Source organism: Phacochoerus africanus, chromosome 2, assembly GCF_016906955.1.
Source record: "Phacochoerus africanus isolate WHEZ1 chromosome 2, ROS_Pafr_v1, whole genome shotgun sequence".
In the NCBI taxonomy this organism is placed as follows: domain Eukaryota; kingdom Metazoa; phylum Chordata; class Mammalia; order Artiodactyla; family Suidae; genus Phacochoerus; species Phacochoerus africanus.
The window spans coordinates 87,714,853-87,859,031 of NC_062545.1; positions in this window are offsets into that span (position 1 = coordinate 87,714,853).

A 144,179-nucleotide genomic window follows, 5' to 3' on the forward strand; every position below is an offset into this window, starting at 1 on the left:
CTCATTGTTTTCTAGATCTTAAGTCAGGGTTGGCTCAATTAGTTTCTATGCTCTGAGTTTCACAAAACTGAACCCAGAGCGTCAGTTACCTTAGCTTCTCCAGAGACTCTGGAAAGAATCCATTTCCAAGCTCATTCAAGTTGTTGGCTGAAGTCATTTCCTTGGGGTTATAGGACTGAGGTGCCTATTACTTGCTGGTTATCATCTAGCAACAATTCTTTGCCTTTATGTGTTCATATGATTAGATCAGGCTCACCCACGTATTCTAGGACAGTCTTTCTACTTTAAGGTCAGTAACTGAGTTTTAGCAAAGTCCCTTTTGCATGCAACTGAACACATTCACAGGTTATGGGAATCAAGTCATGGATACTGGGGGGGTATTATTCTAACTCTTGTATCCTTCCTCCTTACACTACCATTATCCCTCATAAACATTTCCTTTCATATATTATACATCCATAATCAGGTTTAATAAATATCTTACAGTGACAAAGTGTCTCTCTTTTCTTTAACTTCCATGCTCTTCATTCTTTTATCTTGGGTATCTTCTGTTTCCTACAATTCTCATCAAGAAGTGCTTTGTCTATGGAGTCCAGAGTGTTTCTCCTGGATCTCTCATGGAACTTTGAGACTTATCTAAAAAACATAATAATGTTATCATTACCTCTCCCAGTAGGCCAGTGGTTCTAAATTATAGGAGAGGAAATTACCTTAGTCCAGCATTTAGCCCGGTGCCTGAAATAAATTAAATAGTCAAGAACTAGTTTTTGAATAAATATATGACTAATCCTGTTTTGCAAGTTGCTATTTGTGTCTTGAATCAGCTTTAAACTCTTTAAAGAAGTGATTTTGTCCTAAGTGTCTATGTCTCTCATGCCTACCACAGTGTTTACACCTGTAGTGGCTCAATAAAAATTTACTGATTGATTAAGTGAACTAAAAGGAACACTTAGTTTTTCATGGAATAATCAAATAGTAAATTAACTGTCACCAATTTATGGATTTCATATTAATACATACAATTATAAATTACACATTTTTTTTCTCTTTCATTATTATTATTATTATTATTTGTCTTTTTTGCTATTTCTTGGGCCGCTCCCGCACATATGGAGGTTCCCAGGCTAGGGGTCAAATCGGAGCTGTAGCCACTGGCCTATGCCAGAGCCACAGCAACGCGGGATCCGAGCAACGTCTGCAACCTACACCACAGCTCACAGCAACGTCGGATCGTTAACCCACTGAGCAAGGGCAGGGACCGAACCCGCAACCTCATGGTTCCTAGTCGGATTCGTTAACCACTGCGCCATGACGGGAACTCCTAAATTACACATTTTGAATGTCTGTTTAGAATCTGTGAATCTAAACTGAACTTACCTAGAGGATATATAGGCTTAAGCTTCCACTTTATTATTTATTCATGTCTTTAGATTTGAATATAACTTTTTTTTTATGGTGAGTGAGTCAACTTCTGTTCAGATTTGCTATATTTTCAATCAGTTGTTACAAATTTTGATCCTCATTTCCTTAAAAAATATTTTTAGGAACTTGTCTCATTTCTGTTAAAATGTCAAGAAATGCATAATGGATTCATTCAATTATAGAGTTATGGCTCAACCAAATTCCTCACATCTCACAAATATATTTTTTGTTATTGGAGTTATTCAATTTATTTATAAAATAAATATTCTGTTATACTATTTGAACTTAACTTTAAATAATACTTTCACATGTTTCATGTAACATATTAATTATAACTAGTAAAAGCCACAAATAATTCTGTATTACCTTCTAAATGACTAGCAAAATGAGAAATATTAATAACCAGTAGTTATTGTGTCCATATGGTATCTTTGTGAAAATTAGAGAGTGATATATTAGGGAGGTTATGTGAACTCTAGATAATAAAACCATACTGAATAGCATAGTTCATTTGCTAACTATATGGGTTAATGGAGTTTACTATGTGCATTTTCTTTTTTTTTGCATATCTTCTTTAATTTTTATTGAAGTATAGTTGATTTATAATGTTGTGATAATTTCTGCTTTACAACAGAGTGATTCAGTTATTCATATACACACATCCATTCTTTTTCAGATTCCTTTCTAATATAGATTATTAGAGAATGTTGGGTAGAGTTCCCTGTGCTATACAGCTATTCCCCATTGGCCAATTATTTCATATACCAAACTGTGTATATGTCAGTACCAAATCCCCAAACCATCTCTCCCCTCTACCTGTACCTTTAGTAACAATAAGTTTGTTTCAATGTCTATGAGTCTCTTTTTGTTCTGCAAATAAGTTCACTTGTAACCTTTTTTTTTTGAGATTCCACGTATAAGTGATATTATATGATGTTTGTCTTTACTATCTGACTAACTTCTCTTAGTATGATAATCTCTAGGTCCATCTACATCGCTTCAAATGTCATTATTCCATTCTTTTCAACTGCGGTGTAATATTCCACTGTATGCAGTATATATATATTGTACACCTTCTTTATCAATTCCTCTGTTTATGGACATTTAGGTTACTTTCACTGCCACTTCCTGGCTATTGTAAATAGTGCTGCAGTGAGGTACATATTTCTTTTTGAATTATTTTTTTTTCCCCTGGATAGATGCCTGTAAGTGAGATTACTGGATCATATGGTAGTTCTAGTTTTAGTCTTTTTAAGGAACCTCCATACTGTTCTCCATAGTGGTTCCACAAATTTATATTCCCACCAATATTGTAAGAAAGTTCCCTTTTCTCCATACCATCTCCAGAATTTATTGTTTGTAGATGTTTTGATGATGGCCATTCTGGCTGGCATATGGTGGAACTTCATAGTCGATTTGATTTTCATTTCTCAAATAATTAGTGATGTTGAGTATCTTTTCATGTTTTTTTTTTTTTTTGGCCATCTGTGTGTCTTTGGAGAAATGTCTGTTTAGATCTTCTAAACAGACATTTGGTTGGGTTGTTTGCTTTTTTGATAATGAGCTGCATGAGTTGTTTGTATATTTTGGATATTAATCCCTTGTTAGATGCTTCACTTGCAAATATTTTTTTCCCATTCTGTGGCTTGTCTTTTTGTTTTATTTATGGTTTCCTTTGATGTACAAAAACTTTTAAGTTTATTTAGGTCCCAGTGTTCTCTTAGACTGTCCTAATTTCTTTCCATTCTTTTTTTTTTTCACTCTATTCCTCATCAGTGAGTTCCGTAAGTCTGTCTTGCATCTCACTTATTCATTCTTCTTCTGTATTCTGCTCTTAATTCCTTCTAGTGAATTTTTCATTTCAGTTATAGTGTTGTTCATCTCTGCTTATTTGCTCTTTATATCTTCTATTTCTTTCTTAAATATTTCTTGCAATTTCTTGGTCTTGGCCTCAAGTTTGTTTTTTTTTTTCCCTAAAATCTTGGATCATCCTTAATATCATTACTTTAAAGTATTTTTCAGATAGTTTGTTTATCTCCATTTCATTTAGCTTTTTCCTGGGGGTTGGTCTTGTTCCTTCAACTGGATCATATTTTACTACTTTTTCATTTTGTCTAGCTTTCTGCATTTGTGGTCTCCTTTCTGAAGATTTCAGGGCTGTAGCCCCTCCTGCTACTTGTGTCTGCCCCCTAGTGGGTGAAGTTGATTCAGGGACTTGTAGCAGGCTTCCTGATGGGAGGGACCCCTGGTGGGTGGAGCTGAGTCTTGTTCCTCTAGTCGGTGAGGCTGTGTCATCTGGGGTGATTAGTGGTGGCTGTGTGTCTAGGAGGACTTTAGGCAGCATGTCTGCCAATGGGTGGAGCTGTGTTCCCAACCAGTTTGTTGTTTGGCCTGGGGCTGCTCAGGATTGGTGGGTGGGGCAAGACTTTTCTAAAATGGTGGCTCATCCAGGTATGCTCATGCCAATGATTATTTCCTGGGACTTCCACCTCTGGTGTTCTGCACCCAGAGTGAGCCATAGCCAACCACTGCTTTCCCAGGAGACCCTCCAAAATCCACAGGTAGGACTGGCACAGATTCTTATGGGGGTCCCTGCTTGCTCTGTAACTCAGAGCGTATGAAACCTTGTGTGCACCCTCCAAGAGTGGAGAGACTGTTTCCCCCCAGTCCTGTCATGCTCTTGCACACAAGCCCCACTGGCTTCAATGCCAAATGGGGCTCTTCCTCCAAATGCCAGACACTCAGTCTGGGAAATATGACATGGAATTTGAACTCTCACTCCTGTGGGAGAGCCTCTGTGACATAGTTAGTTTCCAGTCTGTGTGTTGACCACTCAGTGGGTATGAGATTACTTATATTGTGAAAGCACTCCTTGTACCATCTCACTGGGGCTTCTTTGTCTTTGGGTGTAGGATATCCTTTTGGGTAGCTTTTAGTCTATTTTGATGATGGTTGTTACTTTAGGGTTTTCATGAAAGGAGGTGAACTCGAGTCCTTCCACTGTGTGATCTTACCCAGAATTCCTGTCTGTATTTCCCTTAAAGTAGTGTCATTATATCATCTTAATGGCTTTTCCTATTTATGAGAAATTCTACTTTTTCAGTCTTCCAGATCTATCAAGAAGAGACTGATCACACTTTGAATATAGAATCTAATGGACCCTAGAAAATCACTCTGTTTCTTCATGTTTTGTGTGCTCATTACCTTATGAAGGTATACATTAGCAGAAGGGAAAGGGAAAAACTCTTTTTTTAGGCTTTGTATTTCACTAGCCCAGTGGAAATGGAGATAGCACAAAGAATAACTAAAAATTAAGGGGGGGGAACATTATGGGTGTTTTTGAGTAGAACTTCCTCATATCTAGTTTATAAAATCCCTTTCTGGAGAAGGGAGAGACAACAAAGAGGCACAAATTTTTGTGGACATGAAGGCGGTTTTTGATGTTCTTTCCCCTGGGCAAAGCTCCAAGGAGGGCCAAATGTCAACTGGATTGAGATTTCTGAGAATAGTGGATACCTGCTCTGTTTCCCTGGAAAGAGCCCCAGAAGTTAAGAAAAAAGGTGTGATTAGCAATGATTCTACTTTGGTTCTATAGGGCATGTAAGTGGCCTACAGCCTCTGGACTAGGGATAGTCTCATTGACATAAATAAGTGAAGTCTTACAGTAAATTATAGGAACAAATCACAGAGATGAACATCTACAAGCCAATGACAGTGATTTCAAGACCAAGATTCTGACGAATCCTGTGATCTAAAATGTTTGTGTCCCTCCCAGATTCCTGTGTTGAAACCTACTCCCCATTGTGATTGTATTTGGAGGTGGGGCCTTTGGGAGATGATTATGTCATGAAGGTGAAGCCCTCATGAGTGAGACTAATGAATGTCCTTTTAAAAGAAAACCCTAGAGTTTCCACTGTGGCTCAGCAAGTTAAGAACCTGACATAGTGTCCATGAGGGTGCAGGTTCAATCCCTGGCCTCACTCAGTGGGTTAAGGATCCAATATTGCCACAAGCTGTAGCATAGATCACAGGTACAGTTTGATTCTGGCATGGCTGTGGCTATAGCATAGGCAGACAGTCACAGATCCAATTTGACCCTATGCCATGGGTGCCTCCCTAAAAAGAAAATAAATAAATAAATAAATAAATAAATAAATAAATAATAAATAAATAAAAGAAACCTCAGAGTGTTCCCACACCCTTTCTGCCATGTCAGAAGACAGATGTCAATGGACCAGGAAACAGTTTCTCACCAGACACCAAATCTGCTGAAGTCATGATCTTGAACTTTCCTGCTTCCAGAACTGTGAAATAGACATTTCTGTTGTTTACAAGCCATTCACTCTACAGCATTTTTTTATAGCAGCCCAGATGGAGTAAAACACACCTCCACATCATGCCTTCTTCTCAGTCACACACACACACACACACACACACACACACACACACACACCCATGACTTGATCTATGTAAGACTTGGAGTTTAGTTACAACCTAGGGAGAATTGAGGGGAATAAACACATATACTGAGACTAAATTTTCACTAATCCGGTGGAGTAGAAATGAAGGTGATTTAAAATAAACAAATACATGAAATTACATTCCTTGAGCATAGTATGTCTGAGGATTCGATTTTCACTCATGGAATTTAAACATTTTCAAAATGTGATCCAAAGGTTTTATCTAATGTGCTCAGTATTATGCTGCAAAGTAGTGAGAGAGCCAAGTCAGTGTATAAATTTCTGACTTTCACTTTAACACTTTTTCCATGATATATCACTGGCACAATTGCTAACTATGAAGGTAACTTTAGTTTTTAATTGTAATAAAGCCAATTCTCAGAGACCCCTTGGACCACTCTCTATGCTCTTAGCATTATGTGCACTGAATGTTTTTATCTTAGTTTACCAAATCTGCTGACCAGCCCATTTTACAATATAGTTAAGAATACAGTCTAATTTTTTTTTGTCTTTTTTTTGCCTTTTCTAGGGCCACTCCCATGGCATATGGAGGTTCCCAGGCTAGGGTTCTAATCTGAGCTACAGCCACCAGCCTATGCCAGAGCCACTGCAGTGCAGGATCCAAGCTGTGTCTGCAACCTACACCACAGCTCATGGCAATGCTAAATCCTTAACCCACTGAGGAAGGCCAGGGATCAAACCTGCAACCTCATGGTTCCTAGTCAGATTCATTAACCACTGTGCCATGACAGGAACTCCCAGTCTAAATTTAATATTTACTTTTCTAGATGTAACCAGAGAAGTAGGGTGGATATTTGACTTCATTAAGCTTCTAATTTTATATCTTTATTTTAAAGCACAACTAACCTTTTAGCTATTTGTTTCCATTTACAGTTTATTATATGTTTCCTCAAGATAATTTATTGGTCAGTGGGACACACATGGCTACCAAAGGATTTCTGAATGCCCTTTCTTAAGCTACCTGGATTTTTGTTGTTCAGGGCAAACATAGTTCTATATAACTGCAGCAGTGAGAGATCCCTGCTTCCAACAATCCATGTCCTATTATGACCCATAAATTTTCCCATAAAATTAAAATGGAGAATAATACCATGTACTGCAGGTTTAAAATCATTATATTGGTTTCAGATTATTTCAATAACTTGAGAAAGGCAGAATGTTATAAAAGTTCCATTGTTTTCATTTCCATTAAACATCATATACAGAAGAGTTCTTCCTACATTTAAATTCTTATCCAAACAAGTTAGATTTTGAAGTATTTGGAAACAAAGAAATAATGATTCTACAGAGATCACAGCTGCAAAATAAAACTACAAGCTCCTGGATAGCTGAGAAGGAACTGTGACTGGAATTTCTGAAGGAGTGTTCAGTCATCACTTGTACCAACTGGCATAGCATCAGTCACTCTTCCTTTAAACTCACAGGGCCCAATTCCTTGGTTTATTTCTCTACATTTTTTTCCTTCTAATGTATATTTCTCTTGACATCTGACAAAACTGACAATATAGTATTACAGGCTGTCTCCACATGAGGTTCCTGCAAAGGCAAAATGCATCAAACATCCTATGCTGAAGAATTGAATTTAGCAGCCACTTGTCTTTTTGTTGATATAAAGAGGCAACTTTGATCAGCCAGTCAGCAGCCTCCTTCAATGGGCTTAGATCCTTTGTGAATGTGTGTGTGTATGGGGGGTGGGATTTGAGTGTGTGTAGGGGCAGAGGAGGATTTAAGAAGTGTAAAGCCTGATCCCATGTTCCTATATTTCCAGTGTCCCTGTAGTCCCAAGGCTATCACACTTCATAGTATTGCCATCTTCCCTGTTGATCAGGGAGGAGTTCCACCTATTTAGAAAGGATTAAGGCACTATGTTTATAAGTGTAAAAAAAAGGTGGACAAAATTTTCCCCTTCTCAAAACATAACCTGTTATCTTAGTATTATAGTTATGTGTTAGCCAAGGAAACAAATCAGCAGTATATTGCCTTTCTTTGTCTTGCCAATATGTGGAAAGTGCTATACAAATGTGAGCTATTATTATTTTGAGTGTTATTATTAATGAAAATGATTGGTTTCATGCTTGAATACCTTAAATGGCTTTATATTTATTAGAATAACATCTAAATTTCTTATTGTAGCCCACACATCTGGCCTTTGCCTCCATCTGAGGATGCAGTTGGGGCCACTGTACTTCAACTCTTTTTCCAAGTTCCTAAACATGACAAATCCTTCCCCCCATCAGTGCCTTTGTAGCCACCTCTTCTTCTACCTGGAAAAGTTTGACTCTTCCTAGTTCCTTTCTAAGGCTGGCTCTATCTCTTCCAATCACAGCCTAAATATCTCATCAGAGAGAACTTCACCTTACTCAAATTAGAGTCCTCATTATTTTCTAATACAGCTCTGTGTATTCCGGTTTATAATTTTGATTCTATGAAGCAGGTTCTTTGTCTTTTTCATATCATTATCCTCAACACTGTGCCACTCACTTAGTGAGGGCTCAAAAATTTTGTAGAAAGTATGAATGAATGATTGAGAGAATAAATGAACCATATGGATATATAGTCTCTGTCTAAAGCAATACAATCTGAAAACTAGATACCTTTCAGAAAAAAACCCTGAAAAACTAAGGGTAAGTGGTTTCAGAAGGGCAAGCCCTGTGAAAAGGACCCCTGGAGCAGTTTACACCAGTGTCAGAAGCCATGCGGTGGAAATAGCTTCAGTTCCAATGAAAATTAGACAAAGCTGTGTTATGAGTATTTGTGACTTTTGGGGGCTATGTCCATCTAAATGCACATTTCATTTTTGGTTTAACCTGTTTGTATATAAACCTATTGTGATTATGAAGAAATAAACATTTGAGCTGCATCCCTTTTGAGAAAAATATAGACATTTTGAAAAAAAATTGTCTGTTTGAGGCAATTTCAATTTAGTTTATCTTCAAATAATACTAAAATATGGAAACACTAAAAATACGGGAAAAAATACTCATATTGTATTTGAAATGTTAGTCATGGTTCTTACTTGGTCTCTAAGTGTTAGTTCAACATGGAAAACTCTGGATGACATTTAGACAAGATGTCTTTAAGTTCTTTTGGTCCCCAAAGTTACTATTTCTTCTAGCTGCATAGTATTACCAGTTGCATATAAACTGATGTCAGTTTGTAAGGGAATTGCTTGAATTGTTTTGCTTATTGTATTAGAAAAAGGAACTATTTTAAGCTTAATAAAATAGTCCCTAAGACATATCTTGTGGACTAATTGGTATTAGAAATGCTCATGGCACAGGCAGACATCCTTGATTATTTTGCTGAGGTCTTATGCTTAACATTTAGTCTGAAGCTCTTCTGACTCAGAGGTGGAGGTAAGTTTCATCTCCTGATATCCCAGTGACTCGAAAATTCCATATCTTGAAAGACAGGGTGTTTTAGTAAACTAAGAGAAATACCCATAAACAGAAACTATTCTGAACCAGAACATCAGATTTTAAAATCCTATAATACCCCAGTACAACCTCCTCCTTACAAACTCTGCCATTCTTATATGTCTAGGTCCTCCACAGTCAGATAAGTTTACCTCTTTCTTATCTGCCTGGGAAAATATTTAGTTTTCATGTAGGACTCTAGATATTAGCAAGGTGGAGCCTCAGCACTCTGTTGCTTGATTTGGCTAGAGACTGCTCTGCTGCCTTAGGAGAACCAAACTTTTATAAAACTCTATCAGATCTAGTTCCTTCTCTTAGAAGCTATCTTAATTGTTTACATTTAACTGCCTCTGAAAGCCAGAGGCTTACCTGTAAGACCCAGGCCTATATTTGTTATTGAAAATTTGATCCACTATGGTCAGCAAATATGTATAATAACATTAAACCAAAGAAAAAACATTGCATTATGAACAGTTTTGTGCAAGGGGTAGAGGTGAAGGGGCTGGGATGGAGTTGTGGACCAAATGAAAAAAGTTATTTATTTCTCTTTTAAATAGAATGGCTCTAGAGTTGCTGGCTCTTGAGAAGTCAGAAGGACACATAGAGACAGCCAAAAAATGTCCCCAAAAAAAGAATGCATAAAGAGAAATTTTGTACTATTAATAAATAACTGCAGATAGTGGAGAAAAGATTCTACATAGCAGTAAACTTTTGTCAGCTGCAAACAGAAGCAGCCAAATGCTTTGGATAAAAGGAGTAACCCTTTCAAAAGAGGACAGCCTGTGGGAAGAAAGGGTGTGATATAGGAAGATTACTTGAGCTGGATAATCCAGCCCTGTTTGGATAAATCAGGCTAACATTGGTAGACCCCATCCAAAGCCCATTCAGAGGTGTGCAGTTTGGCCAGAGCAGGTTTTGCAGAACTTGAATATGAATGCTTTTGTGTAGCACTAATACTTCCAGTTTGCTGTGTCATTTTCTACTCTCATGTATTTATCTCATTTATTCCCTTTCGTTACCCTGTGTCCATTGAACTCAGGACACAAGAAGGCGTCTTTGTATGTTCCAAGGGAGGAGAAATGGGACAATTAGATCAAAGCATCTCTGATATACTTTGCAATGTATTCTATGGAATTGCACTTAGATAATCATATCAATAGTGAATAGTGCAGAGTTCTTATTACATAGACATGTTAATACACGCTTCGGTTGTTTTATAAAGCTCCAGTTAAGATTCCTTTCAGACACTTGTTGTTACATATCTGGATTGGGTCAACATCTGTGGCCACAGCAGTTTAAATATCTTCAAATAATCCTCAGTTGCAATATGCCATGTCAGCTGTGGTTTGTGTAGGCTTCATTATGCTGCAGAAAACAATGCCTGTAGTCCTTATCCCCTTGCCCCCTTTTTGGAGTCCAGATTTATCTCTGAACTATCACCTATGTACTTTTTTCACCTATTTTCACTATTCAAACTTTCTGTTTTTCATCAGAACTTAGGTCATATCTCTCTAACCATGGTAACCATCCTGTCTCTCTCAACAGGATGAGCATCCCTTTCCCAAAGAATGATTTGTTTAGAGGCTCACAAGCTATTTCAATTTTTGCTCACTAACTATATCATTAATCACTGAACACTTCTTTGTGAAATGCCTCCTGAAAGGATACATACACACACACACATCCACAAATATATATATACACAAATATAAGTACACATAAATTTATACATATAATACACACATGTACATGTACATATAATACACACATATACATCCTTTACAGATAAGGGAAATTGATAAGAATCTACTATCCAGGTGCTTTATCTACTTAACTTGCACAACAATTCTATCAGTTAGATATCTTAAATTTTAAAAATAATTTAAAAATAGAGGAACGGGGGACTGGAACATATTCAATGTTTCCTCATGTCATCCAAGAAGCAAATAGCAGAGCCAGGATATACATGTCTTAAGTCGATTACATTTCTACTTCTCTGCACACTTTCATGTTTATCTCTGCAACAGTGGTTAAGATGGTTCAGATTTCATTTTGCTTTACCTTATTTGGTAAAAACTGGAAACACTCTATTTGATTATATTCTTAGATATATTTTACTATCTAAACAAAGAAATAAAAACTCTTCTAGTTTTTGTTGTTATTAATGCAAACAGAAGAGTGTCAGGATGTTTTGAATGATTTCTGCTTAGTTTTAATAGGTAATGAAATCAGAATCCACATCTGAGGAAGAGAAATGATCTTACATTGAGGCATGCATCAAAAGTCATTTAGAGTAGCAAATCCTTGCCATATCTCTGAGATTTGTTTTGTCAATCACTAGCCATCAATAGTGTTCATCTTGTCACTTTGATTGAAAGTAACAAAGCTTACTTGGTGGAAACTCTTTCTCCTAAGGAAAAAATTGATATGCAGTTGTCTTCTTTGTCCCTGTAAACAAGAGAAAAACACTTGTCATATTTTATCTTGGCAAAGTATTGAGATATCTTAATTGAAAATAACAAAGAGCAAAGTTTTTTTAGTGGTTATGAATTTTGCATTGAGGAGAGAATTCCTGTGGAGCCATTCTGCTGATTTTCTTTTGGAGACTAGATTTCTTGAATTTAAAACAAATAAAATTATTGTTAATTTACACTAGTTTGCCTTACTTAATTTAAAAATCAAGTATGTTAAAATTTCAAAATATTTATGATGGTTCTATTGATTGACATACATGCAATATGAATTATGTAAAAAGTGTGTTGCAAAATCATTGAATTACATAATTACTTTGTTTCTTATCCTCATGACAATAAATGAAAGAGAAGAGTACATTAGTCAAGCACAGGAGCCTAATCTTTCCTCCATTTTTACTTTGGAAAAGCAAACATTTCCATTCTGTCACTCTATTTATCTTTAATCTGTATCTCTGTGTCATATATGGACATGATTACAGATTTATGCTCTCAGCAATTCAGCCTAAAAATATTCCTATTACAAAACACCCAACATGATGAAAAGATACAAGATAACACTTTAAAAATAAAAGAAAATCCTTAGACGGTGAAAAAGAATTATGCTACTATGAAATAGTTTCAAAATCACAAGCTAATGCTAGGATGCTAGGCTACCTTGAGGATATTTGGTGATACAGGGAACTTAATTTTGGGTTTTAATGTCTTTGAAAAGGATATGAAAAAAAAATATTGGGCTCAACCAAGTGAGAAGAAGGTGACCTTTACTTAATATTGTTTATAGCCAAAGTCTACAATTTAGTGAAACTAAAAAAAAAAAAAAAAATACATCAAATAAGAAAGGGACATGATAATGGAACTTGGACTCAGCTCCTGGTGGAGAAAAGTAAAACCACAGCTTTTCCTCATGTAACAAAGATAAAACTTTATCTCCTTGTGTGAAACAGAAAAATCCCATGCTGAAAAACAAATTCAGCTGTCCTACTTTTCTAAGACTCTGATATGCCTGATGAAAGCTAACTCAAATCCCCTTTGGGTAAATTTGCACTCAATACAGGCCTTCCATAGTTTGCATATTTTAAGGCTATACAAATCTGATTTCTGTACTTCTAAATCATAAACCAATGAGGAAATAATTTACCATGAGCAAGAGTGAGAAATAATAAAGAGCAGAACTGGAAAAATATGATTTAAATAATTAGGAATTATCATATTTAAGATATGAAATGATTATGATTAAAATATTTAAACAAATAAAATAGAATATAAAATATAATCAAGCAGAGCAGGCTAACAAAACTTATCTGGAGTTTATTTTAGACAACTAAGTATATTATTGAGTGGGAGTTCCCACTGTGGCTCAGTAGGTTAAGGACCTGACATTGTTTCTGTGAGGATGAAGGTTTGATCCCTGGCCTCACTCAGTGAGTTAAGGTCACAGATGCAGCTCAGATCTGATGTCAACATGGCTGTGACACAGGCAGCAGCTGCAGCTCCAATTCAACTCTTAGCCCAGGAACTTCCATATGCCACAGTACAGCTCTAAAAAGAAAAAATAAATAAAATAAGTATATTGAGTAATAAAAATAATGCAAAAAATCCCTCTGTAATTAATAAATAGTAACTAAAACACATATGAAGAGAAAATTAGTGAACTGGATCTTAATATATGAAGAAATTTGGAGGGAGGAAAAATGGTGGAAGAGTAAGAGGATGCACTCACTCTCCCAGAAACACATCAAAAAAACACATCTGCATGTAAAACGACTTGCACAGAACATTAACTGAATGCTGGCAGAAGAACTTAAACCTCCCAAAAGGGCAAGAAACTCTTGACATAACAAGTAAAACAAAACAAAAAAGAGAGAGAGAGAAAAGGAATCAGGACGGGACTCACATTCCCAAGAGAGAGCTGCGAAGGAGAAAGAGAAGCCACCTAACCAATGGAAAGATCAGCCAAGTCGGAGGGATCTCCAAGATGCCAAGAAAAGCACAGCAACAGGTCTGAGAATGGAAAATCAGAGTGAGAGATGCATAAATCATCTGAACCACTGGCACAGACACCACAGCCGGAAACACTCAGATGGGGGTTGGGCGCTGAGACTTGGGCTCTGGAGGGCAGTTCCTGGGAACAGGTGGGGTTTGGTGATGTGGAGACAGCCTAAGGGGCTAAGGAGCAGTGCGCCATAGGCTGGGAGAGTGGTGCGCTAAGGGCTGAGGAGTGGAAAGTCATGCCAAATGGAACCTGGGAGAAGGTCCAGACCTGCAGGAGAAGCAAAGTGCCATTGTTGGGGAGGGGAGAGGAGGAAGGGCGGGCCACCATAGGAAACTCCTTGCACCCCAGTTTGTACGTGTGCCTGCCAGCTGGCAGAGGGAAGACCATCCCCAGTGCAGCTCCCCCTCCACCTCCCCGCCTGCTGCAGACAGAAGCTGCTTGCCATCTGCCATGGACTGGGCCTCTCCATCCATGGGAAGCCACTCACCAGCCCACCATGGACCTGGCCTCCCCACCCACGGGAAGCTACTCACTGGCCCACCGCAGACTGGGTCTCCCCAGCCATGGGAAGCCATTTGCCAGCACCACCCTTGACTGGGCATCTCAGGCGCAGACTCCTGCAGCCAGAAACCACTTGCTAGCCTACCATGGACCTGGTGTCTCCAGCAGTGGGAAGCCACATGCTATCCTATGGCTTACTGGACCTTCAGGTGGCAGGAGCAAACCATCAGTTATCCCTGACTCCAGAGGTGGGCATGGCCCACTGCCACTGGGGATATCTGAACAATAATCTCTTGAAGCCCCAACCACTTCAGAGGGCAGCACAGAGAAGGACACTATGATCTCTTGCTCCCCTGGGAGCACACCCACTCTGCAGCTGCCTCTGCCAAACATTCTGGGCAGTGCCCAGACGTTTGATCACTGTTCCTTCCCAGGAACGTGCAACTAAGAGCACCTTGTACAGCCTATCCTGTAGGGGCCAAGCAGCACCAAGTGCTTCTTGCATGATGTACAGGTGGCAGGGGCAAATCACTGCAGTTATCTGTAGCTCCAGAGGTGGCTGTGACCCAATACAACTTGGGGTTAGTGAACAGGTACCCAGTAGCCCAGTCACCTCAAGGGCATCACAGAGGAAAGCATTGTGACCGAATCAACTGTTGGTGCTCTTGCACCCTTGGGAAAACACTGGCCCTTAGGCTGCCACTGCTGAATGTTCAGGGAAAAACCTATATGCCAGATCTCTGTCATTTCCTAGGACCCTACTAGTTGGACCATGCTGTGCAGCACCTCCTATGTGTGCTAAGTAAGATGGATCACTTCATGCAAGGTCTACAAGTGGCGGAGGCAAACCGCTGCAGTTATCACTGATGCTAGAGATGGTCGTGGCGCACTCCCACTTGGGGTCCCTGAACAGGCATCGCCTGTAGTTCCAGTCACCTCAGAGGAGGGCATTGGAATCGAATACAAGCTGTTGTTGCTCTCAGCCTCCTGGGAACTCATGCACCCTGCTGCTGCTACTGACAAATTCTCTGGCTACCTTGCAGATCCTTCCAGAGCACATTACCACTTTCCAGGGCGCTGCAAGTAGGAGCAACCTGTGCCACATTCCTGCAGGTCTTTGCTTCTGTTGAGAGCCCAATGATCAGGCATTGAATGCTGGCCCTACCCATTGCCTCCTTCTCCCTAAAAACACACTGAGAACCCTGGGGATAACAGCCTGCTCACATTGAAGAAAGAGACAGCAAATATTCAAACTCCCACACCAAAAATAAATAGTAACCCTCCAAAAAATACGAAAGGGTGCTCTTGCATAGAAATAGACTTACCAAGACTACAGTTTGGCATCTCCAAATTCACATAAAAAGAAAAACACAAGCAGGATGAAGAAGTTCAGAAATCATTCCCAGTTAAAGCAACAGGAGAACTCACCTAAAGCAGTCAACAATGAAATAGACCTCTGTAGTCTGACAGACTTTGAGTTCAAAAGGGAGATAGTGAAAATACTGAAGGAATTAAGAGAGGATATGAACAGTAGTGCAGAGTCCCTCAGAAAGGAACTAGAAAATATAAGAAGGAGCCAAGGAAAAGTAGAAAATTCATTTGCAGAGATGCAAACTGAACAAAAGGCAATAAAGACCAGAATGACTAATACAGAGGAACAAATTAGTGATGTGGAAGATAGAATAATGGAAATCACCCAAATAGGACAGCAGACAGAAACTAAATGAAAAAACATGAAAGCAGTATAAAAGACCTATGGATTAATATAAAGCAGGGAAATCTATGCATAATAGGAATTCCAGAAGGAGAAGAAAAAGAAAAGGGGATTGAAAATATATTTAAAGAAATTATGGCTGAAAACTTCCCAAATCTAAAGGATACTGATTTCAAGATACAGGAAGCATGGAGGGCCCCAAACAAGTTGAACCCATACAGGCCCACACCAAAATATATTATAATAAAAGTGGCAAAAGTTAAAGATAAAAAGTGGATTCTAAAGGCAGCAAGAAAAAGCAAACCATTAATTTTAAGGGAACCCCCATAAGTCTATCAGCTGATTTCTCTACAGAAACACTACAGGCCAGAAGGGAGTGGCAAGATATATTTAAAGCACTGAAAGGAAAAAAATCTGCAGGTTAGACTACTCTACCCAGCAAGAATATCATCTAAAATAGAAGAGGAAATAAATAATTTCCCCAACAAACAAAAGCTAAAAGAGTAGAGCAATACAAAACCCATTCAAAAAGAAATGCTGAAAGGGCTTCTCTCTCTCTCTCTCTCTCTCTCTCTCTCTCTATATATATATATATATATATATATATATATATATATATTTATATGAATGAAAGGAATAACTAGGACGGAGGAAACTACAATTGGAAAGCAGTCAAATAAATAAGCCAGCATACAGATATAAACATGAAGATGTTAAAAAAATAAAAAGACATCAAAATCATACAATGTGGGCAAGGGAAGTAAGAAAAAATAGATTCTTTTTTTATTTTAAGTGATGTGTTTGAGCCTATATGACTATCAGGCTAAAGCAAGTAGATATAGGAAGGGGTTAACATACATAAAAAACAGGGCAAGCACAAATCACAATTGAACATTACATTCACAAACCTGAAAAGAAGTACTCAAGGATAAAATAAATGGAAACCATCCAACGAAATAAGAAAAGAGGAACATAAAAGCAACAGGAAAACAAGGTTTAAAATGGCAATAAGTAAACATCTGTCAATAATCACCTTAAATGTCAATGGACTGAATGCTCCAATCAAAAGACACAGAGTGGCAGAATGGATAAAAAATGAAAAACATTAAATTTGCTGCCTACAAGAGATTCACCTTAGGGCTAAGGACACATATAGATTGAAAGTGAAGGGACGGGAAAAGATATTTCATGCAGATGGACAAGACAGGAAAGCAGGAGTTTCAATACTCATATCAGACAAACTAGACTTTAAAAAAAAAAAGACAAAGACAAAGACGGACACTATTTAATGGTTAAAGGATCCATTCAAGAAGAGTATATTATGATCATCAATATATATGCTGCTAATATAGGAGCACTCGGATACCTACGACAAATACTAACAGACAAAGGAGAAATTGAAGGGAGCACAACCATACTAGGAGACTTTAACACCCCACTCACATCAATGGAAAGATCCTCTAGACAGAAAAATTAATAAAGCAAAAGAGATCCTAAAGGACATAGTAGAAAAGTTAGACTTAATTGACATTTTCAGGACATTACATCCAAAAAAATCAGAATACACATTCTTTTCAAATGCACATGGGACATTCTCAACAACTGATCACATATTGGGGCAAAAAGCCAACCTCAATAAATTTAAGAGTATGGAAATTATTGCAGGTATCTTCTCTGACCACAATGGCATGAAACTAGAAATCAGCCACAGGAAAAGAAATGAGAAAAAACCTATTACATGGAGACTAAACAACAGGCTACTAAGAAACCAATGGGTCAATGAGGAAATCAAGAAGAAAATTAATACATACCTAGAGAAAAATGATAATGAAGACACAACAAGTCAAAATCTATAGGATGCCACAAAAGCAGTGCTCAGAGGGAAGTTCATAGCAATACAGGCCTGCCTCAAAAAAGAAGAAAAATCTCAAATGGACAACTTAACCCACCACCTAAATGAATTAGAAAAGGAAGAGCAAAAAACCCTAACGTCAGCAGAAGTACGGAAATTATAAAGATCGGAGAGGAAATCAATAAAATAGAGATTCAAAAAACAATAGAAAAAATTAATCAAACCAAGAACTGATTCTTTGAAAAGGTAAACAAAAGTAACAAACCTCTGGCTAGACTCACTAAGAACAGAAGAGAAAAAACCCTAAAACACAAAATCAGAAATGAAAAAGGAGAAGTCACAATGGATACATCAGAAATACAAAAAAAGCCATGAGAGAATACTATCAACAATTATATGCCAACTTATCTGACAACTTAGAAGAAATGGACAACTTTCTAGAGATGGACAGCTTTCCAAAATTGAATCAAGGAGAAAGAGATCAACTGAACAGACCAATCACTAGAAATGAAATTGCATATTCATAAAACCACTCCCTACAAATAAAAGTCCAGAATCAAATGGCTTCACAGACGAATTCTACCAAACATACAAAGAGGAACTGATACCCATCCTCCTTAAACTTTTTCAAATGGTTGAAGAAGAAGAAACACTCTCAAAGACATTCTATGATGTCCCCATTACCCTAATTCCAAAACCAAACAAAGATACCACCAAAAAAGAAAACTATAGGCTAATATCTTTGATGAATTTAGATGCAAAAATTCTCAACAAAATTTTAGCCAACCGAATTCAACAACGTATCAAAAAGATCCTACACCACAACCAGATGGGATTCACCCCAGGTGCACAAAGATGTTTCAACATACACAAATCAATCAATGTCATACGCCACGTTAACAAAAGAAAAGTCAAAAACCACATGATTGTCTCAATAGATGTAGAGAAAGCATTTGACAAAGCTCAACATCCACTCATGATCAAAACTCTCACCAAAGTGGGAACATTCCTGAACATAATCAAAGTCATTTATGACAAACTCAGCAAATATAATACTCAATGAAGAAACACTGAAAGCCTTCCCACTCAAATCTGGAACAAGACATGATGCCCACTCTTACCACTCTTATTCAACATAGTACTGGAGGTCCTACCACAGCAATCAGACAAACAAAAGAAATAAAAAGCATCCAAATAGGAAGAGAAGAGGTAAAACTGTCACTGTATGCAGATGACATGATAGTATATGTAGAAAATACAAAGGACTCAATGTAAAAACTACTTGAACTGAACTGATTAACAAATTTAGCAATGTAGCAGGATATAAGATTAACATTCAGAAATCAGTCACATTTCTGTATACTAACAATGAAATATTAGAAAAGGAATACAAAAATACAATATGTTCTAAAATTGCACACCAAAAAATCAAATTCCTGGGAATATACCTGACCAAGGAGGTAAAGGACTTATATGCCAAGAACTATGAAACATTAATCAAGGAAATTAAAGATGTAAAGAAATTGAAAGCTATTCCATGCTCCTGGTTCAGAAAAATTAATATTGTAAAAATGGCCACACTACCCAAAGTGATCTACAGATTCAATGCAATCCCTATCAAATTACCCATGACATTTTTCAGAGAACTAGAACAAACAATCCAAAAATTTCAATGGAACCACAAAAGACCCAGAATTGCCAAAGCAATCCTGAGAAACAAAAACCAAGCAGGAGGCATAACTCTTCCAGACTTCAAGCAATATTACTAAGCCAGAGTCATCAAGACAGTGTGGTACTGGTACCAAAACAGACAGGCAGACCAATGGAACAGAAGAGAGAACCCGGAAATAAACCCAGACACCTATGGTCAATTAATCTTTGACAAAGGAGGCAAGAAAATAAAATGGGAAAAAGACAGTCTTTTCAGAAAGCATTGCTGGGAAACCTGGACAGCTACATGCAAATCAATGAAACTAGAACATACCCTCACACCATGCACAAAAATAAACTCAAAATGGCGGAAAGACTTAAATATAAGACAAGACACCATCAAAAACTCCTCAAAGAGAACATAGGCAAAACATTCTCTGACATCAACCTTATAAATATTTTCTTAGGTCTGTCTCCCAAAGCAACAGAAATAAAAGCAAAAATAAACAAATGGGACCTAATCAAACTTACAAGCTTTTTCAAGGCAATGGGAACCAAAAAGAAATCAAAAAGACAACTTATAGAATGGGAGAAAATAGTTTCAAATGATGCAACTGACAAGGGCTTAATCTTTAGAATATACAAGCAACTTATACAACTCAACAGCAAAAAATCCAACAATCCAGTGGAAAAATGGGAAAAGACCTGAATAGACCTTTCTCCAGAGAAGATATACAGATGTCCAACAAGCACATGAAAAAAAATGCTCAACATCCCTGATTATTAGAGAAAAGCAAATCAAAACTACTGTGAGATACCACCTCACACCAGTCAGAATGGCCATCATTAAGAAGTCCACAAATAGCAAATGCTGGAGGGGATGTGGAGAAAAGGGAACCCTCCTGCACTGTTGGTGGGAATGTAAGCTGGTACAACCACTATGGAGAACAGTGTGGATGTACCTTAGAAAACTATACATAGAACTACCATGTGACCCAGCCATCCCACTCTTGGGCATATATCCAGACAAAAAACTTTCCTTAAAAAAGGCACATGCGGAGTTCCTGTCGTGGCGCAGTGGATAAGGAATCTGACTAAGAACCATTAGTTTGAGAGTTCGATCCCTGGCCTTGCTCAGTGTGTTAAGGATCTGGCGTTGCCATGAGCTGTGGTGTAGGTTACAGATATGGCTTGGATCCCACGTTGATATGGCTATGCTCCGATTCGACCCCTAGCCTGGGAACCTCCATATGCCGTGGGAGTGGCCCAAGAAATGGCAAAAAGACAAAAAAAAAAAAGACACATGCACCCACATGTTCATTGCATCACTATTCACAATAGCTAAGACATGGAATCAACCCAAATGTCTACTGATAGGTGATTGGATTAGGAAGATGTGGTATATATACACAATGGAATACTACTTAGCCATCAAAAAGAACAAATTAATGCCATTTGCAGCAACATGGATGGAAGTAGAGACTCTCATACTAAGTGAAGTAAGTCAGAAAGAGAACGACAAATACCATATGATATCACTTATACCTGGAATCTAATTTATGGCACAAATGAACCTTTCCATAGAAAAGAAAATCGTGGACTTGGAGAATAGACTTATGGTTTCCAAGGGGGATGGGGAGGGAGTCAGATGGATTAGGATCTTAGGGTTACCAATGCAGACTATCACCTTTGGAATGGATTAGCAATGAGATCCTGCTCTGTAGCACTGGGATCGATGTCTAATCACTTATGATGGAGCATGATAATGTGAGAAAAAAGAATGTATACATGTATGTGTAACTGAGTCACCATGCTGTACAGTAGAAAATTGACAGAACACTGTAAACCAGCTATAATGGAAAAAAAAGAAAAATTACTTTATATAAAAAGAAAGAAATTTGGAGTTACCATCATGGCACAGTGGTTAACGAGTCCGACTAGGAACCATGAGGTTGCGGGTTCGATCCCTGTCCTTGCTCAATGGGTTAATGATCCGGCGTTGCCATGAGTTGTGGTGTAGGTCGCAGGCGTGGCTTGTATCCCACATTGCTGTGCCTCTGGCGTAGGCCGGTGGCTAGGGCTCCGATTAGACCCCTAGCCTGGGAACCTCCAAATGCCATGGGAGGCAGCCCTAGAAAAGGCAAAAAGGCAAAAAGGCAAAAAAAAAAAAGGGAATTCAATGGCTCACACAGAAGTCAAGTTGGATTGGTGAATAAAAAATTGATGAACATGGATATATCTAAATAAATTTTTTTCATTAAAATAATAATGTACAATTTGGGGAACAAAAAATCAAAGAAATAAATTGTTTGATTAGGAAGATAAATTTGAAATTGAAATTTTTGTGTTTGCAAAAAGAAAATTGAGATTTTTCATTATCTTCAGATATTAGCAGAACAAAAGTCAAGAATTTAATGAAAGAAAGAAGTAGCATTTCCATTATAGAAGTAAATAAGGAGGGGTGGCAAGAATTTAATAATACAAAATCAAGATAGTAAAGGTGTATAAATAGATATTAAAAATATGAAAAAAACAATTTCAAATATATTAGTAATTATAATAAATGCAAATGGATTAAATATCCCCTGTAAAAAAAAAAAATCTTAGTTTGGATACTTTGAAAGACAGCTATATGCCAAGAAAATGGACTTTTAGAGATGTAGTAGAAGTGAACAGAAAGTGAGGGTGACTAAGAAATTCGTGCTTCTTTTGCCGGAAACAAATGTTTAGAGTAAGCAACAAAATCGATTGTTTCATTTACACCACAAAATGTTTATATTACCTATACCTTTCTTCCCCCTTTTGAATCTGAATTTTTGTCACTTATATTATCTCTAGAATATTTAGAATCTATTCTTCCATTGTAGTCACTGCATGTGTTTTTGTCTTGGTCTATAATGATTTAAATCCAGTGCCCTCTTCCTGTTCAAAAAAGAAAAAAAGAATGAAAACCAGCTGTATGCTCTTTCATGAAGGTAAATATAAAGCATGTAAAATGTAAGAACTGAGAGAGACAAAATGTACAACTGTGGAACAAATGTACCTGGGATATATTACTGAAAATAGATGTACATAGATTAATAGCAAAATATTCTTATTTAAAAATTATTTTTAAGGTAAAGGATTCAATTCAGCAGGAATATAAACCGTTAATAAACTTAGATGTAATTAACACAGCCTCAAAACACAAGAAGCAAAAATTGGCAGAACCCCTCTGGGGAGTTGATAAATCCACTGAGTGTTAAGACTTTTTCAAAACAAGCCTCTCAGTGACTGACAGAGTTATTAGAGTAACAATAAATAAGGATATCATAGATTTGAGCTTTTTTTTTTTCTCTTCCTCAGATAATGACTTATCTTGAACTTCCTTTTAGGCAGAACTTCAGCCTCTATCTAAATTGTACCTTCTCAGAAGTGTTGCCCACCATATTTAAATAGTCTTCCCTCCCCACTCCCATCATTCTGTATTCTCCATCCCAACTTGTTTTTAATAGCATTTTTATTAAGTGACCATTTGCTAATTATTTTTTCTATATGACCTTTCCTCCATATGTCCCAAATGCCTAGACCCCAGCCTGGTACATTTTAGGTGTTTAATAAATATGTTGAATAAATAAACTCAGGACAACTCTTGCAATATAGGTAACTCTTTGTTGGTAAGTTCTTCCCTTCTTCTTCCCTTTTGCCTGGCAAACGTTTAACTGTCTTCTTAGCTTTGGGTTTCAGATTCCTTAAGAAATCTTTCCTTATTCCCTCAGCCCCTGTTTTATGCTGCCATAGCATCTTTGTTTTTAAAAAAATTATTGGAGTATAGACTTCCAATGCTGTATTAGGTTCAGGTATACAACAAAGCAAATCAGTCATACACATAAATAGACCTATTCTTTTTTTTTTCCCATGTAGGCTCTTACTAACTATTCTGTAGATTCCCCTGTGCTATACAGTAGAATCTTTTTGATTATCTATTTTTTACAGAAGTGTGTATATGTTTTTCACATCCTCCCAATCCTCCCCCCCTCATTGATTAGCCCTGAGGGTAATAAGTAAGGTGACCCAGTCAGAGGAAGCAGCAAGTATAAATGCCTTGAGACAATAATGTTCTTAACATGGTCTAGGAACAGTGGTGGGCCCAGTGTGGCTGCGGCAGAGTGACCAAGGAAAAGGGCAAAAAAAGTTGAAATCAAAGAGAGATTTTTCTTTTTGGACTTTTTTTTTTTTTGACAAGTTATGTCACTTTAATTTTTTCAGTTATCACTGGGTTGGATGGGGCAAAGGGGGAAGGCACAGAATATGGGTTCTGGATCGTTGGCCCTAGGAAAGTCAGGTCTTGAAAGTATAGTGTCAGGAACAGTGGCGAGGTGGCGATAAGATGCGCAGGCCTCCCCTGGGTATGGTTCTGGCCTGGAAGCTGGGAGTCAGTGATCCCAGAATCCCAGTAGATTCCAGGATTAGTCCTCCTGCGTTGGTGGTATAGTGGTGAGCATAGCTGCCTTCCAGGATTAGTCCTCCTCACAGCCTGATGGGCCAGGGAACACCTTTCCTCAAACCTCAGAGGGGTTTCACTCCAGTCCAAGGATACCAGAACCAGAATCCTAAGCCCCAAGCTCCTCATGCCTCATTTGTTCAAGGTACAGTTGGCAGTCAGAGACTGGGGACCGAGTCCAGCCCAGCTAACTTTGCAGAAGCTCTGCACCCAGCTCCTTTCAGTGCTGCTGGAGTGGTCAGAGCAGGGAGGACCCCAAGCAGTCATGTCACAATGCATAAGCTCTAGGTAATCTTCTTCCAGAAGCTGCAACTGCAGCCTCTTAGGACTACCTAGGCTGCCTCCTGGAAGAGGGCACGGAGGAGTCCAACTCAGCCCTGGTGACAGGACACTGGGCACACAGATGATGAGGCTCCCTATTGAGGACTTTGGCTTTCACTCTAAGATACTAAAGCCACAGGAGAGATTTTAGTTGAACAGGCTCTCTGCTATGTTGACTGTAATGGGAAAAAGGTAGATAGGGAGATTAGTTAGGAAATGATAAAAGGAATCCAGATCAGAGAAGATGATATTTGGGATCGGATAGTAGCAGGAAAGGTAGTGATAAGTGGTAAGTTCTGGCTACATTAGTGAGCCTTTCCCAACAGGATTTGGTAAAAGATTGAATATAGGGTGTGGAGAAAGTCTATCCAGTGTCTGGCCTGAGTACCTGAAAAGAAGAAGATGCATATTCCTGAGATTAGGAAGGCTATAGAAGAGCATAGGATATGGCTATGTCCAGGAGGAATATAGATTCTGGGCATGTTGAGGTATCTCCTAGACATACATGAGAAGAGTTTGAGTTGGCAAATGTATGTAAAGTTGTGTAACTCAAGGAAAATATCCAGGAGGGAGATAAAAACAGGGGGATCCTCAACAGTTATATGGAATTTAAAGCCAGCTGGAGAATGAAAAGACATAAGTTTGATGGTTTGCTATAGATGCTACCAACCTTTGAAGGTTGAGAAGATGAGGAAGCACCAGCCAGAGAAGAAAACTGAAAGAGGAGTTCCCGTCATGGCACAGTGGTTAACAAATCCAACCAAGAACTATGAGGTTGCAGGTTTGATCCCTGGCCTCACTCAGTGGGTTGAGGATCCAGTGTTGCCGTGAGCTGTGGTGTAGGTCACAGGTGTGGCTCAGATCTGGCATTGCTGTGGCTCTGGTGTAGGCCAGCGGCTACAGCTCTGATTAGACTCCTAGCCTGGGAATCTCCATATGCCATGTGTGGCCCTAGAAAAAGACAAAAAAAAAAGAAAACTGAAAGAGAGTGGCGATAATAACCCAAGTAATTGTGTGTTTCAAGACGATGTTAATGGGTGAAGTAAGATGGTCTGGGAAGGCCCATGGCTTCTAGCCATGGGGAAGTCATTGCTGGTCCCAACTCTGTTGGGATAGCATGTAAAATCTTCATTGGGGTAAGTTCAACAGGGGGTTGGAACAAATATTCTAGGGACCATATAAACACTTCTTTGAGAACTTGCATTCAAAGGGAGCAGAGAAGTTGTCTAGTAGCTGGAAGGAGATATCTCACTGAATGTACTTGAGCTTCCTGTGTCTGTGAGAATGGGCTATATGCTGGGATAACAGCCATGCCCATCTTGTTGACTGATTTTTTTGTCTAATGCAATGTTTGACCCAAAGCAAAAGCACAATTAAATTTTCCTTGAACAAATAAGTACCTTTTCAGTTAAAATTATAACCTGAAATTTTTTATGGTTTAGAAATACTTTAAATAGATTTTGCCTTTTCCTTTCAATTGAACAGGACTAGGCATCTACTTACCATTTCTCCATTTGACTTAATTATGCCAAGCACCACATACCATCTTGTCATATATAGTCTTTATCATGTTGAGGTATTTTCCCCCACTTTGTTGGGATTTTTTTTATCATTAATAGACACTGACTTTTTTCAAATGCATTTTCTGCATCTATTGTGATGATCGTTTGATTTTTATCCTTCATTATGTTAATGTGATGTATCATATTGATTGATTTGCAGATGTTGAACCATCCTGCATCCCTGGATTAAATCCCACTTAATCATGCTCTGTGATCCTCTTAGTGTATTGTTGCATTTGGTTTGCTCAGATTTTTTTGAGGATTTTTGCATGAGCAACATTATTAATGCATCCAAAGATTAGAGAAAAAAATTTTCTCAAGCGTGCATGAATTGCTTATGAAAACTGACAATGAACACTGCAGAGAGCCAGCTTCAATGCATTTCAAATAATCATCACTGATCACAAAGCATCTCAGTTATAAAACAACAATAAACATATGATAAAATAATAAAGTATAAATACATTTCTAAATAATTAATGAAAAAGAAATTAAGATATAAACTCTAAAATACTTAGCACTAGATGATCATAAATGTATAAAATATCAATTAAGAAAAGAAAGGGTGTGTTCAATAAACCTCAGGGTTATAGAGTTATGTTCTATATCAATTTCTCACATCTATAGGGTTTACCTACTATTTTGCATCAGCAAAAAATGTTTAAAAGTTATTAGGTGTGAATCAGGGACATAAATGCAAGAATTAAATATTGTTTAGGCCATTATAAAAGAATTTAACTAATTAGACTTTGAACTGACACAAAGGCTGTTTTGCCAACATAGAAGGAAAAGACTAGAGCTAGTAGGTGTTTCATCACACATCTCATGGAGGAAACAGCCCTCACACAGTCTGGAATGGGACTCAAGCTCAGCCTCCTAAAGTGCACTTTCGTTATTAATAAAAAGAACACATTTATTAGTTTAGGAAAAATGGCTTCCAAAGAAATGCCCTTCCCATAGCTACAGTGTGACAACAAAACCTGAGGAACTGGGACAGGTATGAAGTCCTAAAAGATGAATTACTGCCCCTCAAGTGACTAACCAAAATTTCTTTAAATGACAGTGATTGAGATTAGGAGACTAGAGCTAGGGCACAAGCAGAGACAGGAACCCAGTCACCCTCTGGATGGGTTTTCACATGATACAGAGTAGAATCTAACTGTGGATGTGTTCTTAGCCCCCAAAATGGGAGTGGTATTTGGAAATTTCATTATTTCAGACAAAGTTTTACTGAAATGGAGTATAAACAGTAAATTATTAAGTTTATGTTGAAAAATGATTCATATTCTTGCACTTCGTATTTATAGTTAGTGCTACTATTAACAGGTGCATATAAATATGGATAACTGAAAAGTGTGTAACCAATATTTCTTTAAAGGTAACCCATATTGCATACTGTGAATGAATGCACAATAATATAAAATATTTAGATTCTACCTTAGCCTTCTCTAAAGGATTTCACATATTATTGAGGTTTCTTTTAGAAATTATTAAAAATTTAGGGATTGCAGACTGGAAAAATATTTTTGTTGTGCAGAGATGTCTGTTGCAACGGAATATTTTGAAATGGGATTTGACTTGTATGATGAGAAATAGCTGCTATAAAGGCATACCCTGAATCCAAATGCCAAAGAAGAGAATATCATTTTCCCATGCTGAGTAAGGGCAGTTATTCATCTTACTTGACTTTCCCCAGTGAAGGACTCAGAGCTCAACTGAATGAGAACTTCCACAGAGAACTGTTTGGTAGGGAATCAGGATTCTCTTCTGCCATGTTAAATGACTGGTTCCTGGGGGACATATAGCTCCTCTGCTTCAGAAATCATCAGACATCTGTAAGTGGGTCTAGCCCTGCTGGCTGGCTTCCAAAGCATCCATTCATTTTTCACTTAGGGGATGTAATACTAGTGGATTTCAGGCTACATGAAACAAGTGAAGTAGAGGACGATAGTGCTGTATGTATACAACTGGTATTCTGGTTTGGGGATATTTCTGTGCCCTGACTGCAGCCTCATCACCTTACAGCTATTCAACAAGGTACATACTGTGAGCAGGAATATTCATCATCTCTGCTTTGAAAATGTAGACGTATATACCACTGTGTAGTGAAAAAAGTATTGCAGAGAAGATTTTTCTTGGTTAGTAGGTAAGGAACTTGAGTTTCAGAATAGAAAGGAGACATCCATTGAAGAAATATTGGAAGATATATTTTAATGAGGAAATCATTCATGATTTCCCTACATGGAGCTAGCTTTCATTTCATTTTGATTTTTTTTTTAAATTGGGAAGTAGCTATTAATGGTAATCTACTTTTTAATTGAGTTTATAAGAAACATTTCTTATTGTTCTTCACAAACACTGCTTTAATGATTTCATAGTGTTCCATTGTATACATGTACAGTAATTTAAGAAAATGATCACTTTTTGTTGTAAATTTAGCAAACATATTTTTACATAAATCTTGAATATATCTGGATAAGCTTTCTTAAGTTTTCCTGTGATACATTTTTGAGGTGGGACACTAGATTTAGGGTACAAACATTTTAAAATATCATTAGTACATATTTCAAAACTCTACTGATTTGAAATATTTTTATTATTATATCCATTCATTCATTTATTACTTCTTTCAACAGATAGGCATGCAGTCTTTGGTGTACAGGATACTGTGATCACTTCTGGGAATACATCCCTGAATATGCTATCTCTTACATCAAGGATTTTACATTCTACTGGGAGAGACATACGAGTAAACAGCCAGTTATAATTCAGACAAACAGCAGCAATGTTAGGGTTGCGTTGGTTGCAAAAGCAAATGGGTAAATGCAAATAGTTTTAAGCCCAGGGTTACAAGGTCATGAAAAAGAAATAGCCTGCATTTGAGGGGAAGTAAATTCCCCAAGGAAAAAGCCAGTTTCCAACTAGAGTATGAAAACAGATTTTTCTGAAAATAGACTATGAATCTCAATGGCACCCTGAGAGTTTCAGGATTTGAGGACAAAAGGGAGAAAGAGAGAGAGGGTGCAGCTTTTTTGTATCAAAAGGGAGACTTGAGGCTGACTTGGGAATCTGTGGGGTTTTGTGCAACATAAACAGGGTCAAAGGGCACAGTGAGATTAATCCCAGTGGGGAACAGACTGTGATCATTGGGTAGAGATAGGTGGGTTTCTGTGGAAGGACACTTGTCACCGCTGAGGAGGAAGTAAATATTATTTTTTTATAATATTTAATCTCTGAGAAATTAATTATTGTAAAAACAATAATTTTTAAATTTTTTTATTATAGTTGATTTACAATGCTCTGTCAATTCAATTTCTGCTGTATAGCAAAGTAACCCAGTTTTATATATATATGTAATATACATGTGTATATGTATATATATATTATATATTATTATATTATAATGTATTATATATAATTATAATATATATAACATATATGAATCTCAGTGGCGCAATGAGAGTTTCAGGACTTGAGGACAAAGGGGAGAAAAAGAGAGAGGGTACAGCCTTTTTTGTATCAAGAGGGAGACTTGAGGCTGACTTGGGAGTCTGTGGGGTTATTATATAATAGTATAATATATATAATTATAATACATATAAAATGTATATTATACAGACATGCATATTATATATGTATATACATATGTGTATATATGTATCTGTATATTCTATATATGTATTATATATATATTCTTTTTTTCACATTATCCTCCATCGTGTTCCATCACAAGTGAACGGATATAGTTCCTTGGGTTATACAGAAGAATCTCATTGCTTATCCACTCCAAATGCAATAATTTGCATCTACTAACCCCAAACTCCCAGTCCACATTTTTTTGATTTTAGGGCCACACTTGCAGCATATGGAAGCTCCCAGGCTAGGGGTCGAATAGGAGCTGCAGCTACCAGCCTGCAGCACAGCCACAGCAAAGCCAGATCCAAACCATATTTGTGACCTACACCTCAGTTCATGGCAATGCTGGATCCTTAACCCACTGGGTAAGGCCAGGATTGAACCCATATCCTCATGGATACTAGCTGAGTTTGTAACCACTGAGCCATGATAGGAACTCCCACAACAATATTTGTATAAAAAAGGAAACATTCTTTCCTTTTAGGGCTCTCTCATCATCATGTTCTCTCCTCCCAGAGTATATTCCCTACTTTTGCTGCATGTGGAGGGGCCTTGTTGCCCTGGGTGTAGAAAAGGAGCAGAATGCTATGCTTCATTTCCACATTGGACCCCTTGCCCTACAAGAACTATATGGGAGAGAGATGACTTCCTCTGATGAATCTCAGAGCTCCCAAGTTTTCACTCCCCTGTCATAACATAAACTTTGAGAGCAGCAGTAGCATGACTGGAGGTCCCCAGACAGAGTCAGCTATAGCCTGTGGTTCAGGAAGGGGCAGAGCTTAGTTTATAAAAATCTTTAAAAAATGAGAAAAATCCATACTGATGTAACTGCATGGTTAACCAGAAAATAATTTTGCAATGGATTTTTACTATAATTGTCAGCGTACAACTAAAATTGGGAAAGAGGTACTGAGAGCTTTCCAGTGAGTCATCTCTGCTCTGTCACCATTGTGCACTAGCAGCTCTCCTCTTGCTCATGATGGGATCATTTCTCTCTGCCAGGAGGTCACTGTGTTTTGTATGATGCTCTCTTGCTATATCTAGAGTGTAAATGTTCCCTTTGATGAATCTCAGGACCTTCATATCTGCAAAGCATAAAGTTGCGGAAATGTGGAATCCAAATTCTCCAAGTAGGCTCCTGAAAATGAGGGGAAGCAAGAACTCTCCAACTTCCATCCCTTGGATCCTAGACCTTTGTATTCTGCCTGACCATCAAAATCAAAAAGACTGTTGTTGATGTAGGATGTGTATTTCATCTTGGAGGATATTTCCCTGTCTTTGCATGGTATCTTCTTCAAGTTGGTCATTCAGCTGTGCTTTTAAAAGGCCATCCTATTGCTCTGTAAGGTGGTATGATATGTTATAAGACCAACAGATCCTATGTTCATAAGTCTGCTGTTCACCTTTCATTCTATAAAGTGGGCTACTTGGTCCAGTGCAGTGTTTGCTAGGATGTAGTGTGTGAAAATCAAACATTCTCTAAACCCTGAGACAGTGGAGCTGCTTCAGTCACTATAGGCAGAAAAGACTTTGTACTAATGAATTATCATTGTTGGAGGCATGAATATGCAACATGACAAAGAATGGAAAGAAAAGACTGGTGCCATAGAGTGACTGTAGAGGTCAGTCTGTACTTTACAAAGTCTTGTGACTCTCTCATAACCCTTGAGGCAAAACGAATGAGAACAACATCAAAGAATGGCATCGTGAAAACAAGACTGCTGAAGTATTGATGTTGCTGATGGGAAACCATCAGCTTTAATATTCTTAGGACTGGAGCCTTGGGGGATTTTTGGGAGAGGCCATAGATGGCTTGAAGCAAACAACAAATTATGGCTTGGGAGGGCTAAAACATTTATGATTACTTTATGTGCTTAGGAATGCCTGTCCTAGCATATCTTGCCTCCAATCTGTTTTAAGTAAAATAGAGATGTATCCCCTGCACATACAAGGAAGTAGAAAATAGTAAATAAAAACCTTGAGTTGGCTTGGAGGGTTGCTATTGCCTCTTGAAGGTGGTAGCCCCCTGATCCCCACTCTATTTCTGTGTCTCTTTCTGCTTATTTCTGTGGCACTGCTGACTTTGGGACCCAGGTTGATGAGCAGGCCTCATCATATCATCACTTCCAAAGTGGAAAGAATTCAATGTCATCAACTTGATTTGGAGGGTCTACTGGCCCTAGAGGGGTAGTACAATTTGGAGACTCTGTGTAGGTCTCTGTGGATGAGAGGTTGGGCATTTAGTAGTGGTGATGGCTATATTGGCCTTGATGAGTGGAAGCTCATGTTTTGGTAGTTCAAAAACAAATCCCCATCCTGCCCTCATGATTATTACTTCATTTTTGTTCCCCTGTATGAGCTCTAGAGTTGACCATGACAGAGGTTGGCTGACATCAAATGACATCATTACGTCTGCTTGGTCATGCAGTGCTTTTTCTGGTGATGGATACTGTCTGGTAGGAAGTTACATGTGACACAAAGATCTTCCTAATCACTACTATAAGTTATCTACATGTCTCTTGTCCTCATTCTTTCAATTTTTTTCTTCCATACCCCTGATCAAGAAGCCAAGCCATTCTTTATTGTCCATAAACGCATGTATATTCTTACTTCAGGATGCTTCTCCATACATGAAATAGATGACCAGATATATTCCCCAAAGTATTAACCTTTGTGAGAATTGCCCCTACTGCTTTCAGTTTTATACGACTGAGTAGGGCTGTAATGCAGTAGAACTTAACTTTTGGTATATAGTAGCATCTGAGCTGAATATCCTGTGAACCAACATTGCCCTTTCTTCATTTCATCCGTTGTGAACTGAGGGAGAGAAGCTAGTGATATAGTGGATGACATTGGGGTCTATGCAGTTTACTTGTGCTCTCTGGTCCTGTTATGCTCAACTCTGTATATACCATTTCCATTTTATGATGGATTACTACTGGTCTACCCAAACGTATGACTAGGTGGGCTTATAAAAAAATCCAACTCTTAGAGTTCTGACTGCATTTGCACCAGTTCTCTGTCCACCAGGACCCAGTAGTTTAACAATAATGGCTTATTCAATGGTGAGTAATTTCTGCTGAAGCTGTTGTGGCCTTGCTCCAGAACCCTAAGGGCCTCACTTGTGATTTTCCTACTGGGACTTGCCATAAATTCTATGCAAGACAACTCTCCACCTCCAAGACTGGTGAATTAAATGGGATTACTGTGGGGAGCACTGTCCCTCTATCCCATACTTTTTTAAGAGTGATGTTAATTTGTACCATTTCTCTTGAGATACAATATTATTTTTCATTTAGTATCTTGGCCCAGGAGTGAGGTTTACACTTGACTTTCCTGCTATAATAACTCAAACCCTTCAGAGTAAGAACCCAATATGGAGATTTTACCAAATCTTAGGTATTTCCATTCCAACCATATATTTGGAGATCAGGAAAATAACCATTAGCTGGGTCTATGGATGTACTGGACCCACTGTGAACTGGATCAGCACGGTGACTTCACATGATTCCCATCAAAACCCTTTCCTCACCCCTCCCCCTCACTCTAATGGAGGACCTGGACAGTAGTTCAGGTCCTTAGGTCAACTTGGACTGTATCACTAGTGGTCTTTGAAATGTCTGGATATTTTCTCTTCTACATTGTATGTTCACCCAGGGAAAGGGTGGGTGGAAGGACTGGGTCCTCGTTACCACACGAACCTTCCGTATTGCTATGGAGAACTTTCTCCCAAGGACTTGGCACTCCTCCAGTCAGTGGCGTTTAGGTGTAAAAACTGGCCTAAGTTCAGAAGTTGCAGGTATTGTTATTGTGATACCTTATTGGAGCAGTTACTTTCAGATTTCTGGTTGTTTCTTCTTCTTCTTTTGTTTTTTGTCTTTCTTAAGGGTCGTACCCACAGCTAGGGGTTGATTGGAGCTGCAGCTGCTGGCCTACAACAAAGCTACAGCAATGTGGGATCTGAGCTGCATCTGTGGCCTGTACCACAGCTCATGGCAACACCAGATCCTTAACCCACTGAGCGAGGCCAGGGATTGAATCTGTGTCCTCACAGATACTTGTTGGGTTCATTACTGTTGAGCCATGATGGGAACTCCTCTGGTTGTTTATTCCTGATTTTCATTCATAGCATAGATTAGAATAGATAGAATTCCCTAGTTGGTTGCTTATCAATTTTACCCTTGAAACACTGTGATCTGTATTCTGTCATATATCATACACATAGTGCCCAGTGGGTCTGCACCCAGTGGGTTTTGCTGCTGTCAAAGATAATTGAGTCTACTTTACCTGTGATACTTAGACATTGCCCATTGACCACTAAGATTAATGATGTTATCATCCTCATTGCTATCAGGAAGCATTTTCTTAAATAGCTCCTGATGTGATCAATGCATTGTCAATGTAGGAACCATTGATTTGACATACTAATATGATTTTAACTTTGTATATGATGTACCTTGTTAAGGTATATCAGTGAAAAAGACTATCTGTAAAATTCTGTTAATTATTTTAGATCATTTAAAAAAAATAATCCCTGGTTCAAGACTTATCACCAAGTCACCTACTGATCAGGAATACATATTTTGGATTGTGTTTGAATTATTACTTTGTTTTGGTTCAGCTTGTTACAATAAGTAACTTTACACTAAATAACACAAATAGAAAAAAATAGATATACATATATATATACATATATAATATCTCTTTCAAAGAGCTTTTTCTCTATGTTTTTCTCCCATGTTGTATGTGTATAATACACATTTTTAATAATCTTATTATGTCAATCCATTTCCTCTTGTCATATTTAACATTTATTTGCCATCTGTTATTGAAATCACCTGGACATATATCCTATCATTTCATATTTCCTTGTTCCTCTTAATACTGAGTAATGTATAAATTAGGTAAGTGCATCTATGCTTTTCTCCATTTTCATTGATGAGACTGTTGGATAGGAAAGGGCTGAGGGCAGAACCTGAAGTGTCTCCTTCACAGTGCTCAGGTCCATTAATCAATACTTTGGTTCTGAAAGTGCTTAACCAGCATATTCCACATAATTGCTATGTCACTTCAGCTCACATTTCATTTTGCCCACAAAAAACGATCATAAGAAAATTTGCCCAATGCATGGCTGAAACTGAGTGATACAAAGTCTATAGTGTTTCCTTTGTTATACTAAAACAGTCATAATAGTTGTCCTTTGATTAGGAGTTTTCTAAGCACTTTATGTAGATTATCTCATTTAATTGTCATCATATCATTTGAAATTCACTGCTGTTATAATATATTCATTTTATAGCTAAAGAAACTGTGGGTAAAAGAGCTTAAGTGATTTGCCTGTAGCAGTTCAACCTTTGGGTCCTTTGGACTCCAAAGAATGCTCTGAGAACAGCAATTGTATCAAAATAATGAATTGATAGTTAAAATCCCAAATCATCATTTTGTACAACCTAAGTTACCACTACCACAATGCTGCTCTTTTTCTTTGTTTCACAGCTCTGAATTTCCGACTTACTTTCTAACTTATATTCTTAAAACATTTTCAGGAAAACGTTTTTTTTTGTTTTTTTTTTAATAAAGCTTCCATTTAGTTAGTGACTATATTTTAAATAAACTATTCAGAGAGACATCACTGAGGGGAAAAATATCTTCCAAAGATATTCCTGAGACTGACTGGAAATTCAAATTCCAATGAAATAGATTATCTTGATAAATATTGCAATACTAATAATACTCTCTGGACATGGGTACTACTAAGACATTGGTAGCATTCTAGTGACTTTATCATGTATATTAACAATTAAAATTTTGTTATCTATTATGTCATTTTATCAGGCATTGAAAATAGATTTTATTAAGTATTTAAAAGAAATTTTATAATATTTTGCATATAAACTAATTTCATTATTCAGCTCATTTAACATTGTAGCCTCCCTTCCATTTACATTTATGGAGTTGTTAATATATGTTTAGTCAGCATGTTTTTAAGTGGAATAAAAGGATGTGGAGAATAGGGAACAAAGGTTTTGAAAGTTTTTGTAGTCCTCACAGCCTATTGTTCAATGATTTGCCATAAGAGCCATCAAAATATAATTGTATTGATTTGGTTTAGGACCACCTCTGTTTTTCTGCCATATTTAATTTATGTTAACTTAGTAGTTGGAATGCTTTTTAAAAACACAGAACATTCACAAAGTGAATTGTTTTTTTAATCAAATTCAATATGCAGAGGGGGTTCAATGGTATTTAAACATTTCTAAAATTTAATGTTGACTAGTGAAGGAAGTTTATTCTGTATTTAGTCAATTATAATCCCTAGAAAAAGATGTTTCATAAAATTGAGAGAGAAAATATATATGTGGTTATAGTGTTAGATATTTTAAAGGGACAATGTAGCTAATTAATGATGGGGATTCAAAATTTAAATTTTATAACCCAACCTCCCAAAACTTAGAAAGTTTGAGCATTAGAGGCAATAAATAAGTTTATAAAGTGAATTCTCTAATAAGTTCAGGTATAAAGGAAATATAAGCAAAATGTGGACAGACTATCCTCTATAATATTTCTACAGATGTTTTCTTAAAATATGTATTTTCATACCTGGAGTATTTAGGACAAGAATTCACAGATCCTTTCATACGCTCATATGCAATATAACTTTCTAAGGAAAGTGTATTGTTTGCAGTAGTCCTCATACTTATTTTGCATTGGAAAAAAATCTTCTCAGATAATTTTTACAGACCAGTGATCCACTTTGGGAAATGCTTTGCCCTATGACCATAAAGGAGTAACAAGAACATATAAGAATGGTGTTAGGATGGTCACAGCATGAACCACATAACTTGCTCTAACAATAAACATGTGGATCTACTTCTTGGGGCAGGCAGTGAATATTATCGAATGACAGAAATACTCATATTTTATCACCTCTGTTAGTAAAGGGTGAATTTCAAGATGGCTCAAATAAGACACGTATTAAGAGGGAAGGGAAAATCCAAGAAAAGGAGAAAGTTTTAAAGAATAGAGTATGTTTAAACCCTGAGACTTTGAAAGAATTTTGAAATGCAGTCTCAATGCTAACACCAGTAAGTTTTGAAAAGTCATGGAGTATATGAAAAGTGAACCCAGATCTTGACCAACATAAGATCAGTGTTGATCAGGTACTTGAAAACAATAAACAAGTGAGTTTAAGAAAATGACTTCGTGTAAGTCACTTAATCTATCTTGGCATTAACTAGGAAATTAAGTAATTATTCTAAATGATTCCTAGAGTTTCTTCTAGGACTAACATTCTATGTTTTTGTGTTTCTAAAATTTCTATAAATTCCTGGCAAGAATTATGATGAATTTTTTAACAGATGGAGTCTGTGTTTGCATGAGTGTGGGTGTATTTAGAAAGACACATGGGTGGATGATGGGGAATTTCTGGATTAGTGCAGTGCCAAACCAGACAAGAACATTCTTCCAAACCTCCTCTAAAATACTCATGGAAACACACTCACACACACACACAAGCAAGGGGACTTGAAACTGCATAAAATGAATAACATACACAAAATCCAGGGGACAGTTTGCTGACTGAATTAGAGACATTGATGGATTTAAGAGCACAATCTTGGGCTTCACATGGCTTATTCCAATCTCTTAACCAAAGTAGGATAAATAGTAAAAGGTTAAGTAAAATATGAGTTTGCCTCCCCCAAATGACCACATAGCTCTGAGCCACAGGTACTATATTAAATAGATAATAGACTTTTCCTATTTAACTTTTTAATCTTAATGAGTGTCAAGTAGAAGAATCAGGATTTTATTTCCTTTTCTTTTTCCCCAGAAAGGAGAGTAAAGACTAAAAGAATGTACATTTAAACTCACCACTAGGTTAAAATTCTTCCAAATCTTTGGAAATTACCCTGGGAGCCATCTAGAACCAGTCATTTCCCCATCACTTGCTTTCCTTTGTCTATGTCCCTTTGAGTCTTCTTCCACAATAAAAGGCTGTTGCCTGTGGAAGGGAAAGGAGGGGTTAGTTGTATTATGGGATATTAGTTTAGAGAAGGCAAGTGAAAGAAACAAATAGGCAAAAAAAATCAATGTGTGCTGCTAATGTCTGCACTGACATGTGTATTAGTGAGTTCTAGATCTTGGAAGGCCTTGTCCTCAGTGTTAAAGACTTTTAAAGAAACTGAGATCACTTCCTCCTTCACTCAAAACTTTCTCCTTTATGCTTAATTTTTGTCCTTTACTACCCAAATCCATCAGATGCAGCATTTAGGATTGAAGAGCATTCACCTGATACTTCACTACGGTTTTCATATTAAACTTTTTCAAACTCAGTGCATGTCAATGAGAAGAATCAGGAATACTTTTTTTTTTCTTATTTTCTCCAGAGAAGAGAAGAAATCCTTAAATGTATTACTTATTTGGCAACTCTTCTTTCATCATCTTCATCTGCCTCTTGCTCCTTCTTCTGCACTTCTCCTTTTCTTCTCCTTCTAATTTTGAAACTTATCAATGTCTTTTCTCTGAAAAACTTTTTGACAAATTTCAGAAATTTTCAAGTCTCAGATATTGATGTGCTGTGATATTTGTTCCAAATCCCTGAAACAAAGCTCTTATGAGTCTGGCTCCTTGGAAAACTCGAATTAAAACATGATTTTGATATTTAACATTTTAAATGGCTATGGTCAATGAAACAAGTCTAGAAAAAAAGTGCATTTAGAACATAATTAAATGCTGAAAATGATAAAGTTATTTACTCTTATTTCTGCTGCCGAAATGATGTAGGTTTAGTTCTTTAATTGTAGTCTCTGCACATTGAAGACAAATGTTGTTTTTTCATTCCTAACCTGATGATAACTACAGTTAGCTAACTGCTGAATTTGTATCAGGCTTTCTGTTAGTATTCAAAGTAACAGGATGCTCGTGCTTCCGTGTTACAGATGATCTAACTGGGGGTTAGATAAATTCAGTCACCTGCTCAGGATGACACACGATAAGTATCAAAGTTATGCCTTGAAACTAGGTCTGTGTGTAGAACATCAGCTCTCACCAACACTAACACACTGCTATTTGTATTCCTCCATCAGCAATTTAAAAAGTAAAAAAATTAAAAACTGAGGTTAAAAATCTGAATATGTGTCTTTATCTCATAAAGTAATGAGTAGCAAGGAAATTTCTGGAGTCCTGATGATCACATCATCAGAATGTTCAGAGTTTATCTGAATGCAAGGCAGATCTCATTTCTTATTCATGAGATTGGAAGGAACACCACATTTTCAGGTGTCTTAATGGTAGTTTAATATTTGTTCTTGCTGCCTAAATCTCTCCCCTTTCCTTAACATCACTGGCATTTCCTGCACCTGGAATATTATTCTCCGTGCCTGTCCTTGAACACATCCTACCTTTCCTCAAGCTCCATTTTAGACACCACCTTCTTCATTCACATGGCCATTTTTCTCCTCAAATAAATGTAAATTTGTCTCATTCCCAAATAAAGAATTAGTACTTCTTTCACTATTTTAAATTAATTGCTAACTACACGTCATGCCTGTGCTAGAGGCAAAAGATTTCCAAAAAATTAAAAACATAGTCTCTCCCCTCAAGGAAATTACAATTTAGTGGAGAAAAAGACACATAAAACCAAAAAGGCAATAAAATGTCATACATAAAATTTAAGGTAGGCATATAATTAACTGCCTAAAGATCAGAGTCCTTTTTGAAAATGAAAAGGGAGAATTAGTAATTATGCTTGGACAACACACACACCTTGGGACAGTCCTGGCAAGTTCAGATGGTACCTCATGCCAGAATGGACCTGTGCTTATGGTGAATAAGATGGTAGAAAGAGGAGGACTAAGGCTAGGGCAGGAAGCTGGCAGTGTTTATTGCTTTCTGTCTTGTATTACTTTCATTTATTCAGGCACCTTATTTTTTCACGACGAGACTCAGAGAACTTTGAGGGTGAGATCCGTACCATTTATCATCCTGAATCTTACTGTGCTCACAGAACGCCTCCTTGTAGGTGGGCACTACTCTGTGTTGGATGGATGCATTTGTTTTCCTGTCAAGTATCAACACTGTCTTTCTGCCAGTTTTAGAAGTGTGCAGTCATCATTCTCAGATACATTACCACTGTCTATGTACTTTGGCCATCTTTTACTTTTTAATTTACTTCTTTATTGGCAAAGCACTTTAATTATAATGTATGTTATTTAGTCACTTATAAATTCTATAAGGTTTACCTGCCACCAATTAACTGTATGCAGAAGAAACAGAAAAGAGCCAGCAACAGATGGTGAAGTAGTCAGAGGAGCAGGTGGGAGGATGGGTTGTTTCACCCTCAAAAATAAGGAAAAGCACATAAAGCAGCCCACTGGTGTGGGGCTCTGGCAGTCACTCAAAAATCCTGAGGAAATGAACACTTTTAGTTTTAAACTTGAGAGTGAACAACTGCTTGTTCCATCCCAGTGGGAGACAGCCCGAGCTCTGTGACAAAGGGAGGGGAAACTCGGCTTCCTCATTCTTTCCCTCAGCCTCCAAGGTACACACTATCCCTCTGTCCCCCTGCATGTGAGTGAAATCTGCTCTGTGTGGACGAAGGCATCCCTCTCAGGGTTCTATAGACAGCCAAACTGGAAGGAGTTGGATGACCAGTGTACCTCCATCTCACTGGAGGTGGAAGGTGGGGAGCGGGGGAGAACTGAGGACCAAAGAAAGGAGGTCACTCAGCCAAAATGAAGTGTGTACTTTCTAGCAAACAAACCTTGGGAGTAAGTGCTATAGACTTATACACATGTTTCAACAATAGAACTAGTCAAAACATATGTGTTGTTTTCTATAATTATTGACTGTAGCTTAAATTCTGAACAACAGTCATGTTCTATCAGGTGTCCTGAGCCATTTTGAACCCTGCTATGACCTCATAGAGCAGACCTTTGTGATGCAGAGGATGGATAGAAGTTTGGATCTGGTACAACATCTTGGTCCTGACTCTAGGTGCTGGCAGTGAAGAGATGCCCCTGAATTAGTCAGGAAACAGTAACCCAATAGCCAAATTTAAGAAGTCACACCCAGGGTTGCAATCATTTGAGGGCAGCTGAGTAGCTCCTGCAATCCAGTTGTCGCTTCACTGAATCTCTCTTTCTTCAGATGACATTCAGATGGAAAGAAAATATGAGTAAGAGTCTGGTGTTGGGCTCAGATAGCCCGCAGTCAAAGGCCAACTGTGTCAATGATCTTCAACAAGTTACTTAATCTCTTTATACATTCAGTTTCTCATTGGTAAAACAGCAACAAAATAAATAAAATAAACAGCAGTACTTACAGGGATTGTAAATATTAAGTTACATTCAGCATGTAAAATGCCTAGCATGTAGTAAGCACTCAATAAACTCTGTGGTCATGGGACATTATTACTCTTACTGCTACTACTTGGTGTCCCAGAGAAGTTTTTAGCATAAAAAAAGGAAGGTTAAATCAAAGTAGGAAATGCACACCTAGGAATGATTATATTGATTCAAATATCCATTCTTTGTCCTAATTATTTACCAGGTGTTGAGAAAATGCAATATTACTGTTCCTTAATATATCTTGTAAGAAAAAACATGCTGCTTCTGGTAGTGAAAATGTCTGTTATGAAATAAGAAATGGAAAAAAAAATCCTAAAAAAATGACCTATAGGAAAAATCAACAATTTTTAAAAAGTTAAACAAGAAAAAAGTTGCTTTTAATTCTCCCCTTTCTTGTCTGGGATTCTCTCCACTTTGGGATTACAAATCCCTTCTGTGGTGACTTTCAGAATCCTGAGTTATCTTTTTTATACTCTGTTGGTTTAGGGAGTGAAGAGGTGTAACAAAATTTGAGTTAATTAATGTTGTTAAATTCTTCATGCTCTAAAGGCAGAAGTAATTGGTACAATTCCATAAATCTAGTAAAATGGCTCTAGGAAGTAAATATCTTCCTTTTGAAGATTCACTTAGTGGAACCAAGAGGATTAGAGGCCAAGTATTATACAACTGATCTCATTCACCAGCATTCACATGGACACTGGGGCCACCACTCTTGGGGTCCCTCCAGGTTATGTCTTGTTAGGGCACATCCCATTGCAACAAAAACATCTGAAAAACCAAGTCAGTGGAGCCAGGTGATGACACTCTTATAGCAATAATATCAATACAAAGAAAGTTTTAGTGCAACCACAGCAATGAGGGAATAAGATCTGTGTTGGAGTTTGTGGCAATGGGATTGATCTATACCTAGCCACGTACTTTGAAATGAAAATGATGGAAAAGCCACAATGAAATAGACCAGTGAGGACAGAGGCTGTCATTTCCTTGGCAACAAGAGAGGAATTGGCTGCTTTCACTTAGAAGAGCTCAATGGCCCAGGTGCTTAATCAGTGTCATTCGGGCACATATTCTGCAAATACAAGTAAAAGGTTTTGATAACATGACATTGTAAGTCACAGGAATCACAATAGCGTTAGAAGTGGATGCTGTTGGCAATAGCCCAGCAATTTCAGAAATCAATAATCTTGAGCAGGCATTTTTCAAGACATGTATAACATAGCTTTAGGGCAACACACTTTTAAAATCAAGTGTATTCATCAAAAGAATAAAAAATAGATTCAAATAGGAGACAAGGGAACAAGTTAGCAACATGAGAACATTATGCAATCTACTTGAAAAATTGCTATAGTCAACCTCTGCTGGTGGTAATTTAGAAGAGAGGCAGAGGAAAGAAAGTCCAGCTGAGAGGATAGCATTGAATATGTGTACTATGATAATAGGAAGCATCTTTTGATAACAAACAGAAAGGATATTCACATCATCAAATCTGGCACTGCTTAAGTCATTCCTCATTGCTTGGCATCATTCCTGTAAATTTTCAGTTCTTGGCTGGTAGCCCATACAGGTGGTTAATAGGGGTGGGGATGTCATGCAACAGTTCACAGTTCTTAATTAACAGAAGCCCTCTGAGGATATTCGGTCTCTCACTGTCATGTCAATTAAAAATACCGAAATGAGTTCAGTCTGTAAAGCAAACATGCTGTTTTCTTGGCTTGTGCTATTTTTCTAAAATGCAAGGCATAATTTGGGGGGCAAAAGTGTCCTGCATCAATGCTGCGTGTTGTTTGTTTAGCATAACCAATCATAATTAATAGACAATGTGTCCAATTAGCTTTCACGAGAGGGGAGCCATTCTAAGCAAGAGTTAACAATTAATAATGTACTTTCAGTGCTTGCTATTCAAAGTGTGTCTGCAGATGAGTATGTTAGTATCACTTAGCAGAAGACAGGAAATGAGAAATCTCAGGCCCAACCTCAGACCTATTGAATCAGCATTTTCCAAGATTTCCCTTGTATTGATGCCTATGCATATTAATTTGAGAAGTACTGCTCTGACATCAATCAGGTTTTCCTCTGGTCTTAATTAATTTGGGCAAGAATTGTCTATATTTCACCAGTTTAGTTGTTTAATATATTCAGGGTTATGCTTCAATGTCCAGAAATGCATTAGAATATTTTTGTGAAATATATTCTTCTGATTTTTACTTAACCTATAATTAGAATCACTTACCTTTGAATGTATCTTAATATAATTTCAACTTTTTAATTTCTTCTTTCTTTATAAGACTGTAGAGTTTGACTTAATGTTTTTCTTGCTTAGGAATAAGAAGCATAAGATAATTATATGGAGTAGACACAGGATGGTTTGAGGAAAACTTGAACCAACTGATAAAGGGAGAAAAAGCATCCCAGTTTTATAAGTGGGGTTGCTTATTCAGCTAATTTTAAGATCAGGGGAAAGACCTAATTTCCCCTTTATCCCTCAAATATTTTCTTACCCCATATTTTAGCTGAATGTGTATAGTTTTCATTTGTCTTAAGGTATTCATACACATGTGCAAACATGTCCACGCAGGCAATATCATATGCAAATAATTTCCAAAGTACTTTCTAAAGTTAGATTATGTGTTCTTAGTACCTCACTTTGAAGAAAAAAGGTTTAGAAGACTTAAGTTCTTTTAGAATGTTTCTCTTTGATTCTAATACATGATCTTTAAGCTTAGAAATGACTGCTTGCTATAGCTTCCTCTTTACATTCCACATCAGGAATTTAAAGATTCTGCAAAGTCCTACAGTAAAAGCATTATATTTTGTTCAGCCCAACATGAGCCAACCCACTAGTCCCACCATGCTTCCTATTGAAATTGTATGGAATTCAAATAGGAAAACTCAAGTCTATGTTCCTTATGAATTATTTCTACTTGACTATGAAAGCTATGAGAGGGAGTTTTAATGAGAAGAAGGACCATAGTCCCTTGAGCAGAGGGAGGGATTTGAATTGCTGAAAGGTAAGAGCACAGACAGTAGGAAGGTTAGAAAGTTCTTTTATAGTCTAATCTTAAGGCAGCCCCATAGTCTGGCTTTGCAGCATAAAATGGAGTTTAGGATGAGCGAATCAGTGTGTGTGTGTGTGTGTGTGTGTGTGTGTGTGTGTGTGTGTGTGTGTGAGAGGTAGAGATAGAACCTATTCTACTATTTGGGCTTAGCATTTTATTTGCTTTCTAAAATATGGCACCTATTTGGGCTTAGTGTTTTGTTTGTTTTCACTGACCAGGAGGGAAGTGGTCTATCTATAAAGACCCAGGTCGGCACAGGAAAAGAATGTCCTGGAAGGACGTCCTTACTTTCTGACAACAAATTGGGATTCTAGAATGAAAGCAATGTGTATTGAGATCTAATAAATGGAGACCTAGAGTGAAGTGATGGGGAGATAACTGGGTGCATCAGCCAATTCTGGTGTGAATTCTGCCTCAACCGCATCTTAGGGGTGCTGGACACACGTGGATTTCTCTGAGGCCAGCTCCTTCATAAGTAAAATGCAGGACATTTTAGGGTAATTGTAAGGATTAAAGAACATAAAGGTAAAGTCCTTGGCGTGTATTAGATCATATTAGGTGGTCAATGGTAGCATTATTCTTCCTTCTAACTGAGCACTTACTTGAGACCCAGTCATACACATATATACATTCTTTTTCTCATACTACCTTCCATCATGTTCTATCCCAAGAGATTATATATAGTTCCCCATGCTAGACAGTAGGACCTTATTGCTCATCCATTCTAAATGTAATAGTTTGCATCTACTAACCCCGACCTCCACCCCTGCCCCAGCATCCGCAAGTCTATTCTCTATGTCTGTGAGTCTGTTTTGTAGATAGGTTCATTTATGCCATATTTTAGATTCCACATATAAGTGATATCATGTGGTATTTGTCTTTCTTTTTCTGACTTACTTCACTTAGTAGCATATTCACAGGAAGTTTTCAAATGTAATCTGTTGACTCATCCAGATTTTGTTTTGGTGTAAAGAGTGAGATATATTATTTTTTTTCAAATATCTCTTCAATTTATTCAACACAATTTATTTAATGGTGGCCACACTCTGCTGATATCCATTGCCAGCAGGGACAGCTAGGGTCCAGTCAGGGAAACAGAAATCACTCTAGGTATTACAGAGAACTTCATACCAGGAACTTGAGAATTCATTACCCAGGTTGGGGAAACAAGGTGTCAAATTGGGATTGTGAGGTGATCCAGAGATTAGCAACAGCAGGAAGCTGATACAACTCCCACTGCTATAGTGTAAAGCAAGTCTCTACTTTATCACTCAAACTTTATCACCTCTGCTCAAGTGATAAAGATAATCTGAGCTGTCAGTTTTTTTTTCTGAATATGTTACAAAATAGTTGTCTATATTTAAAGCATTTTCTAGGGTAGTACCCTGACAAAGTTCTTTCTTCTGAATGTTACTAAAACAATTTAGAGTCTCTTACATCTTATGGGAATGATTTTTGTATTTTGTATTTTTCTTGGAAATGATTATTTTCTTTTTGGGGGGGAGGGGATCGCACCTGTGGCATGTTGAACTTGCCCAGCCAGGGATTGAACCTGCATCTCACTTGCAGCCTGCAGCAGCCACAACTGCAACAATCCTGAATCCTTAACCCAATGAGCAACGAGGGATCTTTGGGAAACCATTATTTTCATATATGATTTAAATATCCTTTGTATAGACTTGAACAATGTAATCTCAAATTATTTTTCTAATTTTCTTTATTCTGTCATTATTTTCTTATTGTTATTTATTTTGTGTATTTATTTTCCTCCTTACTTCTATGAATAAACTAACAGCATTTTGTCTATTATAAATAGAATTATTTCCAATCAGTATGTACATTCTTAGACTTATTTATTAGTTTTGCTAGATTTATTTTTCCTAATTTATTAATGTCATTTAATCTTTTTAAATAATTTTTATTTTTTCCATTATTGTTGGTTTATAGTGTTCTGTCAATTTCTACTATATAGCAAAGTGACCCAGTCATACATATATATATGTATTTATTTATAATATATATATATCCTTTTTATAACATTATCCTCCATCATGTTCCATCACAAGTGACTAGACATAGTTCCCTGTGCTATACAGCAGGGTCTCATTGCTTACCCACCTCAGGTTCAATAGTTTGCATCTATTAACCCCAAATTCCCAGTCCATCCCACTCCACCTTGGCAACCACAAGTGGGTTCTCCAAGTTCATGAGTATCTTTCCTGTGAAAAGTTTCATTTGTGCCATATATTAGATTGGTACAACCACTATGGACAACAGTATGGAGGTACCTCAGAAAACTAAATATGAAACTACCATATTACCCAGCAGTCCTACTCTTGGGCACATATCCAGACAAAACTTTCATTGAAAAAAGATACATGCACTGATATGTTCATTGCAACACTATTCACAATAGCCAGGACATGGAAACAACCTAAAGGTCTATCAACAGATGAATGGATTAAGAAGATGTGGTATATATACACAATGGAATACTACTCAGCCATTAAAAAGAACAAAATAATGCCATTTGCAGCAACATGGATATAACTAGAGACTCTCATACTAAGTGAAATAAGTAAGAAAGAGAAAGCCAAATAACATATGATATCACATACCTGGAATCTAATATATCACACAAATTATTTAATCTTTATTATGTCCTTATTTCTGTTGCTGTTTTACCCAGAGTGGTCTGAACTTTTAAAATCTGCTGTCTGAGATCTGCAGCTGCCAGAGTACAGCCTCTGGATGATTTTATACTCCTGTGTTTTCCTCACCAAAATTGGCATCCTTTTGTCAAATTATCTATCATAGGATTATATATGTCTTCTAGATTTGACAAAGGTGAAGTTTATCTTTTTTCTAGTCATGTAGTTTTGTTAAACTTCTTGTCTCTCTGTTTTCTATTCTTCTTATTGTTTTGTTATGATTTACCTTAGGAGAAGGTAGTCATGAAAGTTTCACTTGTCATCTTAAATCTGGAAGATCTCTAACATGTAAATAAATTTTTGTCTCTGGAGCCTCTTAGATTTAAGCAATTCTCTTTTACTTGTTCAGAACCATTCCTAAACAACATTTCTGTTACTTTAAAATTTCAAACTTCATTTTTCCAAGTAAAGCTTTATTTACTTCATGAGTTTTTATAAATGCCCTGACTCTGTTTTAAAAAGAATGTTTACATATATATATATATATATATATATATATACATATATATATATATACATATATATATATATATATATAATGGATCCTATTAGTTGCATAAAATGCTAGGATTCTGGTCCTGAGATAAAACACATTTGATTAAAATATTACTGACAGCTATTTTATCTCCCTTAAATTTACAATTTCACTTTGATGAAAACGTATGGAACAAATGCTTATTCTTGGTTGAATCATGATAATGAGTTTTAGAAACTCTACTTTAATAGCAAGCACCATTTATCTAATATTACTGTGTGCCAGAGTCTTCACTTAATCAAGCAGATCAATTTAATCCTCACCCCAACTTTATAAGTAGTTATTTTCAACAGTCAGTTATCATTTATACCTGGAATATCTGGCAGCCTCGCTGGCTCCATATATTACAAATTGAATTCCATTCTCTGCCCTTTGGAACCTGCTTTCTTTCTCCTGTTGTGTTCCCTTTTTAGTGGTTTTATTAAAATTCCAGTCATCCAGGCTCAAAATCTCAAAGTTAATATCAGTGCTTTCTCTTCCCCTACATCAAAAGTATATCATATTTATATTTTTTCTTAATTGTTATTATGGTTATTATTATTCTTCAGCTGCCAGGGTCCAGCCCTAGCAGCCAGAGACGATGAACAGGAGGAAGGGCTACAAAAGGCACGGAAAGATTTGGAGCCAACTCCCTCAGCAAATGCTGCAGATGACCCGTTTATTGAAAGGAGAGCATCAGCTTTTATACATTTTACTCTTGTGCATGATTATACAAAACAACAACATGTGCTAATTTATTTTTCCAAACTATTCTTTTAGTTTTAGATTTTAAATAAAGATTATATACAAACTGTACTTTATTCTTAGAAAATAAATGAATAGCAAGCAGAATAATAGGTATCTAATTTTTGCTTCAGTAAGATTTGGCATAAGGTGATAGACATTCTTGCCTCAAGCTACCTATTGTGCTCCTATAGCAGGCATGAGCAGCCATTAATGGGGAGTGGGGTATTCACACGTGGCTTGCTTTTGAGGTCAGGCTGACCTCAGACCATTAGCAGGTTGTGGGAACATAAACTGTCTTAAATAAACCTTATATATATAGAAATCTTTATTAATTATCAAGTCTATATATCAAAGAATCTTGCCAGTTATTAATAATAATTTCCACCTGCTGGGTCCCAACAGGTAGCGTTTATTGTGGAAAAATATCTCGCCATATAGTAGCCACAATTGTTGGGCCATGGGCAACGCCCAAACCACCCCCTAATCTGTCTCCATGGGGAAGGACCAAAGTCCAACAAAATCCCCAGGCTTATGTGGCAGTTCTGCGTAATATTTACTATTACTCCACTGAAGGGAAACTGCCCATTCTTAGGAAAGTTCTTTATGCATAGTTCAATTGTTTTCAACCTATTTGACAAGGGCTTAGGTTGATAAGTAGGTAATGGCCCATACTTGGGTGGAGGCTCAGGAATTTGAGAAGGTTCCCATTTTATGAGCCAAGAAGGACTTACAACACACATTAATGTCAGACAGCAAAAAAGCGCAAGAATAGAAGAGGAAATCATTTTTCAGGAATTTTTAACTAAACAGGATCAGCTGGAGGATTCTTAGAAACTGCTTTGCAGCTTCAGTTTCTTCAGCCTCTGCTGTAGCTTTGCTTACAGTTAGGCCTCACGCAGGGTTATTCTTCTTAGCCATTTTGTGGCTCCCAGTATTCAGCCTCTTACTCATTTCCGCAATTATGGTACCAGCCTCTGAGTATTTATCTTTTGGAAGCTCATTCTCATCAAGGTATTCCTATGCACAGAAACTTTCAGTATCTTCCACTGCTAGTAGGATTAAATCAAGATTCCATATATGGAAAGGATCTATCTATAGTCCATCATTACTAGCTCTAATTTTCTATCTTAATTTCCTATCATTCTTCTGATAGGCAACAGCTATAAAAAATACCTTTATATATTTTGAAACATTAGGGAAGGGTGGTCTTATGTAAAGACAGAAATTAAGAAAATTATTATGGGGTTCACTGGAGACAAACTCCATCCCAAGACTCTGCAACTCTGCATGGTGCAAGCTTTAATCTTAGCATTTCATTCATTCAAGTTAACATTTCAGCCTTAAAACCATTACAGATAGTAACTTACCCTAGAACAAAGGCTAATCTTAGAGAAATTTCACCATCTTTATCTTTGTAATTTAAGTTTACAATTAGAACGTTGTGTTTCCTTGAATGAAACTACTGTGTACTTGTGCAAAATTTTGTGGAAAAGATCCAGGAAAGACATTTCTCATATGATGACAGAACCAAAAGCCTGAAATTCTTCAGTTAAGAAAGGGGAAGATGATAAAGTGTTTGGATTGTGGTGTTCACTCTTGGGATGGATGTGGAGAATATTAATATGAGATTGGTTATTGAATACTGGAATGCTGGAAATAAGAATATCTTTCTACATCAGCAAAGAGATACTTCTATCGCAAATACACACAGTTGTTAAATAATTGTACTTATTAGCTCAGGAATTAGTAGAAGCAAAAATGATAAATAAACGCTAGAAGAATGATGCATTCGTTGGCAATATAAACAGAATTCGTGTATTAAGGTAATTTGGTTTGAGAGGGCTTATCGAACTTATGAGAGCATATAAGAGACAGCAAACCAGTCATTCTAAAAAGCATTTCATCAAGTCATTTTTTCATTTATCTAAGAAATATATATATATATATATATATATATATATATTTGAAATATACAATATAGCCGACTCTATGCTAGGCACTGGTGATGAATAAGGCAATCAAAGTTTTTGGTATATAAAGGTATATAAAAGACAATGCTAATATAAAAATGCAATGTGATTAGGGCTATAAAAGAAGAAATAATGGGTAATAAAGAAGATCATAGAGGGTACCTTTGTCTACATCTGCACACTCACTCAGAAATTTTCCTTGAGGCTACCTTTGCACAGACTGCAGACATTTCTACCCAGGTTCCTATGAGATGTTTAAGAAGCTGAAGGAAATGATGAATGTGGCAGACTGAATCTAAAATGACTTTCAATGATCCCTGCCTGCTGGGATTCATGCTTTGTGTAAACCCTTCCCCTTGAGTGAGGCTTGCTTCTAGCCGATAGAATATATTGAAGATGGTGGGACGTCACTTTTGTAAGTCATTTACTTAATATTCTGGCTTTAGCATTGCTACTGAACTCCATTCCTTGTTGTTTCTGAGGAAACAAGCTGCCATGTTGAGTGTTTCCTCATGGAGGACCACATGCAAGGTATGAAGAGCAGCCACGGACAGGCAACTACAAGGACTTAAGGTTCTCAGCCCAATAGCCCCCAGGAATCCTGCCAACAATAATTAGCTTGGAATCAGTTCCTTCTCCAGTTGAGCTTTCAGATGAAAGATTTTTATTTTGGTATCATGAGAGACCCAGACATCTAAGACTCTTCTAAGGCATACCTTATCTTGACTCACAGACATTGTGAGATAACAAATGTGTGTTATTTCAAGCTATGAAGTATGTGAAAATTTGCTATGCAGCAACAGTTAACTAATACAATGAGCATGACAAAGTCCCTCCACAAAAAAACACCGCAGTCAGCCTTGTGTTGCCACAGGTTGGAAAACATTTGTAATATTTTAGATGAGAGATCATTGTAAGCAAATGAGAGTAAGATTACCAAAAAGGGATGTAAATGTATTTGAGAGAAATTTAAGTGGTAGAATTGGTGACATTTATGACTAATTTGATGAGGAAGTTGAGGGAAGGGAGATGTCTAGGTAAAACTTAGGTCTGGCTTCAGCCGCTGGGTAAGACAAGAGTGCTATTTACAAGACAGGGAAATAAGGCAAGGTCACTACCTGGAGGTTGAATTGAATCACAGTATTCTCACCTCTAGTCTAGTCATTTATTTAGTGCATCATGTCAGGATATCAGGAAAATGACACAATATGGCATTACTTCTATAAATCATAAACAAAATATTCATAAAATATAAATCATGGTTCCGAGAACTGGTAAAAGAGTTTTGTGCTGAGTTGGTAAATTGTGGCACTTGAAAGTGAAACACAAGGTAATTAAAATTGTCCAGAAACTGGCGTTCCCGTCGTGGCTCAGTGGTGAATGAAACTGACTAGGATCCATGAGGACATGTGTTCGATCCCTGGCCTTGTTCAGTGGGGTTAAGGATCCAGTGTTGCCCTGAGCTGTGTGGTGTAGGTCACAGACACAGCTCAGATCTGGCATTGCTGTGGCTGTGGTGTAGGCTGGCAGCTGGATCTCTGATTAGACCCCTAGCCTGGGAACTTCCATATGCCACGGGTACGGCCCTAAAAAGACAAAAAAAGAAAAAAAGAAATTGTCTAGAAACCCTTGAGGGCATGGTGGCCTCATCTGTAGACTAGAGATAAGGTTTTTGGTTTTGGTTTTGTGTTTTCTTTTTTTGGTATGCCTCAGGATCTTTACACTGAAATTTGAGAATGCACATAAGAATCGGAGGAATTATACGACAAATTGCATGCCATAAATTAGTCTTTACGGAGTTCCCTTGTGGTGCGGCAGGTTAAGGATCTGGTATTGTCTCTGCAGCAGCTCAGGTCACTGCTGTGGTGCATGTTTGATCCCTGATCTGTGAACTTCCACATGCTGTAGGTGCAGTTAAAAAAAAAAAGAAGAAGAAAAGAAGTTATCTTAGTCTTTTGTCACAGATTTGTTATATATCTTTATTATTCTACAAAAATATGCATTTTAAAAATCATCTAATGTTGGTATTTATTAACACTAGAAAGATATGAGCACATAAAAGGAAAGATGGCCAAGAAAATCTCAGTTGTTCCCATCATAGTAAATAAATGCAGAGTAGCGCCACCCTCCGTTAAAAGATGAAACCCTAGGAATATGCTTTATACAGAAACCCTAAGGGCTCATTCTGCCAATATCTGGGCAGTATGGGTACAGAAAGACCTTCAGCAGATCTAAGCATCAGCCACTATCATGATGTAGTTGAACATCTTATTAGTAGAAGTGGGATTTCTGTTTTGATTTCATGTTCCTTTGCTTGATTGTCTTGGTGGTGTATGTAGACAGAGGCAACTAAACATCAATGCCATGCTATTAGCACAGTGTAAGAGTTTCTAAATTTTATAAATGCATTATTCAGAGTTCAGGTTCAGAATTTCCAAATTTTATAAATGCATTATTGAAGCTTGTGCTTTTGACTTCTGCATTTATTATAGCAGTAGAGTTTTACTCTAAGGCAAAAAATGAATATTATCTTTTAAAACATCTTCATAGATCTTGAAATATTAAATTTTGAGTGACAATTCTGATCATTCGTAGGTCAATTTCTTTTGTATACCTCATTCAATTGATAATGAAACATAATTACGACTGTTGGAGTGAACATGTAGAGACACTAAAATGCATATCACTTATTATAAAGTAGAATTATCCAATTTTTACATTTTTTTCAAATTCAAACATCCTCAAGGCTGTCTGATATAATTATTTTTACAACTTGACACAGGTTCTGGCTAAGGTCGACTTTCTGTGGAAACTTCAGAGAGAAATAAAAAGTCTTGGACAAATGACACCATCTGTATTACACAGGATATATTAAAAATGATTTTAAAAGGATGATTATATTCTCTCAAAGGACCTTTATGTCAGTTTATCTTCAAAGCAGAAATACATCTGAAAATTCAATAGTCATTTCGCTGTGTAGTCACCACTTGAACTCTGTACTACTTTTCAATATATTCCTTGAGAGAATGGCTTTTGCTACAACCCTCTGCCTCTGTTACAAACAAACTGTACTGGAAAATAGTAAATTCCAGCCATAACTCTTTCTCTTCTAAAGCTCAGGCCTGTTTCTTGAAGGACAGTATCTTGGAGAGTAGAATAGTCTTACACAAAATGTAACCTGATACAAGGTAGCATTGATCTAGCTTAGTAAGGGTGGGTCCTTTTAGTTAGATATTGTTGCATATTAAATTTCAGGTCATCCAACTCAACTGAGCAAGAATACAGAAACCAGTGTTTCTCTATATATATCTTTTTTTTTTTAACTTTTTAGGGCTGCACCGCAGCATATGGAAGTTCCCAGGCTAGGGGTCAAATCACTGCAGTTGCCAGCCTATGCCACAGCCACAGGAACATCAGATTCAAGCCACATCTGCAACCTATACCACAGCTCATGACAATGCCAGATCTTTAGCCCACTGAACAAGGCCAGGGATTAAACCTGCAACTTCATGGTTACTTGTTGGATTCATTTCCACTGCACCACATGTGAACTCCTCTCTCTCTATCCTTATGTATCCATCTATTACCTGCCTGTGCTTTATCTTCTGGTGAGTTAGCAGGCATGCCCTTCCCACCCTTGTTGGCCTGGCTCATTCCTGCTCACCTTGGAATTTTCAGTAGTGTCCAGCATCCCCTATACCCACAGATTCTGCTAAGTGCTTTACACTGTATGTCAGCAGCATAAAGGTCATGTGTTTGTCATGGTCTTTGTCCTATTGAAGGAATAGTAGCCTTTTGTGACTTTGTCTCCTTCTCCAATTTGGCTGTATGTAGCTCAGTAGCCTGAACAATGAACTGAGCATAGTTCTGGGCCCTGAGTCAACAATTATTTGCTGATCTGATGCATTGAACATTATATGCATATAAATATGTAGGTTGTAAGAAAAGAAAGTAAAATGCAGTAGCAGAGCAAATCACATGCTAGATATACCCAGACCTGAGAGCTACTCATGGATATCTCTCCATATGAGCTGCTCCCAGAACTTCCCATCAGCAGATCCTTTTTAATGATTAACTGAAATTCTTTGTTGATAGAGCAGATGTTATCTGAGAAGGCTGGCATGTTAGGGTGCTCTAATGAATGCATGTGGCTTTGTTTCTCATGTTCATTGTGCCAAAGGCAAAAAAGACTTGATAGAAGAGCCAGATTTTGAGGAAGGAAAGGGGCTGGCCACTGCATGAAGCAGAACCTGGGCAGTGTGAAGGAAGGATCTTCTTTATTTTTATTTATTTTTATTTTTTGTCTTTTTGCCTTTTCTAGGGTGGCTTCCTACAGCATATGGAGGTTCCCAGGCTAGGGGTCTAATTGGAGCTGTACCCTCCAGCCTAAGCCAGAGCCACAGCAACGCCAGATCTGAGCCGTGTCTGCAACCTACCCAACAGCGCATGGCAACACCGGATCCTTAACCCACTGAGCAAGGTCAGGGATTGAACCCGCAACCTCATGGTTCCTAGTCAGATTCATTAACCATTGCTCCATGAATGGAACTCCCAGAAGGGTCCTTTTGATGCACATTTAGTCATACTTGTCAGCTCCTGGAGCTTCCATAAACCAGTGTATTGAGTTTATTGTTCCAGCCAGGGACCCTGAGCATCTGCCTCCAGCAACAAAGCAAATCATTGCAGCAGCAACTCTGAAATAGTGTGGATATTCACTTGCTCCAACACACAGCCGTGATTACAGTGAACCACTCCACCTACAGTTGCAATTGGTAGGCAGCATGAAAGTGTGTGATACAGAAATGAATGATATCAGGGCATTTATTCTGTTCTCAATATGCCTTCTGCATGTGAGCCTGAGTGTGTTAAATGTCTTCTTACTCTCCACCCAAATAATCAGTGGCCACAATAAGTGTGAACTAAAGAGTCTACTTTTAGAGAAGAAAAATGTAAGAGATGGAAATTATTTAACATCGTTGTTGTATACACTTTGAGGAATGGCTTTCCAGTGTGTGAAATACCAGTCTGGTGCAAAAATGCTGCGCTCCTGTGCTTTCTCACCTGTCATACAAGCAGAGTTCTTCTATGAAACATCCCTTTGCCTGTCTGCTAGATCATTTCCTCTTCTACTACTCAGTGTTTCAATGATTCTTTTCTCTCTCTTCTTCATTATTCTATTTTTCTTATCATTCCTGTAAGCATAAAAGTACTATTATTCTCCCATCTCAAAAATGTATCTCCTCTTGTGCCCACATTCTTAACCATGTACCTAAGCTAATTTTCTTACTATCTCCAAGTCTTTACTAGAAATCACCTTCTTGAGGAAACTTTTCTTTATCACCCTGTTTAAAAAGTTGCAACTCACCCCACCATCCATCACACTAACACTGTACTTGCTTTTATTTCTCACAGCATTTATTATCTTCTATGTAGATGTTTATTTATTTGTCTATTTTGTCTGTATCCTCTTACTTCAATAAAAGCTATAGAAAGCAGATATTTGTTTCTATTTTGATTATTATTTTCTGAGTTCATAAACTACTTCCTGATCAACTTCATTAACTGTAGAATGAATGAATTCATAAGTCATGTCACACATTCCTTTCATCCCTTGAGAAGACTCCACCATAAGATTTTCACTATAAAAATAAAAATTCTTATCTATAGAATCAATCTATCATATTTCTATTAAAAATGTTAATTTAATTATTTTCATTCCCCTTTGCACCAAAGAGCCTGATTCCATTCTTTGTTTTAAAATTTCCATGTTTTCTATATTTTATGCTCTCCCAGGTAGTATCTGAAAAGATTTCTGGACCAACTTTGCATCTGTTGTAAAGCTGAAGAAACTGGAATCTGGGGACTTTTAAGAGGGTTCTTTACACCCAGAATATACCAAGTTCTGCCTTCCCAAGTGCTGTGGTCTCTGTTGGACCAGCCAGGATAGGGAACTTACTACAAGTTCATTCCCCAGGAAGCTGGACATCATGTTTAGAGGAAACTGCCCCTGTGTGGTTTACATTTGATTTGACTTTGTAGAGTAGATCTTCACTAATTCCTCGTTATACTAAATTCACTAATGAGTTTCATTTATTAGCAAATAAGGCAGCAAGGGCTGGAGGCAAGACCAGTAGGAGTTGGTGAAGAAGTTGGTACAGGACTCTATCTTTAGTGAGTATTTGAAGATGGAATGTGGGACTGAAATAGAAATATAGGAAATCTTGGTACACAGTCACTGTTTCATAAACTTCCTCTGTTTTAAACCATGTGATATTACTTTGTAAAGACCTGTGGTGATTCTAATTGCATTCTTTCCCTCTAACTTGATAGAAATTATGCTTTACTTCTGATAGATGTGTGCTCTGCTTGGCCTTCTTTCAGCTCATCACCATGTGTGTGCAAGCATGTGCTCTCTCTATCTCTCTCACACACACACATGCACACACAGAGGAATGATTTGTATTTTTCATGTATGGCACTTCCTTCCTGACTTTTGCCAGAGTAAGAGATCTCTTTTAACTTGGAAAATAGGGATGGCTTTCTGTTCTAAGATATTATAGAAAAATAAGAAACAATAATTTCTTTCTCCCTAAGACTTGTTCTCAACCCTTTTTAAATGTTAAAATTATCTGAGGAAAAAAATTTAAACTACTGATGCCTGCGCTCCATCGCCATCCAGTTAACTCAGAATCTCCAGAAGTGGAGCCCAGGACTACTTCTTTTTAATATCGCTATTCCCATTTTATGAATTCATGTTATTAATGGACTTTGCACTTCTCTACTAGTAAAAGTCTGACTTCTGGAGCACCACCATTCACAACATGCTGGAACAAAGCCTCATCTATAAATTTTTTAAGTTTGTAATCTTTCTCAAAGACAAAAGAATATCTTGAGGCATTTATTCTAGCTACTATCTATGTTTTAATTTGGGGAGAAAAGCATGATGGCAAACAAATGTTCCTTGAAATGGTATTCAAAATCCTTTTGTGGTTGCATTAAATTTGCAATGAAAGAGAAGTCTGGAATGCTGGAAGTTACTTATACAAAGAAAAGAAGTAGGTTACATACTTTCTGCCTTGTTTAAAGTAATTGGCTCCTTCACTCTGTGTATGTATGTTATGTTGCCAAGGTTAAATTTGAAAGATCATTTCTCAGAATACCTGTTAATTTCCACGCATCCTGCATCCTCTTGTTATGTTTTAAATGACTAATCACACTCTCTAAAAAACTGCATTCTTCTTCTTTTTTTTTTTTTTTAAGGGCCACCCTGCGGCATATGGAAATTCCCAGGCTGGGGGTAAAATTGGAGTTGCAGTTCTCAGTCTATACCACAGACACAGCAACTCGGGATTCAAGCCATGTCTGTGACTTACAACACACCTTGCCGCAACACTGGATCCTTAGTCCAATGAGCAAGGCCAGGTATTAAACCTGCATCCTCATAGATACTAGTTGGGTTCTTAACCTGCTGAGCCACAACAGGAACTCCAGTATTTATCTTTGTCTGGATTATTTCACTTAGCATAATGTCCTACTGGTTCATCCATTTTCACTAATTGAAGGATTTTCTTTTTCAAAGCTAAAATCCTTTTAAATTGTAAATCTCACTGCCTGAAACCCTCCATTTACTTCCCATTGTAATTCGAATGAATTCCACACTCCTTTTCCCAGCACTAAAGTGATCTCATCATCTACTCTCTCCCTTCTCATGTACTTTTCAACCCCACAACTGTCCCTGGAATAGGCTAAGCCAGTTCTTACCATGCTCTTTGCACAGGTACCTCTGGAGCAAGATACGGATGAGAGCAAGGGCTTATCTCTTGCCTTCATCAGGCTAGACATATGTAATATTTTGCAATTCCGTTATTTTATCTCTGAAGCTTTTTTTCGTTTCTTTCATGAGATCATGAGAAAGTCATTGGCGCTATGTAGAAATTATTCTCAGCTACCCAAGCTGAGAGAGTGGTGTTATTCATTTTAGGCATTGAAGGATTATTAAATAGTTATTAATCAAGCAATTGAATTCTCCATTAGAACCAAGATTAGGACAATTAGCAAGCAGTGTAATATGCCAGACACTGTACCAAATACTATAGAAGATAAAAAAGTAAATGAGAATAAAATAGTTAATGCTCTTAATTTCTCATTGTCTGGAAACACAACGCTACTACTAAACAGGATGTGTGTCATGAGAGTTGGAATTTAAGGGGTAGGAGTTTTACAAATGACAAGTGTAATAGGTCTGATCCCACTGTAAGCAACAGTGGCTTAACAGTTTGCACATCTGTTAGACTTGTTTCTCTTTAATATAATCGAAATATAAAAATTAGTTAGGTTTGGGCCTCAGGGGCTTGAGCAATGCTTGAGAGAAGAAATAGCATTTGAGCTGGACTTGGAAAATGAAGAGATAATGGCATGCATTGTTATTTATCTCTTTGTTAGTTTGGTCATGGTTTTACCAAGTAAGTAAAATAAGTTTTATGATTTAGCAGAGGTATGCTTTCTGAATATTACTGACCAATGACAAGCTTCCATTTTTAAAGGAAAATAGGACTCCAGTCTCTGGACTGAGAAAGACCTTGGATAAGTTAATTGACCTAAGACTTTCATCCCTTGCCTGTAGAATGCCAAATTTGTATGATGGTTGAAAAAATTAGAGGGAATAATGCAAAGTATCTGACATATAACTGCTTAATTAATGCTAGCTCTCACCTTTGCTTTTTAATAGCTGGAGAAAGTGTGTGTATTACAGAAAGTAGGCAGAACTGTGGAATGATTAAAAATATGTTCTCTAGAATCAGATTACTTCAATCAGATGACTTTGAATTCTGGTTCAAGTACTTTATCTGCTTAGCAATCTTGAGTAAATAACTCAGCTTTGCCTCACTTCCTTCATATACCACTTGGGGGTTATAATAAATCCTATCTCAGAGGGCTATTTTGGGGATGACATCAGATAATTCATATTTAGTGCCTGGCATATAGTAGGTGCTTAATAAATATATAAGTATTCTATAATAGCACTTATTATTTATATCTTTATTTTGATTTTTTTTGGTTAATCTGATTATCTACAGTGTGTGACATGTCAAATCATGCCAGGTAAATTGCTTTGGGATGAATTTTATCCTCAAATAAATAAAAGATCCTCATTAATTACATATATGTGCCTGAAGTACTATTTGAAAGCACCTGCCATTTAATATTGACATTTTATTTAGCTTTATTTTCAGTGTTTGCTTCTGACATTAGTTTTGCTTTATGATTCATTATTTATCTCTGTTTTTTTTTTTTTTAAATGGTGAGAGAGGTCAAATTCAGGAAGCAGTGGAAGCTAGGTTCCTTGATTTCATAACAGCTAAGAAAGATGAAAGCCAAAGAAAAGTAATCCTGTTAGAAGGAATGCTTTTGGGGGTCCTGGAGAAGTAAGACTAGAATTTTGCTTTTTCGAGCCAGGCAGAAATAAAGAGGCACAGGTTGTTGCCCATAAGAAGAATGTCTTTCTTGACTCTACCCTCTTAAATCTCATTATATTAGTTGATTGATTACTTTCCCCAAACTCAAATTCAGATCCTAAGTATAGAATAGCAATTCCAGTGAAAAATTTATATGTAAAATCCCTTTGGAATAAAACATTTCATTTTCATCTGACTTAATTCTTTGTTGGCTTATTTAGAATAGTATATAGTTTGAAAATTTTGCAACTGAAATTTATATTCCCTAAATATGCATGTATAAAATTACTTGGTCCACCTCAGTAAGAAATGAAGTTTGCTGATTGAATTTTCCCTCAGCCAGCAAGATAAGCGAAAAGACTGTCACGTGCAGAATTTGGAGAAAAGGAAGATATTACACCTACTGCCCTTAAATTTCTAGTATAGGTTTTATATCTAAAGGCAACCTGGCAAGGTTCTGCCTGTTTGTTCAAGTAAGGGAAGAGCTACATTGCTCATTTCAAAGACCCAATAAGGAGTTCCCATTATGGTTCATCAGAAATGAATCTGACTACTAACCATGAGGATGCAGGTTCCATCCCTGGCCTTGCTCAGTGGGTTAAAGATCTGGCATTGCTGTGGCTGAGGCATAGGCCCACGGCTACAGCTCTGACTCTACCCCTAACCAGGGAATTTCCATATGCCCTAAAAAGATTAAAAAAAAAAAAAAAAAGACACAAATAGGCTGATTGCTTATCTTGCAGGCCCCAAGTTACCTTCTTTGTCTTCTTTTCACGCCTTTTGTGTTCCAGCCAAGTTGAACAGCAACATTCTCGCTGCATCTGTTATTTTCTAGGATCTTTGGCTCTGCACACAATCACCTTCACCTGCCGGATGTCACTCCCACGTGCACACACCCAAATCTAACTCGCATCTAATCTCAGCTCAAAGGAAACTCATCTTTTCAAGCCTCTTGTAATATTTTCTAGAAATGTTTTATCCTTTAAAAAATTCCTCGCTTTTCACAAGTACTTCTTCTTCCTTCCTTCCTTCCTTCCTTCCTTCCTTCCTTCCTTCCTTTCTTTCTTTCTTTCTTTCTTTCTTTCCTTTTGCTTTTTTAGGGCCACACCTGTGGCACATGGAGGTTCCCAGGCTAGGGGTCAAATTGGAGCTACAGCTGCCGGCCTACACCACAGCCACAGCAACACCGGATCCGAGCCACGTCTGTGACCTACACCACAGCTCATGGCAATGCCGGATCCTTAACCCATTGAGCAAGGCCAGGGATCGAACCCATGACCCCATGGTTCCTAGTCGGATTTGTTTCTGCTAGGCCACGACGGGAACTCCTTCACCAGTACTTCCAATATGGCATTTTATCCAACAAGTATTTACTGTGTATGTGCCCTGCAGCACTAGGAATATATCAGTGTTTAAAATAGTCAGAAACCCTTGTAAAAGGAATAAATAAGTTAAAATTGCATAGTAGATAGTGATAACTGCTAAAGAGAAGAGTCTAGAAGAAGGGGAGATAGAAAGTGGGAAGACAGCAGTGTCATATGGTCAGAGGGGTCCTGACAGATAAGAAGGCACAATACCTGAAGCATGACATGCCAATATCAAGGGGAAGACATTCAAGCAGAGGAGAGAGCAAGACTGGAGACTCTGGGTGGGAACCTGCTTCTTGCGGAATGTCACAAGTTGAGAGCCTGCTTCTTATGGAATGTCACCAGGCCAGGTCGGAGTGAGCAAGATGAGTACTAATTAGAAATTGGATCCTCAGCAGCAGCTTTTGAAATATGCTGTCGGAGTTCTAATTGTGGCTCAGCGGAAGGAACCCAGCTAGTATCCATGAGGATGCAGGTTCGATCCCTCACCCCACTCAGAGGGTTAAGGATCCAGCATTGCCATGAGCTGTGGTGTATGTCGCAGACATGGCTCAGATCCTGTGTTGCGGTGGCTGTGGTGTAGGCTGGCGGCTACTGCTCCAATTCAGCCCCTAGCCTGGGAACTACTATATACAGCAGGTACAGCCCTAAAAAGCAAAAAAAAAAAGTTTAAATAAAATATGCTGTCAAACCCCTTCTAGGGAAAGACTGGAAAATGGGTGAAATTTTCTTCTGATTGCTCTGTGCTTAATCTGGAGGGACAACCATAGTGAGGCTATAAGCAAAAGGAGCCTGTTAACAAATGCTTCTTTTTCTGATGCAGTGCTATGGGGACATATGGATGCAGCCCCTACTGGTTATCAGAGCCAGGACATTTCTCATGCAGTAGCTACAAAAGTTGAGGTGCCAGATGTGTGTACAGGCTCCTTCCAGGCAGATATTAGAGACTTGGTTTATCACTGGAGAAAGTGGGAACATGTCTACTGGCTCTTTCAGGCTTGAGGAGCATCACAGTTCACATCTAGATGTGTAATAATTAGAAGCTGGATTCTCAGGTAGAAGCTTGTAAAGTAGGCAGTCAAATCCCCTCCAGGTAAAGACTGGGAGATAGACATTTTGTCTGCTTGCTCTAAAATGAACCATGCACATATGGCTGCAAAGTGCTTGCTTGCTCCTTAAGAACTGCTTCTTCGTTTGCCATGGTCTGTGAGACTCATGAATCCAAGCCCCCCTGGCTATCAGATCTACATGATTTGGTGGCCCCTCTCTCAGATAGCAGCTGTAATAATTGGGGTGCTAGATATGTGGACAGGCTCTTTGCAAGGAGATCCTGGCATCTTGTTTTTATTGTTAGAGCAAGCCAGAGGGAGAAGGAATGAGAAATGCCCACAGTTCCACCTGAACTCTGGGAAGGATGTACTGAGCATCTAGATGGATGCTCATTAGAAGCCTGAGTCTCAGGCACCAGTTTGTGAAATACACAAACACATTTCAGGGCAATTGAGAGAAGATTGGCTTTGCTGTTCTGTCTTCATGGAGCCCAGGGGGTGGGGGTGGGGGGGATAGTTAAGAACTGCTTGTTTGTTTTATCCCTGTGGAACTCATGAATGCAAGCCTTACTGGCTTTCAGAATTAGATGTTTTGTGTGCCTGCCCCTCAGGTGAGAGTCTTAATAGTTCAGGTGCTGGATGTGTGGTCCAAATCCTTCACTCCTCGGGGAACTCTTGTGAGAGTTCGGGCTTCCTTCCAGATTGTATGGTTCTGTCCTGGGAGTGGGGTTTGTGGTGAAAGTGTGTCTCAGTGTTTCTGCCCCTTTGAAATGCAGATATTTTCCTAGTTGCCTGGTGTGTAGGCATCATTTAGCTATTTTCTGGATCTCTCTCAGAGGAAATTACTTTATATGTAGCTAAACATACAGGGCATCCATGGGAGTCAGGAAATTCACAAGCTTCCTGTGTTGCCATCTTGAACTGGAGTTAAAATGTGCACTGGAGTTAAGATCTGTGCAATCAACTTCTTGAACAACCTGGACTATTTTTGTAGAAATTATTAATAAAAGACAGTTTCTACATTAAAATACAAAATCTTAAATTAGACTCTGGGTATGTGAATATGTCGCTTCTTAGAACGGTCCTTTGTAGTCCTTAAGAGCTTGTGACACCAGCAATTTATCTAGCAATATATGTGAAGTGAGTTCATTAAATTTAGCTTAGTGATTTAAAAGGCACCTTTTGCTATTTTTCTACATCTATTTTATCTTTCACAAGACATACTGGGGTACTTTATGCTCCAAATTAATGTATTTAATTTCTTAATACAATATTGAAATGTCATTAATGTATTTCTAATGCTTTATACATTAAATTTAATATTGAAATAGGTATTTTTAAAGGCAGAGTTCTCACAAAAATACTTGAGATCACATAATAATCACATATTCAAAACTTAGTTTCTTGTTTTCTCATGAAATAATATGTTTGAAAAGAATGAAAATATTTAGGCATTTAGCATTATACAGTTCTCCCCTTTCTTCAAATCAGAATGTTTATACCAAGGCATCTTTTATTTTATGATGCTGCAGATCTGAAACTATTTAAAAAATGATTCTATTATAGAAAGAAGAGATGAGGATGGAGACATTTCCATTTTCCTAGAGTTTGCACTTATATAAATTTTTCAAGATTAGATGGATAAAACTGTATTGCTTAATCTACACACTAAAAACCAAGTACAATCTACTTTCATGTTACTAAATAAACAGCTTAATTTAGTCAATGAATTAAAGAATTTTGAGTTTTGGATCCAAATGATTCTTCATAATCTCTTTGCCAGACAATTTAAAATTGGGTATAAAATAGCATTCTTGGCAGAGAATAATGTGCAAAAGCCTTTAGGCAAGAAGTACTGAGGTTCTTTTGAGGAACTTTTAAAGAAATCTTAATGGCAAGAGTCTTTTAATGTTACAGAAAAGTGATCAAAGTATATTGTCACATGAAAGTATAAGGCTATGAAACAATATTTATAGCATTTTGTTATTTATTTGAACAGCTGTATGTAGGGGATTAATTTAGTGGTTTAAAGTTTAGTTTATAATGTTGGACTGCTAGGGCTTAAATCCTAGCTGTTCTATCTGTTACTTGGGGAAGTTTCTAAACCAGGATGTGTCTGCATTTCCTCATCTGCAAATGAGAATATTAATTCTACCTTCCGTAGTGCATTTGGGCAGATTATATATGTTTATACAATTAAAGTGTTCAGAACTGTGCCTACTACTTAGTAGGTGTTCAACAAATGTTAACTATTATTATATTATTTGCAGCTACTTCTAAAATAAAAGCCATGTAAATGTTAATGTTTTTTACAGATTGTGAAATTAAAGAAAAAATTTTATTTCAAACTTTTGCCTTTATGTACTTTATAAAATATCTACTGCATATTGTACTCTATAGAGTTCTCCCAATAGTTTGACCTACATTAAGAGAATAGATCACTAAAAATAGGTCTTAAATGTTTAACATTTAAATTTAATAGGCTTTAATTTTTACAATTTTATTTGGAAAGAAACATTAGGATTATTACTTTGCAAGTAATAATTCTGCTCTTAACAATTCATTAAGTATAGTAAAGTATAAGGGTTCATTTATTGAATTAAATTTGCTCAAAATATTTACAAGTAGATATAATTGCTTTTGTAATTGTAGCAAAGAGGCTAAATGTTTTAAAAATACCCACATGGTAGGTGTTTATAACTTTTTTCCTATTGATTCTCTGTTTGGTTTGTTCTCAGAGGGCCTTTTCTCTGTGTTCATGGATGAATTGGCAGCAGTAAAGAGGGGATCCACTGGGCATTAAGAGTGAGTATTCTACTGCAGTACTTCTAAGATTGTTAAGAAGTATGACCTTAAGCAAGCCACTTAATATCCCTCTATCTCCAATTTGTCATTTGAAAAATGAAGAATACAATGTCCGGCCTGCTGTAGATGTGCTGCTTTGAGCAATGCTAAGGATAAAAGTAACTAGAAAGCATTAAGTAACTAAACACATGTGAACTATTATCAGCCTTGCAAGTTTCAAAATTGTAAAAATTTGCTATTTCATAACTGTGAATGGATATTTCCCAAGTTTTTAGTACTAAGATAAAGGAATACCTACTTGAGTTCTGCAGTAAAAATATGCATTCCTCTACCTCAATGTCCAACAGAGGCACACCAGATTATTCAAGCCCATCCTCTTGATGGGGACAAAGAAAGTCTGGACAAATTTTATTTTTTAATAAAGCATAATTTTATTTACAATGTTATGCTAATTTCTACTGTATGGCAAAATGACCCAGTTATACACTCAAACACATTCCTTTTTTTAATATTCCTTTCCATTATGGTTTATCCTAGGAGACTGGATATAGTTGCCTGTACAATACAGTAGGGCCTCATTGTCTATCTCTTCTAAATGTAACAGGTTGCTTCTATTACCCCTAAAATCCCAGTCCATCCCTCTCCCTTCCTACTCCTTGGTAACCAGAAGTCTGTTTTCTATGTATGTGAGTCCATTTCTGTTTTTTAGATAAGTTTCGTTTGTGCCATATTTTAGATTCCACATATAAATGGCATCATATATTTAACTTTCTTTTTATGACTTTCTTCACTTTGTATAATAATCTCTAGTTGCATCCATGTTCCTGCAAAAGACACTTAATTCATTTTTATGGCTGAGTAGTATTCCATTGTATATATGTGCCTCATCTTCTTAATCTGTTCATTTGTCAACAAGCATTTGGATTTTTTCCAGGTCTTGACTATTGGAAATAGTGATGTTATGAACCTGCAAGTGTAGGTATCTTTTTCAATGAAAGTTTTGTGCCGATATATGCCTAGGAGTGTGATTGCTGGATCATATGGTAATTCTATTTTTAGTTTTCTTTTGCTTATTTACTTATTTATGGCTGCCTTGTAGCATATGGAGGTCCCAGGCCAGAGATCAGATCTGAGCTGCAGCTGTGGACCTAAGCTGTAGCTGTGGCAACCCCAGACCCTTAGTCCACTGTTCCAACTGGGGATCAAACCTGTGTCCCAGTGCTCCCCAAACCACCAATCCCTTTGCGCCAAAGTGGGAACTCCTATTTTTAGTTTTCTGAGGAACCTCCATACTGTTATTCACATTGGCTGTACCAACTTATATTCTTACCAACAGTGTAGGAAGTTTCCCTTTCCCCACACACTCTCCAGCATAGATTTTTTTAATGACGGCCATTCTGGCTGGTGGCCACTACAGTTTTGATTTGCATTTCTCTAATAATTAGTGATGCTGAACATATTTTTCACGTGCCTATTGGCCATCAATATTTCTTCTTTGGAGAAATGTCAGTTTAGGTCTTCTGCCCATTTTTCAATTGGGTTGTTGTTTTTTTCATTATTGAGTTGTAAGAACTGTTTGCTTATTCTGGAGATTAAGTCCTTGTCAGTTGCATTGTTTCTAAACATCTTTCCCCAATCTATGATTTGTCTTTTCATTTTTTTAAGATGGTTTCCTTTGGTGTGCAAAAGCTTGTCAGTTTGATTACGTCCTATTTGTTTATTTTTGTTTTTATTTTTATTGCCTTGGGAGACTGACCTAAGAAGACATTGGTATTATTTATGTCAAAGAATATTTTGCTTATGTTCTCTTCTAGGAATTTTATAGCATCATGTTTTATGTTTAAGTATTCAAGCTGTTTTGAGTTTTTGTTTGTTTGTTTATTTTTTCTTTTTAGGGGCAATGTTTGTTTATTTTTTCTTTTTAGGGACAATCCTGTGGCATATGGAAGTTCCCAGGCTAGGGGTGCAATCAGAGTTGCAGCTGCCAGCCTACACCACAGCCAGAGCAACACGGAATCTGAACCACATTTGTACACCGCTGCCGCTCACAGAGGTGCCAGATCCTTAATCCATTGAGTGAGGCCAGGGATCAATCCCATATCCTTGTGGATACCAGTCAGGTTTGTAAACCACTAAACCATAGTGGGAACTCCTGAGTTTATTTTTATACATGGTGTGAGGGTGTGTTCTAACTTCCTTGATTTAAATGCACCTGTCCAACTTTTTAAATTTAGTTTTCTATCTACTGTTTTGACTGGGTAATTTCCATTTTTCTATCTTCCAGATCATTTATTCTTTCTTCTGCATTATTTATTCTGCTATTCAATGCTTTTAGCTCAGCTTTAGTTTCAACAAATGAATTTTCTAGTTTTTATTGCTCCTCCTTATAGTTTCTAGATCCTTTTTACAGCAATCTGCATTTCTGTTGATAGCCTTTCTTAATTCCTTCAGCAATTTTATTACCACCTTTTTGAATTTGATGTCCATTAGACTGAATAGGTCTGTTTCATTGTTCTTTCCGGGGAATCCTCCTATTCTTTTAACTGAGAGTAGTTCCTCTGCTTCTTCATTTTGCTTGTATTTCTTTTACTCTGTGAGTTTAGGAGAAATAATTATCTACTGTAGTCTTGAGGGGCTATTTATATGCAGGAAGTTCCCTGTGTAACTTGTGTGGGTTTACTGCCTTTTCGACATGAGATCTGCTTTTAGTTTTTATGCTTGCTCTGTCTATCCTCTGTGTGTGCTGACTGTTATCATCTTGATAGGAGAGGTGCAGGTACATGGCCCATGCACACTCCCAGGGAGGAGGCAGCAGTTGGCACCTGATTGTGGAACCCTTGAAGGCAGCAGAGGAAATGGGCTGTATACATTCCCGGGAAGGTGGGGGCAGTGACCATCACCTGCTTGCAAGATCCTCAGTAGAGGCAGTGGTCTGTGCCTGCCTCTGGAGTCCTAGATGGTGGCAGGAACTCATGCCCACCCTGAAAGTTCATGAAAGTGGTACTTTACCACCTGACAGCCAGAGCATGGAGAAAGAAGCTCCTGTGGCAGTCCTAGCACACACTGCAGACCCCAACAACAATAGTTCTCTGCCTCTCTTGTGGGTCCAAGCTTCTTCCCACACTCCTCAGTTGTGGCACATCACACCCCAATCCCTTTAGGTTGTCTCCACAGCTAACACCAGTCTTCTCTCCAGGCCAGAGCCTCAGCCTCCAGCCCCTGCCTGCTCCATCACACAAGCATCTCAAGCTAGAACATGCCAGGCAGCTGTACCCACCATCTATGCAGGTTTTTCTTTGCTTTGTCCTCTGTAAGCCAATTACTACAACCTCCTCAGAGGCTCTGAAGCTCCTCCTCTGTCCCAGCTGGTTTCCCTGACAGTGAGGGGCCTTCCTGGTGTGCATAAACTTTTCCTCTTTCACACTCTCTCCCAGTGCTGCTGGTCCTATCCCAGGATCCCAATTCCTCTCTCTCTCTCTATTTTTTTTGTCCTCACTTACATGGGAACTTTAATCCCTTTTTGGAAGTCTGAGATCCTTTAAAAGCATTTAGTTTTGTGAGAATTGTTCCACATGTAGATGTATTTTTGATGTATTTTAATGTATTTGTGGGAGAAAAGTGAGCTTCACATCCTATTCCTCCACCATTTTGATCCTTGGACAAATTTTATATTTAAAAAATTCTGCCTGAAAACAACAGAGAGCCAATAATACAGCAAAGAACTCTATAGATAAGATCATTTATAAGAAAAAAAATGCAGAGAGGGAAACCTGACATTTGGGACTGCATTCACCTGGCATGGTCAGTTTCCTAAAGACAAATGGCTTTTTCTTCCTTACCTAAGCTGAGAAGCTAAGCAGAGCTTTTGATTAACCTACACAACTAAGGGACAAAAATTTGGAGTAAATAAATGACCATAGAAATAAATATATAGTAAAGTTATTACGCTTTTCTCTGGGCCTGTAATGGACAATAGAAATAAGACTAAAGGAGAAATATATTGCCTCTTATAAGTTGGAAAAAATGGTTGTTTATAGATGTTTTATTCATAATTGCCAAAATTAGTAAGCAACCAAGATGGCCTTGTGCAGGTGAATGGATAAATCAACTGTGGAACATCTAGACTGTGGATTATTATTCCCTTTTTAAAAAGAATATATGTTATCAAGCATGAAAAAGCATAGAGAATACATAAATGCATGTCACTAAGCAAAATAAGTAAAATAAGCCCAATCTTCCAACTATATAACCTTCTGGAAAAGGCAAAACCAAGACAGTAAAAAGGTCAGCTATTGCAAGGGATTGGAACAAGGGAGAAATGAATAAGTGGAGCAAAGAGGATTTTTTAGGGCAGTGTAAATACTCTATATGATATTATAACAAGGGATGGATGTCATTACATTTGTCCAAATCCATAGAATGTACCACATTAAGAGCAAAGGCTGATGCGAAATATGGATTTGGGGGATACTGATGTTCAAAATAGGTTCGTCAGTTGCAAGACAAGTACCCCTCTGGTGAAGCATGTTGATAATGGGGGTGAGGCTGTATAAGTGTGGGGACAGGGGCCATATGGGAAATCTCTGTACTTTCAATTTTGCTGTGAACCTAAAAGTGCTATAAACATAATGTCTTTTTAAAAATGGGTAGCTGCTTTAGATAGGTTATTTGCATGATGTTTGAATGTAAAATTAAATCACACAAAGATTTACTCATTTGGGGTGTTAATAATGGCACCTAACATTTCTTAATTTCCTTTATACAGAACTGTTCAAAGCAGTTGAATTTCTCTATTTAACACACATAAAAACCTAGGCACTAGACATTTTACTTATTTTTAAAATTAAAAAAAAAAATTTTGTCTTTTTCTAGGTCCACACCCACAGCATATGGAGGTTCCCAGGCTATGGGTCTAATTGGAGCTGTAGCCACTGGCCTATGCCACAGCCACAGCAACACAGGATCCGAGCTGTGTCTGCGACCTATACCACAGCTCATGGCAATGCCGGATTCTTAACCCGCTGAGCAAGGCCGGAGATCAAACCCACAACCTCATGGTTCCTAGTCGGATTCATTAACCACTGAGCCACGACAGGAACTCTGGCACTAGACACTTTAGAGATGAGAAAACCAAGTCTTACAAAGTATAAGTAACTTTTCCAAGCATTGGATCTAGGATTTGGAAGTAAGCAGCCATATCTAGAGTTTACATTCTTGCTATAAAAATTAAGCCAAAACAATTCCATAAACAAACACTTGCATTCGAGATTTTCAAATCAAGCAACTGAGATTAGAGAAGAAAAACTGCCTGTCATATCAATAAAAAAATTTTAGATTTTCAGCATTTGAAGGGACCTTAGAAACCATCCTTTTATCTGAATGCTTTATAACAATTGATAACTCAGCCTTCTTTTGGACATCACTGATGATACTTAGCACTTCATTCTAGTAAAAATCCACAATATTAGAAAAAAAAACAATCTTTTTAAAGCTGCAATTTTTAGGGTTTTTTTCTTGGCTTTGTTTTAGCTTCCAATTGCTGGTCCTAATTCTAATTAATCTGAATATATCTAATTCATATTGTACTAGGTATTCTGATATATTTAGATAAATATGCCAAGTTATGCATAATTTCTTTTTTTAAGCAGAGTATTCCCAGTTCTTTCTTGTTTTTTCCTCACACGGCACAATTCCTGACAATTTCCCTCAGGACATGCTCATAGCTCATTTGTCAATGTTCCTTACTGGTAAAAATTGCAAATTTCATATGATAACTGCAGGTAAAAAGAGATCACTTACATCAAATATCTGGAATGTGATAAAGTCTTCTTTCAGATTTCCTTGAGAATTCAAAGCAGTGATGTTCTCAGTTTTTCTTGAGTTTACTAGGGTAAGCTCTCTTCAAAATTGCAAACTTAAATGGTTTATTCTCCTTTGGGGCTCAGGGAAAAAAAAAAAAAGACAACAGTGCTGTGTTGTCCAATGTCAGATTTTTTTCTTCAGGATATATTCCTAGCAAAGGGATTGCTAGATAAGAATTTGTTTTAGCTCAGGTAGAGGCTCTGTTACTCTAAGAAAGAAAATTCTAATATACAGTGGCTTGAATATGGTAGAATTTTATTTTCCTTTCAGAAATCAATCCAGCCAACAGGGTGGTTCGGCCTCATGCAATCTCCTAAAGATGGAGATTTCCTCCATCTCATTCTTGTTCACTCACCTTTGTGATCAACACCATGCTGTGATTCAGAACATTGTAAATCAACTATTAAAAGAAAAATGCCATGACAAAAATCTGCTCTCAAGCCTAAAGAATGAGAGCAGTAGTCTCTTCATCCAGTTGTCTGTCCATGACCAGCAACTTAACTTTTAACTCAGAACTGACCTGAAAATTGTACATATCAATTATGTTGTCATTTCCTTAAAGAGAAGGGAGTCAAATAGCTTCACAAGTTGCCAGAAGGCTGGGAAATGTTCTCAGCTCTAGCTCTCTTTCTGTGAAAAGAGCCAGGGATTAAAATTTAGTGTCATCTCTGTAACCGAGCTAGTGCCCTGTGGCGCTCCTGGGTACACAAACCTTTCTGTGTCCTCCATTTTTTTGTTTTTAGAGAATAAGCCTCAACCTCTGTGACCTTCCCTGAGTTCCAAAGGGAAGTTGCTCATCAGGGAAGGGAGGGGACACAGAGACCACTGAGGAGTGGTCAAGAGACAAGAGTGCAGCCTAGGGGCAGGGTCCTTTTTCCTCTTCAGGGAATATACATAACAATATCTGCAAGCCTTTCTGCAGAACTAAAACTCCCAACAAATGGAAGAACTACTTGATGAAGCAGTCTTCATTCTGGGAAGAAGGAGGACCACCAGAACCAGTCTTGGGGCCACTAAACACCTGCTTTGAAAGACAATGTAAGCTTGCCTCTACCCAGATCCTTCCACTCCTCAAACTATAAAACCACCTCCCAATCCCTCCTAAGGGGGGCACAGTCTTTAAGCCATTAATCTGCTGTGGCCCCCTCTGCCTGGCAAAGCAATAAAGCTATCTTTTTCTCCTTCACCCAAAATTCTGTCTCTGTGTTTCTACTCAGCAATGGCAGACAGAGGTCAAGTTTCGGCAACATCTCTACCACGGAGATTTTATTCTTCTGCTTTTATGAATCTTGAAATAGTTTTCAAAATTGCTGTACAAAATGCTCATTTACTAAATCTCTTAAAAATGTTAGTAATCATATTAATCTGTGATGTAAACAAAAATTTCACTCCATGAAATCACTAATAAGATTAACTTCAACAAGTTGGGGAAATAATACAATTGATTCAATAAGCAAACATCTAAAATTATAGAAACAGAAGAGTGTGGGTATATTAGGAATTTGCATATTGGCCACAAGAATTTATGGTGTCAAATGGCTTTAGTGAGTTTGATTTATGTAAAGAATAGAGAACCAAACTTCATCTTGGGGGATGGTTAAATGGAATCAGTTAAGACAAGTTCTTTTGTACCACTTTCTCCGTAGCACCACTACCTCAAAACATCTACTCAAATATATCCTTTGATAATATTACATCAAAAAAATAATTCACATTTCTCATTGATTTGGGTGTTTTTTTGAATGGATATTGCTTATATTGGAGAGTCATTTGCTAATTTTTTTCTATTATATCTAAAACAGTGTTGGCCCATACAAGATAAATCATTAAGTTGAAACCAAAATTTGCACAATGTAGTTATTTTAGAGGACCTCAAAATAAATGATAATATACATTATTATGGTAACTCAAAACTCATTCTGCATTTTGTTGACTAAAAAAAACACAACCTGAAAGTTGAGAGAGGGTTAGGTTTTTTTTTTTTTTTTTAATTTGGGGTGAAATTAGGACTTAAGCCCAGAAGACAGCATCTCAGGTAGCCCCAAGAAACTGCTCCGAGCAGGTGAGGTGGGTGTGCCAGGATATTTGAGTTTTGCAACAAAAAGAAGATAGTAGGAACAATAGATTTACAGATAATCAAGTTTATAGAAAACCAGTTTCTATGGGAAGATGTAGAAGTCTGGGCTTAGTGGAGTCACTCCCTTGATATGCACCTCAGCTGTGGGTGAGTATTCTATGTTGCCCTGAGTTCCCTCAGGGCTCACTAGCCCACCCTTTGGGAGTGGTTGTTGTCACAGAGACCATGACAGCTTTTGTTTTGTCCACTATCTACTAACTACAGCCCACTAACTACAGTCCACTAAATACTGCCCTAAAGAGGAAAGGGGGACTATCAGGATATAAGTGGTAAAGGTGAAGGGGGAGGTGCACGCAGCCAGGCACACATTTTACAGAAAGTTTGCTGCTGATCTCATGAAAGCTACTACTAGTCACAGACATCAGTCGTCATTGAAGGATTTTAGTGTTTTTCTAGATATGAGGAGATGCAAGAACTGGAGTCATAAAATCTTCTCCTAAAAATATCTATCTGAATGCCTGTTCTTCCAGTTTTCCCAGAGCACAGCATGCCTCACTCCTGGTCTCCTCCCTGAGCTCCACTCACAGGGTGCTGCGGATTGGCAGCTGCAGTGGCTCATGGCTTACTCCATGTAGCGTCTGATGGCAAGTGCCGAACTACAATTTCTTCAATTCCACTCATAGCCAAAGAAAGCTTGTGCTATTCATTTCTTATATGCTGGATTCTCATCTCTTTCAACCAACTTTCTGTTTATATTCACTTTTAAAAGTTTTGCTTTAGGGGAGCAATTGAACTGCACAGATTCTTAGGGGAGAAGGCGACACATTCAAAATTTAATTACAACCTTGTTCTTGAACTTGAGATGTCCAGTCCACAGCCACTCACTAGGATCTGATCTAGGAATGTTCTATACTGGATAAGTCAGCAGGAAAAAAATAGTCCTTGCCCACCAAGTTTTAGTTGGTAAAAACTAAATATACTCTAAAAGCAACCATTTACCAAATAAGTCTTCAACCATTCCTTTTCCTTCAACATCCAAATAAAGTCTCTTCTTGCCTGATTTTTTTTCCTCCACATAGCCACCAGTTCATAATCATTCCAGTAGTTTTCTCATTTTTCTGCTACTCTTTCCAATCCACTCTGCCCAAGAAAGTTGCCCTCCAACCTTCCCTTTACTTTGGAACACATAGACCAAAATTTATTGACAAATAAACAGTCATGGGCAAAATAAAACCCAACTAAGGTGAGGATTCAGCCAACATAGGTATACCACCTTTCTGAATCAGCCAAGGTAATATGCTTCCTCTATTCCCCACATTCTCATGTGACATATTTACTCTGTACTCTTAAAAAAACCTGATGTATCCAGGGTTGATATCTGATGATGTCAATCCCATTCTCAGTCTTAAAACATTCAAAATGCCCTCAAGGTAGAAAGCCCAAACTCTCTTGTGTGGCTCGAAGTTTTCAATGTGGTGTTGCCTTGCTTTCTGGGTTTATCTCTAATCACTTCTGTCTTCATGTGCTAAAAGCTGCCCCCTGTTTTTTTTATCTTTTGTAATTTTAGGGCCACATTCTGTGGCATATGGAGGTTCCCAGGCTAGGGGTCAAATCTGAGTTGTAGCTGCCAGCCACAGCCACAGCCACAGCAACTCAGGATCCGAGCCACATCTGAGACCTATACCACAGTTCATAGCAATGCTGGATCCTTAACCCACTGAGTGAGGCCAGGGATCAAACCTACATCCTCATGGATGCTAGTCAGATTTGTTTCCACTGATCCTTGATGGGAACTCCATAAGCTGCCATTTTAATCTCCTTATTACCCACACATTGTATCCTCTCTTGCTTCTTCCTTTTGTGCATGCTGTTTTGCCCCTAGAAGTACCAGCTTTTTCACTTTGCTTATAAATTCCTCCTGGTCTTCCTTAGCCCCAACCTAAAAACTCAGGTTATGTCTATCAAATACTCTCATAAAAACCTGCACATCTTTTACCACAGTTGTAATGGCACTGTATCGTTATTGCCAACTCAAACTCCTTGAATACAGGAACTCTAAGTTTTTCTAATTTTATGCTGTTACAGTATCCAACATATAGCAAATACATAGTAATTATTTGCTGAAATTAGATTTATAAGAAAGCAATTTATGGTATATATTTATTATGTTTGTGCCAAATTAAATAAAAGAAGGTTTTAATATTTATTAAACACTTACTCTATGCTAGGCATCGGTGATACCAAGGTGAACATTATAAAATTCCTGATGTTCAAGAATTCAGTTTGGTGGCTTTCCATAAATCTCACTTAACTAACATGTGTATTATTTATTTATTTATTTATTTATTTATTTATTTATTTATTTATTTATTGTCTTTTTGCCAATTCTTGGGCTGCTCCCGCGGCATATGGAGGTTCCCAGGCTAGGGTTCCAATGGGAGCTGTAGCCACCAGCCTACACCAGAGCCACAGCAACGCGGGATCTGAGCCAAGTCTGCAACCTACACCACAGCTCAAGGCAACACTGGATCCTTAACCCACTGAGCAAGGTCAGGGATCAAACCCACAACCTCATGGTTCCTAGTCAGATACGTTAACAACTGAGCCACGACGGGAACTCCTAACATGTGTAGTGTTACCACCTTTTTAAAAAATACTGGGAGAACTCCAAATTTTAACCCAGGTCTGACTTAAAATAATGGTTAGGATTATTTAGATAAGACTAGAATTTTCTCTTGAAATAAAATTCCCATGAATGTAGTAGAAAGAAATTTAGGCTGACCTTCCAAAAAGGATGCATAGCAGGGAAAGGAGTATAGAAAGACTTATTTGAGATAAAAATAACTGAGTAACTCAGTAGGAAGGAAGCTATTCTGCAGGATAAGTAGAAGATATGAGGTCTATGGTTGGTAAGCGGGATCTGAGACATGGACCAGGATTTAGAGAAATGTAGACCTGAATAACTAAGTTTTGGTCAAGTAGAGTATTGATTATTCTTGTAAATTGGCATCAAATATAATAGATGATTTACATGCAATATTTGTCATGAACTTTTATTTAAACATATGGGTTAAAGAAATATAAAGTGAGAAGATTGAAATTAAAACGAAAAGACAAAAACACATCCAAATATCTCCAACAATGACAGCACATTTCAGAGCCTAGTAATTTTAGTTCTTAAAATTTCAGTTAAATGCTCAGGGTAGGATGAATGATTTTAGCCTTTAATAATTTTGTTTAAAAGTTTCAAAAATAATCACAACCTAGTACTTTGTGAAATCTTTAATATTTTGAGCATGAGATAATTTAGAAATACTTTAGAAGTAGTCTTTATATATTTGAAAAATATCGTGTAGATGCTAAACTCCTGACCTACATGTTCACAGAAAATGTTTAAAAAGAAATATGCCTTTCCTGAAGTAGAAGACATTTGGAAAGAAAACAAGAAATACATTTCACACATGCACAAATACATTCACCTGGACCCTCAAAGAAAAAGTACTTTGAACATGGTATTGAGGCAGAACACTAACTCAGGTAGTCAGTGTAGGAGCATGGGCTTTGATGCATTCTTTGATATAGCTATTGATTAATGTTTGTGGTTTAAGGGCTCCAGAGAGTATTTCCCCACAGGCCTTGTTTTATTATATGAAGTGTGTCTTTCCCACAGGCTTTGTTTATTTCCTAAAGGAAGTGTGCCTTCCCCCACATGGACCTTAATCTCTAACCCACTCCTCAACTGATAGAAAAGGATGAGAGGAATGGTGACTCAGTCTAGGGGAAGAGAAGGACAAAGAAACCATAAATCTTATGGGGCATTTCCACCTTTAAAACCTCTATTGGACAAGGACTGATACAGGTAACTGGACAAGGCCAATGGGAGAAAGCCACATCTTTCTGGACCCCATGTTGGTAACCCACATCTTCAAGGGATTTAAAACCCCTATAGGACAATAGATCGGGGAGGCTCTTCTTCCCTCTTCCAGCAGACCTGGGAGCTATTTGCTTTCCTCTAATAAAGACTTTGCTGGGGAGTTCCCATCATGGCACAGCAGAAACAAATCTGACTAGGAACCTTGAGGTTGTGGGTTTGATCCCTGGCCTTGCTCAGTGGGTTAAGGACCTGGCATTGCTGTGAGCTGTGGTGTAGGTCACAGATGCAGCTCGGATATGGCATTGCTGTGGCTCTGGTGTAGGCCAGCAGCAACAGCTCTGATTAGACCCCTAGCCTGGGAACCTCCATATGCCACAGGTGTGGCCCTAAAAAGACAAAACAAAACAAAACAAACAAACAAAAAAAGACTTTGCTTGCTTGCTGCTTATATGTTCTCGAAGTTCATTCTTTGGCTTCATGAACAAGAACCCAGATTCTGGTAACATCTTTCTGGCATCAATATAGATTCCAGTAAATATTTTAAAAATATTTTTTATGGTCCTATTATTTTCTAGAGAGAATAGTACAAGGGCTCCTACATTTTTCAAGAGAGTACTAGGGTGTCTATCATTTTCTTGGAAAATTTGCTTAAAGTTCATTTTCCATTTGAGAACTCATCCTGGCTTTCTCCAAGAAAACTGAGTTTGACTAGCAAGCAATTGATGATTCATTAAAGAATAATCTCTGAATGTTAGCTGCACCATTTTAAAGGGGTATATAACTGTTAAAGTAGCTCGTGACAACTTTTCTTTAAGAAGGGTATTTAAAATAAAGACTATTCCAGGTTTCTAGAATATTTAGTTTGAGACATATTTTAATTCAGCTCATTGAGAACATTTCTAAGAAAAGAGGGGTGTTCCCATCATGGCTCGGTGGAAATGAATCCGACTAGCATCCGTGAGGATGCAGATTAGATCCCTGGCCTCACTCAGTCGGTTAAGGATCCAGCATTGCCATGAGCTGCTGTGGTATAGGTTGTAGATTCGGTTCAGATCTGGCATTGCTGTGGCTGTGGTGTAGGCCAGCAGCTATGGGTCTAATTTAACCCCCAGCCTGGGAACTTCCTTACACTGTGGTGTGGCCCCAAAAAGACAAAAAAAAAAAAAAAAAAAAGCAGGTAAGTAGGTAAGTCAAGGAAATAAGAGAGTAGAAATAAAAATTTAAAGAGAGACTGGATGAATAAAGAAAATGAGCAAAAAGAAATGGGTAAAAGAGGCAAACATAGAAAATGCAAATTTGAAGAGAAAAGATTTGAAGGAGTACAAATGGGTTGTGTTCTGCTTACAGTGAAACTAGCTACTATGACTGGGAAGTCTGAATCCTCAGGTTTCTTTGAGAAACCTAATTCTACATCAGTGGTTTTCAAAATGTCTCCAGACTAGCACCATCAGCAGCACCTGGGAACTTGCTAAACATGCAAATTCTTGTCCTCCCATGCCCAGAACTCTTGAATTGGAACACAGGAGGTAGGGTACAGCAGTCTGGGTCTTAACAAGCCCTCCAGGGGATGCTGGTATATGCTAAATTTGAGTACCACTTTTATTTCTTGCTCATATAAGTATTTATTGAAGATATTAAACCAGTGACTTCAAGAGTTAAAGTCTCAGATTTCAACGATCCTCTGGTTCTGCCTACATCTATGTCTGCCCAGTCTTTTTTAATTAATCCATGTTTTTATTGAGGTAAAGTTGATTTACGAAGTTGTATTAGTTTTAGTTGTACAATACAGTGATTCAGTTATACACATATATCTATTTTTTCAAATTATTTCTCCTTACAGGTTATTACAAAATACTGAGTATAATTCCCTGTGCTGTACAGTAGGTTCTTGCATAGTCCTTTCTGATCAGCCCCAAATCAACCCTGATTCTGTTTCTGGGGGCACTTCTTTATCCAGTGTTCTAAAAGGATCTTTTTGTTTATCCTCTTTGGCCAGATCTGAAGCTTATTTCATGGTTTTACAGCTTTAACATCCCACTTCCTATTCATAACATTTGGGGGGACTGAATATTATTTTAATGTCAAAGTAGCCAATTTTTTGATTTGTTTGCTTTTATCCAGGTCTGTGGTTTCTTAGGCATACAATTTCTTCAAAAATTCCTTAAATAGTCTGATGGTATATTTGATTTGATACACTTCTAAACTGTTATACAAATTATTATGCTAATAACTACAGCCTAAATTCTTTCCTAAGAATATTTCTTAAGACTAACTACTTTTTTTCTTTTATAACCTTCTTTCTCTCAAGTTAATAGTGGCTACCTCTGGGCTATCTGAGACCATGTATTTAGGTAGAGAAACAGTGGTGTGAATTTTGCTTTAAGGTTGAGTCTTAATATGATTTTGTTGCTCAAAACCTTTCTTGGTCTTGTTTCATACTGCCTGAGGTCTAAAAAAAGTTGTTTTTTCAACTCAGCAAGATCTCAGATTTCTGGACTCTCTATATCCTTTCTTTCTTTTTTTCTTTCTTTTTTTTTTTTAAAGCTGGCTGATTGCTTACTGTTTGCCTAACGCTATCTCTTATTTCTCTGTCACTGAGTATAGCCAGTAAAAATCTCCACTAAAAGCTGGCACATTTTTTCCAACCTCCTCTAGAGCTCCAGGTTCATACTTTCCCCACTATATTAATTCAAGCGACATTTTTGCCAAATGCCTTACCACAGCAGGTTTCCTGCTTCCATAGCAGTTTTCTTGTCACCAGCCACCTAACCTCTAGATCAGTAGCAATCACAACATCCCATTTCGAAGTACCAATTTCTACATGAAATAAAGTATCTGAGCTTAGATAAAGACGAGCCCTAATTCTCAGTGGCTTTATACCAGGAAATTTTTTTCTCAGTTACATAAGAGTTCAATGCCAGTATTCACAGGTGTTCAGGGCTCAGGTCCCTTTCACCCTATAGTTTTGAATTCCTCTTTCTCAGGTGCTCTGGGTCTTATACTAGTGAATGAGGAGAGCAGAGAATGACAATGAGGCTTCTGTGGACAGACCTGGTGTGCAGTAGGGAAGAGTAATAAAAATGAAGTGTGAAAGAGCAGTCAGAAAAAAGAGGTATTGGCAGAGCAATAGAAGGCATAACAAAGAAAGGGACATTACAATGAAATTTAGTTTTTGGAATTATGGCCTAAGATGTACTGTATTTCCCTGTTTACAGATTCAAAACTCAAGCTTTTCAGAGCCTGATAACTCACGTACTCACACAGCCAAGAAAGGTTATTCATATGTTAAAATACAAAGATATCTGAAAAGAAAGACTATGGTCTTTCTACCAGAAGGCACAGCCATTAATAAATACACACATACCCATTAATATCAATAGTGTGTTACACCCAAGAAGCTAAATATTTGACACAGTACTAGAACTTCATTTATTCTACCTGCCATTTTCCTTTATGTGAGTACAGCAGACACAGCACACTTAATAACTGTTAACAATTTGATTAATTAAGAAAATATGCTCAGTTAATTTCACTTGAACATAAATTAGTGACAGTACATCACAAATAATCAAGATTTTCACTAAGGATATAAAATAGGAAAATCTTTTCCAGATGTAGATTGAGTCTACATGCCTAAGAGCTGTAACATTGCTCATTCAATAAAACACACAGCGTTCTATTTAATTACTATCATTTATCTCCAAAAGCAAATATTTGCAAACTACATGAATTCCTCAGACACGCCATAGCTTTTTTTCAGAACTGAGAAATCGAGCATCAAACTTATGGCTTCTGTTTTAAAAGACACAAACATATGAATTAATATAAATGATCAGTTTTTATTATTATACTAGAACAGAAATAAATGAATTCTCAAGCAACTATTTTTCTCACACTGAACCCTTAACCTGGGAACCATGGGAGATCTGGCTGTGAGGATACTGTTTTTGTTTGACCATTTGAAGAATGAGAGTATTCCCAAACCACTATGTGAAGAAGACTTTTATACCAATTTCCATCCTGGAAAGCAGAACTTTATTGTAGTTCTAAGATTTATTATAGCTCTACTTTATGTGCATAGCTCTGAAAGTAACCCAAAAATTTCATTTTAATTTGGGGAAGTTGGAGCTCCTGCTGTGGCATCTGGGAGCCCTGGTAGGTGGGTTCTATCACTGGCCAGGCACAGTGGGTTCAGGATCCCGCATTGCTGCAGCAGTGGCTTGGGTTGAGACTGCAGCTCGGATCAGATCCCTGGCGTGGGAGCTCCATATACTGCAGGGAAGCCAAAAAAAATGGGGTGGCATGGGTGTATTAAACTGTTAAAAGGTAAACTAAGGCATATTAAAAAATTAAAGTTTATTTGAGCAAAGTTTGATTCAAATCAGGCAACAGGCAACATCAAATTAGAAGTGGCTAGGATGACTTGCTGAAAGGCTGGCAGTAGCTGGGGAGAGACTTATGTAGAGAAAGTTCTTAAATAAAGAAAGTTATTAGATTGGCTATAGTTTAGAGCCTAGTTGGCTGTTTGTGATCGGCTGTCCTTCGAGTTCTGATTTTGTAACCTTGAGGCATTTGCAGGCTTAGATTTTGGTGTGGTTACATTGTCTGCTACGGCATTAAGCCTTCTCAATCTAATGGCCCCCTGTTGAATTAATTTGACTGTGTGTAATATTAAATTTAAATTTAAAAGTATCTCAGAGACGTTCTAGTTCCCTCTCCTTATTACCCAGAGGAGGGAAAAAGAAAACCTCAGAGAATCCTGGGGCTTGCCCAAGACTTATCCATCCACTCTTTCCAGTCAGAGAAGGCCTGGGAACACAGACTTTGTTATTCTAAGTTTGTGATTTTTTTCACTACTTCTTGCTGATTATTTAGTGTTCTTCCCTTAAGCAGGTAAATGGAGATATTTGAAAGTGTTTTCTCTGCCTATATTTGATTCTACACCTGAAGTAAATTCAAAGTACATCTGGTGTAATCTAACAAGTGTTTTTACAGCTGTTACTTAAGCAGAATTATCCAATTCCAAAATATAGAGGGCCCAAAGAGATGGCCAACCATATTTATTAAGTAATCCCTAGAACAGTCAAATTTCATTTCTAACAGTGGCACTTCTTGGAGCTGTGTGACACTAAACATCAGGTAATGTAATTTAACTGACAATATAAATAATTTTCCAATATCTTTCTTTGTGGCATTGTACAGTCAATAGAATCAGTTTGTGCAATTCATAGATACATTTGGTAGCTCGTAGACAGCTTTCGAAAGAAAGATTGGTGTATGTTAAAGGCTGAAGAAGGCAGTTGAAGCAGATAAGCACAAGGTACTGAGTTTACAGCAATGCATATTATCAGGTGCTATAAATTGGATTCTTATTGTATTAGAACAAAGAAATATTGTTGAGAGAGTTAAAGATGCATTTTAAAATTACTCAATTTTTTAAAAATAAAGAAAACAGCTCTTGAATGAGATAAAAATCTTTTTTTTTTTTTTTTGTCTTTTTGCTATTTCTTGGGCCGCTCCTGCAGCATATGGAGGTTCCCAGGCTAGGGGTCGAATCGGAGCTGTAGCCACCGGCCTACGCCAAAGCCACAGCAGCTCGGGACCGAGCCGCGTCTGCAACCTACACCACAGCCCACGGCAACGCTGGATCGTTAACCCACTGAGCAAGGGCAGGGACGGAACCCGGAACCTCATGGTTCCTAGTCGGATTCATTAACCACTGTGCCACGACCGGAACTCCAATAAAAATCTTTATAATAAATACTTTTAAAATAACACATCTATAAAAGTTTCCCAGCCAAGAGGAAAATGAATATATTTTAAAGTTAGATTAAAAGAATATAACATTTTGACTGTAAAATGTTAGCTTCTCTCCAACTGGAAGGAGAAATGAGTTGAAAAGATTCTCACTGTCATACATTAAATGATAGGTCTCCATTTTAAAAAATGGAATCAGTCAATAGAAAAGAAGTAAGGTCATGATTTCCTTGAGGTTTTAAATATAACTCATAGAATTTTATAGGCATTTTATAGGGGAAAATGACCTTTTTATTTACACTTAATTATAAAAGTACCAATTTTGTAAAATAGTATGGGCTTTTTGTCTCGATTTTGAAAGGAGAGTGATTATTAGTATACTGAGTTATTGTTCAATTGCTGGTATTAAGAACTAGCTGTGAATTGTGAACCAGACACAAAACATATTATTCAAATAATTCTGTCAATAGAATTTTTGTTTGGAATAACTTTGAATGTTTTGGTACCAAGTTATGCTTTGTTTTGGGAATTCTGTCTTAATAAATATCTGTACACAGTAGGTTAGTGAATAATACACTGAGGTATTGCTAACTATATTGTAATATTAAGCGACAGTCTAGTATTCAGTGATTCTTTTTTTATTCTTAGTTACCAAAAAAATACAAAATCTAAGGTAAAATAACTTAGAAAATGAGAAAGAAATGGGGGAACATTTGTATATCTGTTTAAATATTACTGATAAGTTTATAACCAAATATAGAGTGAGAAAATTATATACTTATGGTATGAATTATAAAAAATAACAACAGCAAATAGAAAATAGCAAAATAGTTTGTGAAAAACACAACCAAACCACAAGTCCATTATCGGAGAAGCTAAGGGGCTATGAATAAAAAGGTAAAGGAGAAGGAATTTTTAAATGTCAAGCAAGTAAACAAGATCAAAAGCTTCAACTTTTTATAGTTATAGAGATATATACTCCATCATTCAACAATATAAAGGTGTGACGTGATTAAAATACTAAATAGATAAATATTATTTCCTGACAATTTTGTAAATGCACAAAGGTGAAAAGATGGGGATATTTCAAAATGTTTCAGTGATCTGTTCCAGCTGTGAACTAGCACTAGTGCTTAAAGATGTCAGTTAAAATCTACTTTTCAGAAGCTGATTATCCAGTTAATCTATTTCCATGTCTTTTTTTTTCCCCCCTAAATATTTGTCTTTTCTTCTTTCTTCTTAGTAAAAAGGAGAGACGGTGGCTTTGGAAGTGAGATTAGTTGGTTCGGTGTAAAGCACTAATATGAATTTTAAGCATAGTTGGGCTTTAAGAAAAGACAAAGACAAATACCATATGATATCACTTATAACTGGAATATAATATCCTGCACAAATGAACATCTCCACAGAAAAGAAAATCATAGACTTGGAGAATAGACTTGTGGCTGCCCTACGGGAGAGGGAGGGAGTGGGAGGGATCGGGTGCTTGGGGTTATCAGATACAATTTAGAATAGATTTACTAGGAGATCCTGCTGAGTAGCATTGAGAACTATATCTAGATACTCATATTGCAACAGAACAAAGGGTGGGGGAAAAAAATGTTACATGTAAGGATAACTTAATCCCCATGTTGTAGTGGGAAAAAAAAATTGGATTGTGATGATCATTGTACAACTATAAATGTAATAAATTCATTGAGTAATAAAAAAGAGGAATATCCCATAATAATGATGTATTCACCAATTTCTTTTGATATTTTATCAATTTTGCATCAAATTCTTTGAGATAAATGTACATTTAAATTGTTATATCTATTGGTGAATGGAATCTTTTGCCGCTGTGTAGTACATTTCTCTGTCCTCAGTAAATTTTTTCATTTTCATATTATTTGTAACATATTATACAATAAAATGTTATTTTTTTTTAAAAAAGAAAATCTCTTAACTTAGAGATTGAGATTTCACTTGTTCATATATTTTATACCTAGACAGTTTGTGTATTTCTACCTTGCAATAAGATATTGTCAAATAATGGCAGAAATGCATTGAAATTTTTTTTCAATAAATATATGAGTATGCAATAATGGAGAAATGATTTTAATTATACTTTACATATGAAATTTTGATTTTTCTTCTACTCAAACAATAAAGCAAAGGTACTTCCAACTCAAATCAGAAAATTGTTATCTGATAATAAACTTTGGATTTTGTTTTGTTTTTCTCAGATGTACTTATTTTATGCCATTCATGTTATAACAACCTTATTTTCCTACCCTATAATTGACTATAAATGAGTTAATAATATTCAAACAGGGATTAAAATTCTCCTTAATTTGCTTCTAAATTTTCCAATTTATTGTGTAGGTAAAATTTCATTATATTTTAAAACATTTTTATATCGATGATAAAAGTGTGATAGTCTCCCATCAACAAAAGATAATGAAAATAATGAAAGAAACATAAATTTGTGATTTTTTGTATTTAATAATGCTACTAGAAGTGACTGTCCAATTTTTGCATAATAAAAATTCATAGAATGATATTAAATAGATCTCATTGTATATTGATAATTATTGTGCCCACGTAATGGAAATTAATAGTCTGGATAAAATGATGGAAAAGATAGATTTCAGTTTTTGCATTTCAGTCAGTTTTAACCAGGAACCTGCCTAGTGACATTCACAGTCATTTTCAGGTGATTAAAAGGAATTTGATTGCATAGTAAATAATAATTTTTAAATAATAAAAATAAATGCTTTGTGTTTCTAATAAATTAAAATTTCCATTCAGTTTGATAAGCAATTTGAGATTGCAACATTCCAGTTAATATTTCATCTCACTTTAGAGGTTAATATTTTTACTAAAATTACTATACGTAATGACTTACACATTTGTACAAAAACTACCCAGGCAATCAGCTGTAGATGTAATGAGCATTTCACAGAAAGGAAGGGAGATGTGCCGTTTTGAATTATCTGTTCAGGTTCATTGCCCATTTTCCATAGGATTGTTAACTTCCTCTTTTTGTTTGTAAGAGACCTGAGCAGACTATTAGCCCCTTAATAATATAGCACAGTAATTAGACACATAGGTCTGAGCCATGCAGCTTGAGCTTGTATCCCAACTTCTCCATTTATTAGCTGGAAAAACACGAGTTGATTTTCTTAACCCTTCTTTACTTTTCTCACCTGTAAAATAATGATAGTAATATTATCCTTGTCTTAGTATTGTTAGCAAAGGTAAATGCCTAATGCATGTAAGACACTTAAAACTCTCTGTTCCTCAATTTCCTTTTCCATGAAATGAGGATAAAAGTCATAATGCTTTTTATAGTGCTATTCTGAGGGTCATGCTTTTATATGAATGATCAGAATGGTGCCTGGCATTTTGCTAACTGCTGTGTAATTACAAATATTATTAGTATTTTTACTTTTATTATCATTATCATGGTTATTCTGAAAATGTCTAGCATACTATAATTCCCCCATTATAATTATATCATGCAAATAATTGGGTTTATGGTATTTTCTAGGTTTTTGAATTTTTTCTATACAGATATATGCAGTTATAACATTACATTCTTTTCATAACTGTCTCAATCAGCTTGTGTTGCCATTAAAAAAAATCATAGACTGAGTGGTTTAAACAGATGTTTATTTCTTAGTTTTGGAATTCCAAGATTACAGTGCCAGCAAATTTGTTTGCTGGTGTGGGACATCTTCCTGGCTAGATGGCTGCCTTTTTGCTGTTTCCTCATGTGAAGAGAAAGAGGGACAGAGAGAGACAGAAACACTAAGTTCTGGCCTCTTTTCCTCTTAGAAGGGCACTAATCTCATCAAAGGGCTTTACCATTGTGACCTCATCAAACCTAATTACTTCCCAAAGGCCCTACCTCCAAATACTATCACAGTGGGGATTAAGACTTCAACAGATGAATTTGAGAAGGGGATGCAAATATTCAGTACATAACAATAACTATCTCATTTAAATCTCTTTATGATCTTATAAGATTGATGCTTTTTTTCTCCCACTCTATAGATTAGGGTACCATTATCCTTTGATTTACGGTTTAAAAATCTTTTTAACTTTCCACATTGGACTTGAGATTCATCACTGCTAAATTTTATAGGTACATTTACAAAACTCTGGTAACTTTTTTACGAATATGTATTATTCCATTTTGTTTCTATAGTTGGACAGATAAACAATGATAAAAACAATAAAACAAAGGGCATCATATTAATCATGTTTTATCTTTAATGCAAAACATTTATAAAATAATAAACAGAAAAACCTAATGATATAGTTAAGATTCTTCTTATCATTTTGTCAGCATAAGCACACTTTATTTAGCTGCAGCTATTTGAGTGCATATATACTTCCTATGTCAATCTTCCACTATAATTTATGTGATCAATCTTTTTCAGTTTGTTTTGACATTCAACTTTTATAAAATATTTCTAGTCTCTCAGCATCCAAACATTTTATCAAGCTGTTTAATTACAGAGATAGTCTCATATATCATGACATTAGCTTTTTTTTTTTTTTATTGCTTTTTAAGGCCATACTCATGGCATATAGAGGATCCCAGGCTAGGGGTCCAAATGGAACTACAGCTACCAGCCTATGCCACAGCCAGAGCAACATCAGATCCAAGCTGTATCTGCAGCCTGCACCACAGCTCATGGCAATGCCAGACCTTTAACCCACTGAGCAAGGCTAGTGGTGGAACCCACAACCTCATGGTTCCTAGTTGGATTCATTTCTGCTGCACCACAACAGGAACTCTGACATTAGCTTTTTTTAAGATACATTTCAGCAGGATGTTTTGCTTTATTTTATCTCTGGTTCCATTGCCAAAAAAAAAAAAAAACCAAAAAAAAAAAAAGGATCATAGTGGTGAAACTAGCTGGCCATGATAGAAGGAATAAATACATGCAAACCCTTTCATTATGCCTTCAGAAACTCTTGTGCTGTTCGCAAAGTTTTAAGGATTTTGATTTCTGGGCAAAATGAAGGCTTGTTTTGTTTTATTCTGTTGTGAAACCTCAGGTAACTCTGATTAGGAAGTGGAGTTAAATTTCCTTTTTCCTTCACAATGCCAGTTCCAGATAATTCCTTCTATTGGTTCTTGCCAAAGCTTCTCTATTACCTTGATATTCATGATGATATTTGATGGTCATTTCTTTCCTTTCTCTGAAAATTTCTCTTCATTCAGTAAAGTCTGTAGTCCTTGACCACAAATCATTTTTCCTATCCTACCCCTATTATATTATTATTCTCGATGATTTCACCTTGAGGGAGACTCTTTGTCTACCTCGGCATTAGAGTCCCTCCAGGGGCATTTCTTTCACTGCTATTCTTGATAAAATAGTCGCATCTTAAACCGTTGTTGTCCCTGGAATCTCTGAAAGCATGATTTCAAACATCTCACCCTCCCTCCCAAGGCTTCCTATCCTCCAGTCCCTCTGTTAACCTTCCCCAGTAAAACTGAAACTGCTAGTGCACTAATCCCATAATCATTTTACTATTCACCATCCCTCTCCTGACTTCACTCCACTCTTTGCTTAGTTTATATTCCAAGGTCTATTTTGCTCTTCCAAAGGCCTTTATCACCTTTGACCACCCATGTTGATAATCCAATTCCTATTAAATCAAGTAATCCAACTTTTTTCTGTTTGCACCCCAAACAGCAGATTGTAGTAGAGAAAAATCACATAATAAGGACAACTGGCTTAATTTCTTTTTTTTTTTTTGTCTTTTTAGGGCCACACCTGTGGCATATAAAATTTCCTAGGCTAGGAGTCATTATCACAGCTGAAGCTGCCAGCCCACACCACAGCCACAGCAACGTGGGATCTAAGCCATGTCAGCAACCTACACCATAGCTCACAGCCATGCCAGATCTTTAACCCACTGAGTGAGATCAGGGGTGGAACCTGCGTCCTCCTCTATACTAGTTGGGTTCATTAACCATTGAACCACAACAGGAACTCCTGGTTTAACTGTTAATTCATAAGGACAAAACTTAAACTGTAACACTGCCAGGAGATTCTAATTCATTTCTAGTAAGCTCTAAGTTTCTCTCTGGCAGATTCATGTTCCTTAAAGTGCAAACAGGTGCTCACTTGTGAACTGTTAGTTAGTAGTTCACAACAAATGAAGTTTAGAAATTGATAGGAAGGATTTGCAAACTTTTAAAGTCATTTTAAGGAGTGAGGTTCTCTTGAATCTGATGTTTTGTATTTTGTCTGACTTTTTAAGAGCTTAAATTTTCAGTATTTCATTTTTATTGTATTTTATAAAATTATTGGTCCAAGATGGATTGGAAATTAAAAATAAAGGATCTATTGGAGTTTCCATCATGGCTGAGCAGAAACTAATCTGACTAGCATCCATGAGGACGCAGGTTCAATCCCTGGCCTTGCTCAGTGGGTTAAGGATCTAGTGTTGCCATGAGCTGTGGTGTAGGTCACAGATGCAGCTTGGATCTGGTGTTGCTGCAGCTGTGGTGTAGGACAGTGGCTACAGCTCTGACTTGACCCCTAGCCTGGGAATCTCCATATGCCATGGGTGTGGCCCTAAAAAGAAAAAAAAAAAAAGATCTATTATCAAATAGTTTGAGAAACACTGACCAACATAGATTATTTCATACCTTCTCTCTTTATCCTCCTCATCACTTTTCAGGAGATATAGCTGTCCTATATGTCATTGACCAAGAAAAGAGAAGCTACGGAAAGGGGGTTTCTTCTTCTGCCATCAGCACACTGAGAGGGTGAGAGCTGTACCAGCCTCTGTCTTGTTGCTACCCTCTCCTGCTCAGGAGGAAGTGATTCCATCCTCCCATAAATCCCACTTCTCATTGGGGCTTCTGAACTTTTTTCACTTTTCAAGGATTTGCTCCTGCAGTTTTCCATTTCCTCACTGGCATTATTACTCTCTTCTTCTGTAATGGATTATTTCCATGAATCCTGCAAGCATGCTATATTATCTCTTATCTTAAAAGGAGAACAAAAAGAAAGAGGAAAATATGTAGCTCTAAATCCAATATTCCCACCATGTCCTGCTCCATATCTTTGCTTGCCCTTCATCGAAAAATTCTCAAAATGAGCAATGAAAAGCTGATGACTCTGGTCTAGAAAAACTCCCTCACTCTAGCTATATGGAAGGAGGCAGGCCAGGTTCTAGGTTCCCTTTGTAATGGTCTCCCTGTCCTGTGAGCACCACTCAAATCAAAGGAGAGACATTTGATGGTTGTTTCTTTGATGGAGGCAGACAGAACAATAAACTTCAGTATCCACAGTTTTTGTTACACATTTTCCCTGCACCTTTAAAGGCCTCTCCAAGCAGAAGACTAGAGCTGCCATATAGTGGGAACTCTGTTGGCTGCTCTCCTGTGGCACCAACCAACTGAGTCACACACAGGGCTGACTGCTAAGGGAGAGGTGCCTTCTTTTTGAGACAGTACAGCTAAGAAGTCTATTTCTCTGCACATTGCTTATCTTTACTATTTCGTATTCATTCCTCCACCTCTAGCTGGGATAGGGCAGCGCATGTTAAGAACACAGCAATGTTGGGAGTTCCCATTGTGAACTCAGTGGTAACGAATTCAATTGGTATCTATGAGGATGTAGGTTTCATCCCTGGCCTTTCTCAGTGGGTTAAGCATTGGGCATTGCTTTGAGCTGTGATGTCAGCTGCAGACACAGTCCAGATCCCACGTTGCTGTGGCTGTGGCATAAGCCGGCAGCTGCAGCTCCCATTTGACACCTTGCCTGGGTGCTTCCATTTGCCTTGGGTTCAGCCCTAAAAAGAAAAAAAAAAAAAAGAAAAAACAACCAGCAATATTTCCAGATGAATGAATCCTCCAAAGGAAGGTTAATCATAATACATTTTGTAAAAAAAAAAAAAAAAAGCCCATTAAGGTGTATTTTACTTTCTAAAATCCAATATTTTCAAATCTGCACAATCTGTAGTACTGAATAATGTGGCATTTGTTTGATGAGAGAAAAACATGGAAAACAATTGATGAAGATTTTATAAGAAAACAACTTTCTGGTTAGACTAGGGAGGAAAATATTGTAGTATTAAATTGATAAATACTTCCCCTTATATTTCTGATCCTTATTAGATATAGTTCAATTATCCCTTAGTATATCCATATTTTAAAATAATCTATTCCCATTTTATCCAAATAAAATTTATGTCCTGACCTTAACAGAAAAATAATTTTGAATAAATGAAACATCAATCAAAAGTGTAATGTGAATTTTTTTTTTGCTAGCTTTTTAGTTAGATTGGATCATTGTTTTATTGAGTTCCTAGATGGCTGCCAGTATGAGAGCCCACTTTTGTTTTCCATTATCTTTCTGCCAAAGGATATGAATTCCTTACTAAGCTCATGAGGGATTTTTTTTTTTTGATAGTCAAAGTTGTAAATGATTTTGTTCTATTCACTTAGATAAATATTTAAATCAGTTATGATCAGTGGTTCTCTGAATTAGCTATTATAAACAAGTCCCACTCAATAGGTGAGTTATAAATATGTTTTTGGAATAATAAACCAAAAATGAAACTATAATTTATTGTTAGTGACAGTATCCAAATGTTCTTCTATTACTGATTTCAAGTTTGTATACATTCTGACAGTTGCCACTTATTACTCGCTATGCCAAATAAAATTTCAAACACCTCTATTCTAACTCTAAGCCTATGTTTATGAGGGTGCTCCATGAACCTACTGCTGCTATGCCAGGCATCACTGATCAGCAGCATGTGAGTATTTGATCTACTCAATGTCAATAAGAGCCCTTACTTAAAATATTTCAACTTGGTATCAAATTGAGCCTTAGCTGTTCCTTTGCTGACCAGAAAGAATGAAGGCAACATATAGAAAGAAGCAGATATGAGAGTTAGAGATGGAATCCAGTTTGCCTTGGATTTCCTGACTCCAGGGCCTTTGAACTTTATCCCTTTCCTTCTTATGCTTAGTGAACCAGTAAATTCTCCTTTCACCTAAGGATTTTGAAATGAGTTTTGATGGAATTCCTATCATGGCTTAGCAGAAATGAATCTGACTAGCATCCAGGAGGACACAGGTCCTATCCCTGGCCTCAGTGGGTTAAGGATCCCACATTACTCTGAGCTGTGGTGTAGGTCACAGACATGGCTCAGACCTTGAGCTGTTGTGGCTGTGGTATAGGCCAGTGGCTACAGTTCCAATTCAACCCCTAGTCTGGGAACTTCCATGTGCCACAGATAAGACCCTAAAAAAAAGAAGAAAAGAAATGAGTTTTAATATTTGCTACCCAATGATTCCTAACTCTATCTGGATTCTAATTATTATTCTCTAACTATGTACATCTCAATAAAGAGAAGGGTGTTTAAAGCATTGGGTTAAGTCTTCTTGAGCCAACACCTTGGTGGGTGAGTTGGTATCAAGCTACCCGTCCTTGAAGAGATGTTATTTCTTTGAAGTAACAACTGCCAGAAATTGGTCAGGAAACAATAATGATGATAAAGAGATGAGCTAGCTCATAAAAAAAGAAAAAAAAAAAAGCTATGAGAAACTAATTCTCAGTGACATTTACTATGAAATTTAGAACTCAATACAAACTCTAGAAGAAAAGATGCCCTTTTCACCAGGGAGGTGATTACCTGGGCAAGTGCTCTGAAGTTACTGTCAACAGTCATAAGGTAAAAACTAAATCGTGGCCATGAGCACCCTATTTGGGGTAAGGAGCTGTGGAAATTTCAAGTCCTACTCCCTGCAGAGAGGGAATAAAGCATAGTACTGCATTGTTCTGTTCTTTATATTAGACTTATTTTAAAGTGAAAAATCATAAAAATTGAGATCACATAGTCATGTTTTTTTCTTACCAAATAAGGCATCGCATTACATATATATATATATATATATATATATATATATATATATATATATATATATATTTTAGGGCTGCACCCATGGCATATGGAGGTTTCCAGGCTAAGGGTCCAATTAGAGCTACAGCTGCTGGCCACAGCCACAGCCACAGCAACACAAGATCCGAGTTGCATCTTCTTCTACCTACACCACAGCTCTCAGCAATGAGGGATCCTTACCCACTGAGCGAGGCCAGGGATTGATCCCACAACTTCGTGGTTCCCAGTCAGATTCATTTCTGCACCACAACAGGAACTCTTCATTAAATATTTAATAAAGACTAATTCAGTTTACGATAGATAGCAGGTCTATTTTTCAGCACAGAAGCTTGAAATATCATAACTGGATCAATGAGTTATGTGTTTTTATTTTAGATATTCATCCTTATCCTTAAAAAGGAGCCCATTAGTAATGTACTGGCTAGAGTCACATTCAGTTTTATTCTTGATTAGTCTGCAAGATGATATAAACTTAGCAGTGTTTGGAAGATTATTTAAAAATGTATATAAAATGGCTCTTGCCCTCAAGAATGTTTAGTAAAGATTTATAATTAATTCCCAGGGAAATGACAAAGAAAATTAAATGGTGTTTCTTATAAATACAACAAAATATATAAAGAGAAATCCATTTTCGAATGACAGATCACTTGAGATAGGAAGGCTTTGATGTTGAAGCAGTGAGGTTTGGAAGGGATAATGAAGAGCATAGTGACCAGAGAAAAAGACCCATTCCTCAACATATACAAATGGAATGGGGTACATGAATATTAACTTGAGTGAATCTGTCTGGAAATAATAAAGTTCCTGCCTATTTTGCTACCATGGTGAAACTTCTACATATAGTTTCACCAACTTGAAAGGGTCCATATGTGATGTTCTAATTTAAAATAAAAACGGCTTAAAGCATGCACTTTGGAAGTGTTGCAGGATAATTCAAAAGCAACTGTCTGAAAGCCCTTCAAGAGAAGAAAGAAACTTCAAGACAGATCCAAAGGCTGTCCATCTGGAGGTAGATAGGGAGCAGAAGGCTCTCTTAAAGACAACCGAGAAAGGATTGGACACCAGAAGACAGACTTCTTAGAGAGTCACTGACACTGCAGTTGAATGAGAAGCCCAGATGGCTTCCAGTCATGAGAGGGCACTCCTTCATAATCAGCTAAAAGTAAGGTCTAGTGGGAAGAATACTTGGCTGCCAATTAGAAGGAAATTACCAAATGTTTTAAGATGTCATGGTAGAGAAAAGAAAACAGTGATCTCAAATACATGAGCCTCAACTCGATGATGCTGCAGAATCTAGTATTGATTTAATGACTAAAGTGTCTTACTAAATACAATTCTGAAATGAAAAGGTGAGCCTAAAACCAGAGCCTTTTCCAATTGTTAAATGTTGATGCATAAAATTATTAAAACCCTGGAGTTTCTGAGATGGTTATTAATGCAGCAATATTCAGAATCTAGATGTGGCAGGTATTGCATTCCAAGCCACCAAACACGACCATACAATTGCAAAACTTTTAATTTCTCTGTACCTCTATTTAAATGAGCTATTTTCTCAGGAGAAGAAACCAAATCCTACCAAATGCAAAAACACATCCATCCCTGCTGAAACCCAGCACCAGCATCTAAGCTGTACCCTGTCTACAGTCCCTAGTCCTTGCTGGTTACTCTATGTCCTGATTTTCATAATTGTGTAGCCTCTGGAGCCCACCTTGCATCCATGGGGGAGTAAGACATGATACTTTCAGGTGCTCTCCAGCATCAGTAACGGCCTCTGGTAGATCAGGGATGGAGGTTATTTCAAGCTATGTCTGATTAGAAATAGTTTCCCACCATTTCAACTCCACTGATGCCACCCCATGTTAGTATTGTAGGCTCCAGGAGATTATGTCACCTCGGAGTTCCATACAGGAAGTTGGGTACAAGTATCCTATGCTCTCTGAATCCCCAACCTATCTGTTAGTTTCTCTTAGCCTTTTCTACTGAAGTTTCATTCTTAACCATTGACTTATTTGAGTAGGCTTCCTACTTTATTTCTATTCCAGAGAATAGAATTTTTTCCTGGGAAATTGACTAGCTCCCCTTACATCTACTTGGGGCCATATGACTGATTCTTACCAAGAAACAGTAAATGGAAAAAATTCATTTTCTTTCCAGATCAAGCAGTTAAGAAACAAGTGAACAATCTCAACATGTTCTTCCCGTAATCTTGGTCAGATGTCAACACTCATGGTGATATTAGATGTTTGCTTACAAAGTCAAACTCTCTGTCAGCCAAGTAACCAAGCTCCACCTCATGCTATCTACAGTTACCAACCAGGAACACACCCTAATTGCACTTTTACACATTCAAGAGATAAACATCAGTGGACTTAAGCCAAAAGTCTCCTGAAGACTCTGTGGAGTCTTTTTTTGTTTTGTTTTGGTTTGGTTTTTAAAATATTTTTTAAAATGATTTTTATGTTTTCCATCATAGCTGGTTTATAGTGTTCTGTCAATTTTCTACTATATAGCAAGGTGACACAGTCACACATACATATATACATTCTTTTTCTCACATTATCATGCTCCAGCATAAGTGACTAGATACAGTTCCCAGTGCTATACAGCAGGATCTCATTGCTCATCCATTCCTTCAATATTTTGCATCTACTTGTTATAGCAGCTAGGATTACTGAAACTAACACATTAGTTTCCAGAGAAACCTTATGATTTACTGCTCTTGGTTTTTGTTTCTACATATTTAAAACCAAGTTTTAGGAAAATAAAAGAAACAAGACCATTTTTCTATCTTAACCATATTGCTTATATAGACTAAATATGATATGTCATTCAAGACTCTTCAACACTGAAGAGTGTATTTTAAAAAATAAAGCCAATCTTTTTCTCCCCCCTCCACCTGCCCCAGAAAACTAACCCTCCTCCTAATGAACAGATGTGCAGAAAGATATTTCTGCTTCCTAAGTGGTGAAGGAGAAGAGCAATGGGGAAAAAGAGGTGCAGGGATAAGATTTGGGAGAGACATAGTTAATTGCCTGGTCCTCAGTTATTATAAAGTAGCCTTGAGGACAGTCATCACATTATGTTGGGAAAGATGGTCTCATGAGTGCCATCTTTCAGCTCCTTGTACAGCTGCCTAAGCATGGCCTGGGGCTTGGGACATTTCTTTGCAAAGCTATAAGGAGCTCTCAGCCTGTACTGGCCCTTTTGTTCAGGAATCTTTCCCTGTTTGAACATGATGTGCCCTTTTTTATTCTGCATTAAGTATGTGCATAACATGGCATTGGGCCAACCCTGTTGCTATTTCCCTTATGGTGGAGAGGAAAGATGACTCTCCGCCTGCAGCACAAAAAAAGTGTACGTGTGGGATGGGACTTGCTGGTCCCAGGGACCAGTGCTTAGGATTGAAGCTGACCTTGCTCTGCCTCTCCTCAGTGTAGGTAAAGTGGTGTTCTACCCAGTGCCTGCAGGAGCCATGTCTTTCTTGGTGACCCCAAATCATGCTGTGGCTTGGCCTCCTGGAACTACCTCTCCTAGGGGGGTCAGAGCCAGGTGTCACTTGCTTAGCATTTTCAAGGGAGGACAATGAAGTACACTCTGTTTTTCCCACTGTGTACAACTAATTATCAAGAACTACCCCCTTATTTTCAAATGTTTGCAGTTCCTAGTGAGCACCTGTTTCACCATGATTATGTTAATGTGAGTCTCAAGGGTTGGCACTATGACTTCCAGATGCTTATAGCTATTGGGTTGTTTCTGAGATGATCAGTTCTACACAACATGTTCCAGGACGTATAAAGAAAAGAAAGCATATTTTTCATTATGTGTTCTAGATAGAAAAAAATGTAAAGTGTAAAGAAGACATATAGAAATATTTATTTACATTGCAGACTTAGTCCAGTCATTGAAAAATATTCCATGCCAAAATTAATTTTTTCAGTGTTTTATGTTAATTTTCACCTTGTGTTTGGGGGAAAGATAAGAAAGAGTCAGGTTTTGGAGTTCCCTGGTAACTCAGCTGGTTAAGGATCCAGTGTTTTCAGTGCTGTGGCGAGTTTGATCCTTGGCCCAGGAACTTCCATATGCTCCAGGTGTGGCCAAAAAAAAAAAAAAGCTCCAAAACAAAGAAAAAAGAGAAAGAGCCAGATTTATAGATTTATAATTATTGTCATATTAATGTTTTACAATATCTATTAATAGCTGTTTTTGATAGAGCTTACTTCTAGAGTACAACATACTAAAAGCTTATAGTCTGGGAAGATGGAGCATAAACAGAGCAAGTTTATAAATGGAGAACAAGGTAGCATATGCCATTGACAAAGGCAGGCTGGCAATAGATGCTGCCATGAATTGAGTAACAGGGAAAAATAAAATCAAAGCAATGTTTTAGAAATAAAGGTATTCCTTATTCTAGTTTAGCCTGGACTCTGGGACTATCTTCTGAATAACTAATTTAGCCATTGGTTATATTTGCTGAATATTGCACTGGGATGTGAGCTGTTTTAGTGGAAGATAGCCACATTTAAAAAAATAGTAGCATAACATTAAATTCGCAATTCAGAAATCTGACTTTTTAAAGAATCAAACTGTTTGTGTCCATATACACATTTGCAGGGTGAAATAAATATAATTGCCTGGTATCCATGTGAGTAAGGCTGTAAGTTCCATTTTAAAAATCAGTTCTATTATGCAAACAGATAAAAGATCCTTCTGATGCTTTGATTTATGACTCTGCAATTCAGTTGGTTTCCATTCTGTATAAAAAGAAAAATCATAATTATTAGTATGACGCTTTATCTATCTATTCAGTAAAATCATTCATTCATTTAAAAATATGTTGAGTTCCCACAGTGTGCTAAGCACTGTTCTCAAAGCTGGACAAACAGCAATAAGACAAGTCAGCTGAGGTACCTGCCCTTCTGGAGTTCACATTCTTGCAGATGAATAGACAATAAATAATAACCATAGCACTAGTTAAGATAGTTTCAGATTGTTTTAGAGATGAAGGAAATAAAACAAAGTTATACAAAAAATAAAGACTGTGGTCCCGGAATGGGTTAGGTGATCAATGAAGACCTCTCAAGGAGGTTGCATTTGAATTAGGAGTTTAATAACAAGGAAGCAGCTGTGAGAAAACTAATTTAGAACATTCTTGGCAGAAGGAAGAACAAGAATAGCCTAATACAGAAATGAGGTTCAACATGTTCAAAGAAAAAAAGATGATGGAGATAACTGAATCATGGTGAGTAAGAGTTACCGAGGCAAGGAGGGAGATAGGTAGAGTTAGGATTTAGGTCATAAAGGACCTTAAAGTCCTTTACAGCCTAGTAAGGGACTTGGGTTTTACTCTGTGTACAAAAGCAAACCAGTGGAGGTTTAAGCAGGGAAAATGAGTGATCTGGCTTGCTTTTCATAAAATCATTTAGATTATGGTTTGGGGAATGGATTATAGGGAGGAAGACAGGAAAAGGTTAGAAAGTTATTACAGTAGTTCAATAAAGATATTATGGCGTCAAAACTGGGACATTATCTTTGGGGCTGAAAAAAATTTGGTGGATTCAGGAGAGATTTTAAGGTAGAATTATAGGATTTTTATAGATTGGATGGAGGATATGTGGGAATGAGAAAAAAAAAAGCAAGGAGTTGCATTGAATCTGTAGGCGGATCTTTTCACAGTCTGGCCAAGCTTGTTGCAGCTTTTCTGGGCTGCAGGTGTGGTATATATACTCAATGGAATACTACTCAGCCATAAAAAAAGAATGACATAATGCCATTTGCAGCAACATGGATGGAACTAGAGAATCTCATACTGAGTGAAATGAGCCAGAAAGACAAAGACATATACCATATGATATCACTCATAACTGGAATCTAATATCCAGCACAAATGAACATCTCCTTAGAAAAGAAAATCATGGACTTGGAGAAGAGACTTGTGGCTGCCTGATGGGAGAGGGAAGGGAGTGGGAGGGATCGGGAGCTTGGGGTTATCAGATACAACTTAGAATAGATTTACAAGGAGATCCTGCTGAATAGCATTGAGAACTTTGTCTAAATACTCATGTTGCAACAGAAGAAAGGGTGGGGGAAAAATGTAATTGTAATGTATACATGTAAGGATAACCTGACCCCCTTGCTGTACAGTGGGAAAATTAAAAAAAATTAAAAAAATAAAAAAAAAAAGCAAGGAGGACTTTTTGGTTTTGGTTTAAGCCACTGGATGAATGTTTTTCTCATTTATTGAGATACAGCTGACTGAATAGGAATGATCTAGGGGGTTTGGTAATTCTAATGGGACCATGTCTCACATGGATATCCACATGGATGTCCAGAATACAGCTGGTTTTAGTAGTTTGGAACTCAATGTCAAGGTTGGGGTCAAGACATACAGGTAGAGTAACAGAATAAAAATAAAATTTATAGCTGTGGGGCTAGATAAGAGGAAAGGGTTAGGTGAGCACAGATACACTCCAACAATTGTAGCTCAAACAAAGGAGAGACAGTCAGCAAAGTGATGGAGAAGAGTAATGAGTAGAATAGATGACTGTGGTTTCTAAGAAGCAAAGGAAAAGGGGTGTTTCAAGAAGAGAGCACAACCAACTGGCCAGCTGTGTTGCAAGCAGTTAAGACATGAACTCAGTGGAGTTCCCATTGTGGCTCAGCAGGTTAACAACCAGATGCAGTCTCTGTGAGGATGTGGGTTCAATCCCTGGCCTCGCTCATTGGGTTAAGGATCCTGTGTTGCCACAAATTGCAGCATAGGTCAGATCCAGTCTTGCTGTGGTTGAAGAAAAGTCCTGAAAACTGTGGCTCCAATTCACCCTTTAGCCCAGGAACATTCTTATGTTGTAGGTACAGCAATAAAAAGGAAAAAAAAAATGAGAGAGAGCTGAACTCAGAAGAGAGTAGACCCAGACAACCTGGATATGATGGTGACATTTTAGATAAAACACCAAAGACAAGATCCCTGAAAGATCTGATAAGCTGGATTTCATTAGTGTGGAGAATGTTTGCTTTGCAAGACAGTAAGACAATGAAAAGACAAGCTACAGACTGGGAGAAAATATTTGCAAAAGACACATCTGATAAAGGACTGTTATTCAGAATATACAAAGAACACTTAAAGCACAATAATAAGAAAACAGACCATCCAATTGAAAAATGGGCCAAGACTTTAACAGATACCTCACCAAAGAAGATGGACAGATGACACATATGCAAATATGCCATGGGAAAAATGAAAATTAAAACAATGAGATGTTGTTTACACACCTATTAGAATGTCCAAAATCTGGAACCCCGACAATAGCAATGCTGGCAGGGGTATAGAGCAAGAGCTGGTGAGAATGGTGCAGCCACGTTGGAAGACATTTTGACAGTTTCATATAAAACTAAACACACTCTAATCTTATGACTGGGAAATCATGCTCCATAGAGTCTTCCCAAAGGAATGTAAAACTCATGTCCACATAAAATCTGGCACATGGATGTTCATAGCAGCTTTATATGTAATTCCTCAAACTTGGAAGCAGCCAAGTTGTCCTTTAGTAGGTGAATGCATAAAAAAATTCTGGTGCATTCAGGCAATGGAGTATTATTCAGGAATGAAATAAACTATCAAGCTATGGAAAGACATGCAATAAACTTAAATATGTATTACTATGTGAAGGGAGCCAATCTGAAAAGTGTATATTCTATGAATCCAACTATATGATATTCTGGAAAAGGTGAAACTGGAGACAGCGAAAAGATCTGAGATTGCCAGGGGTTAGGGAGGAGAAGGATAAACTAGGAAAGCATAGAGGAATTTTAGGGCAGTGAAAATACCCTGTATGATATTATGGTGGTGAGTGTATATCATTATACATTTGTCCAAATCTGCGGAAAGTATAGCACCAAGAGTAAATCCTAATCACCATAACAAATGTCCCATTCTGGTGAGAGATGTTGGTAATAGGGGAGGTTATACATGTATGGGGACAGGAGGGTATATGAGGAATCTCTGAATGTTCCCCCTCAATTTTGCTGTGAACCTATCTTTTTCTAGAAAAATAAAGTCGATTTTTAAAACTAATCAACTTTAAAAAGAAGAGGAGAAAAAGGTAGCTATTGATTTTTGCAACATGGGTATCACTTGTTTCTGTGGGGAGCTGGGGATTAAAGCCTGATTTAAAGGGGTTCAGGGGAGTTCAGTGGGTTAATCATCTGACTCACCTCTTTGCCATTGATTGTTTCATCCCAGGCTCAGCACAAAGGGTTAAAAGTCCAGGGTTGTGGCAGCTGTGGCCTGGAAACTTCCATATGCTGAACTTTGGGTGTGGCAGAAGAAGGATAAATAAATAAATAAATAGATAGGTAGATAAATATAGTACATGAGAGGTGAGAAAAAAGAATTTGTGAATACAGACATCTATTTCAAGAAGTTTTGCTAAATGGGGTGTCAAAAATGAAGTCGGAACACAAAAGGACCTGGTGTTCAATGAAGTATATTTACACTTAAAAATTATGTGTGTTTATCACTGGGAATCAGAACATGAGAATGGGAATATGGGAGAAAGAGGGCAAGTTGATAAAACGCCATTAAATTTTTTTCATTTAATAAGAAATTTAATTTGAATTCTTTGTTTTATTTACATAAAGCGTCAATATTTTATATATATTACTTGAAAAAAATCTGCCAATATTTTTGAAAGTTTCATAAGCTGTTTTCTTTTCTAAATTTTTATTTTGGATATTTTAGCTGAAAGTTACAAGATGTACTCTGAATCTCTAGAATGCCAGTTTTAGAGTCTTTGCTTTCATAAAGATAAATGCATTACAAACCTTTATAGGTTTTCATACATATTTTGTTCATCCCCAGTCTACCATTTAAGTTTTAGAAAACAAAAGTAAAGAGTGTATGGGAGAAATATGAAGACAAGAAAAAGGATTTTTCAGCCATGATTTATGACTACACATGGAACTGATGGAGTTGAAAGATACAGAAATCTGTTAAGGGCAAACATGGCAGAAAAAAGGCATGCTCGTGTTTACTGAGATTTGGTGATGGGTCTGAACAAGCCTGAGATGTGTTGTAGCCTGAGATAACATCTCATGGTTAACTGGAAGGTGAGAGATCAGGAAAGTTATAAGAAATTCATGGTAGAAATAGGTTTGGCCAAAATAGAGCAGATAACACTAAATCCAACTTTTTTTTTGAAGCTTGCTTGTCCAGAGAGTATCATATTTCTTATTGTATTACAGAAAAGAAAAGCTTTTAAAATTTTTTTTCTTCCAGTTTTTGGCTGAGGCTGTGACATGTGGAAGTTCCTGGACCAGGGATTGAACCTGTGCCACAGCAGTGACCCAAGCCATTCATCGTCAGCACTGGATCCTTAAATTTCTGCACCAAAAGAGAACTCTAAGAAAGGCATTTAACAGATTAATCAGTCTCATACTCATTTTTGGTCAAAGTCAGTTTTTAATTATTCATGTACCTGCTTTCGTTGAAGTGCTCTTGCTAGAATAATAATAATAATAAAAAGTTTCTAGGAGTTCCTGCAGTGGTTCCGCAGAAACAAATCCAACTAGTATACATGAGGATGTGGGTTCAGATCCCTGGCCTCGATCAGTGGGTTAAGGATCTGGCGTTGCCATGAACTGTGGTTTAGGTCACAGATGTGGCTATGGCTGTGGTGTAGGCTGGCAGCTTTAGCTCTGATTCGATCCCTAGCCTGGGAACTTCCATATGATGCAGGTGCAGCCCTAAAAAAAATAAAAAATAAATAAAAATTTCTAATTTATTTTCAGAGAAATTTTTTAGATTGTGTCTTTCCTTCTCCATTTAGATACTGAATAATCAGTGACTGGCTCACTGACCCCTGTAAATAACTTTGGCTAATGGTTAAATGAAGATCAAAGCCCTTTTTATGATACAGATAACCTAAAGGAATGCATCACAGCTAGTGGCTTTCTTCCCCTAAAGCCTAACACAGTATTCTAAGGAGTGTTCCATAAGTGTGCTCCTTGTCCTGGAGGCTAGTAGTACTGAACACTAGTCCCAAGTTTTAGCCCTGTTTATGCCACACATTTGCTTGTGAGATCTCAGTTTGAAGTCATGTAGTGTCTCTGTTTAGTTTTATCTATAAATTTGGAAGAATACTGCCCGTGGGATAAAGCATAAATGGTATTGAGAAGAATAAAGTGCTAGATGTTTTGTGTTGATATGGCTAGTTGTATAAACATACCCGTCCACTTTTCTGTTTCCACCTCCATCAAATGAGAGTGTTAGTTAGACCAGCTCTTCTATTTCTCTCTCCCTCCACTCTTAGAACAGTCTGCCATTCTGGTTACAGCTATTGGTCTTGTCCCAGTTTCTCAACTGGAGTCAGAATTGTTTGACCTTGCTTCTCCTCTCCTTTGCACTGTTTCTTAGCGCTGACTACACAATGCACTTTATATCTTGTTTATCTGCACTCTCCAAAACAAAATGACATGTCCTCAACTCTATATTGATTTTTCAGTCATAGCAGGTAAGTAAAATCCATCAAATTTCCATTCCCTTCTTATAGCAGGCTTTTGAAATCTGTTTTTTTCTTTTTTAATAGACACTACCTACTGAAGAGTCATTAATATTTAAAGGAAAGGCCATATGTGGCAATTAAGCGAAATTTGTATTTTTTAGAGAATTTTAAGAAACCAATTAACATATCAGTAGCTTCCAATGAGTTTGGAACTCTGTCTCAGGGAGATTATTATGAGGTCTTAGTAAAAGGGGAAATAAACTCTAAACATTTTATATGCTACATAAGAAATCAGCAAAAAATGAAAAAGTGTTACAGTTTAACTTCACCATTGCTGTTCAAAAATTTATTTTTGTCTCCTCTCAGAATTGCAGACAGATTTTTGGTTTGAAAAACATCTATTGATTTTTCTCTTTCTTTTGTCTCATGAAAAGATGCAGGAAGTACCTTATTCTTGTGATTGAAATGGGTTTTAAAACAGAGATTTGACAACTCTGAACAAGTGAGTGGATTTGTGGCTTCTTTTCTTTGAATAGTGCATTCTGAAAATGATCATTCCTGTCTCCTTGTGTGATGTGGCAGAAGTTAAGTCTCTGACAGTGTGATTATCTGATGATTTTTTGAGTGAATTTTGAAGCTTTCTTTTCACTGAAGTCTAGTGGCATATTCTTATGTTGTGTTTGAATTCCTTTGATTTTTGTGAAGCATTTATTGCCTACAATATTTTTTTTTACAAATATAAAAACAACTTGGGGCCCTAAGAGAATTGTCTTATGCAATATGGCTGCTGAGGCAATGTGAAATGATTGAAATTTTGAGAAGGTTTCCTTTCAATTTCACCTTGGAAAAATGTCCTTTCGGCTGGAAATGAAGTACCTTGGGTTTTGAGTTGACAGATGTCTTACCAGAGAATAGAAGAGTCAGACTCCAAAACATTTTGGTCAAATGTAATGTGCTGCACAGAGGTGCCTCTTGGTATTGGTCTCTAAGAACCCCCCAAACTTGTTTGCTAATGGCAGATAGACACTTTGGAGAGGATGCAGAGAGGTTTTAAACAGGCAGACAGGAGCATTCCTGTTCCCATTTCTCCTCCCCGGGATAATTTATTCTGCTTTTACTTTTTTTTTGTTTGTTTGTTTCTGTTTCCTTCTAACACACATATTGTGGAAAGAGTTTGGGGTTTGCACCAGGGAGACCTGCATTTGAATTCCTGGCTTTATCATTTACATGGCACTATACACTCTTTTTTTCTTTGGTTTCCTCATTTGTAAGATGGAAAGATGATAGCTCTCTCCTTAGAGAGCTGCTTCTTGGATTAAGTAAGGCATCAAATACAAAAGCCCTCATGCTTTAGAGACACAAAGAAAGTATGTGACCATATTAGCTAACATCATCCTTCTGCCTTCTTCAATTCTTACCTGGGCAGAAGAAGAGACCAAAATGTTAAGGCATAAATTCAGCCTTGTGTTTCTTTTCCTTCTGCCTGATATTTTCTACCTCAGCTTCTTCTCATCACCCCCACATGGCAAAACTAAAGTCTACCCATCCATGAGGTCTTAGCCTAAATGCTTCTTTCTGTTTTGTTTGATTACACAAGGACTGGATTCCCATTATGTGCTCCTAAATGATCTATACTGTTCTGTACACTCAACACAATTATAATTAATTTTGCCATTGTTCCCTTCTACTCTATCAGCTCCATGGCTCAGGAAACAGTCTCTCTAGTTAACCAATATGTCAGCAATGGCTAGCATATCAGGCCTAGAAAGAGATGTTTGTTGAGTCGCTGTACTGATTCCAAGCTTGGATTGCCCTAAGACCTGAGTTCTTTGATACGTTCAAAAAAACTTATCAGTTTGTAGTTTATCTGGCATTGCCTTGTTATTTGCATGGAAGCAACACTCCTTCCAGCTTTCCACATCATATGCTTAAGTGAAACTTCCCCATGATTTCTTAAACTAACATATATTTGTCTTAGGATAGGTATTATAGATGTAGATAATGAGCCAAAGATTCAAGTGCAAGTGATTTATTAAGGAAGAACTCCCAGAAAAAACAAACAGAAAGAATGAGGAAGAAACAGGAAAAAGAAGGGGAAGAAGTCCAGAAAGGACACACTTTTGGTGACATCTCAGATTGCTTGATCATTTGGCAAACTCTGGACCATAATTTATACTTCAGAAAGTATCCTGACTTGAAAAAAAGGGCCTGAGTTTTGTAGTCCAATAACTCCTTAGGGGAGCAGCATTATGGAAGCAGTCTATTATAATACCCACCATCTACACCAAATGGCTCGTGTTTTTTCCCACATGAAAAATATGCTTAGTTCCTCCCTATAGTCCCATAGTTTACATGATCATGCTATCATTATCTGCAACAGATTAGTTGTAGATGAAACTCCTCGTTTGTGGCTCTTCAATTATAGTCAGTTTTGATCTGGAAACTTATAGAGTAAAAAGTCAAACCCAACATACATATTAGTAAGACAGGGACTGGCTAATTAATCTAATTAAAAAGGAGAGAAAAAGAATGAGGAAGAGAGCAGTCCCTAGACTATAGTAATTCTGAAATCCAAATGTAGGCATGTTATCAGAGCCTCCTATTCCAAGGTAATGAAATGAACCATAGCAAAGCCCCATTTTTTTCTGTGAAAGACATTCTTAGCCTGTTTTCTGACCATAAAAATTTGGAATCCCAGAAATTTCTTGGTATTTTGAACTATCTCTATTCCCTACAGTTGAGCCTGTTATAACTCCCTTAAAAAAAAAAAGATTATGGGCTGGTTATGAATATAATTGAGATTTACTCCATGCCCCCAAAACTACATCCATAATTCTTTTAAAATAAATCTCTACTTTGAGCCATATGTGAGTTGGTTGTGAGATAATATCCTTAAGATTCTTAGAAACACTTTGCCTAGCTATGAGGGCTTACTGGGCCCTCCATGAATCTCTCTGTGTTCTTAACTAAAGATCTAATATCTGGAGAGTATGGAAATATGAAATGGTTTTGTTGTATAATCCAAAATGTCTTGATTATTTATATATATGACTTCGGAATTATGCTTGACAACTGAATGGTGCTTTCTTTAGCTCATCTCTCTCATTTTGTATTTATCACAGACAGACACAAAAATCCAATTGTCAATTTCATCATTTTGCCAGGATTATCTCCTTGTCCAAATTGATTAGTTCACTGAGTACACTTTCTATCTTCCCAGTTATTGAAGGCCTAAATTTTGCTTATAGTTTTGAATCACTGATTGCCATCTTACCACAAAGAGCAGTTTCTCGCTGTTTTTCTATTTAATACTGATAGTTTCTTCATAGTTTTAAAACCTTCACTCACCATGTATTCCCAAAATAAATGCCAAAATTTTAAGGTTTTTTTATGGCAATGCCTGATTTATAGGTATTAATTTTTGTGTTAATTTGTGCATAGCAAACCACTTCAAAACTGGATAGATTAAAACTACAACTATTTGTTGCTTTAACTTAGTTTGGGCTCCACTGTGCAGTTCTTATACTAATCTTGTATGGGATCACCCTTATATTGTCTCAGCCAGCCGAAGCTTAACCAGGGTGGATATTTCAAATTGGTCTCAATTACACGTGTGGGAATTGGTCTTGGTTGTTGGGTATAGCTTTCTGTTTCCTCTCATTGGGATTCTCATTCTTAAGAGCACAGAATTGGCTTTTCATGTGATGAAAGAGTCTTTCAATGATAGAGAAAGCAGAAGTTCAAGATCTCTTAATGACAATCTTAGGAAGTCATACAGTGTTATTTTTGCCATATTCTACTGGTCCATGCAAATCTCAGAGACAAGCCAGATAAAGAGGTGGAAGACTATTAAGATACTATTTTTTATTTTATTATTATTTTTTCTTTTTTGGATACCCTGCAGCATATGGAGTTTCCCAGACCAAGGATGGAATCTGAGCAGCAGCTGTGGCAGCACCAGATCCTTAACCCATTGCACCAGGCTGCTGATCAAATCCATACCTCTGCAGAGACAATGCCAGATCCTTAACCTGCTGCACCCCAGTGTGAACTCCTATTTTTTTTTATTGAACTACAATGTTATGTTAGTTTCAGATGGACAGCAAAGTGATTCATATATATATGATATATATGTATAATATATACATACACTTTTTTTTTCAGATTCTTTCTCTTCATAGGCTATTACAAAATATTAAGCATTGCTTTCTGTGCTATACTGTAGGTCCTTGTTAGTTATTTATTTTATAAATAGTCATGTGAATCTGTTAATCTCAAACTCCTAATTTATCCCTCCCCCACCTTTTCCCTCTTGTAACCATACAGTGAGGTATCACCCCACACCAGTGAGAATGGCCATCATCAAAAACTCTACAAACGATAAATGCTAGAGAGGGTGTGGAGAAAAGGGAACCCTCCTACACTGATGGTGGGAATGTAAATTTCTACCAACACTATGGAGAACAGTTCCTTAAAAAAACTAAAAATAGAGCTACCATATTGTCCCATAATTCAAAAGACCCCATAATTCGAAAAGATACAAGACACTAATTCTTAATAGAAGGAATAGAGAAATTATATTACAAAGGATGTGGAATAAGGGGGTTCTGATTCATTGGGGGCCATTATTCTAAAAATCCAGTAGGGTATCATGTTTATCACAACCCCCCCTGTTTTTGCCCTGGAGCGGGGGAGGGAGTGGGATGGATGGGAGGAGTTTGGGTTTAGTAGATGCAAACAATTACATTTAGGATGGATAAGCAATGAGGCCCTACTGTACAGCACAGGGAACTATATCCAATCTCTTGGGATAGCATGTGATGGAAGATTACATGAGAAAAATATTGTATATATACATATGACTGGGTCACTCTGCTGTACAGCAGAAATTGGCACAACATTGTAAATCAACTATACTTTAATTAAAGAAAAGATACTGCAAGACTCTTTAAAGAAAAATAACTGCTTTAGGAGTTCCCTGGTGGTGCAGTGGGTTAAGGATCTGATGCTGTCCTTGCTCTGGCTCAGGTTGCAGCTGTGGTGCTAGATCAATCCCTGGCCCAGGAACTGCTGCATGATGTGGGCATTGCCAAAAAATTTCTTTAACATTTCAGGTACTTTTGACTTTTGATCTAAATGGTTCAAATACAAGTAAATGTGGAACAATTCTTTTTTTTTTTCTTTTTAGAGCTGCATTTGTGGCATATGAAAGTTTCCACGCTAGAGGTCAAATCAGAGCTACAGCTGCCAGCCTACACCACAGCCACAGCAATGTGAGATACAAGCTCCATCTGTGCTACACCACAGCTCACGGCAAAGCCGGATCCTTAATCCACTGAGCCAGGCCAGGGATGGAACCTGCATCCTCGTGATTCTATTCAGATTCATTTCCACTGAGCCACGACAGGAACTCCCCATGTAGTGCAATTCTTAATCCATCCAATGACACTGAGGGAAGTACAACACTCCCTTAAGTATTTAGACAGTTATTATGAATATTCACTTGCACTCAAGTATATTTTAACAAAAAAATTATCAAATACCTTAATTAACTGACTTCATATGGAGTCAATTTATGTTCTGGTTGTTGATTCTTTTTGCTTTTATATTGATGTGTGCATCTTTCTTCAAGCAATTCTAAATTTTTATTTGCAACTCACTTGATTAGAAAGGATTCTCTCTCATGCTCTCTCTGTTTTGCTCTCTCTCTCCACCTCTCTCTCCCCTTCTCCATCTCCCTCCTGCCTCTTATGTGATTTTCGGTTTAATGGTTTGTCTGAGCCATATTCCACAGAATGGCATCTAGAATAAGTCCATCATTTTGCTTTTTCTACTTTGTGGATATTGTAGATCCAGCCATTTATAAAGTCAGTCCTGGCTTATTTCTCATTTATGAGGCTGTGTTTACATCCTCCCATCTCTGCAGCCCACATGCTCCTACAAGCCCTAGCTACAGACAGCCTTCATCAGCAGTTGTTTTTAGCTTCTTTTATTAACTAATGACTCTAAATTAGACTCCAGGCAGACCAAAGACTCTTTTGATCTCTATTAACCATCTGTAACTAAATTTAACTTTACTACGACCCTGCTCCCAAACTCAAGAGTAATCAAGCTTGTAGCTTCATAGTCCTCACTGCCTTGTATTAATGTTCCTTTTTCAGTTTAAAAAAAGTTTATCTTTTTCTAAAGGTTATTTGTCCTTTTGCTTTTCTCTTTTTATATTTATTTTTTGCTGCTAGGTATGTGCAGTTAAGAGGATATAAAAATTGTGGATTTACTGCGCTCATTTTGCGCCATTTGTTATTAATACTTCCCTAAATTCAGAAGAAGAAAATACATGTTGCACAATTTAAGCTGACATTTAGCATAGAATCAAAAGTTTGTCTCAAGTAATATTATCTCAAAATAGCATACATTCAATGGCCTACTGGTAAGAGCTTACAATAGGAATATCTTTTAAATTGAATTGAATAATTTTACATTTACATTCTTAGAGATACCATCATTTTATATGAAAAGTCCTGTAGTACCTAATTCGACAAGGGTGACTGATGAGGAAAATCCTCAGAGGTACACAAAGCTACAGTGTCTAGGACTTGAGAAGTAGAAGCATGGCTTTTAAGATTTCTATATAAAATCTATTCTTTCAAGGTCATTCTTGTCTCTAGCCCTTAAGGCTTGCAATCAATCCAGGCTTGAGGCTGTATTGTATTTATGCAAGAAGGGCAATCATGTGTCAATAGGACTCTAAGACTATATGGTTGTAATCCTCTATCTGACTTTTTTTTTTAGACATCTTGCAAGATGCAACTGAACAGATAAGATTATGCACAAGGACACACAATGGCAGAGAGATAAGCAATGCAATGATTGCTAATCATTATAGAAGCTAGTTACCTTTTGAAATTTACCACCTCAAGTTATTATTATGTTCTCCTGAGTGGACTGTGATGATGTCATTGGGGCAAGAGAGAAGGAACTATTTTCACTTTTTCCAGGTTTTTTCCATGTTATCTGGATGGGCTAAAAGAGGAAAGGTTGAATTTTCCTAAAATGTGCCCATGAGAGGCTTCTTTCTATTTTGCTAAAATTCATAAGGTGGCAAAGAAGATGGAGAGTATTAATTTCTATTCTCCTGTTCATATTTTAAGAAAGATTGAGTTAGAAACATTTACCAACATGATGATGCCAACAAATGTGCTGATTAGTGGTTATATGCCTGTTACTAAAATTTATATTAGAAAGTGGAAGTGTGGGTATTTGAAAGTTTTAACAAAAATTCCAGGAATGGAGCCTTCTGAACAAAGTACCATTTTCTGTGCATATGTACTACCTCAGATTGTCCTTTTTCGGTAGTGTAACAAAATTTTTATTGCAATTGGGTCACCCCCTGATGGGCCATCAAGGTTTGGTTGGGAAAGTAAATATTCAGTCCTTGCATTGAGATTTTAAAAGATGCAGTACTTTAGTGTCCTGGCTTTTCCCATAGGAACATTCTCAGTCGGAATTCTGATAAGAGAACATTCTCTGTATAGGCTTCCTGGAGTTTCTCAAGCCACTATCACCCCCTCGTTATATGTATGTAGCATTTCTTCCTTTCACTTGATTGAGACATTGTTACATTTGCTGTTTAATATTCTCATTGTTTCCTGTCTCATGAATGGATACCCTAGGCTTGTAGATTTAACATTCAGGCTGTCAAATTCTATTACTTTAATGATATATTTTTTTTAATGCATGCTCTAGGTAAATATATCTCATTGTATAATAATGAAGTTTATTCCATTTTCGCTTTGTAACTTTGGAATTATTAAGCTATATTTTCCTTCTGGCTATCTGGTGACATTCTGTGGGATAGATAAATTATTCTTACATTAAAAAACCTTAAGTATTGGTTCTTTTGTGTTCTCTCATAATGCAACTCAATTTTTAATATGATGAGTTTGTATCAGAAGCATAACTATGAAATAAAATATTCTAGATGAAATAAAACAAGTTTTAAAATGTATTTGGGTGTTCCTAAATTTTAAAAGTTCTTTTCATATAAATCACTAGAGATACAACATATAGAACTATAAGTTTCAAGTGCAAGGAAATAAAATCTATAAAATATATTTATTGGACTTATCCATAGAAAGCACCATTTTTTTTCCATTGTTGCATTTAACTATCTCAGCATACCAAGTATTCATATTTGGAAACTCCTCTAAAGAACTTCAGTAGGGAGTTGTGCTTCTACTTAGCATATGAAAAAGCTGTAAGAGAATGTAACTCCCATCTTAACAAGAAGAAAAGGCTGGAGTTCCCACTGTGGTGTAGCAGAAACAAATCTGACTAGTAACCATGAGGTTGTGTGTTCAATCCCTGGCATCAATCAGTGGGTTAAGGATCTGGTGTTGCCATGAGCTATAGTTAGGTCACAGACGTGGCTTGGATCCTATGTCACTGTGGCTTTAGAGTAGCCCAGCAGCTGTAGCTCTGATTCGACCTTTAGCCTGGGAACCTCCATATGCCACAAGCACAGCCCTAAAAAGCAAAAAAAAAAAAAAAAAAAAGGAGAAGAAAAAGCTAATCTTCAAAATTATAATCTTCTTAAAAATTGTGAGCTGATATCTCAAAGCAACCCAGTAGACTAAATTTCAAAGAATGCCAGGCCCTTCTGAAGAGAGATGGAACAAATGAATTGTTTCATCTTTGGCAGAACATGGGATGAAAAAAAGAGCTGTTGAAAAAGCAGGTAAGAAGAAAACAGTTAAAATTTAATACATTATTCAAGGTTGGATTTGGCCAAGCATGAAAGGTTAGAGCTTCTGGAAACTCCAGAGTCAGTAGGAGTGTACATTCACTTTCTGTTTCTTTTTCATGGGAAGCCAGTTGATGATTTTTTTTTCTACAAGAAAGATTAGGTGCAGAGCAGGAAAGGGCTACTCTCAGGGGTGCATGGGCATGAAACATGGTCTACATCTTGAAACTTTCTGCTATGTGAAACAAAAGACTCAAGCAACTTGGCACTGAACCCAAGCAAAGACCCATTGTTTATAGGGGAAGAGTAGAGACAAGTTACCTGTTGCTGGAGGAGGAATAGAAAAACAAACAACCAACCAAAAATAAAAACTGTCTTCTCTTGAGTGAGTAAAAGGAAGCCCCTATGGTTCACACTCTATGCATAGAGTGAAAAGAAACAGTAGTCTACTGCTGTGGGAAGACCAAGGAATCATCCTCATCAGGGTCTCAGGCAAAGTTATCATGCCACAAAAGGAGCAGCAAAAGCCATCTGTCCCAGAGCAGGGAGCTTGCACTCAACATGCTCTCTGATATCAACACTACAGGGATGTAAGGGAGTGTTTGAGTGAACAGAGAAAAGAATTAAGTACACAGTATCTAGTGTGCAGAGTCTGACCAAGAACAAAGCTGGGCCAGGATAACTGAGAATTATCATTCTTTGCTCACACTTTGAGTTTTTAACCAGGTAAAATTTACTGATGGGAAAGATCAAGAACGTGAAGAAAACCTCTGTGGTTCAAGCCATGTAGGTGGTGCTGAAAGCTGAGGGTAGAGCAGGGTAAACCTAAGTTTGACACTAAACAGAAGATACCAGCAGCCCATAGCTGGGGAACTTGAAGTTTGTGATGTACTGAAGGTAGCCCCAGCAACAATGAATCTTAAAACCAACAAGGTTGACTCAACCTCTCCACTAATGGCTGACAAAGAAACATAATTAAGTACTCAAAAAGCAAGAGTAAGAAACTCTTCATTAAGACATGAAGAAGCAACAGAACTATACCCAGATATATATGAAATTAAAATAACTACAATTAATAGGCTAAGAGATATAGTGGAAAAAGTATAAAACATACATGAATAATTCAGTAAAGAGAGTAAAGAGTAGTAAAGAGTAAAGAGAGGGAACTCTAAGACAAAGGCAAATAGAAATACTACAAATAAAAAGGATTGGGAGTTTGGGATTAGCAGATGCAAACTAATATATATATATAGGATGGATAAACAACAAAGTCCTATTGTATAGGACGGGGAACTATATTCAATATCCTATGACAGACCATAATGGAAAATAATATGAAAAATATATATATATATGTATAACTGAGTCACTTTATAGCAGAAATAAACACTACATTATAAGTCAACTATACTTCAATAAAACTTTAATAAAAATTTTAAAATACTACAAATTTTAAAAAGATTGTATCATCTATGAATGTCTTTTAATATACTCATAAAAGAATAAAAAATTAGTAAACCGATAGACTGATAGAAGTAATTCAAACAAACCAGAGGAAGAAAAAAATGTGTTAATAAAAAGAGAATATCTAAGACAAGTGGAAAAAACATCAGATGGTCTAATATAAGTGTAAATGGAATCTCAGAAGAACAAAGAAATACTAGGAAAGAGAAAAAAGCATTTGAAAAGATAAAAGGCTTACAAAATTAATGGAAGATAAAAAACTTCAGTTGCAATTAAGCTCAGAGAACAAAATCAAGTTTACATGCAAATACATACATGCATACCTAAATAACTCTTTTAAAAGCTGCTGAAAAAAAGAGATTAAAAACAATTATGACTGAGAAAAAGAAATGTTATGCACAGAGAAAGATTAGAAAACAACAGATTTTTGTCTAAAACTATCAAGATAGAAAGCAATGGAATCAAGCACATGTTTAAAAGTCAGTTTAAAAATCTGTCAATCAGATACTTTATTTTGAGTAAAAATCTTTCAAAAATTAAACCAAAGTAGGAGTTCCCATCATGGTGAGTGGAAATGAATCCAACTAGAAACCATGAGGTTGTCAGTTTGATCCCTGGCCTCGGTCAGTGGGTTAAGGATCTGGCAGTGCTGTGAGCTGTGGTGTAGGTCACAGGCACAGCTCAGACCCTGTGTGTTTTGGCTGTGGTGTAGGCAGCCAGCAACTGTAGCTCTGATTGGACCCCTAGCCTGGGAACCTCCATATGCCACAGCTGCAGTCTTAAAAAGCAAAAAAAAAAAAAAAAAAAAAAAAAGGCAAAAAAAAGCCAAAGTAAAGATTTTTCAGGAAAAAAAAAATAGCTGAGGTAATTCTTACCAGGAGACTTAGATCAGAAAAAAAGTTTGTGAGATATTTCAGTTATACAATGTGGTGATTTGATACATATATACATTATGAAAGGATTAGTATATTGAATTAAGACAGCCATCACCTCACATATTTACTCCTTTTTTGGGAGGGGGGGAAGAGTGAGAATATTAAGGTCTACTTTCTTCAGAAATTTCAATTAAATAATGCAGTATTATCAATTATGGTCACCCAGTGTCACATTAAATCTTCAGGTCTTATTCATTTCACAACTGAAAGTTTGTACACTTTTACCAACTTCTCCCTATTTCCCCCACACCCAGCCTCTGGCAACTATATTTCTACTCTTAGTTTCTATGAATTTGACTTTATGTTTTTAGATTCCACATATAAATGATATTATGCAGTATTTGTCCTTATCTCTCTAGCTTATTTCACTTAGTATAACATTCTCCATCCATGCGGTCACAAATGGCAGGGGGCAGGGGGCAGGGGGCAGGATTTCTTTTTTTTATCTTTTTAGGGCTGCACCCACAGCAAATGAAAGTTCCCAGGCTAGGGGTCAAATCTGAGCTGCAGCTGCCAGCCTACAGCATAGCCACAGCAACACCAGATCCTTAACCCACTTAGTGAGGCCAGGGATTGAACCCATGTCTTCATGGATACTAGTTGGATTTGTTACTGTTAGGCCACAAAGGGAACCCCAGAATTTCCTTATATTTAAAGCTGACATAATATTCCTGTGTGTGTGTACCACATTTTCTTAATCCATTCATTTGTTGACAGACACTTAGGTTGTTCTATTATGAATAATGCTGCAATGAACTGTTTAAACATGAGCATGTGTACAGATACTTCTTTAAGATTGTGTTTTTTTTTTCCTTTGAGTATAAACTCAGTAGCTGAGTTGCTGGATTATGTGGTAGTTCTATTTTTAACTTCTTGAAAAGCCTGCATACTATTTTTCCAGGGGCTGTACCAGTTTCTATCCCCATCAACAGGGCACAAGGGTTCCCCTTTCTCTGCATCCTCACTGGTATTTATTATCTCCTGTGTTTTTTATAAGATCCATCCTAACCTATATGATGTGATACCTCACTGTGAAATCATGATTTCACTCATGATTAAGGTTGGCTATTTGTATGTCTTCGTTGGAAAAATGTCTAATCAGGTAATTTGTCTATTTTTATTGGTTATTTGTTTTCTTATTTTTGAATTATATTAATTCTTGTGTATTTTGGATATTAATCCCTTTTTGGATATGTGGTTTACAAATACCTTCTCTAGTTCCATATGTTGTCTTTTCATTATGTTGATGCTTTTCTTTGTGGTGCAGAAGTTTTTTAGCTTTAGTATAGTCCAATAGGACTATAGTCCATTTGTTATATAATATTGTATCAAATTTATAAAAGAACATCCTTAAATTGATAATGGATATTTAAAAATGAAAAGAACTATAGCTGACATCAGGCCAATGGTGAAATTCAGAATCAATTCCTTGTAAGATCAGATAAAAAACAAGAAAGACTGGTCTCACTACTTTTATTTGAAATTGTATTGGAGATTATAGAAAGTTCAATTAGGCTAGATAAAGAAATGAAAGGCATGAAAATAGGAAGGGAAGAAATTAAACTGTCTATTCATGGAGGTCATAACTGTCCATGTAGAATATTTTGAAACATCAACAAAAATCTACTAGTAATAAATTTAGTGAGTTCATAATAGAAAGGTCTATATATAAATATCAATATTTTCTATAAGCTATCAATGATAAATAAGATACTGAAATTTTTAAAATTCCATTTAAAATAGCATTGAAACAAAAAAAAATCCTTAGGAATATATCTAAAAATGTGCATGCAAGATGTCCAAGCTAAAACTTACAAAACATTATGAAAGAAACTAAAGAAGGAGTCAAGATGGTGGAAGAGTAAGAGGACACCCTCTCCCACAGACACATCAAAAAAACACCTCTGCATGTAAAATGACTCACACAGGACATCAACTGAATGCTGGCAGAAGAACTTAAACCTCCAAAAAAGGCAATAAACTCTTGACATAACTGCATAGAACAAAAGAAGAAAAGAGAGAGAGAAAATGAGTCAGGATAGGACAAGCATTCCCAAGAGAGAGCTGTGAAGGAGAAAGGGAACCCACACCCTGGGAAGCCACCTAACTGATGGAAAGATCAGCCAAGTTGGAGGGATCTCCAAGACTCCGAGGAAAGCACAGCAGCAGATCTGAGATCTGAAAAGCACAGTGAGAGAAGCACAGATCATCTAAACCACTGGCACAGACACCACAGACTGAAAGGGCTCAAGTTGGGGCCGGGTGCTGAGATTTAGACTCTGGAGGTCATTCTGCGGGAGTGGGCTGGGGTTGGCAGTGTGGAGACAGCCTAAGGGAATAGGGAGCAGTGCACTGTGGGTGCGAGGGCAGTAGCTAAGGGCTGGGGTGTGGAATGCCACAGCAGAGGAAACCCAGAGGAAGGTTCAGACCCACAGGAGAGATAAGGTGCCATTGTTGAGGAGGGGAGAGGAGAAGGGGTGGGCCACAACCATAGAAAACTCCTTGCCCCCCAGCGTTTGTGCTTGCCCACTGACTCATAGAGGGTGGAGTGTCCCCTGTGCAGAACCCCTCAGTGCAGGGCTAAAAGCTGTGCTCCAGGCACCCCCCCCATGGAAGATCATGCGTGGTCCTCCAGGCCACTCCCTGCCCCCACAGGAAGCCACATGCCACTTCATGGAGCTCCAAGCCCCACCCCCGCATGCCCCCATGGGAAAACTTGTAGCACTCCATGGCACTCCAGGCTGCACCTGCCCTGGTGGGAAGCCACACACTACCCTACCCTAGACTATGCATCTCAGGTGCAGTCCCTCACAACCAGAACTCACTTGCTAGCCCACTGTAGACCTGCTGGCCCCAGTAGTGGGAAGCCACTTGCTAGCCCAAGGTGGACCAGACCTGTAGGTGGGAGCAAACCACTGTAATTATCTCTGACTCCAGAAGTGGGCATGGCCTACCACAACTGGGGATATCTGAACAAAAATCACTTGCAGCCCCAACCACTTCAGAGGACATCAGAGAGAAGGACACTACAACAGAACACCACCTGATGTTTCTCTCACTTCCCTGGGAGCACACCCACACTGAGCCTGCTAATGCCTAACATTCTGGGTGGGCCCAAGATGCTGGATCACTGTCCCTTCCTAGCAACCTAAAACTAAGAGCACCTTATTCAGCACATCCTGTCGGGCTAAGCAGGACCAGGTGTTTCTTGAATGATTTACAGGGGGCGGGGCCAAACTGCTGAAGTTATCTCTGGCTCCAGAGGTAGCAGTGGCCCAACGCTGCTAGGGGTCAATGAACAGATACCACTTACAGCCCCATTTACCTCAAGGGCATCACAGAGGAAGGCATCATGGCTGAATCAACTATTAGTGCTCTTGTACCCTGGGGAACACACTGGCCCTCCTGCTGCCACTGCTGAATGTTCAGGGCAGTACAAATAGGCCAGATCTCTGTCACTTCCCAGGATCCTGCAGCTAGGAACAGCCTGCACAGTACCTCCTCTATGGAATAAGTAAGACGGATCACCTTATGCAAGGTCTACAGGTGGTGGAAGCAAACCACCGCAGTTATCATTGAATCCAGAGATGGACATGGCCCACTCCCACTAGGTGTCCCGGAACAGGCACCACCTGTTGTTCCATTCACCTCAGAGGATGGCATTGGAATCAAACAAAAGCTGTTGTTGCTTTCAACCTTCTGGGAACTCAAGCACCCTGCTACTGCTACTGCCAAATGCTCTGGTCAACTTGAAGATCCTTCCAGAGCACAATATCACTTTCCAGGGCCCTGCAAATAAGAGTAAGCTGTGCCACCTTCCTGCAGGTCCTTGCTGCATTTAAGAGCCCAATACCAGACACTGAATGCTGGCCCTACCCATTGCCCCCTTCTCCCTGAAAATATACTGAGCATCCTGGGGATAACAGACTGCTCACACCAAAGAAAGAGACAGCAAATATTCAAACTCCCACACCAAAAAAAAAAAAAATATATTAAACCCTGCCAAAAAATACAAAGGGGTATTCTTCCATAGAAACAGACTTATAAGACTACAGTTTGGCTTCTTCATTTTCACAGAAAAAGAAAAACATAAGCAAGATGAAGAAGCTCAGGAACAATTCCCAGTTAAAGCAACAGGAGAATTCACCTAAAGCAGGTAACAATGAAATAGACCTCTGTAGTCTGACAGACTTTGAGTTCAAAGGGAGATAGTGAAAATACTGAAGGAATTAAGGCTGAATATCAAGGAATTAAGAGAGGAAATGAACATAAATGCAGAGTCCCTCAGAAAGGAACTAGAAAATATAAGGAGGAGCCAAGAAAAACTGGAAAATTCATTTGCAGAGACACAATCTGAGCTAAAGGCAATAAAGACCAGAATGATTAATGCAGAGGAACGAATGAGTGATGTGGAAGATAGAATAATGGAAATCACCCAAACAGGACAGCAGACAGAAACCAAATGAAAAAAACATGAAAGCGATATAAGAGACCTATGGATTAATATAAAGCAGGGCAATCTACACATAATAGGAATTCCAGGAGGAGAAGAAAAAGAAAAGGGGATTGAAAATATATTTGAAGAAATTATGGCTGAAAACTTCCCAGATCTAAAGGATACTGATTTCAAGACACAGGAAGCACAGAGGGTCCCAAACAAGTTGAACCCAAACAAGCCCACGCCCAGACACATTATAATAAAAATGGCAAAAGCTAAAGATAAAGAGAGGATTTGAAAGGCAGCAAGAGAAAAGCAAAGGGTTAATTATAAGGGAACCCCCATAAGGCTATCAGCTGGTTTCTCTGCAGAAACACTACAGGCCAGAAGAGAGTGGCAAGATATATTTAAAGTGCTGAAAGGAAAAAATCTGCAGGCTGGAATACTCTACCCAGCAAGAATATCTTTTAAAAGAGAAGGAGAAATAAAGAATTTCCCCAATGAACAAAAGCTAGATGAGTACAACAGTAAGAAACCCATCCAAAAAGAAATACTGAAGGGGCTTCTCTAAATTAAAAAAAAATATATATATATATATATATATATATATATATATATATATATATATCAAAATCTTGTACTGTGGGGCAAGGAAAGCAAGAAAAATTGGATTCTTTTTTATTTGTTTTTCAAGGATGTGCTTGAGCCTATATGAATATCGAGCTAAAGCAAGCAGATATAGGAAGGGGTTAACATACTTAAAAAACAGGGCAGGCACAAATCAAAACCGAACATTACATTCACAAAAACTGAAAAGTACTCAAACAGAAAATAATTGGAGACCATCCAACCAAAAAAAGAAAGGAAGAATGGAGAATCATAGAATCAACTGGAAAATGAGGTTTAAAATGGCAATAAATAAGAATCTATCAATTATCACCTTAAATGTCAATGGACTGAATGCTCCAGTCAAAAGACACAGAGTGGCTGAGTGGATAAAACAGCAAAAACCTTCGATCTGCTGCCTACAAGAGAAGCACCTTAGGGCAAAGGACACTTATAGATTGAAAGTGAGAGTTTGGGAAAAGATACTTCATGCCAATGGACAAGACAGGAAAGCAGGCGTTGCAATACTCATATCAGACAAAGTAGACTTTAAAACAAAGGCCATAAAGAAAGGCAAAGAAGGACACTATTTAATGATTAAGGGATCCATCCAAGAAGAGGATGTTATTATTGTCAACATATATGCCCCAAATATAGGAGCACCCAGATACATACAGCAAATATTAACAGACATAAAGGGAGAAATTGATGGGAATACAATCATAGTAGGAGACTTTAATACCCCACTCACATCAATGGAAAGATCCTCTGGACAGAAAACCAATAAAGCAACAGAGATCCTAAAGGACACAGTAGAAAAGTTAGACTTAATTGGTATCTTCAGGACACTACATCCAAAAAAATCAGAATACACATTCTTTTCAAATGCACATGGAACATTCTCAAGAACGGATCACATATTGGGACACAAACCTAACCTCAATAAATTTAGGAGCATAGAAATCATCGCAAGTATCTTCTCTGACCACAACACCATGAAATTAGAAATCAACCATGGGAAAAGAAATGAGAAAAAACCTACTACATGGAGACTAAACAACATGCTACTAAAAAACCAATGGATCAGTGAGGAAATCAAGAAGGAAATTAATACATACCTCGAGAAAAATGATAATGAAGACACAACCACTCAAAATCCATGGGATGCCACAAAAGCAGTGCTCAGAGGGAAGTTCATAGCAATACAGGCCTGCCTCAAAAAAGAAGAAAAATCTCAAGTGGACAACTTAACCCACCACCTAAATGAATTAGGAAAAGAACAAGCCAAAACCTAAAGTCAGCAGAAGGAGGGAAATCATAAAAATCAAAGAGGAAATCAATAACACAGAGATTCAAAAAACAATAGACAAAATCAATCAAACCAAGAACTGGTTCTTTGAAAAGGTAAACAAAAGTGACAAACCTCTGGCTAGAGTCACTAAGAAGAGGAGAGAAAGAACCCAAATAACCAAAATTATAAATGAAAAAGGAGAAATCACAACAGATACTGCAGAAATACAAAAAAAAAAAAAAACATGCGAGAATACTATGAACAACTCTATGGCAACAAATTTGACAATCTGGAAGAAATGGACAACTTTCTAGAGACTTACAGCCTGCCAAAACTGAATCAAGAAGACATAGACCAACTGAACAGACCTATCACTAGAAACGAAATTGCATATGCCATAAAAACACTCCCTACAAATAAAAGTCCAGGACCAGAAGGCTTCACAGGAAAATTCTACCAAACATACAAAGAGGAACTTATATACTCATCCTCCTTAAACTTTTTTCAAATGGTTGAAGAAGAAGGAACACTCCCAAACACATTCTATGACGCCACCACCACCCTAATTCCAAAACCAGACAAAGATACCACCAGAAAAGAAAACTATCAGCCAATATCTTTGATGAATATGGATGCAAAAATTCTCCACAAAATTTTAGCCAACTGAATCCAACAACGCATCAAAAAATCCTACACCACAGCCAGATGGGATTCATCCCAGGTGCACAAGGATGGTTTGACATACGCAAATCAATCGACGTCAGTCGCCACATTAACAAAAGAAAAGTCAAAAACCACATGATCATCTCCATAGATGCAGAGAAAGCATTTGACAAAGTCCAACATCCATTCATGATCAAAACTCTCACCAAAGTGGGTATAGAGGGAACATTCCTGAACATAATCAAAGCCATTTATGACAAACCCATAGCAATATAATACTCAATGGAGAAACGCTGAAAGCCTTCCCACTCAAATCTGGAACAAGACAAGGATGCCCACTCTCACCACTGTTATTCAACATAGTACTGGAAGTTCAAGCCCCAGCAATTAGACAAACAAAATAAATAAAGGCATCCAAATAGGAAGAGAAGAGATAAAACTGTCACTGTATGCAGATGACAGGATAGTATATATAGACAACACTAAGAACTCAACCCAAAAACTGCTTGAACTGATCAACAAATTCAGCAAAGTAAGGGGATATAAGATTAACATTCCGAAATCAGTTGCACTTCTGTATACTAACAATGAAATATTAGAAAAGGAATACAAAAATACAATACCTTTTAATATTGCACCCCAAAAAATCAAAAACCTGGGAAAACACCTGACCAAGGAGGCAAAAGACTTATATGCTGAGAACTATAAAACATTATCAAGGAAATTAAAGAAGATGTAAAAAAATGGAAAGATAGTCCATGCTCCTGGATCGGAAAAAATCAATATTGTAAAAATGGCCTTACTACCCAAAGCGATCTACAGATTCAATGCAATCCCTATCAAAGTACCCATGATGTTTTTCACAGAACTAGAACAAACAATCCAAAAATTTATATGGAACCACAAAAGACCCAGAATTTCCAAAGCAATCCTGAGAAACAAAAACCAAGCAGGAGGCATAACTCTTCCAGACTTCAAGCAATATTACTAAGCCAGAGTCATCAAGACAGTGTGGTACTGGTACCAAAACAGACAGGCAGACCAATGGAACAGAAGAGAGAACCCGGAAATAAACCCAGACACCTATGGTCAATTAATCTTTGACAAAGGAGGCAAGAACATCAAATGGGAAAAAGACAGTCTTTTCAGCAAGCATTACTGGGAAACCTGGACAGCTACATGCAAATCCATGGAACTAGAACCCACCCTCATACCATGCACAAAAATAAACTCAAAATGGCTGAAAGACCTAAATATAAGACAAGATACCATCAAACTCCTGGAAGAGAACATAGGCAAAACATTCTCTTTCATCAACCTTACAAATGTTTTCTCAAGTCTGTCTCCTAAAGCAAAGAAATAAAAGCAAAAATGAACCAATGGGACCTAATCAAACCGACAAGCTTTTGCACAGCAAAGGAAAACTAAAAAGAAACCAAAAAGACAACTTACAGAATGGGAGAAAATAGTTTCAAATGATGCAACTGACAGGAGCTTCATCTCTAGAATGTACAAGCAACTTACATAACTCAACAGCAAAAAAGCCAACAACCCAATGGAAAAATGGGCAAAAGACATGAATAGACAGTTCTCCGAGGAAGATGTACAGAAGGCCAGCAAGCACATGAAGAAATGCTCCACATCCCTGATTATTAGAGAAAAGCAAATCAAAACAACCATGAGATCCCACCTCACACCAGTCAGAATGGCCATCATTAAGAAGTCCACAAATAGCAAATGCTGGAGGGGATGTGGAGAAAAGGGAACCCTCCTGCACTGTTGGTGGGAATGTAAGCTGGTACAACCACTATGGAGAAGAGTTTGGAGATACCTTAGAAATCTATACATAGACCTTCCATATGACCCTGCAATCCCACTCTTGGGCATCTATCTGGACAAAACTCTCCTTAAAAGAGACACATGCACCCGCATATTCATTGCAGCACTATTCACAATGGCCAAGAGCTGGAAACACCCCAAATGTCTACTGACAGGTGATCGGATTAGGAAGAGGTGTTTAATATATACACAAAGGATTACTACTCCGCCACAAAAAAAAGAACAAAATAATGCCATTTAGAGCAACATGTATGGCACTAGAAATTCTCATCCTGAGTGAAGTAAGTCAGAAGGAGAAAGACAAATACCGTACGCTATCACTTATATCTGGAATCTAACATATGGCACAAAGGAATCTTTTCACAGAAAAGAAAATCATGGACTTGGAGAAGAGACCTGTGGTTTCCAAGGGGAATGGTTAGGGAGTGGGTTGTTTGGGGAATTTGGGGTTAATAGATGCGGACTATTGCCTTTGGAATAGATAAGCAATGAGATCTTGCACTGTACCATTGGAAACTATGTCTAGTTACTTATGATAGAGCATGGTAATGTGAGAAAAAATAATCTATACATGTATGTGTAACTGGGTCACTATGGTGTACAGTAGAAAATTGACAGCACACTGTAAACCAGATATAATGAAAAAGTAAAAATCATTATATTAAAAATAAGTAAAAAAAAGAAAAAGAAAATTAAAGAAGCATCATCTAGAGACATCTTGTGGCCCTGGTGGCATGAAGAAACTAACAATCCTTCCCCTGCCTAAAAAGAAAAAAACTAACAAAGTAAAAATAATAATAATTTCAGGGATCTAGAAATTGATCAAGGCAACCAACAATAAAAAGTACATAAGAACAGTTAACAGAACTCCAAGTAAAGATAATAGGAGTCTTGACTAGAGCTGTTCCTACCATCCAGAATAGACCATATTCTGGGCCATGAGCCAAATTTCTCCAAATTTGAAAGGTCTGAAATAATACAAAATATATTTTCTCTAACCCTATAGAATTAATTTAAAAATCAAAACAGTTATAAACAAAAAGGAAATAGAGAAATAATTGGAAATTACACAATGTACTTCTAAATAACCAGGTTCCAAAGAAGTCAAAATGCAAATTAGAAAATATTTTGAAATGAGTGAAAAAAATTCGGCATAGTAACATCTATTAGTGCTTAAATGGAGATTTACAGCTTTTATTTAATATTTTTTTACATTTGTATTAGGAAGAAAGATATAAAATCAATCACTGAAACTTTCACTTCTAGAAACTAGGAAAAGGAAAGCAAATAAAACATGAAATAGGAGTTTCTGTCATGGTGCAGTGGTTAAAAAATCCGACTAGGAACCATGAGGTTGAGGGTTTGATCCCTGGCCTTGCTCAGGGGGTTAAGGATCCAGCGTTGCCATGAGCATGGTGTAGGTTGCAGATGCGGCTCGGATCCCGCGTTGCTGTGGCTCTGGCATAGGCTGGTGACTACGGCTCTGATTAGACCCCTATCCTGGGACCCTCCATATGCCGTGGGAGTGGCCCAAGAAATGGCAAAAAGGAAAAAAAAAAAAAACATGAAATAGGTGTTCCTGTCATGGCTCAGTGGAAATGCATCTGACTAGTATCCATGAGAATGCAGGTTAGATCCCTGGCCTTGCTCAGTGGGTTAAGGATCTGGTGTTGCTGCGAGCTGTGGCGTAGGTAGCAGATGAGGCTTGGCTACGAGGTTGCTATGGCTGTGGTGTAGGCCAGCAACTACAGCTCAGATTTGACCCCTAGCCAGGGAACCTCCATATGCTGTGGGTGTGGCCCTAAAAAGACAAAAAAAGAAAAAGAAAAAAGAAAAGAAATAGGGAAATGTGAAATAAAGTTTAGAAAAGTAAAAGAATAAAATAAGCAAACAACAGAGGAAATTTATAAAATCAAATCAAAAATTAAAACAATACCACTGCATAACTATTAGAATGTCTAAAATCTGAAACACTGGCAACACTAAATGCTGGCAAGGATGTAGAGCTATAGGAATTCTCATTCATTGCTGCTGAGAATGTAAAATTGAACTTTGCATTTCACTTTGGATGTCATGTTGGAAGTCACTCTGGCATTTTCTTATGTTTCTCATGTTTCTCTTGTTTCTCAGTCTGGCAGTTTCACCACAGGTGAAACCATTGGGGGGAGGGAGGAAATAGCAGGGTGGGAATATATACACACTACTTTATTAAATAAAAGATTAATAAGAACCTACTCTATAGCACAGGAACATCTACTCAATAGTTTATAATGACCTACATGGAAAACTATCCTGCTGTACATGTGAAACAAATTCAACCTTGTAAGTCAACTATATACCCCAATAAGTTTTTATTTTTAATTAAAAAACAAAAATGGGAGCTCCCGTCGTGGCACAGTGGTTAACGAATCTGACTAGGAACCATGAGGTTGCGGGTTCAATCCCTTCCCTTGCTCAGTGGGTTAACAATCCGTTGCCGTGAGCTGTGGTGTAGGTCGTAGACACAGCTCGGATCCCGCTTTGCTGTGGCTCTGGCATAGGCTGGTGGCTACAGCTCCGATTCGACCCCTAGCCTGGGAACCTCCATATGCCACAGGAGCGGCCCAAGAAATGGCAAAAAAAAAAAAAAAAAAAAAGCTCTAAAATCAATGTCTATTAGTTTAAAAATAAAATTTTAAAATATCCACTAGCTTTTCCTTCCATCCCCAGCAAAAGAAAAAAAGAAGGGATTATAAATCATGGATCATGGTCAGGCGCATTTCATCCTAGGAATAATGCAAGGGTAGTTGAAAGGATTTGGACAAAGATGTGAATAAATTCCTAGAAGATTTGTAGAGCTCTTTCCCTTCATCTATCTCCCTGCTTCCAGTGGTCTGACCTGCCAATTCTAATAAACTAAGCAACCCTGAATTACTAACTTTCTATGACCCAGATTTGTATTTATTTCATGCATAGAGACAACTGTTCTCTGTTGGGGCTTCACATCTCCACTTTATGATGTGAAAACTACCTGTAGGAAAGCCAGCTCCATGTGTGTTTTCCCTTTCTTCAGTTTCCTAGCCTTTTTTTTGGCAGGGAGGGGGATGTAACTAATCCCTTTCATTAGTTTTCTAATATTCTGAATATGTGTAAAGTTGTTTATAGCATGAGAGAAATTCTGATTGTGGCCACTCCATCATAACTCATTCCAATGTCTCTATAAATTAATTTTATGGAATAATTCTTTTCACCATGTTGATAATAGATTGGATCGAATATACTGAATAGAGAGAGAGAGAAAGTTATGCTGCAATTGTTCAGGTTAGAGATAATGACAGATTGTCTAGCATAATGGTGATAGTGCAGAAGAAAAACATTTGTGAAATATGTAGGAAATAATACTGATATCATCTGGTTTTGATAATACATGACAATAAAAAGAAGGGGGTTTACAGAACAACAGAGTTTTCTGGCTTGCGCTCCATGATGGATGGTAATATCTTTCATAAAGGAAAACAGCAAATTTACAACAGTAATGACAGTGAGAGCTTCTTTACTTTTCACTCTAAGTGTACCATTTTCCATGAAGTTTTATTCACTCTGCATTCTGTGAGCTCCATGAGGGTGTTCTATAAATAAGACCATTTTAAATTTTTCTTTGTTCAGACATAGATGGAACATGTCTGAACTAAGGCAATAAAGATAAGATAGAGGAGTAGGGGGGAAAATACAGAAGAGGTTAAAGAGAAAGTATCAACTAAAAAGTCATAATTAATGAGCTGTGAGGGATTAGGACAAAAGTAGGGAAGTAAAGTAACTCTTCAGTTTATACCATAGGTATCTGGACCAATGGTGGGACCAAGGATTGAACCCACACCTCCACAACCAGCTGAGCCCCTGCAGTCAGATTTTTAATGCAGTACATTTTATACTTTTTTTTTATTCAGTTGCTGTACTGAGATGTTAAAAGTCAGGTTTTAAAATTGAAGATTTTTTTGTGTCATATTTTCTTCCCCAGTACTCCAAGTATTTACCTTCTTACCTTTCTTACCCTTCTGACCTTATGAAAGTTAGACTTTCAATGGCTGACTTTGCCAAACAACTATTTCCTAGTAAAGATTTTTAACAATATTTATATATTCTTATAAACACACTCTATTCTGATTTAAGCAGATGAGCATTCTTAGATAGAAATAAGTAAGCAGTCACACTGATCAATTCAGCAATAATGTTTCCTCTAACAATGAGAAACATCCTTGAAAAATACTTGGACTGAAAATTTCCTGAGTCACCATGAGACATTTTGAAATAACAAGCCAATTACTTGGGTCAGTAAAACAATTTTTTCATTTGACATACCTGGAAAAGAAAAGCATTAAGGAGTTAAAATCTTTGTTTCAAAGCTGTTCATCTCTTCATGCACTAGATAGCATGAATTAAATGTTTTAAAGGGGAGTATGCAGGAAATTTGAGGTATCTTGAGGAATCATACCTAGAGATTCTGATAATTACCCATAGAAAAGTCACATAAAAGTGGGGTGGGGTATGGAAAATGCTAAAGGAACATAAATGAGAACATTTATTTGGAAAGTGAATCTCTTTTAAACTAACTCCTGCCATATATTTTCAAAGCACCTTTAACTCCCTGTAGGCATTTCCCTTATGTACTATATTTGTGGTTATGTCTATCTCTCACTCTAAACTGTAAACTCAGAGAAAGAAGGACCAATTTTCAATTATCATTTTATTTTCTAAGTACTTCATTCAATGGCAATTCATCTGGTTGGTTTTAGAAAGTATTTGTTAAATCAATAGGTAGTATCAATAAGTTATCCTTAGTAATAGAGAATAAGAAATATGCATTGCTAGTTATTGCTTCTAAAATACTTCCTCTATATGCATTTTCTGTGCATTTATATTTTACAGCTCCTCCTCTGAGTCTAGCTTTAGAGAATATTTGAAAAGATTTCATGGATGTTCAGGGACATTTTGCTGGAAAATGATCTCTGTGATGACCTTAAGGGTATTATTTGAGAATTCCCTAATTACATCCTTTCATGTTTCAATTACTTTGTTTTAACTCAGATGAAAAGCCCTCAGGGAAGTAATGAAGTCATATTTTGTGAGTTATGAGGCCCAAAATACACCTCTGGCAGTTCACGCAGAAATATATCACCATATTGTCCCTAAAGAGCATGTTACTTTAAATAAACAAATGTTATTGATGAGTCTGTTTTATGAAGTTATCCTCTAGCCTAGTTTTGTCTATTACAGAGTTTCCCATGGTATGAGCACCTCTCACCTAAAGGTCCATAGTGCAGCTTCCACTTGCTTTATTGGCAATAATATTCCCTATGGTTAGAAGTCTCCAGACTGTTCATACAGAAAATAAAATACTGCTTACATATATTTAGTACAAATGTCTATAATACCCCCTTTTAGGAATTACTTACAATTGACCCTTAAATAACACAGAGCTTAGCTAGGGAGACCCACCTTGAAGTCAAAAATCTGTGTAGAACTTCATAGCTGCCCTCTGCTTCCGTGGTTTCTCATACAAGGATTCAAGCAACCACCAATTATGTATTGTGGTACATATCTACTGAAAAAAATCAGAATATAAATGGATTTGCCAGTCCAAACCCATGTTGTTCAAGGATCAACTCTATTTGCCTCTCTCAATCTCTTAATAGTTTTACAGTTTTATAGATGATATAAACTTTACTATTTAAATTATATTTTATATGGAGTCACTTTTTAGATGTAACCATTTACAATTGATAGCATTACCTTTTTTTTCTTTTATTGTTTTTAGGGTTGCACCTGCAGCATTTGGAATTTCCCAGGCAGGGGGGGTATTGGAGCTGCAGCTGTCAGCCTACACCCTGCCTGGCAACATCAGATCTCAGCCACATCTGCAAACTATACCACAGCTCATGGTAATGCTGGATGCTTAACCCACAAACAAGGCCAGCGATCGAACCTGAATCCTCATGGATACTAACTAGTTGGATTCCTAACTGCTAAGGAAACTCCCGACCATTGTATAATTTTTATTTCTATTTTTTTTATTTTTTCCCACTGTACAGCATGGGGATTAAGTTATCCTTACACGTATACATTTTTTCCCCACCCTTTCTTCTGTTGCAATATGAGTATCTAGACAAAGTACTCAATGTTACTCAGCAGGATCTCCTTGTAAATCTATTCTAAATTGTGTCTGATAACCCCAAGCTCCCGATCCCTCCCACTCCCTTCCTCTCCCGTCGGGCAGCCACAAGTCTATTCTCCAAGTCCATGGTTTTCTTTTCTATGGATATGTTCATTTGTGCTGGATATTAGATTCCAGTTATAGGTGATATCATATGGTATTTGTCTTTGTCTTTCTGGCTCATTTCACTCAGTATGAGATTCTCTAGCTCCATCCATGTTGCTGCAAATGGCATTATGTCATTCTTTTTTATGGCTGAGTAGTATTCCATTGTGTATATATACCACATCTTCTGAATCCAATCATCTGTCGATGGACATTTAGGTTGTTTCCATGTCTCGGCTATTGTGAATAGTGCTGCAATGAACATGAAGGTGCATGTGTCTCTTTTAAGGAGAGTTTTGTCCAGATAGATGCCCAAGAGTGGGATTGCAGGGTCATATGGAAGGTCTATGTATAGATTTCTAAGGTATCTCCAAACTCTTCTCCATAGTGGTTGTACCAGCTTACATTCCCACCAACAGTGCAGGAGGGTTCCCTTTTCTCCACATCCCCTCCAGCATTTGCTATTTGTGGACTTCTTAATGATGGCCATTCTGACTGGTGTGAGGTGGGATCTCATGGTTGTTTTGATTTGCTTTTCTCTAATAATCAGGGATGTGGAGCATTTCTTCATGTGCTTGCTGGCCTTCTGTACATCTTCCTCGGAGAACTGTCTATTCATGTCTTTTGCCCATTTTTCCATTGGGTTGTTGGCTTTTTTGCTGTTGAGTTATGTAAGTTGCTTGTACATTCTAGAGATGAAGCTCCTGTCAGTTGCATCATTTGAAACTATTTTCTCCCATTCTGTAAGTTGTCTTTTTGGTTTCTTTTTAGTTTTCCTTTGCTGTGCAAAAGCTTGTCGGTTTGATTAGGTCCCATTGGTTCATTTTTGCTTTTATTTCTTTGCTTTAGGAGACAGACTTGAGAAAACATTTGTAAGGTTGATGAAAGAGAATGTTTTGCCTATGTTCTCTTCCAGGAGTTTGATGGTATCTTGTCTTATATTTAGGTCTTTCAGCCATTTTGAGTTTATTTTTGTGCATGGTATGAGGGTGGGTTCTAGTTCCATGGATTTGCATGTAGCTGTCCAGGTTTCCCAGTAATGCTTGCTGAAAAGACTGTCTTTTTCCCATTTGATGTTCTTGCCTCCTTTGTCAAAGATTAATTGACCATAGGTGTCTGGGTTTATTTCCGGGTTCTCTCTTCTGTTCCATTGGTCTGCCTGTCTGTTTTGGTACCAGTACCACACTGTCTTGATGACTCTGGCTTAGTAATATTGCTTGAAGTCTGGAAGAGTTATGCCTCCTGCTTGGTTTTTGTTTCTCAGGATTGCTTTGGAAATTCTGGGTCTTTTGTGGTTCCATATAAATTTTTGGATTGTTTGTTCTAGTTCTGTGAAAAACATCATGGGTACTTTGATAGGGATTGCATTGAATCTGTAGATCGCTTTGGGTAGTAAGGCCATTTTTACAATATTGATTTTTTCCGATCCAGGAGCATGGACTATCTTTCCATTTTTTTACATCTTCTTTAATTTCCTTGATAATGTTTTATAGTTCTCAGCATATAAGTCTTTTGCCTCCTTGGTCAGGTGTTTTCCCAGGTTTTTGATTTTTTGGGGTGCAATATTAAAAGGTATTGTATTTTTGTATTCCTTTTCTAATATTTCATTGTTAGTATACAGAAGTGCAACTGATTTCGGAATGTTAATCTTATATCCCCTTACTTTGCTGAATTTGTTGATCAGTTCAAGCAGTTTTTGGGTTGAGTTCTTAGTGTTGTCTATATATACTATCCTGTCATCTGCATACAGTGACAGTTTTATCTCTTCTCTTCCTATTTGGATGCCTTTATTTATTTTGTTTGTCTAATTGCTGGGGCTTGAACTTCCAGTACTATGTTGAATAACAGTGGTGAGAGTGGGCATCCTTGTCTTGTTCCAGATTTGAGTGGGAAGGCTTTCAGCGTTTCTCCATTGAGTATTATATTTGCTATGGGTTTGTCATAAATGGCTTTGATTATGTTCAGGAATGTTCCCTCTATACCCACTTTGGTGAGAGTTTTGATCATGAATGGATGTTGGACTTTGTCAAATGCTTTCTCTGCATCTATGGAGATGATCATGTGGTTTTTGACTTTTCTTTTGTTAATGTGGCGACTGACGTCGATTGATTTGCGTATGTCAAACCATCCTTGTGCACCTGGGATGAATCCCATCTGGCTGTGGTGTAGGATTTTTTGATGCGTTGTTGGATTCAGTTGGCTAAAATTTTGTGGAGAATTTTTGCATCCATATTCATCAAAGATATTGGCTGATAGTTTTCTTTTCTGGTGGTATCTTTGTCTGGTTTTGGAATTAGGGTGGTGGTGGCGTCATAGAATGTGTTTGGGAGTGTTCCTTCTTCTTCAACCATTTGAAAAAAGTTTAAGGAGGATGAGTATATAAGTTCCTCTTTGTATGTTTGGTAGAATTTTCCTGTGAAGCCTTCTGGTCCTGGACTTTTATTTGTAGGGAGTGTTTTTATGGCATATGCAATTTCGTTTCTAGTGATAGGTCTGTTCAGTTGGTCTATGTCTTCTTGATTCAGTTTTGGCAGGCTGTAAGTCTCTAGAAAGTTGTCCATTTCTTCCAGATTGTCAAATTTGTTGCCATAGAGTTGTTCATAGTATTCTCGCATGTTTTTTTTTTTGTATTTCTGCAGTATCTGTTGTGATTTCTCCTTTTTCATTTATAATTTTGGTTATTTGGGTTCTTTCTCTCCTCTTCTTAGTGACTCTAGCCAGAGGTTTGTCACTTTTGTTTACCTTTTCAAAGAACCAGTTCTTGGTTTGATTGATTTTGTCTATTGTTTTTTGAATCTCTGTGTTATTGATTTCCTCTTTGATTTTTATGATTTCCCTCCTTCTGCTGACTTTAGGTTTTGGCTTGTTCTTTTCCTAATTCATTTAGGTGGTGGGTTAAGTTGTCCACTTGAGATTTTTCTTCTTTTTTGAGGCAGGCCTGTATTGCTATGAACTTCCCTCTGAGCACTGCTTTTGTGGCATCCCATGGATTTTGAGTGGTTGTGTCTTCATTATCATTTTTCTCGAGGTATGTATTAATTTCCTTCTTGATTTCCTCACTGATCCATTGGTTTTTTAGTAGCATGTTGTTTAGTCTCCATGTAGTAGGTTTTTTCTCATTTCTTTTCCCATGGTTGATTTCTAATTTCATGGTGTTGTGGTCAGAGAAGATACTTGCGATGATTTCTATGCTCCTAAATTTATTGAGGTTAGGTTTGTGTCCCAATATGTGATCCGTTCTTGAGAATGTTCCATGTGCATTTGAAAAGAATGTGTATTCTGATTTTTTTGGATGTAGTGTCCTGAAGATACCAATTAAGTCTAACTTTTCTACTGTGTCCTTTAGGATCTCTGTTGCTTTATTGGTTTTCTGTCCAGAGGATCTTTCCATTGATGTGAGTGGGGTATTAAAGTCTCCTACTATGATTGTATTCCCATCAATTTCTCCCTTTATGTCTGTTAATATTTGCTGTATGTATCTGGGTGCTCCTATATTTGGGGCATATATGTTGACAATAATAACATCCTCTTCTTGGATGGATCCCTTAATCATTAAATAGTGTCCTTCTTTGCCTTTCTTTATGGCCTTTGTTTTAAAGTCTACTTTGTCTGATATGAGTATTGCAACGCCTGCTTTCCTGTCTTGTCCATTGGCATGAAGTATCTTTCCCAAACTCTCACTTTCAATCTATAAGTGTCCTTTGCCCTAAGGTGCTTCTCTTGTAGGCAGCAGATCGAAGGTTTTTGCTGTTTTATCCACTCAGCCACTCTGTGTCTTTTGACTGGAGCATTCAGTCCATTGACATTTAAGGTGATAATTGATAGATTCTTATTTATTGCCATTTTAAACCTCATTTTCCAGTTGATTCTATGATTCTCCATTCTTCCTTTCTTTTTTTGGTTGGATGGTCTCCAATTATTTTCTGTTTGAGTACTTTTCAGTTTTTGTGAATGTAATGTTCGGTTTTGATTTGTGCCTGCCCTGTTTTTTAAGTATGTTAACCCCTTCCTATATCTGCTTGCTTTAGCTCGATATTCATATAGGCTCAAGCACATCCTTGAAAAACAAATAAAAAAGAATCCAATTTTTCTTGCTTTCCTTGCCCCACAGTACAAGATTTTGATATATATATATATATATATATATATATTTTTTTTAATTTAGAGAAGCCCCTTCAGTATTTCTTTTTGGATGGGTTTCTTACTGTTGTACTCATCTAGCTTTTGTTCATTGGGGAAATTCTTTATTTCTCCTTCTCTTTTAAAAGATATTCTTGCTGGGTAGAGTATTCCAGCCTGCAGATTTTTTCCTTTCAGCACTTTAAATATATCTTGCCACTCTCTTCTGGCCTGTAGTGTTTCTGCAGAGAAACCAGCTGATAGCCTTATGGGGGTTCCCTTATAATTAACCCTTTGCTTTTCTCTTGCTGCCTTTCAAATCCTCTCTTTATCTTTAGCTTTTGCCATTTTTATTATAATGTGTCTGGGCGTGGGCTTGTTTGGGTTCAACTTGTTTGGGACCCTCTGTGCTTCCTGTGTCTTGAAATCAGTATCCTTTAGATCTGGGAAGTTTTCAGCCATAATTTCTTCAAATATATTTTCAATCCCCTTTTCTTTTTCTTCTCCTCCTGGAATTCCTATTATGTGTAGATTGCCCTGCTTTATATTAATCCATAGGTCTCTTATATCGCTTTCATGTTTTTTTCATTTGGTTTCTGTCTGCTGTCCTGTTTGGGTGATTTCCATTATTCTATCTTCCACATCACTCATTCGTTCCTCTGCATTAATCATTCTGGTCTTTATTGCCTTTAGCTCAGATTGTGTCTCTGCAAATGAATTTTCCAGTTTTTCTTGGCTCCTCCTTATATTTTCTAGTTCCTTTCTGAGGGACTCTGCATTTATGTTCATTTCCTCTCTTAATTCCTTGATATTCAGCCTTAATTCCTTCAGTATTTTCACTATCTCCCTTTGAACTCAATGTCTGTCAGAACTTCATTGTTACCTGCTTTAGGTGAATTCTCCTGTTGCTTTAACTGGGAATTGTTCCTGAGCTTCTTCATCTTGCTTATGTTTTTCTTTTTCTGTGAAAATGAAGAAGCCAAACTGTAGTCTTGTAAGATTACTTCTATGCAGTAACACCCCTTTGTATTTTTGGGGGGTTACTATTTGTTTTTGGTGTGGGAGTTTGAATATTTGCTGTCTCTTTCTTTGGTGTGAGCAGTCTGTTATCCCCAGGATGCTCAGTATATTTTCAGGGAGAAGGGGGCAATGGGTAGGGCCAGCATTCAGTGTCTGGTATTGGGCTCTTAAATGCAGCAAGGACCTGCAGGAAGGTGGCATAGGCTACTCCTAGTTGCAGGGCCCTAGAAGTGCTAATGAGCTTTATGCATATCTACGATGTGACCAGAGCATTTGGCAGTAGCTGTAGCAGGGTGCGTGAGTTCCCAGGGGAGTGAGAGCAGCAACAGCTAGTGTTTGATTGCGATGCCCTCCTTTGACGTGATTGGAAACACAGGTGGTACCTGTTCATGGACCCTGTGACTGCCTCTGGAGACAGTAATAACTGCAGTGGTTTGCCCTCACAAACTGTAGACCATGCATGAAGAAATCAGTCTTACTTAGCCCACATAGGAGGTGCTACACAGGCAGCTATTTGCAGGATCCTGGGAAGCGATAAAGATCAGGCATGTTGGTACTGCCTAGAGCATTCAGCAGTGGCAGCAAGAGGGTGGGTGTGTTCCCAGGGTTGCGAGAGCACCAACAGGTGGTGTTTGATCACAATTCCCTCCTCTACGGTGCACTTGAGGTGACTGGGAGTGTAAGTGGTGCCTGTTCATGGACCCCTAGTGGTGGCAGGCCCTGCCCACCTCTAGAGCCAGAGATAACTGCAGTGGTCTGCCTTTGCCCCCAGTAGACCATGCAAGAGGCACCTCGTCCTATTTAGCCCCCACAAGATGTGCTGCACAAGCTGCTCCTAGTTGCAGGTTCCTGGGAAGGGACAATGATCAAGCATCTGGGCATTGTCCAGAGCATTTGGCAGTGACAGCAGCAGGGTGGATGTGCTTCCAGGGGAGTGAGAGAAACAACAGGTGGTGTTCTGTCACAATGCCCTTCTCTGTGGTGCCCTCTGAGGTGGTCAGGGCTGCAAGTGACTTTTGTTCAGGTATTTCCAGTGGCAGTGGGCCATGTCCACCTCTGGAAGCAGGGATAACTATGGTGGTTTTACCCCCACCACCTGCAGACCACACAAGAAGCACCCTGTCCCACTCAGCCCACAAAGGAGGTGCTGTACCAGCTGCTTCTAGTGGTAGGGTCTTGGGAAGGGACAGTGACCAAGTGTTTGGGTGCCACCCAGAGCATTTGGCAGTGTTAGCTACAGGGTGGGTGTTTTCCCAGGGGAGTGAGAGCAGCAGCGTATGATCATTGGTAGGCACCACGTCACACTTAGCCCTCAGATGCCCTTAGCCCACACAAGAGGTGCCTGGCCACTGGCAGTCTGCTCAAGAAGTGCTCAGTTTCCCTTAAATGAGCAAGAGGCTCTCGCCACCCGCAGCCTGCACCAGAGCCACCTGGTATCCTGTAGACTAGCAAATGGCTTCTCACCACCCACAGCCTGTGTCAGAGCTGCCCAGTCTCTCATAGACTAGTTAGTGGCTTCATACAGCCTGCAGCTGGCACCAGAACCACCCCACCCTCTGAGAGCCCTTGGGTGCACACGCATGCTCAGGTGCAGGGAATTTCTTATGGCGGTCTGCCCCTCCTCCTCTCACCCTCCCCAACAATGGCGCCTTGCCTCTCTTGCAGGTCCAGACCTTCTCCTGGGTTCCCTCTGCCATGGCATTCCACTCCACATGGCATTCCATGGCATACTGCTTCTTAGCCCCTCAGGCTGTCCCACACTACCAACCCCAGTCCTCTCCCGGGACTGACCTCCAGAGCCTAAGTCTCAGCACCCAGCCACTGCCCCAGCGTCTCAGGCCGTAGTGTCCAGGCCAGTGGTTCAGATGGCCTGTCTGATACTTGTTTCTACATAAGTAGACTCTATAAACTCAGCCTTTGCTCTTTATGTATTTATAATCAAACTATATGTGTTTAACCTCATAAATTGGGTTTTAGCATGATTTTGTTTTATTTCCTCTGTTGGTGCATTTAGATATTGGCCTTATCTCTAGGAGATTTGTATTTCAATATAGCTTACTTTCTTGGGCAATAAATCATAATAATAATCATAACCCCAAGATGCTTGGCTTTTTGGCACAATATTTTTCTATAGTAGCAAATTCAACAGCTTACTTTTTCCTTTGATTCCTCAGGGATAATCTGACAAATTAAATCTTCTACCATGTGTGTTCTCTCTGGGACTTGTACAACTGATCACAAATTAAATGTTAATTGCAGTCATGCATTGGGCTCCATCCACAGTTTGAGGGAAAAAATGAAATCCTTTTACAGAACCAGGGGTTAATTCCACAGGTTTTGCTCTTCTCAACTGTGTAAGAGCCTTTTTTTTTTTTTTTTTTACAATGGCTTTTCCCAAAGCATGTTCCCAGAAATGTCGTTCTAGTAAGGTCTCTTAAAACAAAGTTTCCCCATTCAAGTACATTTTGAAAATGCTGAAGAGTGTATTATATTCTTGGGATTTGAAAATTCATGTTAGAATATTTAAGTTTTTAAGAAGGCTAAGAGTAATGAGACTTATTTAACATTTCTCAATCTTAACTTATAAAGATTAAGCAATGACCTGGGAGAGTATGACCATAGGCACATTCCCTGTCATCATGGATACTGGTCCTTGTGACTCTCAAGAGAGTATTTTCATTATTTAAAACTCTGTGGTCTTTATGAAAATGTTCTTCCTTGCCTGTATTGCATTATTGATTTGTTTCACATTTAAATGAAAACACTAAACAATTGCTTTGTTAGCAAGAGAAAATGCCTATTAAAGATTCAACTTAGCTTTGAATAGCTTTATAGGATAATGATAATTTTAAAGGCAAATCAGAATACAAAAGAGGTTGTCTTTGCTTTTCCTCCATCTCTGAGATATCATTAGGTTTGATTAAATTACTGTAAAACTGAACAAAGTGAATTTTATTTTTTATTTTTATTTTTTTGTCTTTTTGCCATTTCTTTTGCCACGGGCTGCTCCCGTGGCATATGGAGGTTCCCAGGCTAGGGGTCTAATTAGAGCTGTGGCTGCCAGCCTACACCAGAGCCACAGCAACAGGGGATCTGAGCCGCATCTGCGACCTACACTACAGCTCACGGCAACGCTGGATCGTTAACCGACTGAGCAAGGGCAGGGATCGAACCCGCAACCTCATGGTTCCTAGTCAGATTCGTTTACCACTGCGCCATGACAGGAACTCCCCCAAAGTGAATTTTAGAGTCATGTTTCTAGCATTGAGTACTAATATTGAGGCAAAGTAATATTTTCAAATAGAAAATTTAATATTAGCCAGAAATTATTCCTGCTTCAACTCACTGCAAACTCCAGAAGGAGAGTCTTGAAAAGAAATTTTTTTGGTCAAAATGACAGAGTTTAGATTCTTCTTTTTTTTTTTTCATTGAAAAGTAGTGTTACATAAACAATATTCTCTTATGAATTAAGTTCTCTAATATGCCATGGCTTTCATATCATGAAAGTTAAAATAAGGATATGATATTTTGTTTTATACACTTGAAATATATAGATTTAAGTTCCATTAACTCAATAGTGCTTGCTTTAGGGAATTGTTTTAAAGTTCTATTTAAAATATAATTTGGGGTAGATATTTGCTGCGTCTTCATAATTAATGACAGATTAATTTTTATGTTATTTAGCTTAGGTAATAGGTGGACTTTAAGATTATAGCAGACACACAGATGAGCACATGCACACACACATGTGCACAAACACAGGGAGAATGAAATCAATTGTTAAAAATAATAGTTTGGGATTCCCAAACTAATACTAGTCTATATAACATCTTGTTTGTATTTTAAAAGGTGAGCTTTCCCAAAGATAGTTACCTTCCTTTTAGGAGAACTTCAGTGTAAGTAGGCACCTATAGTGTACACATTGTAGACACCACAGTATAAGTGGTGCCTTCTTAGATGTGCTGTTCTCTGTAAAATCTATACAACCATTGGTGGTTGAAATTATTCTTTTTATTCCCTCAAGACTAAACTTCACACAATATTTAATTTATTTATACTCACTTTCTACCTTTTTACAGCTTTGTTTAGAGTGTGTTTTCATATATGAGTAATTTGTGTCTTATTCTTCAGTGTGGCCAGGCTTTTCTATCCCAATTATTGAAGGCCATCAGTCAAATGCCCTTTTGTCACAAACGAAATTAAAACTTTGAACTCCCTACATCCCAAACAGTATCCTAGTTAGAGCAGTCTGTAAGACTGAAATACAATTTAAATTCTACTGAGGAAAAAAACAACAAATCTTCAAGGAAAAGACCCAGTGAGTTCTTGGATATCATCATGCTTTTAAGAGATTATTCCTTTGCTTTACTCACTATATATTTCAATAGATACATCAAAAAGCATTTCACAGTTGCCTAAATATCTAAATATCTTAGAAAGTTACAAAATCTGTATAGTCCTTCAATCACAAATTTTAGATTAAAATGAAGCAATCATTTTTATTATGTTATGGCCTGAAGCTCTATTCTAGTAAGACATATCCTACCATAATCCCATTTAAAACAGAGAAAGACAGCATATTTTTTAATAATATTTTTATTTATTTTATTTTAAATGATTTTTATTTTTTCCATTATAGCTGGTTTACAGTGTTCTGTCAATTTTCTTCTGTACAGTAAGGTCACCCAGTCATGCAGAGATGTACACATTCTTTTTCTCACATTATCCTCCATCATGCTCCATCATAAGTGACCAGATATATTTCCCAGTGCTATACAGCAGGATCTCATTGCAAGACAGTGAAGTTTAATAGTCATTTTCTTACTCAAGCCAATGACCTCTGATGTGTGATAGGAAGCAAACAGGAAACCATTGTAGGTGCTTGAATGTAATTATGCATGCAAAATATACTACCACTGTGATGAAGCCTCATTGAATCTCCTTAGTAAAAATCTTGTTTTCTATTTAAATCCCTATGAAATATAAAGTTATATCAAAAGTGCATAAGCTTTTCAGAGAGCACTTTAATTTAATTCAACAAATTTATATCAGAAACAAACTTTAAATACCACAGGCTATGAGGGAATAGCTGCGTACCACTGCTAAACATCATTCCCTTAAGCAAGCCGTTAACTCTATCTTGGCCTAAAAAGAAAGCACAAGCCTAGAAATGATCTACCCTTCTTCTACATTTCTATACATTAAAGTATTTTGTAATAGCTAGCAGCTTTTATTGGAGAAAATAACTAGAATATGTGTGAGGTTTCTCTCTTAAGAAGATATTGGATAGTTTCCTTCATCTGAGCAAATGGTCACAGAGTTAATCATTGAATTGTAGGATTTTAGAGTTGAAAGCTCTTTTAGAGATCATTAGACCAGTGCTCTCATTTCATAGACAAAGAATGAAGCCTGAAGCCTGACTCTTTTACAATCTCAAGTCTTAACTTCCAGACAACATTTTCCTTAAAAAGGAGATGTGTTGGTGGTGGTTTTTGCCTTACAAAACAAGACTAAATGCATGGCCTCACCCCAATCTGTTTGGTTTCTTTTGTTTGGATCAAGAAAATGAAATCCCACAATTATATTCCTGTCTTTTTAGGAAATTAAAAGGAAAAGTTGAGATCTTACATTAACTTATATCTAACATTTATGTCATTGTCTCAAGAAAAAATGGTCACATGAAGGAGAAAATCACTCTCTATAGGTAGAGTGCAAAGAAAAACAAGACTTCACATCTCTCCTTATCTTGGTTAATGCCCAAATAAAAGTCCCTAAAATCATTTCTTCCATCCACTAATTCTTTTCTCTTCTCTAGGAATGCTTCTTCTCCCTTTAAGAAATTGTTTTTCCCTCTCTCCTGAATATTCTTATTAGGAGAATTAAATCCTTAAGCATTTCTCTGAATGGAAACTTCACCTAATTTCTATAATGAAACCTGGATTTCTCCTATGCTCAATAATTTTTCTACATCTCCCCATCCCTAGCCCAAATAGAAGGCCTGGAGGTGGGTTCGGGGTCTTAATTGCACTCTTTGCTGCTTCAGGTTCAGTATGCCACCATCTTGATGAAAAAACAAACCTTGTGATTAGGGCCTTGAACAACCCAACTGCTCAACCCTGCTTATCAATCATATCAGTGCAAACATTGCCCCCACAAGCAAATTGATGCAAAGTTCCCCTGAAGAGGGCTGGCAATTAGAGAAAGGAAGAGATCAAGGAAAAGGGTGCAAAGATAAAGGAAGGCTTCCTAGGTATACAACTTCTGCACAGAATCTTCACGCTGCAGCTGCCTTTTTTATCAAGACAGCATCCACAGTTTCCTACTGTACTGAGCCGTCCACACTGTTCTTGAGGGACCTTGCTTCTATCTCATCCAGAAAGCTTAGTGTTGCTTGGCTAAACCAACCTTTGCTAAAATTAGAAAAGAGGGTATATGACTATATTGCACATAGAGGGGTTTTACATTGAACTGTGCCTCAGGCCCACATCTACTAGTAAAGGCAGTATTCTGTATTTAACCTCTTCTCTTGTTACTTAACAGAGGTGTTCTATAATCATTTCTTCTCACTGGTGTGTTTGATTCAGTATATTCAAGCTCAGGGCCCTGTCTATCAATTCTATTATCTTTCTCCAGTATCATAAAATGTTTTTTGTTTATCTACATGTATTCAGCTCTTTCCCATACTATTAAAGAATGTTTCCTTGACCTCATACTCTCTATTGAGCAAGTTAAATACCTCAGGAGTTCTCTTGTGGCAGAGTGGGTTAAGGATCAAGTATTGTTTCTGCAGCAGCTAGGGTCACTGCAATGGCACAGGTTCAATCCCTGGCCCAGGAGCTTTCATACACTGTGGGCACAGCCAAAAAAAAAAAAAAAAGCCTCAGGAGTGTTGTCTCTCTCAGTGTCACCCTTTCCCAATCTGCAATATAGACTTTCAATTTTGCTCTTTTTATTGGGATAATTTTTAAACAAAGAGAAAACATAGGTTAAAATGTAACCAAAAACCAAATGCCAAGAACCAAAAATAACAATTGCTAATTTTTGCTTTTTCCTTCATAGAAGTTTTTCTAGAAATTAGTAACTACAGATAGATCCTTTTTGTGCTTCTCACCTATTCCATTTCCCTTCCTCCTTTATTTTAATATCAGTGTTTATCCCTACCATAGGTTTATCTCTGAATCAATATATATGTATGAGCCACTGAACTCTATGTATATATGTATAAATGTATAATTGGATAGTACCACTATAGCATTTGGTATCATACTTTTTATCCATGTTTATTTGAGTTTTTCTTGGTCATTTCTTCTTATGAATGGATTTAGGAGCAGTTATCAATTTCTATAAAAAAAAAAACTCTGGCTGTTTTTGAAATTATTATGAATTTATAGATGAACCTGGAGAAAATGAACATAATTATTAGATAGATTCCTAACTACTTTATAGGTTTTCTTGGTATTTCCAAGATGTTTTCTAGATTTACATTTGAATGGTTGTTCCTGAATATAAGATGCTATTGCCTCTTTTTACAATGACTTTATATCCAATAACTGTGATGAAAAATATTATTAGTGGTAATAATTTGCTGTACAGCATCATGAATTTTCTATACCATTTATCAAGCGCAAATAATTTTGTTTTTTGTTTCCAAGCCCTACGCTTCTTTATTTTGTGAGTATATTTTAGAGATTGATTGATTTCTTTAATGATAATAGAGATTTTTTTTCCATTTTATAGTGAACTTTAATTACTTAATTTTTTTTTCTAAAAAATGTGTCATTCTTCCTGATGTATTCACTTTGTTGTTACCTTTTTCTAAACTTTAAGATGAGCACTTAGCTCATTTACTTTAGCCCTTTGTTTTCTAATGTGTTATATTCTAGGCAGTGCATTTCTCCCTAGGTACTTCCTGATTAACAGCATCCCATGAGTTTTATAACATGGTGCTTTTGCTGAACCGTGCAGTTTCAAACATTTCCTAAATTTCAATTAAAATTCAGTTTCTCATCCATGAAATAGGTATTTAAATTGCTTCCAAATGTATAATTTCAACCTTCTTCTTAATTATTCTTTTTATGACAATATGAGTATGAAATAAGGTTTATATTCTGATTCTTAGCTATTTGAAACTTCTTTTATGGTAATTTAAGAAATGCCTTATATAGGGAGTTCCCATCAAGGTCCAGCAGTAACAAACCCGACTAGTATCCATGAAGATGTGGGTTCGATCCTTGGCCTTGATCAGTGCAGTAAGGATGCAACGTTGCTCTGAGTTGTGGTATAGGTTGCAGATGTGGCTCGGATCTGGCATTGCTGTGGCTGTGGTGTAGACCAGCAGCTGCAGCCTTTATTTGACCCCTAGCCTGGGAACTTCCATATGTCACAGATGTGGCCCTAAAAAGGCAAAAAGAAAAAAGAGGGTGTTCCAGTCGTGGCGCAGTGGTTAATGAATCCAACTAGGAACCATGAGGTTGTGGGTTCGATCCCTGGCCTTGCTCAGTTGGGTTAACGATCCAGCGTTGCCGTGAGCTGTGGAGTAGGTTGCAGATGTGGTTCGGATCCCATGTTGCTGTGGCTCTGGCGTAGGCTGGCGGCTACACCTCCAATTAGACCCCTAGCCTGGGAACCTCCATATGCTAGGATAGCGGCCCAAGAAATGGCAAAAAAAAAAAAAAAAGAGAGAGAGAGAAAAGAAATGCCTTACAATTCCAAATAAACTGTATTCAGTGCTTGCTTGCTGCAGTGTTCTCTGTGTGTACATTAGATCTTGCTTCTTACTTGTGTAGTATAATATTTTCATATACTTAGTGAATTGTTTTTTTGGCCAGCTTAATCTGCCAGCTTTCTGAGGGGAATATTTAAAAATTTTTCCAATATGACTACTAAGTTTTCCATTTCTTTTTGTAATTCTGTTTTGCTTTATACATGTTCAGACTTTAGTGTTAACTGTGCACAAGCTTAATATTGTGAAATCTTTAGCTGAATTTTTTCTTATATTATTGAATAATTACCCCAAAATGCTTTGGGTGCATAGGGCCAGTTTGATGATATGTTAATATTACTAAGCCATAGTTTGGCTATTGCTTTTAATATGAATAAACACATTTTCTACTTCCTTTGTACAGAAGTATACTGGCAAATGTTTAAAACACTGGCTCTCTGAAACAAAAGCCCTAATCTGTAACATTTGCTTCTTATCCTGCTGTAAATACTCAGTGTGGAAGTATTCAAGCAACCGACTGAGTGAAGGAACTGATGTGAGGTGAAGACTTGTGCACAGCAGATGTGGAGAGCTCTTAGACTGTGCCCTGGCTGTAGCCTATCATTGTGAGAGGGCATTTTCTTTGCTTCTTTTTTTCTCCTTCCCTTTCCTATATTGGATTAACCAGATTTTTTTTTCTTCTTTTTTCTTTTTTTTGGCTGCCTCACTGCATATGGAGTTCCTGGGTCAGGGATCAGATCTGAGCCACAGTTATGGCCTGTGTCGCAGGTGTAGCAATGTCCACTGTGCTGGACAAAGGACCAACTCTTCATCCTGGTGCTCCAGATATGCCGCCAATTCTGTTGCAAATTGTCTTTATTCTCTTCTTTTTACTTTGCTAAATGAAAGTATACATTTTCTGTTAACAGAGTGATGTTACCCTTGAATCTTTTGATGTGGAGAGTGATTCAAAAACTAATCAATATCTCTATCTTCTTCTTGAGTAATCTAAGGAAACTTAGGTTGATTTAATTCTGCTCTATTCCTCCCCACTTTGGTTATTCCTGTCTGTAATTTTAGTTCATTTTTTTAAGTCTCTCTAAATTAGTTAAATTACCATTATGTAAGAATTGTAAACTATATTTTCCAGTGCCTATTTGAGTTGTCATTGTCGTGTATAGGGCAGCTATTCTTAAACTGTGTTCTGTGGATTCCACTGAAATCATACAGGTGTTTTAGTGGCTGATGGTGTGGATGTGAGAAAGTCCAGATAGGCAGTGTTCCATTTCCATTTCACTCTGCTTCTTTTCGGCTATGCATTTTATTCCTAATACTATTTTTCAGTTCAGGTATACTTAATATAAAATAAAAGTAACAGATTTTTGTATAGTGTTTGGACAAATGTGCATATACCCCTGTAACCACTACTCTGTAAAGGATGAAACCATCATTCAGAACCACACACACACACACACACACACACACACACACACACAAACACAACTGAATTTACTATTTTCTTCACATGAGGGAGCTTTGCTGGTC